Genomic DNA, 136,187 nt, shown 5'->3' with positions numbered 1-136,187 from the left:
TGGCATCACAGGGCCACCAACCATTCATTCATAGGACTGGTCCAGGGGAGGGGGCCAGGCGTGGGGGAGGCATTGCTGAGGCTTTTTAAAGGATGAAAGGTGTAATTTCGGGGAGGAAAAATACAGCGGGGAGGTTTCGAGGGAGCGGGTGAGGATGGAGCAGTCCTTCCCAGGAAGGATGCAGCAGAGCCTGTGTTTCCAAAGGCGCTGCAGCCGGGCAGGGGCACCCAGGCAGAGCTATGGGAAGGGAGTGACAGACACACAAGCCCAGACAGACAGAGAGCAGGGATGGACGGACATCTACAGGGAGCACAGGGATGAATTGAACCCTCCCTGATCGGTCCCCGGCAGTTCGGAGCATCCCAAGGGTGCTGCCAGCATGGGGAGATGCATTTACTGCCCCGTCTCCCCCCCAAACCCCTCTTGGCCCCAGGGACCACCCTTATGCCCTGTGCCTTTGGGAGGAGATGGCTGCCTTAAAAATTTACCTTAATGCCTCCTCCACTGGCGAAATGGCTCCTAAACCCGGCTTTCCCCCCCAAAACGGAGTGGGAACAGGGAGGGATTAACAGGACAGTGAGCGTGAAGCTGTCGGTACGCTCAGAAGATGATTTTTCCACCTAAGCTGTCAAGTCGACCTATATTCAAGTGGTAATAATTGAAGGGGATAATGCCCTCCGGTTTCTAAATATGTATTTGCCTGCAAAGCCAGGGCCTGTCGCGGCTCATTTGAGGCCGGGCGCTGCTAACGTGGAGGGAAAGGAGCAGAGCCTGGGAAAGGAGAGCCCAGCCTGACTCAGAGCAGAGGAATTTCTGGCTCTTACGGAGCATTTTCCACCCAAGGACCCCAACTCGCTGTGCCAGGCTGCTTCCCCCATCCCGCGGGGCGAAGGGATGTGCCCAAGGCTACAGGCGAGGCAGTGGCACAGCCAGGATCCCCGACTGTGACATTCCCCTTGGATTTGCCCTGCCCATCCCAGAGATACCCCATCCTCATCATCACGAGGGGGCATGGAGACACCTTGGGCCGGTGACCATGGAGCCTGCGCAGACATGGTGGCACTTCCAAGGGCTCCCAAGCCTTCCGGGTCACCCGAGAGCAGGATGAGAACCCCACAGGGTACCGTGTCCCCAGGAGATGGACAAATGCCAGACAGCCCTAGCTGGAAACATCAGGAAACACGGAGAAAATGACCTTTAAAAGAATCATTTACCGTTTATTAGTGATCTTAATGAAACCAGCCCCGGAGCCCATCCGTGCACTCACCTGTTGGCTATTTTTCTCCGGGGCTGCAAGGAGCAGGGACCAACTATTTTTGGCCCAGAGATCATGTTGAAAAAACAAAAGGGTGGTTGGGAGGAGGCAATAAGCCATGTCTGAGCGCAAGAAGAAAACCACACTGCTTCATTCAGCCCCGGGGGACAAACATGCAGGGAATAAAGGGGACTCTGCACAATAGAAGGAAAAATAATAAACCCCAGCACAGGCGTAGGAATGAGAACCATGTCCCATCGCCCCTGGGCAAGGGCTCCTAGCAGCGGGACAACACGCTTTAAAGAGCTGCTGCTCCTGAGTTCTGGTCTTAATTTTCTTCACATGCCGAGCTGCCATCGGATCAGACGCTGCCGAGTCCGCGTTGTGCAACGAGGCGGATTGATGAGCGCCGGGGCTGGGTGACACCACGCTGGCTCGGGCTGCCGCAGCGGAGCAGGGTCCGTTTCCAGGTGGTTTTGGTAGCCTGGATGGGTATTTTTGGAGGGGCTTTGAGTAATCTCAGAGATGGGTTTTTGAAGGCTTCACCTGTAGCTTGGCTGATATTGCTTTCCCCCCTTCCAGACCCCCGGTCCAGCCACCTCCATCTCCCTGGAGGGTCTGCAGTGGGATAGATCCCAAAAGCCCTCCCTCGCAGCCAAATCCAGCCCTCCCTGCCCAGCACAGAGGTCTGGGTCAGGGATCTGGGACAGTCTCAGCGCCTGGACCCGCTCTGGGGAGCCACAGGGTCCTTGGACATTTTGTCCTTGGAAATGAAAACAAAAACCCTTCAAAGGGCTGCTCAGCCTCAGATCTCCTTGCATGGCCACCGCCGGCTGCGCCGTTTATTCCTGGAGGAATAAAGAGAGATCTCAGCCTGCCTTTGGGCCAGCTTCTTTGAGAGGGGACATGTGTCCCCTTTCCGAGTCCCAAAGGGAGGACACAGCCCAGCGGGGAGGGAGTTTGCTACGGCCTTATCTGATGCTGCCCAAACCAGCATATGGCTTGTTCTTCCGACGCTCATCCTGACCGTGCAACCTGCCTGGCAGACTCAACAGGCCTCAAAGTGCCAAAACCAGAGGATTTTCACCCCAACCCACATCCCCTGGGGAGAAAAAGCATGTCCTGGGCTCTTGAGCCAACCCCGCCGAGCTGCTCATCATCCCCTCTCCTCCCCGGGGAGATAACCCCCGGCAACTTGGCACCCACCATCGTTCTCTACCCAGCGAACGAGAAGCAGCCGAACGCCAGCCAGCCGGTCCCCACCAGTAGCTGCTTTCAACAGAAGTCGCCCAGGAACCGCCCCGGGGCTGTGCAGCCACAACCCCGGCTGCCGGGGAGCAGATGGGAGCCAGCCGGCCACCTGCGGTCCCCACCGCCGCCTGCCACCGGCCAGCCCTCCCCAGCCTGGCAATACAGCTCCCGGGTCATGGCAAGGGCCAGGGAGCTGCCGGAATAAGGGAAGCGGAGAAAGCAAAGCTGCCGACTTCAGCTGGGGGATGCTTCCCACCGGATCCCTAAGGCTCCCGCGGGACTCGGTGCGTGGAGCCCGTCGGCTCCTGTTTCACCAGCTGCCATGTGATTTTGCCCTGGGTATATTTTAAGCGCTGCCTTTGACGTCACACCTTCTTCCCCAGGATGCTGCTTTCTATGCGTTTCCAGGAAAAACAGTCCCCAAATCTCCCCTTCGGCTTCCCCACATCAGGCACTGAGCAACCCCAGCCCGTATTTCCCCCATCCCCTGCGGTATCGCCTCCCCACAGCCAGGTCACCCCTTAGCAGCTGAACAGAGCTGAGGATGAGGGAGGGGATATTTAATAATCCCCTCTGGCAGTACAAGGAAAAGGTGGAAAAAACACCGGCTGCGAGGTACGCAGCTCACCCGGCAATCGGACTCAGGGCAGGACCGGTCCGTTGGCCCCACAGGGTGGATGCGGGAAGCAAGGCATGAGGAGATGGAGACACCCAGGGTGGTGGGTTCACCCTGCTCCCTCCTTCCTTTCGGAGCTGGGTGCAAGTGAAAAATCCTTCCCGCGCCCCAACCAACCGCAGTGACAATTCCCATCAGGCCTGAGAGGGTCTGCATCAAACTGGGAGCCAGACCCCATCCCATCCTCTCCATCCCAGCTGCTCTCCTGGATTAGTCCCAGCCCCAAATGAACTGCTGCATCCTGCCCCAGACCAGGACCAAGCCTCCGAATCCCTCACCTCCCAGGCCTGAGCACCTCCCGGAGCAGGATACGGCCGTCTGGGGAGAAGGACACGGGCAGGGACGGAGCAGCGCGGCCATTGCGCTTGTTCCAGCGGCTGGGGAGTGTTTTGCAGCACTGCAGCACAAACACACACTGAGCTCTTCTTCGCACGTCTCATCCCAGAAACAGCCACTATCTGTCCCTGGAGACCTTCACCTGAGCCTCACTTCACCTCCCGTCGGCTCTCTGGGCTGACCCATGACCGGTGGAGAGCAGCAAAGGACAAAGATCCGACCTGTTTTTTCCCCCCTCTTCCTGGAAATTTTTACCTGCAGCTCCATCTCAACACATCCCACCGGATCTCGGTGCCAACACCGGGCACACAAGTGCCTCCGTGTCCTTCCTCGGAGGTCCCCCAAGTCAGGCTGCCCATGGAGATGCTGGGGGGATACCCACTGCCCCGTACACGGCACAAACCCACCCTTCGATGTCCTGTGAGCACCCCGGCCCAAAAGAAACCCAAAACATCTGGCTGAGGGAGTGTGTTTCCTTACCCCGGATCCTGGGCACGGCCGGGTTTTTCTCCTTGAATCCCCTGGCCATCACCCAAATGGGCATTTCCCCGGGCTCTCCTGCATCTCACCGGCCGGTGGGATGTCTCCAGCTGCAGTTCAGCCCCCATCGGAGCCATACCGGTGGAGGGGGAAAATGCAGGAGGGTCTCGGGGCTGGGAGAGGTCGCTTGGAGGACTAAAGCAGCTGATTAAAAAAAAAAATCCCATCCCAGCAGTTCAGCTGGAAATGATCATCCACGTGAAGACAAGTGGGTTGGGACAAGCTGCCCTCCCCTCCCTGGTACCCCCCAACCCTCCAAGCTCCCCGCACGAGGGGGTTTCACTGCGCTTTGAGGACAGAGCAAGCCCCAAGGTATGTGAAACGCTGCTGGAGAGAAGAGCCTGGATGCCATCCCTCGCCCTCCCCGCTGAGCTCCCATCCACCCAGCGAGACAGCCGCCCGCGGGGCTGCCTCTCCCCTGCCTCAGTGCGGAGAAGCCACTGATGCTCGGCCCCTCCGGAGCCCTCTCCCATCGGGAAGAGCCGGGCTACCCCACTACAGCTGGCACAAATGAAGGCATCTCCCCCTCATTAGCTCCCTGGGGCTGATTCTTCTCTCCCACCCAACAGCACAGACCCAGCCCAGCTGCAACGGGGCCAGGAGGAGGAATCGGGCTTGGGAGAGCTTTGAGGAGCGTTTCTGCCCCGGCTGAGCTGTGCGGGTCCAACGTGGCCACGCTGCCCAGTCCCTCTCACACCAGGGATGCGGGCTCATGCCTTGAGCATCCTGCACCGAGGCAGGATTTGCTGCAGCTTTGCAAGATGTTGGGCAAGGGGGAATTTTCAGCCAAGGCAGGGTTTGCTACAGCTTTGCAAGGAGCTGGGAGAGGGGGATTTTCCTCCCCAAGACTCCTTACCTGGACAGGGCTGACAGCAGGAGATGGCTCTGCCGAGGGGAGATGTACCGGCCACGCAGCGCAGTGGGAAGAGTGGGGCTGGCCGTGGTTTGGGGTCAGGCTTCGTACCTGTTCAATCCTCCCGTGTTTCTGGTTTCTCCTCCTTTTCCCCAGCACCCAGAGCTTTCTGTGCCGGCTGCGAAGTGGGGTTCCCCTGCCACCCCCCATCCCCTCCCCTGAGGCTCCGGCACCGCCTGGAGCCAAGCGGAGCTGGAGACAGCACTGAGATCAAGCAACACTTGATGGGATCAGGGAAGGATTTACTCAGGCCTCAGCAAACAGGACTTTCCTCCCTGTTAACAGCACTCAGAACCTCAGCAAAGGCACAGCGGGATCCCAGCTGGGACCCCCCAGGGCATCACCCCACAAGAGCACCTCAAAACCAGCATTTCAGGGACCTCCTGGGGCATCTTCCAGTGGAAACACCCACCCAGCTCAGCCTTCACGTGGGAAACCATCCAGGCATCAACCGCCTGCCGGTCCCCATCCCGTCCCGTCCCCCCCCAGCATCCCCACGGCTGTCAGCACGCGGAGCTGCTGCCAAGACAGCAGCGTGCTCCATTGTCCGGGTCAGGCTTTAACCGCTGCCACCCGAGAGGAGGTTTGGACACCCAACAAAACTGGCAACGCCAAAGAGACCCCGGAGGAGGTGAAGAGACAAACAACCGGAGAAATCACCCCCCCCCCCCCCCAAAAAAAAAAAAAATACAATGCATCTTTTTGATGCTGGGATAAAGCCCATCGTCCCCGCTGCAGGGCTCGACCTCGGCTGAATGACACGGCCACCGCCGCTGAGAAAGGGACCGCGGAGGAATGCGGCTGTGCAGGGGTCCCTGGGGCGGGGACGGACACACGGGACGTTCGTGTCTGGGAGAGGCGACTGGCCTTTCGAGCCACGGCCCTGGCAGAGACGAGTGCTTGTGGCTCCATTTCAGCTGCACCATCTGGAAATTTAACCCCTGGCCAGGGCTGGGGGGGCGCTGAGCACTACCCAGGAGCAGGGGAGGGGGCTGCAAATCAAGGGGAGGGTGGGGGGGATGCAGAAGGAGCCTGGGTAAAATAGGAACCATTCAACCAGGCTGATTTTTTGGACATTTTAACTTTCCCTTCTCTTTGTTACCTGGAATTTACAGCCCCTTGAAGAAGATGCTCAAAGCTGGAGCCAAGGGCACAAAACACGTGGCACGGTCTCTCTGTAGCTGGGGATGGGGAAGATCGGATGGACCCAGCTGGTCCCAGCCCCCATCGTGCCTTAATTTCTCCACTTACGAAGGTATCTCCTCACCTAAACACCTGAGCTCAGCAGATTAGGCTTTGGGTTTGCACTCTGAGCCTTCATTCGGGGTGGAAATAGAGGCTGGGGGTGCAGGGGAAGGGTTGGGAGGTCCTGAGGGCGATAAGTCAGCAAAAACAAGAATAAGAGGAGTCAGGAGAGAGGATGAGGAAAGGGAAGAGCGAGGAGGCGGCGGTGGCGGGGAGACAGACTGCACCGACCATCTGCTGCGGGTGCTTTTAATTGCTTGGTCTCGTTTCAGCTCTGCTGCCTTGGCTTTGCTGCAAGAGCTGCCAGCGATGGGAGCTGGTCCTCAGCACCAGCCTGGCCCGCAGGGGACACTCAGGGATGGTGCAGGATGAGACCCAGCCCCGGAGCAGCCCGGGTGCGATGGAGGGGAAAGAAAGGAGCTGGGTTTTGCAGGGCTGCGCTGGGGAAAGCGGCATCTGTGCCAAGGATGCAACCAGCCAGGGCCAGGCATCTCCAGCAACCGGCTCCGGCAGAGCCGTGCCGGAGCAGAGGAAGGAAAAGCTGCTCGGAGCAGCCGCGGATGCTTTACACAACCAGGCAGATGCCCCAATCCCTTGCAGCTTTTTAAAGATGCCTCAATTCAAGCAGTCGAGCCTGAGAAGGGGATGTGCACCTGGGGCTGCTGAGCCCTGCTCCAGACTATAATTATCCCCCCCTCTCTCCCAGCAGCTCCTTCTGTACCATCTGCAGCTCCCAACACCTCCCTCACTCTTCCCATCGCTGCCCTCCTGCCTGTCCCCCCCCAAACCCCCTCACCCAGGGGTCCCCATCCCTGCAGTGCCGCTTTCCCCGCACCCCCAAATCACCTATGCCAACCTGATGCCAACTGGCAGGAGCAGGCACAAAAATCACCAGCCGTAAATTTGGGCATCCCCTGCCCTCCTCAGCGTGGGATCTCTCTCGCCGGACCATGGACCCCCATCAGGGGACCAGCACCATGCTGGTGGCCAAGACCACCAGCCCCTGCCACGCTGCAGCCCGCTCTGGGGGGCTTTGGGGGTCCCCACCATCGCAAGGGCTGTAGCCCATGAAGTCTTTGTCTCAGCCCTACCATAACATAAAGAATAACAAGAAGTTGTTGTGCTCCCCGCAGCCCTTTTATCCCCCGTTTGGGGGGTCAGGGTGGGAGGGAAAACCCAGCTGTTAATTAACCCTTCATCACATATGCAAAAAGCCAGCTGCACATTGGCTGAACCGCATGAATCTACTCACACGATGCAGCATCCGCTCTCCCATTGGCTTAGTGGCCGGCAGTGATTTACGGGCTGGGCATCACCTGCCCTTTGGGGGGTCCCCAGGCTCCCGAAAGGCCCCAAATCCCTCGCTGGGCTGGGCTGGATCTGCCCCCCACCACCGCCGATCCCGTTAACCGGGGCCTGTTAATCGTTTGCAGGCAGTGGGGACAGCCCCGGGAGGAAAACGGGGGGACGATGCTGCACCACGACCCGCACGTCTCCGTGCACGCCGGGGAAAAAACAGCAGGAGCTGCAGATCCCGGCGCCATGGAGCTTTGTGGGGGGGATCCCATGGGGGATCCCAGTGTCTCCATACTGGGAGCACTGGGAATGCTGAGCTCTCCGTGCTGTCTCGCAACAGGGATCACCTGTATCCTGCAAAACTGCGGGGTATTAGGATTCAGAGGGGAAAAGGAGCCTGTCTCCCCGGGTGGGAGGTGGGGTGATCCCGTCGGGAAGCCGAGGGGCTCAGCCAAACACCGGAGCCATGCATCGCTTGCCCGAGTGTTTACAACCAGGATTAGCTCTGCCAGCAGATTAAACGAGCCATGCCTGGGGTTTCATTTCCTTCCTTGGGAAAGTTTGATATTGAAATCCAAGACTACAGCGAGCTGCAGTGTCCAAGCGCTGGGTGCCAGCTGTGATGAGTTTGTCAGGACTCCGCTGGTGCTCGCCAACCGTGGTGGGTGAAATCACCCTGGTAAAGCCGAGAGCTTTAAGGGGATGGACTTGGAGGCATCAGTGGAGGTGAGAGGCTGAGGATAGTGGAGGGGATTTGGGAGCCAAATCGGTGTCCTGTGTTTGGGGGAGAGCCAGCAGGTCCCTGCCACATCCTGAGCCCAGGCAGCTCCTTTCCAAAAACCTGCCCCGAAGGGACGGCCCAGGCAAAATTGGGAAGATACCTCCAAAGCGATCACTCACCAAGTGGCTTAACATAATTAGCTTAGAGCGTCAACGAGAAAAAGGCAGGGCTGAAAGAAGTCGGATCCTTAATCTTGGAGCAAATCCCACTCCAAGCCCAGCTCTCCCCTCCCTGCCCCATCCAACCCCTTGGGACTTCACCCTCCTTTTTCCAGTATCCTGGGAGGGTTTATCCATGTGGATCACGGGGAGCAGGGTCAGGCTGGGGACGGGCCAAGTGCTGGGGACGTCCGTCTGCAAACCCATGGGAGGAGAGAGGCGAAAGAGAGCCCATGGGAGATGTTTCTGACCCTGACACGGGGAATCTTGGAGGTAAGGCAGCAGCTGACACTCGTGGGGTCGGGGAGAGAGGCTGATATTCGGAGGGAGCCACCGCCGCTGGGACAAACCCCAAGGGTCAGGAGTTTGAGCATTAAAAGGGGGAAAAAAGGGTGATTGGAAAGGGGCGGCTTCAGCTGCCGCATGAGCAGGATGCGGCCGAGGCACCGTACTGCAAACACAGGGGTCCCCTCCCCGAGAGGGGCAGGGACCCTACTCCTGATTTACCCCAGGACCAGCCGGGAAGGGATCCCAGGAGCAGCCATGCTGGGAGAGGGAGCCAGCCCCTCTTCCCTATCTCATTTCACCAGGTAATTGCCACTCCCAATTACACAATTAGCATAAGCAAAGGTAATTACAGAATGGAGGCGTATAATCATCCAGCGACTGCTGTGATTTCGGGTGGCAAACTGAGGAGCGAGACATGTTTGGGGAGACGATGCTGGGAGGGAAATCACCTCCAAAAAGTGGGGGACGGGGACAACACGGCAGCCTCGCACACATTTGCACACGCGTGTGTGCTAACAGTCCCTATGGTCACGTTAACAGTGCGGTGGAGGGATGGATTACGGAGCCAGGCAGCCACCAAGCAATTTGGGATTGCGGTGGGTTAATTATATTAACGCACACAGGTCCTCTGCCCCATTTCTTCCTTTTCCTCCAGCGCAGGGCTCAGGTCTGCAGCATTTTTCTGCTTTATAATCGCCCGGAGGGAGGCATTAATGGCCGGGTGGAAGGATAAATTGCAGGGCCGGGCAGCTGCTAGCAGTTTAGAATTGCAACGTGTTAATTATGTTAAAGGCACGAAATAATTTCACTGCGTTGATGAGGGAAGGGAGGGAGGAGGTGGTGGAGAGGATGCTCCAGGAGGCTGTGGTATGTCCGAGGCGCTGGAGGGAATCGGGTACCTAGAGCCGAGGATGCACAGGCACCTTGTTCCCATCAGCTCCTTTGGAAACGGCAAGTTTTGAAATTGTAATAGCCTGATCTAGAGATGTTTCGAGCCTGAGCATGGTGTGTTTGGACAGTCCGGGCTGGAGAAGCCGTTTCCCCTCCGGCGATGCCAGGCTGCCCCAGGGAGGTGGGTTGCACGGTGGGGAGGACAGCGGGGAAACCCTCCGTCCTCGCAAGGGAGAAATCAGTCGCGATGGAGAAACCGCTTTTCCATGGGGAGATGGTTCTGCTCCACACCCACCCCCGGCTGCGCTCCCCCGGGGAGAGCCGGCAGGACCCGCTGCCTCCGGCTGGGCTCAACCAGGGCCGGGGTCCCCAACCTTCTCCCTCCGGGGTCCCCAACCTTCCCCCTCCGGGGTCCCCTTGTCACTAGATGGCGGTGGAGCATCTCCGTGAGGCTCTGGGGGAGCCCGGAGCCTCAGGAGGACCCCCCCACCCCGAGCCTCTCCCATCCCCTCCAAGCAGACCCTGGAGGGATGCCCAGAGTCATCCTACCCCTGCGCTGGTCCAAAGGGATCCCAGATTGGGTCTCGGCAAATCCAAGCTGCGCGGCATCGCCGTTGCCCTGGATACAGCCCATTTTCTGGCTGAGCTTTTATTTGGGTGGAAAAAAAAAAATGAAGATCTTGGCTGCCTAGCAGGGATTTCTTCTGCAACGGTCTCGGTTCTGGACTCACGTGCGCTGCCCACGTTTCTGCCTGACAGAGCCCAGGCACGAGCGTGATGCAGATCCCAAATTCCCCCCTCGGTCCCGGTGCTGCAACATAACCCCCAGCCTTCGCGCAGACCCCGCTGTCCCCTCGCCGTGGGGACGGGGCCACGTGCAGGGACCCCGGGTTATACAAGCTATAAACAGGGGAGGGAAGATAAACCCTGGAGCTGCCATCCCCATCCTGGGCTGCCATCTCTCTGGGGGAAGAACAGACTCTTTAACCCAGGCACAATCCCGTGGGAAGAAGGAATTAAACTGCCCGGACTGGCAGCGGAGCGGTCAATGCCAGCACTCCCAAACGAGGAATCCCTCAAGCAAATCAGTTTAGTTCAATCGCTGCAGCGGTTGGCACACGGCTACAAACCAATCTAGAAGCCAGCTCCATTAAATCAGTGTAATTTCTGGGCATGCACAGGCTCTGGTTTTACAGTCCTTCACGCAGGGCACTCCATCTACAGTGGAGTGGACTTTTTTTTGGAGATGTCTGGTTTTCCTGCCTCAGCGTCGCACCTTCCCTCTGCCCTCCAGGACCGGCAGCCGGGATGGCGCAGTCCCAGAGCTGAATCCATTCCTGCTCGGGAAAGGGATAGCAAAACCTGGAGATGGTCTTTCTCCAACGTGGTCAGGTCTGGGACGTGCAGCTCCAGGCTGAAACACCTGGTCAAAATGCACAGGAATACCTGAAAAGGGAGAAATTCACCCCAAATTCACGACTAGCTGGGAGGACAAAGCCCCCAGACCCAGCAGAGCAGAGGGATGTCACAGCGCAGGCAGGGAACACCGCAGCAGCGGGGTGCAGGGATAGGGTGCCGCCAGGGAATGGACGTATCCTGAGCTGGGTTGATAAAGGATGGGGATAAATAAGCCAGAATTGCTCAGCTCCTCTAGTCCGCGCTGTGCGGAGAGCATCGAGATGCAGGGTTGGTGTGGTACAAGACATCCCCTCCAAGCCCAGCTAAACCAGTATCCCACCAGCACCTTCATCTGGCAAAATCCACAGCACCCACCATCTGGCCAATATGGGCTCTCAGACCAGTTTGGGAGAGAAATTTTAGGGTTCCTCCTTCCTTTTGGGCATGGCCAGGCCAGACCCCAAATGAAGGGAGGTGAAGAGGGACAGGAAAACCAGACAGAGCCTTGCTTTGTGATCCCTGACTCAAACCTTATCAGGGAGCAGGTGGGATCCGCGAGTCCCTGGGACTTCAGTGACCACCGCAAAGCCTAAAAAAAGGGATGAGATTAAATCACGACAAACGCCCAATTATTTATTGGGTGCTTCAGTGGGCGCAGGTGGGCCTGGCAGCTTTTAACCATGCAGAAATCAGGGTGATGCCGTCCAGCCGCGGTGACGGAGAGCGGCACTAAGACCACATCCATCCTCCAAAGGGATTTATTTCTTTGGCAGCGAGAAGGAGGGAAAGCAGCAAGATCTGCTCATTCTCAACTGTGTTTCCACAGTCCCCCAGGACCTGCGTTCCCTGACACCGGGGCATCAGGTTTCCCCGGCTGAGGATCAGCCTCTTATCACCGGGGGCTGCAGGAAATTGGGGCTGATGGGAGGCCCTGGGAGCCAGGATGGGGTTTGGAGGCTGATGCCTTCGGAGCGAAGGCACCCGTTGTCCCGGCTGCTGCTGGGACAGGCACAGAGCCCGGGTCCCTTTGGGGCACCAACCCTACGGGCTGGATAAAAGACATCGGGGTGCACCCCAGGGGGGCATTTGGGATTTACCCTGGGGATTGCTTGTTTGGGGAGGGCACAGCACTCACCTCCTGCCTTCTTGCACCACCAAGCAGGTCCTGCGATGGGTACGTGAAGGAGGGTAGTGGGGAGAACATGAGGCTGCGCTGGGCTCTGCAGCCAACATGGCAGGGAGCCCTCGCCCTCCTCCTCCTCCTCCTCCTCTTCTACAGGCTGCAGGAGAAGGAAGGAAAAATGTTTGCAGGGAACCTCCAAGAAAACAAAACCCAAGGGCCCAACGCCATGTCCTGTCACCCCTCGGGAGCTGGGTTTAGCCTTCAACCTCCCTCCTAAACCAAGAAGAAAACAGGAGTCAGCACCTATTGAACAGGAGCCCCTCCACCTGCTGTCAATCACCCCGCCCCAGGACAGCTGATGACAGTGATTGACAGCAGCTCAGGATGGGGCTGAGCCCCTCTGCCAGAGTCTTCCCTGCTCTCCCTCCCTCCCAGCCCGTCCGGCTCCTCGGAGGAGAGCTTCCCCACGCCAGATCCGTCTGCTCCGTATTTATTAAAACAACAAACAGGGGCTCTGCCTCCAGGTGCCCTCACGCATTCCTGCGGGGCCGGCAGAAGCCAGAGCCAGCAGCGGGTGCCTTGGAAAAAAGCATCATCCCAAACCCAGCTGCTCCATGTCCCACCGAACCGCCCCCTGGGATGGGAGCTCCCCATGGGAAGAGGGGTTGTTGCAGCACGTCGGGTCTCATCGAGGCGGAGGTGTCCCCGCAAGAAGCAAAGGGGGAGCGGGATGATGGAGCTCGTGGTGATGCACGACTCCTGCACCTGACTCCTGCGGAGCAGAGCTGCGGAGCATTTTTTCTTCCTATAGCAAATGCTCTTTCTGCCCCGTTCCCACCCAGGGAGGGTATTTCTGCCGCCCTTTGCTCACTTTTTGGGGCTGGATACAACTCCCCCACTCCTTCCTGGGATAAATCGCTGTCTTGAGCGGCTGGTAAAAGGCTGCCGCGCTCTCACCCAGAAGTGGTTGCGTTAGTGGGCAAAAGTGAGGGAGGAATTAATCCTCCATGTACAGCCGAGGGGAATCGGCTGGGCTGGGAGACGGCCCTGCTGGAATCAATGAAAGGATGGATTTCAGCCTGCAAGACATCGCAACCTCCATAGGGTCAGCGTGTCCCAGGCTGCCGGGGTCTGGCCTCCTTTGAATGAAACAAGTTAATGAAATTACTGCAAGTCGGAGGAACACAGAGGAGCCTCTGTGCCTGCCGCCGCGGAAAAGCGTTCCCGCATTCAGCTCACCAACATCGCCTCCGTGCCAGGGGCCCGTGGGGGATGCTACGCAGGGCAGGAGCGAGGGGATGCTGCAAAATCCCCCCCTGAGCATCCGCTCTCGGTGCCCACAGGCTGGTGGGTGCTGCTGGGTGGGCTGGTCCAAGAGGCAGAGAGGATGCTGCTGTGCCGGAGGGATGAAGAGCAAATCAACCAGCGCTACAGCAAAACAGACAGTGAAGAAAGATGCTGCAGCAACCTCATCGCTCCCTGCTGCCAATTAACCTTCCCAGGCAATTTTATCCTCCGCCCGGATCAGCAGGTCCCCAGGCGCAGTTTGGGTTGGGTTGCGAGGATGGGGCAACCCTTTCTCGGCTCCCCGGGGAGCAGAGGCACAGAGAGGGGTATTCTGCCTCCCCTCCGCTGCCGCCGGCCTCGGCTAACAACCGTGACTCCTCCGTGCGGCAGAGGAAGCAGGGTTAATGCCGAGGAAAGCCTCGGCCGGCTCCGCTGAGCTCATGCCCTCGGTGAAGTTATTGAATTTACTTCCCCCCGACGAGCTGAAGGGAAGAGCAGCGGGGCTGCCGCAGGGCACGCTGCGCCTGGGAGCCAGGTGGGACCCATTAAACCCCGTCCTGGGGACGAGGCAGCGCCGTCCCACCGGCCGTACATGCCCCTGGGAGAAGGGTGGGGGCCCCCTTTCCTCTCGCCCCAGCAATGTCCTCCTGAAAACGGGGCCGGGAGAAAACCCCAAGAGCAGGGAAGGATGGAGGGACAGACAGAGATGCTGTTGGGAAGGAAGGAGGGGAGCAAAGGGGAGTTGCTGGTGCAGGTCAGATCCTGCTCATGGGGTAACTCCGTCAGCCTGAGAGTGGACATGCTGGGATCTGTATTACCCAAACTAGCAGCTTTAGACCCAAACACCATCGTCACTCAAGCTGCTAAAATTTAGCCTGTGTGAGCATCTCTGTGCTCGGAGAACCTCTGCCCCCATGAAACCACCTCGTACAGCGGCCCCCCCCCCACCCCGCAGGGTCCCCCGAGACCCCAGCACCCAGAGCTCCCTCCGCCACGTGGGTCCCCTCTCAGCCCCTTCCCTTTGCGGTGTGTCTGGGGACACCATGAGATGGGGACTCACCCAAAACCTCCTGGCAGCTGCAAAAGGTCCTCCCAGGAGCGGAGCAGTCGCATCCCTTCTCCCTCGCACCTCGCTCCAGCTTTCGGGGCTCTGCAGAGCCGAGCTGGGGTGGGGAACCCCCCCTCGAAGATGCTCAGAAGAAGCAGCATCAAAAAAGATAATGACAAATCAACACTTTTCCCCCAGAATGGCCCATTCTACCAATTTCAAATGAGGAATGTGGTGCCCAGACCCCCCATGGTAATTTTTCCCCTGACACAACCCCCTGAAACACTCACTTTTCCCCAAATTACCTGGATTCGGTGATTTTCCTACAGGCTTCACATCCTGGGATCTTGGTTCTCTGGGTGGTCCCTATGGGAGCATCCTCTCCTGGGCACTGGACCACGGGGTCGGCTGCTGAGTCCTTACCCCCTACTCCGGGAGGCAACAGCCCCTTTTACCTTCGGCTCCATGCCGAAAGGGCTGATCCTGGCTGTTTCTTCCTCCCCAACTACTTTGGGCACAGAAGTTTAATGTGAAAATGCTGTGGGCTGTTGGGGGAGTGGGAGGAAGACATCTTTTACTCCAATTTGGCAGAGGTCGCCTCTACTTACCGCTCTGAGCTTCCCCCCCGCTGCTCCGAAGGCTTTGAACCGGCTCAGATCCCATTAATGGGGTTAAGCAACAGCAGGGAAAACGTGGGGTTAGTATCAGAGGAAATATAGGGACCCTGCTGGTGTTTAGGGCCTGATTCTGCGGGATGCTCAGGCTCTCCATCACCTGCGACAGCCCCGTGGCCATGCCATGGAGCTGTTCTTGATGAACACCCAATGCAGGGACAAACCCCAGCGTGGAAAAGCTCAAGTCTTGGGAACCAAGTGGGGATATATTTGGGGAAAGCATCACGGCACGCTGCTCTCCTCCAGCCTGGGCGCTCACACGCAGCGAGACGCAGCCGATGTCCACGCTGCAGCGAGGGGAATGTGGTCACGAGAGCCTTAACCCAGTTACCGGGGTTCGATCATCCACCAAGACACAGGACCTCTGCCCGATCCCCCCTCGGAGGTGAGCACACTCCCCTTTGCAGAGCCGCCGCGTCTCCCGCTGTTGCGTTTATACCAATTAACTTGCTCAAAGCAATTTATGAGCTCCAACACCTCCAGCCATTACCTTCCTATAATAGCGGCAGCCCGGAGGGTGTAAGCAAAGAGCAGGGCACGTCACCGAGCTGGACCGTGCCGCTTTGGGATGGGAAAGAAAGCAAGGATGGAGATTTGCTTCTATAGGCGCATCGTGTATCTGCTGAAATCCCAGGGGTTAAGCCGTCCTTTCCCAGTGAGCCTGCCTCATGCAAACTTGCACCATCACTTCTCATCCATGACGGCGCGTCCGTCCGTCCCCAGTCCTCCTGGGGCCGGCAGAGGTAAAGGTCTCAGCATAATCAGGGTCTCTCACTCTCAGAGAAGAGGAAAGGAGGTGCCGAGTTTCCCCCCAGCCTTTGCACCCCGATGGTGGGTCTCCACAGGTGACTGCAGCAGCCAAAAGGGAAGGAGAGAGCAGATGACCAACGCTCCAGACGACCAGTCGACCCAAGTCACCTCTTACACGAGTTGCACGTGCTGGCCCGGTTCCTCAGCAGGGTTAAAACCACCCGGTGCTCTTCAGTTGAGCTTTTTTTGGATGCCTAAGAGTTTTTTGGGGGTGAAATTGCTTAAAAGTTCAATGGCAAGGTTTTTGTTTCCTATCAAGGGACCTTTGAGATATGGAACAGCTTGCGGCTCCTCACAGGGAGATTTGCAGTTGAAAGGTCAAAGCTGTTTCTGGTTCTCCTTATCAGCGTTGGCCGAGCAAGAAGGAAACCTTTCGCCGTCTGGGTCGGGTAGGGGAGGTCACGCCGGGGACAGAGCACCGGGGCACCGGGGATCCGGAGATGAGACACCGATGGCAGAAGGTGGGAAGAAACCCAGGAGACAGGAATTACGCTCTATCTCCAGACCTACAGCAAGGCCACGGAAGGGAAAGCGACCCTTCCCACCACCCTAGCAGGGCCCACCGTCCCATCCGCTGGAGAACTAAAGGCAGTGGGACACAATGGTTTAGGGGATACGATTGCCCAAAGTGGATTTGGCCACTGCATCCATGGGGCTGGCCCCACTGGTGGCCACTCAGCTCCCTCAACCTGTTCCGTGTCCCTCCCAGCACTGCTGGGTTTGGTTTGGCTTGCACCATTGACATGGATGATGACCCATGTTGAGTTTGGGTGCTGGGACCCCTCCAGGGCTCTGCAGAAACACGGTGGTGGCCGGGCACAGAACGCCCAAAGAAAGCCAGAAGCAGCGTTTGCTCTCCAAGAGCGAGGTCTCCTGCGCCTGAAGAGTCCTGGTCCTGAGGGACGAGTTTCTCCGCAGCCAGGCGTGTCCCATCCGACCACCTTTGCTTTCAACCCGGATAACTAGGTGCTAGAAGCATCCTCCAGCGATAGCAAAGCTTAAAAGTTTCTTGGCTCAGCTCTTACCCAACCCTACCTTGTTCTCAGCCTTCATCCCCCTTTTTCCGTCCATCCGTCCATCCATCCCAGCACCACGGCGCCCATCCAACCAGCGCTCCGAGCTGTTGGCCACTTGCATCCTTTCCCTGCTCCTGCCTGCCCGCTCCTTCCTGCTCCCCACACGAGCTGGTCCTCGCACACCTTAAATCATCCGACCCAGCCAGGCTGGGAGCCGGGGCAGGTGAAACAAATCGGTGGGAAGCAAGAAGCCTTGACAGCCCATCTGGTTTTCGCACGACTCCCCCGGCGCTCTCGGCGTTGTCACCTTTCATTCATCCTGACAGGTACAGAGATTGCCACCAGCCCCATCTCTTGAAGTCTTGACGTGCACAATCCCGTTACGGAAATCCAAGAGCAACTGCTGATGTGCCTTTGGGGAAAGCAAAACTCTCTGCAAAGCCCTTGGTTGGGAGAAGCGGAAAAGACGTGGCAAGGAGGGGAAAAACACCCCCTGAGATGCATGAAGGTGGCTCCTTGGGATCAACCTCACCTCCCCTGGCTTCCCCCAGTTGTAAAGACAGCCAAGCAGCACCAACCCATCAGCAAAACCGCCCAAGGAAGAGCTGGAGGGGTGTTCGCAACCCTTAAGACCTGTCGGTGCCCCGTGCCTCAGTTTCCCCATCTGAAAGAGGAGCACTTTTGTCCCCTGGCGTTGGCTCCTTGATGGGACCACGGAGGTAAGGACACATCCAGCACCCACCACCTTAAACGCCGATGAGCCAGAGCATCCTATGTACGTGTGAGCCCTGCCATAGGGTGAGACGTGCTCGGACGGACGGACGGACGCAATACGGGAGCAACAGCAGTGAGAAAATACAGTTCTCCTCCCTGCAGAGCCCCCGGGGACGGCTCCTTCTCCCCCCGCCGCCACCAGCCACCAAAAAAAAAGCCGATTACTTTCAGGTGTCGGCCAGTTAATAAAATAAATCTTCCCCTTAAGGGAAGAGGAGGCTTGCAAAGGGGGATATATATTTTTTTTTTTTCCAAAGGCTAAACGCAAACCAGAAGGCAACAGACTCCGGCACGTTTGGCTCCACTGTCCTTTTGGGACACAGTTGGAGACACTTGGCTTTATTTTTTTCCCCTTTTTTCACACCCCCCCCCCAAAAAAAATCTCCCCTAATTTTTAGGGGCTACGATGAATTTATCCCGATCATCACAAGGCGATGCCATCCCACCGGCTCGGCCCCGGGGAGTTACTCGCACCGCGGTTTGTTACGGACTCTCCGGAGAAAACTTTTCCTTTCCCTGCAATAAATTTTCCACTTACACTTTAAGGGAAGAAAATGTTTTCCGGTGCTTTTTCTAGCTCTCTGTCGGGAATGATTACTCCCAGATTTATTGGGATTTGCAAAGGAGGCGGCGATACCTGGGATCTCCGAAACTTGCCAGGATAATGGTGCAGGCAGCACTTGTCAGCCTCAGATCTGATTTATGGAGCAAGATTTCATCCGTCCCGGTGCGTATAATTTACTGGGCTCTGGAAATGGCTCATTAGGGGATGAGACGAATAAATCCATCAGTCCCTGGGGAGGGGAAAAGCTTTGTCCAGCTCCGTGTGCCGCTGGCAAATCCCAAGGGGGGGCTTGGGGTTTTCCTCGGTGGCAGCCGGACGGGGAGCAGGGCCCTCGCCGGGGTAATTCGGCATCGCCGGCACGGCACGGGACCCGCAGCCGGCTGCTGGGATGGCTGAGCCCCAGGTTGGGGGGGACAAATGGGTCCCCAAGGTGGGGGGACATCCTGGGGCGTCCCCGGGGTGGGTGCGGGACAGCGGGGTGTGAAGCGGGAGGTGCTGAGCCCCCCGGTGCGGCGTTGGGACCCGCTCCGCGAATGCCGAAGGAGCAGGGGAAGCCGGAGCCAAACGCGTTCGCTCTTACCAAGCTGATTTCTGGACGGGCTTGGCTTTATTCCCGACTGCTCCCGGGATCAGGGAGCCAGTCCAGCCCTTTCCCGCTGCACAGACAGGAGCTGGGCTAACACCCCCCCCCAGCACCCCAAAACCATGCCCCACATCACCTCCCTTTTGCTTTTTTTCCTCCGTTTGCACCATTTTTCAGCCATTTTGCAGATAAAGCCCAAACTCTGCCCAGGGTCACCCCACGCAAACCCAGAATAACTGAGCCGAGTGCTGAGCTCAGCCCAGCCCCACGCGGATGGGGGGAGTAAACCCCCGGGGGAATTAATTCCGAATAAACCCCCCCACGGGAATTAATTCCGAATAAAGCCCTCCACGGGAATGAATTCCGAATAAACCCCCCCACGGGAATGAATTCTGAATAAAGCCCTCCACGGGAATTAATTCCAAATAAACCCCCCCACAGGAATGAACTCTGAATAAAGCCCCCCACGGGAATTAATTCCAAATAAACCCCCCCACGGGAATGAATTCCGTTGTACATCCTACGGGCAGCGTAAATCTGCGATAACACCCAGCACCGAGTTACTCTGATTTACACTCATTTAACCCGCTGCTGCGTTAATTCAGGGGCCGGATCCTGCTCCCGGTTACGTACGCGTTAAATCCAAAGCGACCCCATTTATTTAGTACCATTATTTCAGATTTACACCACGTAACGGCGTTATTCTTAAATAAATAACTCAAATCGACTCGAATCCTACCACTTCCCGGCGGAGCAAATCTGGAATAAATTCCCTTTAACCCCAGATGTATTCCCGATTTTGCAATCGCTATCAGATTTTTAGGAGTCAGAAATCCGGTTCGGCTCCCAGTTATACATCTTTTATTGGGATTAATGCCCTAAGCACGCATCCAGCCCAGCATCTCCCCTGAATCCTGGCCGCTGCCGGCTCGCTGCCGCTTCCAGGCTTCATTTCAGCCCCCCTTTTTTTTTTCTCTAATATATATATTCGGAGCAGCTGGAAGGAAAAACAAGCCTGAACTTGGCATCCTGAAGCACTTTCCAAAGCAGCCTGAAAATCCCCCACACGGACAAAGTACAAATCTTCCTTTATTAAAGCAGAAAGCCGCCCGGCGTTAACGGCACGGCATCGGGACGGCGACGGGAGAAGGGATCCATCCCTCCGGCTGGGAGCCGGCAACGCTCACGAGTCCCCTCTGCCTCCCAGCGTAAAATTGAGTTTATAAAGACCAAATTAACCGGTGGTGGCAACCCACCCCGTGGCCCTGACTGCAAGGACGGGGCCGGATCCTGGTTTAAAGCAGCCTGAGGGAATGAAGCTGATTTATTCCTACAGCTCCTCTAAAGGCCACTACATCTCCAAAGCACTTCATAAACACTTGGGGTTTTTTATTCAGCGGCTGCAAAAAAACTGCTAGTTTTTACGTCGGTTTGAGTCAAGCCAAAATAATGTCGATTTTTGAGGGTTTTTTTATTTTTTCCCTTTCCCCCTTATCTACCTCTATGAAATGCGAACGAAAACAAAAGCGATGGGGCTTGGCTTTCCCGCCGGGTTTAATCCCCTCCGCAGCCCCGCGGTTTGTTTTCACAGGTTTTGTTTCCTCGGTTGTTATTGCTATCATTAATTTACGGCACGCTTCGAGCCCCAGCGCTGCTCTGAAGCGAGCGCTGGAAAGCAGCGCCAGGACGAAAACGATAACTCAGAGATTTCGATAGGCGAAAAAATAACCCCAAACGATTACAATTTCAACAAATCCACTCTTTTCCAGAAAAATATCCCCCCCCCGCCGCCCCATTGCCAGCGCTGAGGGTGTGCGCGTGTTATTGCAGCACACGTGTATCCCTCCTCGCTGCGTCCGCAGGGCTCTAATCCAGCTCCGCAGGGCTGGACGTATAAACCATACCATCATCGTATACTCGTACGCATTTAGCTATTTACGCAATTACGCGGGTGCGATTTCCCCGTGCTCATCTGTACCCCTCTGCAACCCAAACACAAACCTAGATGGTTTTAGCGTCCACGTGCCGGTAGCATGAAGTGATACAGAAATACACTGTGGTTGTGTGCAAAATTATAATACGCGTCTGCATGGGATTCAATTATCAGGGCGTGCATCTGGATGGCTATAAATATGCATGCGTATATAAATGTGCATGCGTATATGTGCACGTCTATATAAATATGCGTGCCTGTACGTAAATATATATGCATGCACGTAAAGCACGCGTGTGACACGGAGGCTGTCGCCTGCCTTTGTGCGTCGTTACTACACGTGGGTGGATATTTATGTTTGTGCTTTGCTTTTGTGAGACCTGGAAACGGGACCGTTTTCAACGCCGTCAGCCTCGTTAAATAACGAATCCGGCCCCGGCTCGGTGGACCCGATGGGTTTCCGGCGGGGTCAGACCGAGGGGCTCCGTCTCCCCCTCGCTAACACAAAACAGGGTTGCGATCAGCAAGGGACGTTTCCCCAGGTGAATTAATAAAATCATTTTTCCTGCCGACAACGCGCACATTCCTAAGCGAGATCCAACCGTAGCTTGGGATGAAGCTCTACGGCGACTTGGACGTTAGGAATCGGAGGATTTTCTGGGATATTTGGGAGGCAGAGAGGGATGTGCCGACGGACAAAGGCTGAGGATTGAACTCGTGATAGCTCTGTAGCTTTAACAAAAAAAAAATAATAACGTAAGCAAGGGCACAGATTCCCCCGTTGCTGCTCGGGGCCGAGATTATTGTCCCTGCGGGACAGAGAGATGCAGGGACGTGCCCAAGACAAACTAGAAGACCATGCTGGCACCCAACAAGGGGGGTAAAGCAGCCAGGGATGAATCTCCCCTGGGGATTAGGAGAAGGTCCTCGCCGTGGGGCGCAGAGCCTGGAGGAGCCCCGGCTGGGGACCCAAGCAGAAGAGCAGCCGATGGGGCCAACTGAGTCCCAACGCCTTCCTTGGGCAAGGGAAGAACCTCATGGGCTTCCCCAAAACGCGTGTCCTTGCAAAGGCCAGAGGGAGCGGCCCTCGCTGTATCATCCCAGCTCCTTTTGTCCACGCGTGGTGTTTCTCCAGGCTGAGGACCTGGCCTGGCCGTGGAGAGGAGCAGGAGAGCTGGAGAAGAGCCTCCAAGCCCTGGTCCAAGCTTGGTCAGCAGTCACCCAACACAGCTGGGGATGCTCCAGGCTGGAGGGGGCTTTGGTGTCTAATAGTGTCATCAGGAGGACAGTTGTCCCCAGACACTGTCCCTTCTGCCTTGACCCCGAAGCTCGTGTGCCGGAGCCACATTGAGCTCAGCTCCTCCCTGTTTTCCAGAGGAAGCCGTAGCTTTTTCCCAGCAGGCTCCCAGGAACGGGCTTTCTTCCCAAACTGCAGCTCGCGGAGGGCAAAATAATAAAAATCAACCCCCCTGGAGAAAAAGCCCATGGGCTGGACCACGACCGCTGGTCCTCATCTACATTGCTCGACCTTCAGGCTAGGAGGGAAAGCACGTCCTTGGAGAAGGAGAAGCCCGATCCCGGTCCTGTGCCGTAGGCATTGCTCCGTGCCTCGCCAGCATTTCCGAGGCTCTGGGTAACGTCGCAAAGTCTCGGCTGCGCAGGGATGTTCGTACAAACCACAGAGCTATGCAAACCCTCCCAGCCTCCTGCCGAGCTCTTCAGTAACATCTCGCGCTCCCAGGGGAGGCGAGGCAGCTCTCTGGGATGGTTGGAGACGGTGGGGAAAGCCAATGGGATGCAAAGAGGGGGGGGGAAAAAACCCTCCTCCCAGCAAGCAAGAGAGAAACCGAAAACAGAGAATGTTTGCCCACAGAACATCCCGCTGGAGTCTTCCCGCTGCACTTGGTGGCTCTCTTGCCGTGGCTCGTTTGGTGGCAGATACAATTAAAAGGGGGCCACAAAAGGTCGTTCCAATCCACGAGCCGACCCAGCGGCGCTTGGCCTTGCGGAGTTGTCGGAGTTGGATGCCATGACGTTGTGAAAAGTTTCTCCTGGAAGCTTTTCAGCCGAGGAGTTTGTCGGGATCATCCTTTGCCTACGAATAATCTGGTTTGTGGCAAATGAACCCCAGCGAGCCCCGAGAGCACCATGGGGACCACCCTGTCCCGGTCAGTCCCCTACCAGCACCCATGGTGCCCTACGAAGAGGCACCCACCTTGCTCTCCCCCAGCAGCCTTTGCCCCCGATCTCAAAGCACCCAACACATCCACCCAGCAAGGCGGGAGGGTGAGGCACCCCGGTCTGGCTCTACGCACAAGCAAACCCCGGGCAGAGGGTTGGTGGCAGGTTCGGAAGGAGACCCCGGGAGTCCTGGTCCTCAACCCTGGAGGGACCTCGCTGGAGGGACCGAACCCCTCAGCAGCTCCAGGAACCCACACCAGCACCACAAATACCCAAAAGAGCTCCCAAACCTCTCCCCCCCGCTGCCTTCAGCTCCCAAATACCCCAAATCCCAGAGACCAAACACCTTCCCAAGACCTCTTCCACCGGCCCAGGAGGGTCCCAGCGATGGCTCCAGCCCAGAAAACCAGCACATCCCAAACCAGCCTGCCCGTCCCCCTCCACGCATGGATAGACTCATCCCTCTGCCGTTAAAATCCTTTAAACGCCAGCAGTAAAACTGGGAGAGGTACCTTGAAACTAGTAAGCCCTTACAGGAGTTACGCTATGTTTAATAATAATATTTAATGACTTGTTGCCTGCCAGAGGACTTATAGTCCCTATTTAGCAATAATTTACAACACGCAGCGAGCTGTGGACAGTCGAACAGGGAAAATCTCGGCAGCTCCAGCTGCTGCGAAGGGAAAGCGTCGGGGAACGCTGCGGGATGCAGAGGGAGCCGTCGTGGGCATTTACAGGGTGGGCGAGGAGGGGGCACCGCGTGCTCAGCCCCCCCGTTCGCAGAACCAGCCCCTCGCCGGACTCGCTGCCGGAATCCTGAGCCCAGGATCGCAACCCAGCCACTATTTTTCCTGCAAATACAGCTTCCCTCACCAGGGACTGGAAAATCCGGCTGTGATTTATACCACACGCCACGAACCGGGCGCTCCTGCGATAACGTCGGTTTTTGCAACGACCCGACGACGTCGTACCAATCCTGCAACTACTGCCAAGGCATATTTTTTATCATTATTTTTTTATCATTATATTTTATCATTTATCATTTATCATTATATTTATCATTTATCATTATATTTTTATCATCAGCTCTTTAAAACACGATTGTCTTGTGATTCCAGATTTGCACCGTGCCTGGGATAACAAAGTACTGCCCCAGCACCGCCAATAAAAGCGATAGCACGCTGCATAATGTTATTTAATGGTCAGTCTTATCCTATCGTTCCGCTATTTAACGTCACGCGGCTGTGATCCACCTGGTCCTTCTCCGCCTCGTTTTGCTGCTCCGGTGCAGCTCATCCCCTGCCCTGCAGCCCCGATACCTGCAGCTGATTTTTTCCGTAGGCTTAAAGCAAGGAGTGATGCCCTAGGATGAGTTAAAAGCCACGGTCTGTGTCGTGCGTAGGGGAAAACAGCAAATGGAGGCATAAAACATCACCCCTCAGCCCAGATATCTGCTCATTTCTCCCTGCCCGTTATTTAATCCCCTCTCTGACACGGAGCCTTTTGATCGCCAAACCGTCATTTTGCACACAAACACCCCCAAAAATGTATACCCGCCTCCCCCCCAGCCCTGTGAAGCCAAACGCCCACCCCGGGGCTGAAGCGGCTCTAAAGCGGATGGATGCAGAGGAGCAAAAAGGGAGGAAAGAGGGTGAAACAGGGGAAAAAAAAAATCCGGGCAAGCTCTGATCCGCTCTGCCCCAGCGCTGCAAGAGCCACAGCCAGGCCGCCGGGATGGGGGGGACCCAAATCCTGGGGTGCGGGACCAGCGGCAGGGACAGGCGGGGAGCAGGGTAGGACCTCCTGGGTGCTGGGAACAAACACCACCCGCGCCGGCAGAGCCCAGCGCCTGCTCCAAGGGCGGACACGGCACCGTGGGATCCTGGATCCTGTGTCCCAGGGTCACCAGCATCCCTGGATCCTGTGTCCCAGGGTCACCAACATCCCCGGATCCCATGTCCCAGGGTCACCAGCATCCCCAGATCCCGTGTCCCAGGGTCACCAGCATCCCCAGATCCTGTGTCCCAGGGTCACCAGCATCCCCGGATCCCATGTCCCAGGGTCACCAACATCCCCGGATCCCGTGTCCCAGGGTCACCAACATCCCCGGATCCCATGTCCCAGGGTCACCAGCATCCCCAGATCCCGTGTCCCAGGGTCACCAGCATCCCCGGATCCCATGTCCCAGGGTCACCAACATCCCCGGATCCCGTGTCCCAGGGTCACCAGCATCCCTGGATCCCGTGTCCCAGGGTCACCAGCATCCCCGGATCCCATGTCCCAGGGTCACCAACATCCCCGGATCCCATGTCCCAGGGTCACCAGCATCCCCAGATCCCGTGTCCCAGGGTCACCAGCATCCCCAGATCCTGTGTCCCAGGGTCACCAGCATCCCCGGATCCCATGTCCCAGGGTCATCCCTGAACCGATCTGCCCAGGCCTCAGCCCCAGCCTTGGGGAGAGAAAGGCTACGAATGGGTTCGGTACGGCTTGGGAAGGGGGAAAAAAAACCCAGAGGGTTTCTGAAAAATGGAAGTTTCTCCCCCTGCCTGGAATTTCGAGCTGCTGGGAGCAGTTGGGGATGAAACTTTAAATCAAGGAAGGGCCCTGGGCATTTCCTGTAGCTGGGAGACACTGGGAGCGCTGGGAGGGGAGGAGCAAGACCCCCCCACCCCCCCGCGGCCCCAGCTTTGGGGATGGAGGGACACTGCTGCTGCGGTCCGACCCACTCGGGAAAGGGGCGTCGGGGCTGGGACGGGGGGGGGGGGGGGGGGGGAAGGGACGTCGGGGCTGGGGCGGGGGGGGGAAAGGGACGTCGGGGCTGGGGCGGGGGGGGGGGAAGGGGCGTCGGGGCTGGGGCGGGGGGGGACAGGGACGTCGGGGCTGGGGCGGGGGGGGGAAAGGGACGTCGGGGCTGGGGCGGGGGGGGGACAGGGGCGTCGGGGCTGGGGCGGGGGGGGGAAGGGACGTCGGGGCTGGGGCGGGGGGGGGGAAAGGGACGTCGGGGCTGGGGCGGGGGGGGGAAAGGGACGTCGGGGCTGGGGCGGGGGGGGAAAAGGGGCGTCGGGGCTGGGGCGGGGGGGGGAAAGGGGTGTCGGGGCTGGGGCGGGGGGGGACACGGACGTCGGGGCTGGGGCGGGGGGGGGACAGGGGCGTCGGGGCTGGGGCGGGGGGGGAAGGGGCGTCGGGGCTGGGGCGGGGGGGGGAAAGGGACGTCGGGGCTGGGGCGGGGGGGGACAGGGACGTCGGGGCTGGGGCGGGGGGGGGAAAGGGACGTCGGGGCTGGGGCGGGGGGGGACAGGGACGTCGGGGCTGGGGCGGGGGGGGGTAAAGTGGGATTAGAGGGTTAACGAAGTGGATGGGAGGACGCACGTGACTGGCTGTGGAGTGGGGGAAGTGGGCCGGGGTGTGCGAGTGGGTGTGCGGGGGGGGCGCTTGGCGATCCCTCCCTTCCCATCCCCGCCACCCCCCTCCTCCCCGGCCCCCCGCACAAAATCCGCTCCCCGGCGGCCGCCCCCGCTCCCTCCAACCTGCGGCATGGAGGCACCGGGCTGCCCGGCCTTCCCCCCGCCGCGCCGGCCTGGGCCCCCCCCGGGGCTCCCCGGAGCTCCCACCGCCTTCACCGTCGGTCCACCGGGACCCCCCCGGCATCCGCCGCCGCTCAGCCCCCGCCCGGCCCGCTGCCCGCCGGACAAGGCACAGCCCCGGTACCTGGGGGTCACCGGCCCGGGGCCCCTCGCCGTGGCCGTCAATGGGAAGCCCCTCTACCCGGCCGGGGCTGCAGGTACCGGGGCGAGCGGCGGGTGGATGGGGGGAGCCGGGGCCGCCACCCCCTCCCCGGCCCCTTCTGCCTCTCTTTCCTCCTCTCTCCCCCCGCCCGGGGGCCTGATCCTGCCGCTGCCCTCGGTGTCTGCCGGGACCCCCAGCCCTGATCCCCCCCCGAGAGTCCTATCGCGACACGCTCCCCCCGCCCCCCCTCCCCCAACAGGCTTCACCGAGGCGGCCGCTGTCGCGATATGGCCCCGTCGGAGCGGAGAGGGCATCCCCCGACGGGAGCCGCGGGGGGCCCGGGCGCTGCTCCCGGGTGTCGGGCAGCCGGGGCTGTGTCGCGACAGAGACCGAGGTCTCCGGGATCGTTCCCGCCCTCCAGAAACGGGGAGGGGGGGGGGGGGGGGAGAGGGAGAAGAAGCGGCGGGAGAGACCCGATCCCGCGGCCGCGACGGCGGGGACCGGCCCGGGCCCGCCCCGGGCGGAGTTGCGGCGGGTCCCGACGGGGCCGGAGCCCGTTACCGGGGAGGGAGCCCGTTACCGGGGCCGGAGCCCGTTACCGGAGAGGGAGCCCGTTACCGGGGCCGGAGCCCATTACCGGGGCCGGAGCCCGTTACCGGGGCCGGAGCCCATTACCGGGGCCGGAGCCCGTTACCGGAGAGGGAGCCCGTTACCGGGGCCGGAGCCCCGGAGGAGGCTGGAAAGGCGCGTCCGGCCGCCGCCTCCCGTGCCCGGGCCTCACCGGGCAGGACCGGCGGCAGCAACCGGGGCCCGGGCAGCGCCGTCAGCTCCCGCCCCGGCGGACCGGGCCGCGGGGTTTGCGGGGCTCCCCGGTACCCGGCCGTGGGGCCCCAGCGCTCCCGGTTCCCCGGTGCCCGGCCCCGGGGTGCGGGGCTCCCGGGGCTCCCGGGGCTCCGCACCCTTCCCCGGGCTCGGGCAGGACGAGGCGCTTCCCCGGGGCTCATCCCAGCGCTTCCACCCGCCGAGCAACACCCGCCGTCTCCCTCGCACTATTCCCACCCGGTCGGGACCGTCGGGGGCTCCGGTCGGGGCTCCCCGGCCTCATCCCGCCCCCCCGGGGCTCCCCGCTCCCACGGGCCTTTTATTCCACCACCCCCCCGCTTTGCTTTAATATCAGAAGAAAAAGGCAGCGGCGCGGGTGTAATGGGAACCAGGTGGGGCCCGGCAAAGCCGCCCCGCTCCCAGCCGGGGGGAACAGGTAGAAAAACCCCCGGGGACCCCGCGCTGGTCCCCTCCGCCGCGCTTACCTGCTCGGGGGGATGCTGCCCTCCCCGGGGGTGCCTTTCGCTGGTGGCTGCTGCGTCTCTTCCCCCCACCCCGGTTCCCGGGAGCCCTTTCCGTGCCCCCCATCCCTTCGCTAATGATCCCTTTGAGTTCTCCTTTCCCCTCCTGGTTAACCCAAGAATCGTACAGCTGTTCCCCAGCTGCTGACTTCCCCAGCGCCGCCGAATCTTTCGGGGGGTGTCAGTTTAGGAAGGAGGGGGGGGCGAAAAAAAAAATATATCTCTATCTTCCCTTTTTCCCATCCTCTTTGTCCCCCTGCGACGCCGTGTTTATTTAGCTACGCGCCCGTATCCTGCTCCCTTCCTGCCTTCTCCTTCTTGCTGGCCACTTATTTGTCTCCAACGCCGAAACCGGTGGGTCGCTCGGAAATGCGGCGCGTTGCCTTTGAAAAGGGAGAAAAACCCCAAACCCAATGCATTTATCGGGCCGCTTTGTGCAGCAGGATTTTTTTATTTCGGTCATTTTTCCTTATTTTTGGTCACATTTGGGTTTTTTGCCTTCACTCCGCTCCTTGGCGGGGCTTGTTTTTTATCATTAAAACCCCCCGGCCCGGAGGCCGAGCCCTTCGGAGGACAAAGCGGGGAGGAAACGGCAATTTGGCCTCGTCCCTTCGCCGTTACCCACCGCCGGGCACGTAGACAGGTCGGTACCAAGCGGGACGGGGAGCAATTGCACCCCCAAACCGTCCCCCCCGATAATGTTTTCCCCTTAATTTGAAGCAGCTGGACCTCGGCTCTCGGCTGCGCGCCGTAACCCCCAAATTGCCTTAATTAGGAAACAACCAAAAATCAAAACCGAAAGTCCAGAAAAGGCCCCGGCGGGGGCTGGTTCGGGGGACGCGGAGCCCCGGGTGGGTCCGCAGAGATGGGGACCCCGTACCCCACTCCATTGGGATGTGACGGTTAACGGGCCGGGAAGGAGGATCCATCCCGACGGAGGCGATTTCCCCCCTCGCCGGCCCCAAGCGCTGCGCTGTGCCCAAGGCCCGGCCGTGGGCCTGATCCTGCCCCTCCGAGGGGGCCGGTGGTCTCCACCTGCAGCAAACCCGAGTCTCTGGAGCTGGTGCTCGGTTTGGGAGTGAAACTAGGGCAAAACCCAGCATTTTCAGGTCATCTCCTTCCTGGGTGAAGCCCCGGTGTCCCCCCAGCTGCTGGGGTCCCCAAGCTGTCCCCCCCATCCGCTAAGCCCCTCCTCGGTTCTCCCTTCGCCGGTTCAGCTCCACGGGGTCCCAGCAGCACCCAGAGGTGTGACCGGAGCCGCTGAGCTCCGTGTGTCCCCACATGGGGACAACCAACCTTCCCAAGGGGACAAAGGTGACCTCCGAAACGCGCGGCAGTGACTTATCTCCTTGAACCCGTTTCATGAGACACCCCAGAGACGCCGCAGCAGCGAGGGGAAGGGGGGAACCCCCAAATTTCTTGCTCTGGGCCCCTGGCAGGGTGGGGAAGGGGAGCTCTTCTCGAGCAAAAAGTGTGCGGGGGGGTATTTTTCACTCCTTTCCAAATGGTTTCCTGAGAGTTACAGCTACAGGCCCGGGGGCAGGCAGAGCCTCCCCTTCAACCGAGCTCCAGCACGAGGGTCTGGATGCGGCCCCGCGCCAGGGCGAGCTGGGGTTACCGGTGGGTCCGACGTCTCTGCCCCGGGCGCAGCCGAGCAGGGCGGAGGTGTCAGCCCGTGGTGGAAGGGAGCGGGAGGAGAGGGACGAGGAGAGGGACGAGGAGAGGGACGAGGAGAGGGACGAGGAGAGGGACGAGGAGAGGGACGAGGAGAGGGACGAGGAGAGGGACGAGGAGAGGGACGAGGAGAGGGACGAGAGCTAAGCAAAGCCTTTTTTGCAAGATGATCCCATGCTCACCTTCTCTATCACCCCTCGCCCACCCCACACCCTTTGGTAGCAGCATCCAAGAGGGTCCCCGAGCAGGAGCCCCAGGCACCCATCGCTCCAGCCAGGCTTCCCTCCCACACCCTTGGGGAGCAGCACCAGCCCGCAGCTCCCCCGGGGAGGAGGGATTTTGCCCTCCCCAGCGCTGGATTCAACCACTGCATGCCTGCACTGATCCCCTTTCTCCTGGGACTGTACCCCCACAACCCCCCGGGGTGACCGTGCCCGGGGTCCTGCAGGGATGGGAGGAGGGGGGGTTGGGGCTGCGGGCACGGAGGGCGCTTGGCTTCGTTAACACCATTAACGTCATTAACACCACCCCATCTTGTGCCTCTCCCCCTGCCAGGCGGCGAGAAGGGATGCAAAGGCGGGTACCAGGCGATGCCCCCAGCCTGCCGGGCCCCCCTGAAAGCCCCGGGGGAGCTGGGGTGCCCGCTGGCAGCACCCCTGGGCAGCCTACGGGAACACGGGGTCCCCGAGCTCCCCGAGCCCCTGGGCAAGAGCAAGAAGCGGAGGAACAGGACGACCTTCAGCACGTTCCAGCTGGAGGAGCTGGAGAAGGTCTTCCAGAAGACGCATTACCCCGACGTCTACGCCCGTGAGCAGTTGGCACTACGGACGGACCTGACCGAAGCCAGGGTGCAGGTACGGGCACGGGTCCCTGGGTCCTGCAGGAATGGGCACGGCCACCCCGGGTGGTGCCGGGCAGAGCTGGAGGGTGCTTTCCCCTCCTCCATAGGGTGATGCTAAGTTAGAAGCTGTTTTTCCCAGGATTTTGCTAAGCCCCAGAGGGGAAATCCCAGCCCAGGCACTCGCCTCACCCCCCGCCACACGGTGCGGGTGCTGGTTCCCTCTCCGAGCTCCCTCCATTTCACCCCTTGTCCCCTCTCTGCAGCACCCAAAGGATAGAAAGAGCCAAAATTTGGGAGATCACTGCCGACCTGCCCCCCGGCCTCCCCTAACGTATTCCACCCCCATGCCTCCATCACCCCCAGCCTCCCTCCCCACCTCAACCCCCAAGTCAGCTCCCTCCAGCCCAGGACCAGCAGCGATGGAACTGCCATCCCAGGAGAGGGATTCCTGGGAGCTCAGCGCGGATGGGGCTGGGGGTGGCGCATCCCGGGACGTGGGGCAGGATGAGGCCCTCCCCGGCTCCGCCGACATCGCGCTTGCGTGAAGCCAGCGAGCTCCTTCCAGAGGCGTCTCCGTGTGGTTTGAGGCTCCCGGCGGGAAGAGGCGGCTGGAGGGGGCACCGGGTGGGGAGAAAAGCGAAGGCGGGCGGGTAACGAAGCGAGCAGGGAGCACCCATCGGGTGCTGGGTGCCTCGAGCCACCGAATCCTGGGTGCTGCCCTCCCTGGGGGGCAGGAGCTGGGGACAAGGCACAGGCAGGGGACACGCACCCGGAGCCTGCAACTGCCCCCCACCCCCCGCGGCTTCTGAGCCATCTCTGAGCCCTGATTTGGGGTGGATTTAGATGAAATTACCTGTAACCATGAGAGCCTCGTGGCGAGCAATCCCGGTACCACCTCCTCCTCTCCGGGAGATGCTGCTGGAGCCGTCACCGATCCCCAGCCCCAGCCAGCAGCACGGAGGGGACGTGCAGGTGGGTCATGGTGACAACGCAGGACCCAAAAAGCCTCATTCTGCATCGAAACCTGGGATAAACAAAGCCCAGAAACACAAGGGAAAGAAAAGAACCGTGCAGGGAGCAGGACTGCTGCTTTTCCGAGAGGGATAAGAGATTATTTCTGCTCTTGGTAGAAAAAAAGACTGGTGAGCTCAAACAAGGGCGGCTTCCTCCGTTCATCTCCCGTTCATCTCCCGTTCACCGGCATGCTGGGGCATCGCGTTAGGGCTCTTTTCCTGCCGGGAAGATGAGGGTGGACCTGGGCAGAGGGCTGCCCATCCCGCCCCGGGCGGGCAGGGGTCCCTGCGCCTCAGCCCCCTCCTCCTTCCCCCAGGTCTGGTTCCAGAACCGACGGGCCAAGTGGCGGAAACGGGAACGTTACGGGAAAATCCAGGAGGTGAGAGATGCCGCCGCGGCTGCCTGCCCCAGCCCCGTGTCCCCCGGGGCAGGGGTCCCTTCCCATTGCACCCCAGGTCCCCGCGGGGTGACCCACATCGCCCGTTTTTGCCCCTTCTCCCCCGCGGGCCTTGCGGTTCCATCCACCCTCGGGAAAAACATGTGGTCCCGGATGGAAAAGGGGGAAAGATGCAGCATCGCATTTTGCCATGCGCAGGAAGATGCTGCTTTATGTCCCCCTCCATCTCCTGTGGGAACATGCTCTTTGGGGCAGGTTTTGGGGTGTCCCCCCCCAAAGAAACCCCTTTAGCTGCCCCACATCCCTCACTGCTTCCTGCCCCTCTTTTCTGCAAAAGTGCCTTTTTTTTTCCCCCCCAACATTGAAAAGCGGAAAAACAATTTAAAACTCAGCTTCGCGCGCATCCCCGGTGCCGCACTCCCCCATGGCCGCCCTGCACGGCGGGAGGAAGATTTCAATCAGGATTCAAACACCACCCCCCCCCCCCCAGGCAATTAAAATAAGGCAAAAGCATCCCTCGCTTCGCACCCTGTGGGTGGGGGGGATGCAAGGGGGGGTGTGATGTGGTCCCTACCCACATTTGGCCTCCCCCCACTTCACTTTGGGCTTCTTTGGGGTTTTTTTGATTCTTTCTTCCAGCTGCAGAACAACCTCTGGCCGAGCTCCGGCCCCGGGAGCCCCGCGGGGCTCCTGCCCCCCGAGAGCATCCCGTCCCCCTGCATGTCTCCGTACCCCCACGCTCACAGCAACATCGCCGGCTTCATGGGCATCCCCGCTTCTCCCGGCCCCCACCCCGGCATCAACAGCCTCTACTCCCTGCACGGCCTCCCCACCCCGGCCCTGGGCACCCACCCCTTCGAGCCGGCACCCGAACACGACTACAAGTCGCCCACCCTGGTGCCGCTGAGGATGAAGAGCAAAGAGGCGACCAGCAGCCTGCTGAACTGGGCTACGTGATCCCCCCCGCGGGGAGGGACACGGACCGTTTGCCCCCCACCCACCCACCGGAGCGTGTCCTCCTTTCCCCCCCCAGCACCAGGGTTTGGGAGCGGGTTGGTGGGGTCACCCTTAACCCCCCCTCCCAGTGCACCCCGATCTCCGCGAGCTTTCCTGCATCCCAGCCCGCTCCATCTCACTGCTGTCAGCCCCCACCCTGGGTGAGGGGGGGGTGGTGTCGAAGCGGGGCTGCTGGGGGAGGGAAAAGTGTCACCCCCAAACCCAGTCTGCTCCAGTGGGGCTGGCACTGGCAGCTCAGGACCCCAAAAGCAGCTCCCCAAAAACCTGAGCCCCCCGCCCCAAGCACCTTCAGAGAATGGGATTTGATGGAGATACCCGGTGGTTTGCAGGGGGGTCACAGCCTCTTGGACCCCCCTGCCTGCACCCCCCCCCACCCAACTCGGGGGGCACCAGCCTTGGGTACGTCCAGGGAGGGGACTGTGCCGGCGGGGGGTGCCAGGGGAGCACCATGGCAGGGAGCACCCGGTTATTTTGGGGGTAGCGCTCCCCTCCCCAGCTGAAATTTGGCCATTGACCCCCCCACCAGTGCAGCCAGCAATGGCAGAAATTGGGCTCTTCATGTCCCAGTCCAACCGTACTGGGAAGATCCACGTAAGCTGGGACAGCTGCTCGGGGGGGGGTTACTGGGGGCAGAGGAAAACCCCCAGCCATGTTCAAGGCCCCCCCAAACTACCAGCAGCCTTTTCTACACCCCCTCGGCGGGGAAACAAGGCTCAGGACAGCTTCAGCACAGTCACCAGCTCCTGCAACGCACCGAGCCCCCCCGGACGGGCGATAAACCAGTACAGGGTGGGGGGCTGCGGGGATAAAGACATCTAAATTGAAGCCCCTGTGGGGTCACCTGTAGCCACCCCGTGCCCGTTGCCCCTCGGATCGGTGGGGCGAGGAGGTGCTTTAATCCCAGGGGGTGGGACCCCCGTCCCTGGTACCACCCCGGGTGCCCCAGTTGGGGTGTTGGGGGGCACAAGTGGTCAATTTGGTGGGTTTTCCCCATTTTGGGGGGCTCACAGGAAGCCCCTTAGTGGTGTTACCTGTATGGCCAGTCCTGGGGGTCCGGCGGGGGGATCACCTCATCGCATCCGACATGCTTCATCTGCTCCGGGGGTCCCGGGGCGCACCGCGAGTCCCTCCAAGTGCCAGGTCACGGTGACACGTCCCGTCCCATCCTCCAGCCAGCGTGACTCCCCCCCACCACAGGCAAACAGCCCAAATCAAGTCGGGAACGGGATCGCCCCTTGCTCCCGCACGTCCCATCGCCAGGAGATGCTGTCACCCCCCCCAAGGGCTCCCTCGTGCCAAAAAAACCCCAAAACTGTGATGCCACCCTGTCCCCAGCTCCTGCATCCTGATGCTGGCAGGGGGGAACCTCGGTCGGGGACCACAGACCCCTCAAGGGAGGCACCCAACCTGCCCGTCCAGCCCAATTCGGGCCAAAAACCAAGGTTTCCAGCCAAAGGGAGCCCAAATGCTCCATGACCTGTGTGGATGTTGTTCCTCACCCACCGGGCTTGGCACCCCAGGGCAGCCTGGCCACAGTGGGTGCCCCCCCACGGCGAGGCAGCCCACAACCCGGCCATGCACCCAATGGGTGCCCACCCTCACCTGGGACATCTCGCGCCCTGGCTCTCGCAGCCACCGGTGGGGATTTTGTTACTCATTTATAAACAATAAAACACATTTTTAATAAGTTATTTACGGCTCTGGCAGTGCTGTAAAAGCCGTGGCCGGGATCAGCCGACGCAGCTGGGGAACGGTTTGGAGCAGGCGGAAGGGAGCGAGGGGTGACGGAGAGCTCGGCTCAGCTCACACCTCATCTGCAAGCGTCCCGCCGGGCTCCCCGGGCCCGGCTCTGCACCGGGACTGGGTTTCGGGGGTCAGGGTGGGTGCTGGGGGCACCCAAGGTGGAAAGAAAGCACCCTGAGGGGGCTCAGCATGCTTTGCAAATAACGTGCATCACCCGTTGCCTCATCGAGGCTGAGCCAGTGTGGCTTCTCTGATGTCTACTAAGGGCTGAGTTTGCTGCCTCCTGCCTTCAGAGCCTGTGGGGTGGTCTCCAGGGCAGGGGCTGAGCAGCCCCAAAGCTGGGCTCGCTCCTGGAGCACCACGGGCTTGGCCCTGATGCATCCTGGCAGGCGACGGAGTAAATTGGGGCTGCGCCGGCCTCTCTCTGCCCCCAGTCACCACCACCACCTTTGGGCAAGGAAGCAAACAGCCTCCTCTGCTCCTGCCCTGCCTCTCCCCCCTCAAACCAGGGGTGAATCTCCCGAGATTTCACCCAGCCGAGCTGGCCGAGGCTACTGCTGCCCCCTCTGCCAGGGAAACTGAGGCACGACAAGGTGTAAGGGTAAGCTCTGCCCAGGCCAGGCATTGGGGATGGTGGGTTCAATGCCCATCTCCTCTGCTGGAAGCAGGGGCAAAAGAAAATCCCGGTGACACCACCATGCCAGTGTCAGAAATTCCAGGGCAGAACTCGGGAGGATTTGGGGAAGGGGACAGGCAAATGCCCGCTTGAACCTGCCAGCTCCTGCCCGCACCCCCGCCGAGGTCACCAGTTCCCCCAAGGCAACAGATCTGGTCGCAAGATAAATAAATATTAAATATTTCAGCGACAGGTAATCCACCCCAAGTGGGTCCTGAGGAGTGAGTGGGGTCAAGGACACTGGACAACCAAGCCGGTGCACCAGCTCAGCCCCATTGCTGCGGCCACCCGGTGCTGCTTCCCAGGGGCAGGAGGGACGGGGACGCAGACAGAGCCCAGACACGCTCGCGTCAAGAGATATCGCGAAATATATATATATATATGTACAGCTCATCCACCCCACCCAGCGGGGCGAGGGAAGACTGCAGTCTCCAGCCCTCCCCAGCCCGTCAGCAAGAGGTCAGCCCCTCAACCCCCCCGCCATCGCCCTCCCAGCACCCCCGAGACCCCAGGCAGGGTCTGGGCAGGGGGACTGACTGTTTTCCTGACACAGCAGCCCCCGCTCCCCGTGTCCCGCTGCAGCACCGAAGGGGCCCTTGCCCCACTTTGCCCTGCTCCCCGCACCGCCGCCTGCCCCCCCTTCTTGGCTCTGGCTAGTGGGGGGCAGGAGGAGGGTGATGGGGGGTGCTGCCTCCGAAAGCATCAACCAGGGGCACGCACAGGTCCCCCCCACCCAACGGGAAACTCCCAGGGCACCGTGGCCTCCACCAAGCCTTCACCCGCAGCTCAGGGTTGAGCCTGGCACAGCTGGGAAGGAGGCAGAGGGGCAGAACAGTGTCTCAGCAGGGACCCCACAGCTCCAGCCTCTCCCCACGCCCGCCACGGGGGGTCCAGGCACCCACAGACCAACCCCCCCCGCTAAAGCCTTGCTCCCCCTGCCCCTCGACAGCGGGCTGGCCTTGAGATCTCCCCAAAGCACCCCCTCCTGCCTCCCTGTCGTCCGTCACTGCAGCAGTTCCTCCCAGGAGATGGGTCGGGAGAAGACCTCCCGCTCCAGCCACAGGTCGTAGTTGACCTGGAAATCCTCGGGCAGGTCCACGCGCTGGCCCAGGACGCTCTGCAGGCAGTTGTCCACGGGCAGAAAATCGGGGTTGCTGTGCGCCCGGTCGTAGCGACGTGAGTTGAAGCGCTCGATGCTGGCGCGTAGGGCGCACTCCTCTGCCTGGAAGTCCCAGGGCCGGGCATCCAGGTCTGGGCAGAGGGAATATGGGTGTCAGAGAGGAGCTGGGGGTCCTTCAGTCATCCCAAATCCCTCAAGAAAGGTCTTTGCAGGACCTTACAAAAAGCAACAGGCAGGGTGCAGAGCAGGCACCCACCAACAGCTTCAACACCAGCCAGTGCCAGCCCTTTCCCTCTTCCCTGCAATGCCACCACCCCAAATCCCTCCCTGCACCCCAGACCTGAGGGCTGCACAAGCCCTACGCAGGAAAGTGACAGCTCTGGGCACAGACACATCGCTGCACGGAGCAGGAAGGACAGCGGGTAACGGGATGCTCTGCAGCCGCTGTGAAGGACGTACCGTTGCCATAAGCCCAGTCGTCATTGAGACGGTGCCGCACTTTCTGGTAGATGGCTGACATGGTCTTCATGTTGCTCTTCCTCCACTGCCGGCCCAGGTACTTGGTCTGTACCTTGAGCAGCTTCAGCACGTAGAGCTGCATCATGGCCTGCTTCACCTTCAGCGCCCGCTTCAGGATGGGTGCTGACTTGAACACCACCAGCATCTGCGGGAAACAGCCCCCCCAGGAGCCGGGGACAGAGGGGTGACATGGCTGGGATGGGTACGTGGGTACCCGCCGTCACACACATGCCAACCCCCTCCCCTCCAGCACACACAAACCCTTCTCTGCAGCGCGTACTCTCCCTCACCCCTTCCACCCACTCTCCCTTGCCTCCTGCTCCCCAGCAAGGCCTGGGGTGCAGCACAAAGGGCACCCCAAGGTATCCACAGCCCCCTCACCCAGTCCAGGCGCCCTGCGACAGCCCACTCCAGCTGGGCTGAGCCCCAGCGTGTTCCCCAGCCCTCACCATGGTGCGGGAATGCTTCCACTTGGTCAGCTTGTTCAGGATGCGCAGGAGGTTTATGCAGGAGAAGAGATTCCTCCAGCAAAACTGGTTGTTGTCACCGGCTTCCTGCGGGAAACGCAGAGGCCAGGATCAGGCAAGAGATCGGAGCGGGGATGAGGAGAGGCTGTTCTGCTCCAAGGACCCTTGCCCAAAGGGGCACAGCACAGCACGCAGGCAGGAGACGTCTGCCAGCCCCATGCACCCCCCCAAAACCCCAGCAGCACCAGCGTGCGAGCGCAGGAGTGCCGAGGGTGCCAGGGGCTGGGTGCTGAAGCCCTGCTGCATCCCCACACCCATGATCCCCCCCGGGAAGCACCCCAGGGCGCCAGCACCCAACAGAGAAGGGGACAACTTACCAGGCTCTCCGCCGTCAGCTCTGGCAGCTCGTGCACCACGCAGTATGGGTAGTCCAGGACGGAAATGCTGCAGGAAGGAGAGGGGGTGTCATGGTGCTCCCCCAGATCCTACCTGGCCTGGGGGCAATGCAGCCCCACACCTCCCACCCACCAGAGATCAGCTGCGGTGGGCACTTCCCCGGGTCTGTCTGCACCAGAGCCATGGCCGGAGAGGGATTGTGGAGGGGCAAAGCAAGCAGGGACCCCCTCCTCACACCCAGCAGGGATGCGGGTGGGCAGCCCCCTCCATTACCTGTTCTTGGCAGTGATGTAGGACATGATGTTCTGGTTGAAGAACTTCAGGATGAGGGGGATGCAGTTGGCAAAGACCAGATGCTGGGCCATGTACTCAAACTGGGGAGAAAGGTGGGTGAACGGGGACCCACCCTGGGTCCTGCTCGTCCCCAAAACCCCATGCAGGGTGGCCGGACCCTGGCCCGCCTCACCTGGTAGATGTGATTGAGCTTGAAATGCTTGAGCAGGAGGAGCAGCACGGCAGAAATAGCTTTGACTATGATCTCCTTGTGCCGATTGACATCCACCCCCAGCTTCATGCTCTGCAGCACTGTGGTCCTGGGAGACACAGAGGGATCCTTGGGAGGGGGCACTGTCCGCACCCAGCCAGCCCCGGAGGTGTCGGCAGACAGTCCTGCCATCCCCAGGGCTCTCAGCAGCCACCCGCAGCCAGCTCCTGCAGCAACGCACAATTCCTGGCACGCCACCGAGCAGAAGAGGGTCAGCTCACCCAGGAGGCCTCAGCACAGCCCCAGCCCAAACCGCACCGCTCTGCCTGGCTCCCACCACCACCCAGTGCCTCCGCTCGCCCTCCACGGTCACTCACGGCATCTCCTCCGGCAAGACGTCTGCCAGGATGTTGATGGAGTCCGTCTTGGCTTTGGAGGTGGGGGCTGCAGCAAGGAGGATCTTCAGCAGAGCAATCTGGGGGGGAAGGAAGAAAAAGGGGATGGGAACAGGGGGACCGGCCATGGGGCCCGCCTCCCCACTGCAGGAGGGAGTAACAGGGATGTATATGTGGGGAGGGAAGAAAACCTGGGGGGCATCACTGAAAAGGAAGGGAGCAGTGGAGGGAGGCCCCAGGGTGAGGCACCCCCAGATCAGCTCCAGGAGGACAGAGCAGAGCCCGGGGGACCCCCAGTGCTCCCCAGCTCACCATGTACTGCGGCAGGCTTGGCAGGAGGCCCTGGTACAGGATCTCCGCAGGGACTTGCTCCACTTCTTCCTCCCCCTGGCACCAGGAAAGACCAGAAAACCTCATACCAGGAGCTGCCACCAGCGCCGTGGGCCTGGCTCAGCCTCAGGCTCCCCAACCCCAAGGGCACGATACCCCAGCTCCTGCCTGAAGCCTCCCCACACACCCCACCCTCTACCCCAGGGCAATCACTCCTCCCTCCCCAGTGAAGCAAACCCCCCAGCCCTGCCAAAAACCAAAAGGCCTGATGGGACCAAGTGCCCCCAGCTCCCAGCCTGGGAGATTCAATCCCATCCTCATCCCCACACTCACCCCGGAGAGTGGGGAGCGCAGGTACTCGTCTTCCATGTGCACTTGCACCTCTGCGATGGACGTGTACTTGTGCTGCACGGGGAGAGAGCAGGGCTTCACACCACGGACGCCCCCATCGATGCCACCAGCCCCAGCCTCCCTGTTTTTTTTTTTTTTAAGCCTCCCTGTTATTCCTGTCCCAGTGGTGACCGATTTTGATGGGCAGGGTGGTGGCTGCTGGCCTCATCTCTGGGACAACCCCAGTAAGAAAGTGATGAAGCCAGCGAGGAAAGGGGCTCGGCCAGCCTGGGAGACCAGGGACGGGACGAAAACTTGAGGCCACTCCCGTCACAGGGCTGAGCCAGTGGGAGAGGGGTCAGGAAAACACCAGTGACCCTGACCTGCGATCGGTGCAGGGGGCTGGGGAAAGGGCACCCACACAAAGGCAAGGGCTGGAGGAATTCATCAACGGACTCACCAGCTTCAGGGTTCGGATGCTCTCGTGGATGGGCCTGGGCAAGCCCACCACCGTGTTGGTATCACTAGAGAGAAGGAAAGAGCCAGGCTGGGTGCATGCAGGAGCACACCTCAGCCACCCATGGGCGGGTCAGAGACCAGCCCCCCTCAAGAAGGACCCAGCAAGCTCAGCACTCCTCTGCGGCCAAGCACAGGGCAACGGCAGCCCCCACCCTAGTAGCCTCTGCCACAACCCCCCTTGAATTAGCAGCTCCCCAGGATGGCTCTGCGAGAACCCACCTGCCCAGAGTGTAGCCGATGAACTTGCTGCGGCTGGACTCCAGGAACATCTCAATGTCCTTCTCTCTGCAACAAAGGGACAAGGGGAAGAGTCACATCTTCCCATCCGCCTGGGTACACCACAGCCCCAGGCACAGAGCATCAGGGAAAGCCTCGCAGTCAGATAAAGGAGATGGTGCTGAGCCCACCCCACCGAGAGAACAGCCACCAAGTGACCATCCCATCCTCAACATCTTCCCCACAGCCCTGCTGAACTTCTCAATATTTAACAGCCTCCGTTCTCCTCAGCCCGCTCCAGCTCTCCCTGCAGGTCAGCCCCAGGGACTCACCGGACCTTGGGGGCCCAGGGCAGCCCCTTGGGGCAGGTGATGCGGTCACTGGGCGGGTGCTGGGTGGGTGGAGGCATCACTTCGTCCCGTTCGAGGGGGAAGGTCTCTCCCTCCAGGCTGTTGTCGTCATCATTTTCCTCCTCTTCCTCGCGGGAGTCGTCAGCTTTGTAAGGGTCCCGCTCGTTAAAGGCATCGAGGTTATCCTGCTTAATCAGGGCCTGAAGACAGAAGAGCAGGCAGGTAAATATCCTGGGGACAAGTTGCTCCAAGGTCAGTGCCCAGACCCCAGAAGTCCCCTCATTAATGTCACCATCCCCAGCTCCTTGCACCGGCCTCACCTTGTGCTCCCGCCGGCCTCGCTTCTGCTGCTGCTCGATCAGATCGGAGGCGGATGCGGGCGGGGAGGCAGCTCGCATGTTGCGGATCACTTTAATGCTGTCCTCCGGGAGCGGCGGGAGGCCCAGGATCTCCCGTTTCTCTGCCTTCATGCTCTGGAGCTCCTCAAAGCCCCCCAGGGTGCACTGCAAGGGAGACGACGGCACCCTGAACGCGGGGGACTCCTCAACACAAGGCACCGGGGGCTCCTCCACCTGCTCTCCCCCAAATTCACTCTCCAGGAGTCCTATATCCTTCCCCAGGGTGTAAAACAAGAGCTGCCTGTCCCCACGCTGCTCTTGTCATTGTGAAAGGCAGAAGGGACAGGAAGGTGTTCAGGGATCCACAATTGAAGTGTCTGGACCTTTTCTTCCAGGCAGACCCCAACCATGGACCTCACTTTGGGTCCGTGCTTGGTATCCAGCTCCAGACACCAATATCCAATGCTCCCGTGTGGGGTGAAACCTGGAGGTGGGTTTAAGAGGGTGCAAACTACTCGGCTGAATGCCAGAAAAAGACAATTGAGCAATTACAGCAAGCTCCGAGGGCAGAACTTCCTTCCTCTGCCAAACAAAAAAAACACAAGACACTTGTCGGCACACCCCACAGCCTCTCCTTACCAGCACAGTTTTCCAGAGCAAGAGCAGCACCTTCTTCATGGGGAAGTGTGGAGCGTGGCCGCTGCAGAATTTGGTCACCATCCCAAAGAGCATGACGGAGAAGGGCTCGTTGTTGTACAGCGGGGCTCCTGGAACCACATGGTAGTGATAGCCAGGCATTCCTCGTCCCCGTCCTCACCCCAACCACCAGCCCCTTCGCCCTCCCACGGCCTCTGCCGTCTGGCACCCCCCCATCTCCGAGATCCTCATCTCACCCCAGACAGCGCCTCTCTTCCTTTCCAAGACCTTGTACCCTCCATAATTTCTTACCTCTGTGTTAAGAGGAAACGACAGCCCCAATATTCAATATTTTTCCCCAGGAAGAGAGCAGCCAGACAGCAGAAAAGGCTGGTTGGCTTCCTCTGCTCATCCCCCTTTGCCCCACCAGCAAGGTTCAGCTTAGCAGAAACCAACCCAGCGCTGCCAGCCCCCATTAACTGAGGGCTAGAGCCAAATTCCATCTCACTCTTCAGCCCTGGAAACCTCCATTCCATCAGCCCCCCAGCGCCTGGTCCTCACCCAGCTCTGCTCGGAAGGTCTGTCTCATGCTCTTCCACTCGGGTTTGTCCCCCTCGGCCTCCTGCCGAACAGTCTCCACGATCAGGTACATGATGTTCAGCAGCACCCTGCAAAAAGCAGAAGGTCGGGCGAATCACCAGAGGTTGAGATGGAGGCACCACCGGCACCCAGGGCTCTGGGGGGAGGCTGGATCAGCCCAGACCACAGCCGGCCTCCACGCACTCACTCCACATCAGGGGAAAAAAAAGTCTCTGCAAGTCAAAGCAGGAAAAAAAAATTGCTTTCCCATACTTTTACTGCTTTCATGTCCCTGACCAGCCACATGCCTGCTGTGTGGGCTGAGCACAAGGGACATTTACTGGCTGAGCAGACCCGAGTGCACCCGACGACGCTCACGGAGCCAGGGCAGAAGCTGGGACAGCCCTGGGACCGCTCTGGTGCCTGCCAGCCTGTCTCAGCCCACCAAAGAAAGCAGCAAACACGGGGTCCCCCTCTCACCCCCAGAGCATCCCCTCCTCCCAAGCCCTGCTCCGTACCTCAGGTCCGTGCTGTCAGCCAGGGAGATGGCCGGCTTTCTCACGGCACTGCTGCAAGCCGCGCTGTTACTGTGGAGGGAAAACAGCCCCAGAGGGGCCTTTGGAGACATTTTAACTCCACCACGAGCAACCCACATGCCAGAGCCAAACCCTGGAACAGATACTGCTGCAGAGAGTCCCCTGTTCACAGTGCAGTTGAGGGAGGAGGAACAGACCCCTCTCTATTTGCTGCCAGGCAGCATGTCTCAGAGTGAATTTCTGTACAAATCAGGTATAATACTACATTACATATCCACCCAGAACAACGGGAGTCATTCTGGTGGCTGCAGGAATCAGATTAGGGATAGACAGAGCAGGAATGGGAACTGGAAAAACTCCTGCCAAGGAGCTCCAGAGCCATTTCTGAAGTGCTTTCCCCCAGTACTCACTCAATCTCCATGTTCAGCAGCTCCACCAAAGCGTTGAACGTCCCCACCTCCAGCAAGAGGAAGATGTTGTACCTCATCCAAGCCTGCACCTCGGCCTCAGAGCCGCACTCCCCAAACGTGCCTGCAACGATACCCTCGCTGGATCCCGTCTCCGCAGGGATCCCGAGGCCCTCCCACACCGCCAGAGCACTTTGCAGGGGACAATGAAAAACACAGCCTTCATTTTAAGGCAAAAAGTCGGACACAGAGGACGGAACTGCCCTCCTGTGGGTAACGCAGCCCAGGTCTGGCAGAGCCAGGATAGCACGGGGAAGTCGGCCGAATTTTGGACCAAACTCCTATAAACTGTCTGGCTCCCATGAGAATTAGCTTCCTTCCAGACATGCCAGGTGAAATCAAAAATGCAAGAAAAGAAAATGATTTTAAATATTTTAAATTGATAGCCTCCAATCCATTATCTGGATTTGGCAATGGGGAAAGTAAGGGGACAGAAGTCCGGTGTCACCTTGGGCAACGTAAAGGATGGCTCGGGCAACCCTCAGCCTCTTCTCCCGCGCGGTGACCTCCAGCCCGTCGAGAAGCCGCATGGCGTGGGTGCGGTGCTGGTTCTTGTCCAGCTCGGTCCATTTCTTGTCCCGCACTGAAAAGCCAAAGCAGGCAGGCTGAGGGCACAGGGCACCTCTGCCTGCCCTGGACACAAACATCACTGGAACAGCTCAAAAGGATTCAGCATGACAGAAAACAGGGCTGCCCCAGGGAACACCGTGCTCCTGGGAGTAACGCCCAGGCACGCGTGATCGGCCCAGCGGGACCGTCTCCTGCCTTCCATCAGACGACTGGATGAATCACATCCATCTGAACCGGTGCTGGCAGCTGATGGGAAATGAGCTGGATGTTCTTGCTGCTGCCAGTATGTTCCAGCACAGCCATCCTGGCGCCGATGAACCACCTCGGACATCAACACCAGCAAACGCTGAATGCAGTGGAGGGCAGTGAGCGGCGCTCCAGGGCCAACCCACGCACACTAATGAGGTCTCCAGTACAAACCGCGTGAAGATTGCCAGTGCACGGCTCGAGCTTTCTGATGCAGCATTAATGCATCAACCCCCGCGTCTCCTTCGGGAGATCCCTGTCCCTCCCCAGAGGGATGAGAGGTCCAAGAGAAGGGTCTTACCGTGGATCCTGAAGTCCTCCTCAAAGCACTTGCGGTTGAGCAGGAACTCTGGCCCTTCCGTGTAGCTGTACAGCTCTGCCGAAAGAGTACAGAGGAAAATCTCCGGCATGGAGCCATCGGAGAAAGCTGCAAGCCGGCCACGTTAATTGCAGTTTTATCCAAGATGAGGGAAATTCAAAAAATATACCCAGCATAAGGCTACAAAACCTAATTACATAATATCACTTCCCTTTTAACATGAATGAGGTGTTTAAAGACAACAGAGTAATACTGGAGTTGAAAGAGCTCCTTTAATCACTACCAGGAAAGAAAATCATGGCTGACCAATCAATCCATCAGGACGAGTTCCTTACCAGAGAGCTCTGCTGCCCATTTATCAGTATCTGCATATTCAAACTCCAGGTCTGGGGACTCCGAATAGCCCTGAAAGCAGAGGAAGAATTCAGTTAAATTACAGCATTTTTCAGGAAAAAACAAATCCCCAAGACATTCACAATTCACCTCATCCTCCCGCGAATCCAGGATTGTATCTTCCGTCTAAGAGACCAAAACCGTACCCGCCGCAGCGTAAACGTTACCAAGGCGACTCCGACCCACCTCCTGCATCTCCATCCCAGCTCTCCCCAGCTCCGCCGCATTGAGCCACGCTGCGCTTCACTGATGGGCAGCCCCTGCCACTGCACCACCTCTAAAACACTCCGGGAGCCCCAAAAGGCCAAAAAATAAAGCAGGAGACGGGGCGTGTTTAATCTCAGGGCGGGGAGTGGGTTATGTGGGACGAGAGAGCTCTCGGAGCGCACCCATTTTGCACAGATGTGTGAAAATTTGGGCTATTCCCCCCGTGCCGACCGGAGGGATGCCAGCAGATGTGAATAGCGAGAAAGAAACAACTCCAAGCAGCTTTGGCGAGGCTGGAAAAACAGCCAGGAGAAGCCTCAGAGCACAAAACATCTGCTCCCCTTCAGTAAGTCATCAACGTCATCAGCAAAACCCTCCTGAGTCTCAGGGCACTTGCTCCCAAGCGAGGGGCAGATCCAACCCACCGGCTCCTCGAAGGGTGGTGGGTCTGCACTGCTCTGTGGGGCTGGGAGCCATTCCCCAGCACCCAAGCCTGACACAGACCTCCTCACGGCCCTCTTCCATCATTCCGGGGAGCGTCCCCCATCCTGGTGAGGACACCATGGAAGTGGATGGCTCTAGAGCCTTCCCAGGACAGATTTGGGGGACACGATGGAAAAGCCATGGGGTAAACCAGCTCTACCCAGACCCACACAATCCTCCAGGTCCCCCACGGCTCAGGGGTCCCCACCAGGACCTCAGTGACTCCTTGGAGGGGTCGGTCACCCCTTGCCAGAGCCATCCCTGGCCACCGCAGCGGGACCGACCCGATGCACGGGGACCCAACGGCCCAGCCCTCGCCACAGCCCGGCCACCGCCGCGCAGGGCCGGCACCGACCGGCAAAGCCGGGGAGAAGCCCCCAGCCGGGGCGGTGAGAGCCCAGAGCAGCCCTGGAAGGAGGGCGGTCGGTGCCGGGCCCGGTTGGGGGCTCAGGACCGAGTCACCCTCATTCCAGACAGGTCAAACCAACCCAGACTTGGGGAAGAGTTGGATGAACGGGAAACCGGCACCGACCTGAGCCTGGCACCGACCCGAGCCCGGCACCGACCCGAGCCCGGCACCGGCCCAGGCGGGCTCTGGGCAGAGCCGGTACCAAACGGGCCTGGCAGAGAGGAGCCTCTCGGCTCCACAGAGCGGGTGCCGGCCCGCACAGCCCCGGTGCAGGCGCGCCAAGCCAAGGCTTTGGGCCGGCAGGACCGGCCCCAGGGGAACCGGTACCGAAGCACCGGCTCCGGGGGGAACGGCTGGTCCAGGACCGGCCCGGGGGAAGGCGGAGTCCAAGCAGGGCGAGAACCACCGCGTGGGTCAGGACTGAAGCGGACGGCGGAGCCCACGGGCACCGGCACAGCACGGGCGGGCCCCGGGCCCACAGCGGGGAGGACGACGCGGCCCGGCCCGGCCCGCCCGGGAAGGCCGCCCCCCCCCCCCGCCCCGCGGAGCCGGGCCCGGCGGCAGCGGCGCTGACCTCGGAGTCCTTGCGCGGCGGGCGGCCCAGGTCGCGGGCCTTGCCGGGCGGCGCCGCTCCGCCGCGGGCCTTGTTGTTGCCCGGGAGCGGCCCCGCGCCCCCAACGCCGCCGCCGCCGCCGCCCGGCTCCATGTCGGCCGCCCTCCACCGCGCCGAGCTCTCGCGAGGACTCACCCCCCCCTCTCGCGGGAGCGGCAGGGAGAGCCGGGGCAGTGCCGCCGCCATGTTGGGAGTGGCACCGGGGGACGGTGCTCCGGCCGCTCGGGCAGCTGCGATGAGGCTCTGTCCGCCGACCCCACCGCCCCGCCGCGGCGGCTGCGTCACCGCCCAGTGCCGCCCGCCCCCGGCGGCCACGGCCGGCGCGGTGCTGGGCCCGGCGGCGAGCTCCGCCCCCGCGCGGCCATCTTAGGTGTGGCACGCCGCTGGCCTCAGCCATGTTGGGAGCGGCACTTCCGCCCTCCCTCGGCCCGGGGAGGCGGGGCCCGGCCGCTGGAGGCCGCCATGTTGGGAGTGGCAGAAAGGGGCAGAGCGGTGGGGTGGGACTCTCCGGCCCACCCCCCAAACTGAGGGGCCTACAAGAAGTGAGTCTTCAAATCAAGGGGCTGGGGGGGGGTCTCAGAGGGGGGGTCTGATAGGGCTCAGAGGGGAGCCAGACCCCAGCAGAGGGACGTGATGGGGTTTAAACCCCAAGTGAAAGGGCCCAGGGGGGGTTGGAAGGGGTCTGACCCCAAAATCCAGGGCCCCAGGGATGGCTCAGGGGGTCCCGGTGGGGCCCAAAGCCCATCTGGAGGTGGCCAAAGGCAGATCCCAGCCCAAGCCCTGGGCTTGGACACAACTTGGGGTCCCCAAGGGACTGCATTCGCTCGCTTTTCCAAATAAACTGCCCACACGCAAAAGCGTTTCGTTTTTCCTAATAGTTTAATTAGACTTTAATGATTTATTGCTCATCTGCAAGGATTAATATTGCATTCATTAAAAATCATTCATATACAAAATAAACCTCTCCCTCCCGGCCCGACGCTGCCACCGCCATCCCCGGGCTCCCCCCCCACCCCCCCAAAATGGCTTATACAGAGATGGAGCCCTTACGCCGAGGTTTGACCCTGACGGGGATGGGAAAGGGGGGTCCGAGACCCCCAAGCAGAGGGGTCCCGGTGTGGGTCCCCCACAGGGGAAAGGGGGGACGCTCTCGCTCCCTCCCTGCAGACGCTCACTGAGCCAGGCGTGAGTCCCGGGAGAAGTTTGAGGGATGGTGGAGGGGACCCTGCGAGGCAGGTGATCCCCAAAATCTGTGGGGAGAGCGAGAGACCCAGCGACAGTCCAGGAGGAGACCGGGCAGGCTGAGAAAGAGGAACAGTCAAAGGACAAGGAGGCAGAGAGGAAAAGAGGAGGGCGACCAAAGCCACGAGCATCCCTCCCGTCTTCCTCCTGTCCCCACGAAGGAGCTTTGCACCCCCCGGGGAAGTGGCACCCCCAACCCTGCAAAGCCCCGGGGAGCGACCCAGCCAGGCGGCACTGAAAAGGCATCCCCGGTGCGGGGGACAGGGTGGCCGGAGGCGAAGGAGCAGCCCCGGTCACAGGTACCACAGCATCTCCATTATCCGTGTACCGGGAGATGCAGGCAGGGCAGGCAGCGGGGGTCCTCCTCCCCTCCCTGCTCTGGCCTTGGCTGGGGGAAGAAAGAGGCAATTTGGGGAGGATAAAAAAGCCAAGAGAAAGCTCACTGGGTTGCAAGGAGCTTCCCCCGTCCCAGGACAAGCTGCAAGAGATGGAAAAGAGAAACATGTCACCAGCGAGGATGGGGAAGGGGATGAACGAGGCGATGAGAGCGGCTGAAACACGCTGCGAGAGGGCAGGGAAGAGCTGAGAAAGCCCAGCTCGAGGGCCGGGGCAGCCATGGGGAGCTGAGGGCTTTGCGCAGGGGTCTGCGGTGCAGAGGGCCCAGGCTGAGGTACGGGGAAGGCTCATCTCTGCGTCCGTCTCAGAACAAAAAGTGAAACACCCCAAAAAAAGCCCCAGACACCCTTAGAACCGCCCCGTGCTTCTCAGTGGGAGATGGGGCCGCTCAGATGCAGCAAGCACCCGGACTCGGCAGGCAACTGCATCCCCAATGCTTCCCCCCTGCTTTAGAACATCTCTTTAAGGATCAAAAAGGAAAAGAGGAAAAAACAAACAAACAAACAGAAAGTTTTTAACTCAATTAAGGTGCAGTTTGGCTAAAAAACCTAGGAGAGATGAGGATAATGCTGGGTAAGCGACCCCCGTCCAAATTCAGATTAGCACCCTGAAACAGTGAACTCCCCCGTACACGGCTGGCCACCAAACCTGGGCCAGCGGCCACCAAACCTGGGCCACCTTGGCGCAGGGACCTTGGCCGAGCTTGGGGACAGTCACCTATTCGCGAGGTGGCCAGCAGGCGCCACTCTGCTCCCAAGCTGCGCTAGGAGCATTGATCTAGCAGCTAAAACTGGGCTCTTTAAGGCAATTTAGAAGTTGCAGATAATCCACACAAAGAAAGAAACATAAGATAAGGTAGAAGAGCATCTCCATATCTTCTGCAGGGATCCCGGCCGAGACTAACGCAGGCTGGAAAGGTGAAAAAAACCCAAACATCGCTGCAGGAATGAGCTGCCCTTGGCACATCAGGAAAGGGAAACCCTCTCCGGGAGCCAGGGCTGGGAGCCACCAGCGGCTTCAGCCACATGAAAGCAAGAAGCGAATCCCAGGTTGTCTGCCAAGATCAGACAGAGATGTGATCACGTAAAAAGGTGAAACTGAGGGGAAAAAAAAAAGTGACCTTAAAATCACACTGATAAATGTAAAAACAGGTTCCTTTGTCGGTTTAAAAAAAAAAAAAAAGGAAAGAAAAAGGTAAACCAAAATAAAACGATCTTTAAAAATAATCTCTCTAATGTTGCCTTGTGTGGTCTGGTCCTTCATGGGAATGGTCCGTCAGTATCTAGAAGAGAAGGAAGGGGACAGTGAGGCCGTGGGTGCTTGGGACACAACTCCTGGGAGCTGATGCTGTCCCATTGCAAGGAGATGACCCCAACAGCACCCACTGGGTGGGGAGACAGCGGCTCCCTGCCCCGGCTGGCACTGACCTGTAGTAATTGGGTTTGAAAGGCCCGTTTTTGTTGAGTCCCAGGTATTTTGCCTGATCATCCGTCAGTTCTGTCAGGTGGGCATCAAAGGAAGGCAGATGCAAGCTGGCAACGTACTCGTCTGCGAAGGGGGAGAGGAAAGAGGGGATCAGGGGGTGCACGTCACCCACTACGCTGCCGGGGAGATGATGTATGGACTCATCATATGGCACAAAAAGGCCCAGGGCACCACGCCGAGTCTGGCTAGGCAGTCCTTGCCATCCAGCACCATGGATTCACCGTCAGGTAAGCCTACGGCCACGCTGAGCCCAAGCCCTGGTGCCGAGCAGGGCTGGATGTGCACCAAAAGGCACAAGGTTTGCATGAAAAGCCTCAGAGCAAGAAGGCTGCAGGATAAGGGATGCCTGCCACGCTGCAGAACATCAAGGAAAATAAATCAAACAACCTGCATGTATTTTAAGGTCGCTGCCTCTGATGGCTTCCCTGAACTCATTCTCTCTGCAAGTTTTGTCCAGTCCGGGTTTGAGCTTCTCCTTACATCCAAAACTGCTGGCCTCCAGCAGCCCAGGGGATAAGTCAGTCCGGGTTCCCTTCACTCACCCATCTTCTTCGGCAGCAGGTACACGTCCTGTTTGTAACGGCCCTCGGGAGCGTTGTAGAGCTCAATCAGAGCCAGAGCCTGCAGAGATCACAGGGGACAGCGCGGGGACAGTCAGGGACGGTCACCAAGCTGGGCAGCGCTGAACACCCGCAACGGCACAAAGCTCTCGGCAACAGAAATAAGGGTTTGGGAGCCTGAGGGAGGGGGCAACCATTTCCAAAATGCCTTGAAGGAAAAGCTTCCACCTAAGCGTACATCCCCCTGCGGGTCTCCATAATCCCACCACCACTGGGGGAGGACCAGAGAGATGGGAGATGCCACCCAGCCTGTTTGCAGCATCTGGGCTTAACGCCCTGGGGAAAATCAGAACTCGAGGATGGAGGAAAGGGGAGCAGCTCTAATTCTCTTAAACGGTATGGCTGCCGTGTCACACGGAAATGAAGGGATTGCTCATTTTAAGCTGGTGGCATCGCTCCAAAAACCACGGCCACTCCTTCAGCAGAAATAGAACCGCATCTCCCCAGAGTGCCGGTTCACGCAGCTGAGAGCCAGGTCCAAAACACAGCCCCAGACCCCCTTGGTTTGGACGGACAAGCGTGAGGATAAGGAAATTCCCCACCATTAGCGCGGCTGTCCTCCCCCACCACCGCGGTCCCCAGCCATCAGTCCCCTCTGTGTTTCCAGCCCAGCAGGTTTCTTCCACCGCTCGCAGACCCAGGGCTGCACCGGCCTCAGCTGCTTGCACAACCGGTACCGACTGCAGATCTCAGAACGGAGCCAAATTTAATCATCGTTTTCTTTGGAAAGGCAGAGTCAGGACAAACACTGCAAGGCACAAGCCGTGTCCACCCAGCTGAGCCAGCACTGATGTCGAGGAGCAATTTAATCACTGACCTCCAGATCCCCAAAACTCACCCCAGGGTTTTTTTTAGTGATGTAGAAATCAAGAGTCCAAAGACAAAGTAAAGCCTTGCTTTGAGGTAAGCTTAAACCTGTGCTAGGGGAGCTCTCCAGCGGCTTACAGCACAGCAGGACCTCTGCCATGAAGCCTGGCTCATTTAAAAGCTCACTGCCAGCTGTAACGAAAGCAGTAAGTTCACGCCATCATTAACCGCACCCCAGCCAAGCGGTGGTGGCTACGGTATCTCTGGCACCAGTGCCATCCCAAGGACCCATCCAACTGCGTGTTCCCGGCTTCTTCCAAACCGTCCCCACCCCGAGCCTCGTGCAAGGCCCCAGAGCATCCCCCACCTCTCACACCCCGGCCCTGCAGCGTACGGACCTGAGTGGTGGCAGTGATGGAGAGAACGAAGGTGGGAACCGTGGAGCAGCTCAGGTTGAGAAGACGGCCCTAGGAGACAGCAGGAGGAGTCTGCAGAGAGCTGAATTTGCCTCCAAAGCCAAAAAGAATTGAGTCTTGAGATACGATTCACCTCTACCCCCTCCCCGGGGCAGGGGGGAACCACAGCACAGTGATTCACGGGCCACCTATGTGACCAGAGCATTCAAACTCTGCCACACTTTCCACCCTAACCCTTAGCTTTAAGGCAGGGAAACTTTGTGGTCCCTAGAAAGTGCCAGTCCTTCCTACTGCCAGGAGAGCTCAAGTGGGAAGAGGAGACACCCAGCCGGTTTGCTGTGTGGGAAACCCTGCCAAAGCCAGAAGCAGACGGCGTTTGGCTGATAGGGATGGCTCCTGGCTCGAAAGAACGGAGCCAGATGGCACCTCTGTGGCTGCATGTGGTACATGGTACCTCCCCTGCCTCAAGAAAAGAAAAAAAGAAAAAGAAAAAACATCAAGAAATCCTTTCTTGAGCTCTGAACCTCCTCCTAGCACCTTTCCACCCAGTTAAATCTCTGTTACAAACTCCAGCACGCAGTGATTCCTGACAGAGGCCCAAAGCAACGTCGTGGCACAGCTCTCAGCGCACCTCGGCCAGCAGCACCACCCGCTTGCCATCCGGCCAGATGACGTGGTCCACTTGGGAGCGGACCCGCTCCCAGGTCAGCTCCGGGGTCCGGAGGCTGGTCTGCAAGAGCAGGAGGAAGAGGCTGGAGTCATTGCAGGAGGATGGCAGGGCGGACGCAGCCGTCGAGGCCGCAGGCAGACTCACCACATCGATCTCGGTGTTGGAGTGGCCCATGTTGCACACGATGCAGCTGTTCTTCATCCGATCCAGGTGTTCCCTGGTCACGACGTTCTTGTTTCCTGCAGGCAGAGAGGGCACAGATGAACCCAAGACAGCGGAAATATAAACCCTCTGATTTCTCCTTTCACTTGAATCAGAGAAGCTCAGCTTGGGGCAACATCAGATGAACTTCCACCAGGATGAGAGCCCTCCTGACTGTGACAACAGAGAAACACATGGGATGAGTGCTGATCTTTGGTCCCATGAATTAACCAGGCTCTAGGAGACCCCAAAATACCCTTGGGACACATGGCTGTGACGTCCCTCCTCCCAGGGGCTGAGGACTGTGGCCAAGTAGCAGACAGGAGGGTGGGGGGAGTAGGAGGAAAAGCTCTTGCCAGAGCACAGCTATTGCTTTTGTAAAATTAGCAGCACATGGCAGCGAAGTGTCCTCCAACCCCAGCTCCCTCAGAGCCCTTGAGACACCCACTTGGGAACGACTGCTCCTTCTCAGCCTGCTCCAAGGCTCACCCACAACATTCTCCATCCCTACCTGTGCAGGTGATGACGACATCCACCTGACGGATTACTTCACTCAGCTTCACCACCCGAAATCCATCCATGCTGGCAAAAAAGGGGGAAAGGGACCGCGATGAGGAGGAGAAGCCTGTTCCCTCTCTGCCCCAGGCCAGGAGGGATCTCAGCGCTGTATTGCTGCAGTAGCTCCGAATTGCTCATTCAGCAGCCAGGCTATCCTTCCACACCCCCAGGGACACCAGATGCAAGAGGAAGGGCTGTGCAAAGGATGCGGTGTCAAACCTGCTCTCACAAATGTTGGGGGAGCAGGGGGACGTGCGGAGCATTCAGCCAGCCCTGCATAAACCCTCAAGCAGCCTTCCCAAGCCAGCTGGTGCAGGCGCCTACTGCCTGGTACCCCACAGCCCTGAAAGCTGCCCCAGCCCTTCCCCATCACACCCCAAGATACATATTCTCTGAGATGAGCCACAGATCCTCCTGGCTCTGTTTCAGCCTCTGTCAGGGTTTAAAGGAGGCCGGAGAGCAGAGGCAGAGATGGTCACAAGCAGCACGTAACATCTTACCAAGCTTGGAGGGCGCAGATGGGGTCGATCTCCGTGACGTAGACGATCGCTCCCAGGGCTTTCAGTGCGGCGCAGCATCCCTTGCCGACCTGCCGAGGCAAAGCATCAGCGTGAAGCTGAACATGGGACACGCAGAGTGCTACAATCCCTTCCTTAAAACAGCCTGAGCGCGTCCCAGGATGGGAGATGCTCGTCCCAGCCATCTCCCCGATGCCAGGAGCAGCTCAGCGATGTACCTGGCAAAGTGGCACTTCTGCCACAAGCCCAGCTCCCCCTCCAAGGTCACGAGCCCTCTAGCACGGCGACCGGCTGGCAGGAGCTTTCTAAAACCAACACGCTCGCAGCCTGCGCAGCCCCCAGCATCGCAGGAGCCCTTCTAAGCCCTCCTCCAAGAGATTAAAGCCAGACTGGATGAGCATGCACTTCCCCCACTTCCCTTTTTACGCCGAAGGGTTTCTTTGGCATTCAGAGCTGCCCTGCACGGATCGGGGGACAGATCCTCCATCTCACGCTCCCCGCATCAGCATGGGGGTGAGCAGAGCTCCTCTAACAGCATTTCTGACTCTACCCCTCTCCTCACTACAAAATTAAACTGAAGTCCGGCTCTCCACACCACTCATCCACACTAACACCCGGCTAATCTGCACGTACCCATGCTCAGCCCCATTTTCTGACCAGCAAGATGCTGCCGGGCAAGAAACATCTCCAGAGACACCCTCACTTATCATCCAGCTCTGACCTCAGGTCTACTGAAAACAGCCAGGCAGGGCAAACTGGGACTCCAACCCACATCCAAAGGGGAAACCAGTGAGGGTGGAAGAACTCCCTTGTTTTGAAGAAGTCCAGTAAAACTCAGGACAGGCCCTGGAGACTAGAATTCCCGGCACAACTCATGGCTGGAGAATCAGACGCCAGCCCAGAGCGCCTGGGCGAGAGCCAGCGCAGCCTCCTGGTTGAGCAGAGCTGGGTTCCACTGGTGTCTAAATAAATTAGTAAGCGTGTTCCTGCCGGGAAGAGCATTTCCAGCTACTGCCAGGCCCTTCGCAGCGCGGGAAGATAAACACCCACGCAGACAGCGCACAGATGGAGGGAAGGTGTCAGCTCCCGGCTCCATGCTCTTCCAGGGCAGAATCATTTACAAGTTTGTGATACGATTCCCCTCTGCCAGAACATTATCCACCAGCGAGATGCAGCCTGCCCCTCCGCCTCCTCTGTCACAGGCTCGGTGACAGCCGGGCTGGATGCTGAACTCGGTCCAGGGACAGCAGATGGGAGCACCCATGGGTAGTTATAATTCAGGCCAGCGTTCCCAGCAACTGTCGTATTTGCAGCCCAGCTAATCTGCAGGCAAACTGGGATATCTGATGCTTGTTCTCCAGCCTCCCAGCAGGTTCCAGCAAGATTTCCCTGGTAATCACTCACCAGGTTTGATCTACTCCTATATCAAGGGCACATGGTCTTTGCACAGGGAAGAAGCAGGATGCTGAGCTCAGGGGAAGGATGGCTCAGGGGGAGGCTGACTCACAGCTCCACCGACTGCCGCTTATGAAACTCACCTCCCCATAACCACAAACCACCACTTGCTTCCCTCCAAACATCACATCCGTGGTCCTCTTCAGGCTGGGGGACAGAGAGAGACCTGTGTTGGGATTAGTCAAGCGCACACCGCTGATGGCACAGGGCAGCGCTCTGCTGCGAGAGCCCCCAAAATCAGGACCTGCAAACACACAGCAAGGGCAAAGCAGCAAAGAGCCCGATCTTTGCTCGAGAGGAGCTGGAGCCACATCCACCAGTCTGAGAGTTAAAGTGGGGATGGGGAGAAAGGGTGGACTCACCCGTCCAGAATGGATTCCCGGCAGCAATACAGGTTGTCAAATTTCTGTTTGGTAACGGAGTCGTTCACGTTCATGGCTGGGACACACAGCTTCCCGGCCTTGGAGAGCTGGTACAGCCTGGAAGAGGACAGAGGCGGGTCAGAGCAGAGAGCAACAACCCAATAAGAGATCTCCAGATCAGCCTTCCCAAACCTCCTACCTGTGCACACCGGTCACGCTCTCCTCTACAATCCCTCGGATCTTCTTGAATACGTTGGGGTATTTCTTATAAACCCAATGGGTCAGGTCCCCACCATCGTCCAGGATCTAGAGAACAGGCAAGGAAGAGCACGGAGCAGTCAGGCCTTCCACTGGGAAAAGGACTCGCTGGGGAGAAGACGGGGGAAAAAGAGATGGAGAGCATCTTCAGGCACTGACGGAGTTGGGCAGAGGCTTGGGGGCCAGGATTCCTGGGTTCTCCTAGTTACCAGCAACTCGGGGGCTCCTCCAAAACACAGAGGATTTCTTACCCCCTGTGTGGAGCTGATGGATCCTAACAGGGTTTTCTGCCCCTGCTATTGCTCTGCAGCCTGGAAACGTGACCACAGGCAGCACTCACTAAACAGGCTGAGATCAGAAGGAGGCCACAACATTCATGCCCTGAAAGCAAACAGTCGAGAGGAAAGCCTGCGGGAGCTGTCACGGCCCACTGACACATGCTATCGCATCATTAGTGACCATGGACCATGCATCAAGGCAGTGAGAGGCATCATCTGCTTTCAGCAAGGGAAAGGTCCCCTGCAGAGACCCCTCTCTCTGTGGGACAGGGTGGATGGGATCTGTGTCGAGAGAGGAGCAGTTGGGGCAGCTCCCGTAGGGCTGACCCTGGGGGAAAAGAGGTCTCATGGTTTCTCGACTCCTTGGCAGCTCTGGCAGGAGCTGCTCCCATGCCATGGGGCTGTACGAACTCAGGACGCTGTCTCTGCAGCTCCCACAACCTCCACAGTGGCCCCCAACCCAGCTCCGGCTGCCGTTCTCCAGGACCCCCACTTTAACGGGGACTCAGAGGCCTTTGCAGCACCAGCAGATGCCCAGGCAGCCCCAGCAGGCTCCCAGGAACAGCCCCAGGCAGAAAAGGGTGAGGAGCACCCAGCGACCACTCCACAGAGGAAGAGGAAGGGCTGGAAGAAGGCTCATTACCATGTTGGCCTGCCAGCCATCTACGTTAACACAGCGGTCAATGCACCACCAGAAGTCATCCTCCGACTCCCCTTTCCAGGCAAACACGGCAACACCTAGAAGAAGAGGAGCATCCTTGGCATCTGCCGAGTTTGGCAGAGCTCTCTCCTGCTTGGCCAGCTCAGGAAAGCCACAAACAGGAGGGCCAAGGGGCCACGCAGAGATCAAACCACAGCCCAAAACGGCATAAGACCTCTTTATCGCTCCCCTAAAAGATATGTGGTCCAAACCATTCCTTAAACCTGGCTGGGATGAGGCTACAGAGCCAGGAGGGGCTGGAAGGGCTCCGCTGTACTCACCAGCTTCTGCCAAGGCAGCCGCCACTTCGTTCTGGGTGGAATAGATGTTACAGGCAGACCAGCGGCACTGCGCTCCCAGCGCGCACAGCGTCTCGATCAGCACCTGCGAGACAGCGGGGTGAGCGGCAGGCCCCGAGGAGCGGTGACGGGCACAAGGATGCCAGCACGGCACAGGGCCCCAAGCACAGCCTTGTGCAACAGCAAGGAACCGATCAGAGATCGGCTCCAGCAAACATCGCCCTGGGGAAATGCGGGCGGCAGAACCTCTCCAAGATGTTTCCAGAAATGTGAAGGTGCATCCTCCAATTGCCCAAGGCTGGGAAACTTAAGAGACTTTCTTCCCCGGGTAAAAAATGGTCTCTCCTACCCCAGATGCCCCAAATAAGCAGCCACTCACCGCAGTCTGTGCTGTAATGTGGGTACAGCCCACGATTTTAGCTCCAGCCAAGGGCTTCTCCCCTTGAGCTCGCTTCCTGAGCGAAATCAGAGCAGACATGTCTGCAAAAGGAAGAGAGGGGTTTTAATGATGGCTTAGTCCAGAGAAGCCCCTCTCTGCCAGACCTCCTCTCCTTTCTGGGGTCTCCCAGGCTACATCCAGCCTCACAGTTTTTGCTATAGTCTTTACACAACCAGAGAGAAAACTCCTCATCCCTGGCCTGGCAGGTCTGTCCAAAATGGGACCAAAACACCAGTGTCATTTGTCACTTGACCACGTAACGAGAGAGGTCTGGGACAGGCACTGCCCAAGGAAGGCATCTGATGTGTCCCAGCTAAGGACAGTCACCAGCCCTGCGGCAGAATAGCATCAAGAAGAAGCACCTAAAGAAGATGAAAACAGTGCTGCCACATCTCAGAAGAGCTGCTCTAAATGTGCCTGGATTATCTTCCCCTTCTAAGGCTTTGGCAGCATGCGTGTAAAAGGAGCCCGAAAGCAAAGTTACCCAATCGCCCCACTGGAAATGGTAACTCAGCTTCCCACAAGCCCCAGGGGAAGGGGCCAGGACTGTCAGTTTTCATGTCTCCGAAGGCGTTGCAAGATCCTTGCCCGTTGAGGTTTCTCATCCAAAGCCACTAGAACATTAAATCCTGCAAGAGCCCTGCTGTCATTAGAAAATGGATGCCACACATCATTAATGTCTGCTGTCGCGTCTAGCTCTTCCCCACATAATCTGTTGATTCCCAGGGGGAAAAGAGGGTACCCAAGGCTGTAGCATGAGTTGTGGGAATTGCCATGGCTCAGCTCCTGGTTTCCGGAGAGCATGGCACCCGGCCACAAGATCCACTTTTACCTTGTTCAGCGATCTCGATCTCCCGGCGCCCAAACTCTGCCTGCTTGATGTTCTTCACACAGAAATTGCTGCTGCCTTTGGAGTTGGTTTGTTGTTTCTCTCGGGGGGACACCTCATCATCGGAGCTGTCCGTGTAGGAGGCAGCTAAAGCCAGGAGAGGAATGCATGTTACCCCAGGTCTCAGGAGTCGGGGGACATCCTACCCTTCAGGTTTCTGCTCCGTTTCGCTTCCCAGCTTTCACGCTCACACACACTCATGGCTCAAACTAAAAATCTCCTATGGAGAGCCAATGTCCAGAAGGAATTTTGTACTCTTGCTCCCTAAAACAACCCAGAACTAACTGGATTATCAATTGGTAATCAATGCCTGAGTTTCACGAACCCCCAGAATTATCCCCTCCACGTCCAAGTACAACACAGCAGCATGGAGCATCCTGACATGCGGTGTGAGCAGTGCATTCACAGCGGCACCAACGCCGGATTTGGAAGAGGATCAGGCACGGACAAGGAGCCCAGCACCTACCGGAGCTGTAGCTGTCGGTGGAAGACTGTGAGATGGAGCGGGACAAGGACCGACGGCCCGTCTTGGTTGGGAACTTGGTGAACTCTTGCATGTCATCTGCAAACTGGATTTGCTGAGAAGTGCAAAGGAAGAGAAGTGCTAAATCAGCAGGTGCTCCTTACGGCACGTCATCTTTCCAGGCTATACGGGCCCGTGGCTCCCTTCAGTCCACCTTGACTGCTATAGTTGCAGAAATGAGCATCACCAAACGCATCAAGGAATGGATCTGTGGCTACAGATGCCAAAAATTGAACCCCCTCCTCTGCCTGATCATCTCTGTCGCCAGAAGGTTAAAGCAGATTTTATACCTAACACCTGAAAATTAAAAAAAAAAAAAGGACCCAGCAAGGCTTGAAACATCCCCTTTAGCCCATCTCTGGCTCCTTGAGGCTCCTCCGCGGAATTCAGGCTGCTTGTACAACACAAATACCGTGCAGCCCTCCCAACCCCAACCAGTCCCAACGGATTTCTGCCCCAAAGTGCGGCAGCGAGAAAGCTGGGGTGATCCCAGCAGAAACTCAGATCCCTGGTGCTTCCAGGCTCTTCCCCAGGAGCAGAGCATTTTGCAGATTAAAAACACAGCATATCCTTCCAAAATCGACACAAAAAGCAGGGGAGAAAAAACTCACCAAGAGAGAACATTTCAACAAAAAGTAGTTGACATTGCATTGGCTTTCAGTCTCCTCTGCGTTACAGATGTTTCCATTGTAAGAGAAGCCCTAAAACAGCCACCCCTCCTTCCTCTCTCGGCCAGAGGCAACTCAAGGCTCTGGCACCTACCACCAGCTCATCAAATTCAAGTGCGTTGGGCCGAAAGGAGGGGAAAAATAGCCCCAAACTGTTCAGATGCTGCACTCATCCCGTGTGACCTGCCAGCAAAAAGCCTTATTGCCGCTTCTGCAAGGGAAAGACAACGGACATGAAAGGGAATTAGGAAAAGCACCAGTGAATCCAGCCTGATGCCACTCTGCCCAGCACGCTGCCACGCTGGAGACCCTGACCAAGAGCTCCGGCGCGGTGTCTTCCCTCTGATCACGTCGCTGCAGGATTTAATTTTGCCACTTAACAGGGATGAGATGTCATCGCAGGGAGTGGGATTAACAAAGCATCCCCACAGACCCAGGAGACCTTGAGAAGAGTCCTGAAGAAATCAAGTTGATGGAAAGAGATGGGCCACAGTGGCCTCGAGGAGGGGTTTTCTGTGCCACAACGATCCCAAAAGCTACCCGAAAGCTTTGATGCGGGAAATAGCCTTCAAGGGGAGAAGAATGAAACTATTTAGTTGAGATGATCTATCCCAGAAAGGAGCAATCTGCATAGTCTGGGGTGTCTGCAGCACTAGTACGGCTATTTGGGCTGTAAAATGGAGCCACGGTTCCTGGAGAAACCCAGCTGATGGGCCAAAAGCAGCGCTGGTATTCTGCTTAAGCGAGGAAACAGGGACATAAAACCCACTGCTCAGTCCAAGGGAGGACACGTGGGGTGATGTGGGGCAATGGAGGTGACTCCCACATCCCCTCCGGGAACAGCCTAGCACCAGATCAAGTTCATCCTCACACCCAGGCAGGCATCCCAGGCATTTTTGTGGGTGCTGCTGCTAAAAGGTTTTTAGCCAGCTCCTCCGTACTGGATACGTTACAGCCTGGTATCTGCTTCCCAAACCAGACATCCCAGCAGACGCCGTGCAATTCTGACGCAAATTGCATGAATTTGCATTAGTGGAAGGAATGGGAACGCTAAAATGGAGTTTGCAGGTTTGGTTTTGCAACCGTTGTAGGTCGTTTGGTGCAGAGGGAGGAACTGGACGGCATCGTAACCTACAGCACTGCTGGGAGAGCTGGTACCGAGAGATAAGAGGTGCAGAAGCAATTCTAGCAAGCCAACACCAGGCAGGTGACAGCAGTGTCCTCGGGGTGTGGGGCCAGAGCTGGCAGGCACAGAGGTTTCCCGACCAAGGAATGATGTTGCTGGAATTTGTTCAAGGTCTGTTGCTTGGATCAATCTTCCCCGGACAGCCTGAGAAAGGCTTGTGCCACCTCCGTGCTGGTGTATTGCTCATGGGCATTTCCAGAGGGGGAGAAAAAAAAAAAAAAAAAAATCAGCAATTTCAGAACAGCAAGATTTCCACCCCTTCGCGCCCACCTCTTCCCCTGGCAATTCATCAAACCAGAGGCTGTAAACATGCCCCATAAAACAGCTGCTGGCATTAAAACAGATTAAAGTGTTAGCTGAGGAATTTTCTCCATCTCAGGGAAAGGTTTCCAGGGAAGAGGTGAAACCAGGAGGGAAAAAACAGATAACCCAGGCTTTGCTGCTCCAGCCCAGGGCACAGGTGGGTGTCTGTCCTTGCTTACAGCTCCCAGGACATGGGAACCCCGGGCCAGGACACCTCCCCGCAGTGAAACGTGCTGCTTGGATGGTCTCATGGAGCAAAGCTCGTTTGGGATGCGATGCGATGCAATGAGAGGAGAGGGTGGGGATGGAGGGCTGCTGCGTTTCCCAGCTCCACACCATCCCCACACCACCAAGACAACCAAGATCTACCAAAGACACCATTGTCCCCTTCGGGGGACCGGCTGCGGAGCCAGCTCCAAAGCACAGTCCCCCTTTTTAGGAGAAACAGCAGTTCTAGAACTAGGGGGTTTGAATTCAAGGGGAAAAAAGAATCCCTGCTAAAGAAACCAAGTGCTGAATTAACCACAGTAATCCCCACCGTGGCTTTACCAGAGCTCATCTGAACTCCGCAGCTTAGCAAAATCTGCCCTGTCTAAAATTATCATCAAACATTGCAAGCAGCTTCCGAGTCGAACGAACCGTTCGCACATCAAACCCCCTCCAAGCCCAGCAAATTAACGCAGCGTCCGGCAACCAGCCGAGAGGAAGATGAGGGAGGACAGCGGGTGCCATGGTCAGGCAAAGCAACAGAGCCGACCAGCGACGTGTGTGACCGCCAGCCGCATTACCTTCCACGTGCCGGGCTCTCTAGCTGCATTAAGGCAACGAAGAAAATCTCGTAATCCCTCGGCTTGTTATGGGAATTTGAATGAACGGCATCCCCGGCCGGGGGCTGCGGATGAGTCGGCTGCGGCTGACCGAATCCGGGCTGGCTGCGGCAAGAGGGGACTGGGATCGGGACCGTCCAGCTGCGGAGAGCACGATCGCAAATCACATCCCAAACTTCATCCTGCTGGAAGCAGCTTTTCCAACCGGGTGGAGCACAAGGGTTTAAGAGCAAGAAAAATATTTTTTCGTCCCAGCAATTCATGACCAAGGAGGCAAAACAACACAGCACCGGTTTCTCTGGACAGAAATAGAACCGGGGTGTTTTCTAGCATTGCTACCCTCTTCCAGGAAGAGATCGGGCTGGGGTCCTGATGGAGCCCTGTGCCAAACGAGCAGCTCCTTGCTTGGTACAGCAGGGTTTTTTTGGGAGATGCCCTGTAGGAAAACACCAGGATCTCCTGCCAAGTTTTTGCAAAGCGCAACACCGAACGCTGCCTGCTCCCAGTCACACCTGCCAAGCCAGAAGTACATTTTCTCCCCTTGCGAAACCTGGCACGACCGTGCCCATTCCCACGCGGATCCGACTCTTCCCAACAACAGCAGTTCGTTTTCAGCTCAAACCACCCCTTCCAGGCGCTGGGTCTGGCCGGGCAGGAGGTGCGGGAACATCGGCCTTGCTGACACAGCACCGCACCCCAAAAAGGGTCAAATGAGGTGCCAGGGACCCCCAGGCTCTCCCAAGGTAAACACCAGCCACATTGTTCGGCTGCGCTGCCCGGTGCATCCCAAAACCACTGTGAAGCTAAAAAAATCAGCTTCAATGAGCCTCTCCCTACGTTATAAGGTATGTGGACACGTTGGCTGGGCAGTCCCGAACGCAGCGGCACACATGGCCCCAGCACATACAGCCTCGCTTGTTTAATTATTACAACACAGGAAGGGCAAACAGATTCCAGATCTGAACTGCTACCATCTAAACAAACAGGCAGCTCGTGACTGCTGGGTGTGCCATCCTCGATGGTTTATCCTGCCTTCTTCCCCAGCAGTCAGGCTAGAGAGCAGCTTTTTGAGCTTATCGAGTAAGAGAAGTTCCCCCCTCCCGCCCCTGAGCTGCACAGGACTTTGTAAATCCAGCTGGATTTACCTCGGGCACAGATGAGCCAGGCACATCCCTCTCACACAAGACAACCCCGCTTTTAATTTTAAAACTCTTTCCAACCCCAGAAAGGCTCCAGAGAGGATGCTCGAGCTCCTTTGCCATGCTACACATCCCCGATTGCATCCCGCACAGCCTCGGGGGACAGCAGCGGAGCAGGTTGTGGAAGGAGGAGGAGGAGGATGACTTGGAAAGCATCCATCAACCCACAACCACCCCCCGGGCCGCACGCTGACCCGGTTCACCAAGGCACAGGCTCCACAGGGGAAAGGACACGTGCCTGGGAGCGGCTCCAGGCTCCCATCTTACCACCACCAGGTCTGCCTTAGCAACCTGGGGGGGGATTTTTTTTTTTTTTTTTTTTTCATTAGGGACAACGTGAGTGATGGCACATCCACAGCAGTGTAAAAGAAGTGCCCTTAGATCCACTTCTGCCCTGGCGTAACCAGGGGTGGGGAGGGGGACACAAGAGCAGGCTCTGCACATCACCCAAGATGAGAAGGAAGCAGTGAACCACCTAAAACCCTCCAGCCCCCTAAGTTTCCTCCTCCACATCCATGGACGTGATGGCACAGCGCAGTCGCCCAGGGAGAAACAGCAAAATCGGAGCAGAGCACGTTCTCGCAGCAACACAACCGCCTGGAAAGCAAAAAAGTCTCTGTAACCCACTTCTGCCCTCCCAGGAGAAAGCCTGGATTCAGGAAAAGATCCAGGAAAGAAGGATCCAGGGTCCTGCGACCTTTCCTTTGACTGTAGAAAGCCAGCAGCAGAGATCAGGACTACTCAGGGCAGCCAGTTCCCCTTATTTAATCTTCTCTCCCCAGCAAAAACTCTCTGGCAGAGGCTGGGAGGGCACTGCTGGTTGCCCACGCTGCTAAGACAGCCCTGACGTGACCTGTCTTTTAAGTCCATCATTTCTTTGTCATTCCTGGAAATTCAGCCAGACTAGAAATGCTTTACAACTCAAATCAGCAATCATCCTCTTCACCGGCCCCACTTGCACATGAGGCGTGATCAGCAGCTTGTACCAGAACTGAGTTTTGCAGACCTGGAGATGGACACCTTCAAACACGGAGGATTTGTTATCTGCTGAAAGACCCCTTCCCCAGCACTGTTTCCTCCCAGGAAGCCACAACTGGTTTCTCACGAGGAGCCGGGTCCCGCCACGCTGATGAGTTCAGGCATTTCTAAAGCACAAGTTGTTTTAATCCACTTATTTGCAGAAGCGAGTCGTCACATTCAGTCAACGCAGCAGCGAGGGAGGGAAGAGGCACCGCAGGGGCTGAGGCCTCTTCAGCCACGCATCAGTAGAAGAAAAAAGTAAAATAAAATAACCAGCATGAAGCTTTTCTTCTATTCTAGGCCAAAAAGAGCAGCCGAGCAGTGGGTTTGCTTGTGCCACCGCCCCGGAGAGGGGACAGCACTCTTCCGGGCTCTGCTCCGGCAGCTACCCGGGTCCCAGAGGGAACCATACGCTTCCTGACCTGGAGAAAAGAGCCCTCCCCGAAGCCACCCACAGCCTCCTGCCACGTTTGCCCCACTTGGGACGAGGGGCTGAAGCCGCCCCAAGCCCCCTCGCTGCAGTTTCCCAGTGCCTCTCCCCCACGCTGGCCCCGGGGCTGGCGGCAGTCCCGCCGCGGCTGCGGGAACTGGTGAGCGTGGCCGTGCCAGGGCGCTTGGTTTGTTCAGAGGACTTGGCTGCCGCTGTCCTCAGACCCCCTCTGCCCTGCTTCCAGGCTGGGAGAGCCAAGCCCCTGTTCCCACAGAACAGCGTTTAGACACAGGGCAGGGAACCCTCCGCAGCCCCCAGTGAGCTGGGGGGACACAGCTCCCGCTCCATGACCCGATAGGACACGGATATTTTTGGGGTGGAAATCAGCAAGGCGGACATGGGTGTTTTTAAGGTTCCTCTCCTGTGAGGTTACCCAGCTCTGGAGGGGTATTTCTGCACCACAGCATCCCATAAGGATTGAAGAAAAGGACAAATCAGGTACTCGGAGCAGAGGGATAGGGGCGTCGGGATCAGTAAGGCTCCCACCCTGACCGCTCCCCGTCCTCACCCCCAAGCCACTCGGCAAAGGGAGGTTTTCGAGGTGGATTTGGCTACATGATTCATAAACCACCCCATTTTACCACCTCGAAGCTCTGGCCAAGCGAGCCAGCACACACCTAGATGACAAGCAGCTGCATGAATTCACAGCAGGCTGCGGCCAAGCTCACGGGACAACCAGATTTCCAATTCAAATCAGCTCAGCAGCAAAAGATACCCCAGCCAGAGCAGAAGGTAGGAGGGTTGCATTAGCAATGCCCATGGCTTCAGCCCCCCCGTGCTGCAGGGATGCTGGAGGAGCGGGCTGGCAGCCGGGCGCTCAGCAGGTATCTTCTGACCCTCCACACCCGCTGGCAGAGCACCGAGGGCCCTGGGGAGAGCTGGAGGTGGCACAGCCCCGTCTAGAGAAGTTATATGGAGAAACAGGACCTGCTTCTGCTCCGGCTATGGCTTTTGCAACAAGAGGACTTTCTCCTGTCACTCCCCGGTGACGTGACAGTTCCCCCAACCGAAGCCTTTAGAAGAAACCTCAAAGTGCGGACAACGCAGCTGGGAAGAGCTGCTCGAGGGTGCTACTCTGCTCTGTGGATCGAAGCACGATCAGTGCTGAATTCAGTGCCGCTCCCAGAGGGTTCACAGGGCAGGTTTTTCTCCCCAGAGAAGCAGAGACCTGCCTGGCACTCTCCCCGCCGACTCCCTGAGCAGGAACCGCAGCCAGATCTCTGCCTGGAAACCTTTACACTGTTCCTGACAAGGAAATAAAGGGCACCGAGGTCCTGGCAAAGTAAACCGGCCAAGCCCTGATACCAGCCTTCATCCTTCACTGACAGAGAAGGGCTGGTTGAGTAAAGCACTGGGGAAAAAAAAGAAAAAAAAAATACAAACAACAAAAAAACCCAAATTTCCATGAGTACAAGAGGAGAATTAAGGACTTTCACACAAATCCCAAAGCTCGGCAGAGAAGACGACACACCAGGAAAGAAATGGGCCCATTCCAAAGGTTAATAAGCCGGAAACCACCGCAGAATTTCAGTCATCATGGGAATCACTGTGAACGCTAGTTAAAGGAAAAATAAACAGAAGGAGGGATTAAATAAAATAAATGTGATTTTGAGTGCCCAGCTGTTAAATAGTAACTGGGAATAACTACTGCCTTATAAACGCCTTGAGGTCAAAGGTGCAGTGCCTCCAGCAAGAGCAGAGGGAAAGCTCCCCACCAGCAGATAAGGCATCTAGTCCTTGGACTCCAGGAATCGAGGCAAAGGCTTGCTCCCGGCTGTAACGCAGAGGGGCATCTCCTTCACAGCAGGAACAGCACAAGTCCGATACCTGGGATCCTTAAGGGCAATGAACTCCCATCGTGTTTCACAGGTTAACCCTACAAACCCAGCACAGCTACCCGGACGGGGCAAACATCGCTTCCCGCAGGGCGAAAAGCAATCGGTTTAAAGACTTCCCAGACTACTCACCTACGGATTCATCTGCGGTGCCCACTCAGCCGTGCGCCTGCGGCACACCAAGTGTTTGGGCAATAGGATAATTGGTATTAATTGGAGTTACCTTGCTGGGAGCATTGCATGGACAGGACTGTGGGTTAAGTCATTCACAGCGGCTTGCAGGGCAAACTAACAGCCTCAAACGGGCCAGTTGGCCACTTCGGAGCTGGAAGCCCATAGAAATGTGTGTGTGTGTGTGTCATAGCTGATAGGGAATCATCTTTAATTAGCATCGATTTTTAAATTAATTAGAAATCTCCTCTACAACCACAGCTGTACAAGACCAAGGGAACACTTGGAAGTGCTGTCAGAGGGCTCGTTCAGCTCCACCACATGGGTCTGAAAAGAGTGTTAGCCACAAAAGAGTCACAAATTGAAAACCCCAAACCTCTTCTCTGTAATACTAAAGCAGCCCCTGTGTTTTGGGGGAAGAATCGGTACGTGGCATGCCGCGTGCCCCACCTGCCTCCTTTTCTCCCCCCGAACTGGCTTGCAGAATCACAGCATTTCAAGACCTCTTCTGGTCTTTCAAGAGACCAACACAGCAAACACCACCCAGGTGAGGCTCCAGCTACTCTCAGCTACACTTAGAAGACGCTCCATCCCTATGCCACAACTCTAAGGGAAAATACCCGGCAGGATCAGCATTGGAACAGGAGCAACCTGTTTGCAATAAATCCCAGAGAGTCAGGAAATATAGCTGTGCAATTGGAAAATTGGAAATACATCCTCCCCATGCCCCCTGCCCTGGCTGACCCCCAAAAAGTCCCTTGCAGTGGTATTTCCACAAGTGCATCACTTAGAGCTGCCCATTTCTCATTTACCAACATAGTCTACTTTCAGCCCTAAAAAAGACTTTGCTTTTCATGCATCTGGTTAGAGGCAAGGCAGGAGAGAAACCCCAGGCTTCAGCCTAGGCTGTTCCCTGCTCAGGACTCAGAGGAATCACTACCAGGATGGACAAACATCCTCCCGGACACCGACTCCTCGTGTCAGAGGAAAGCTGACCCTTTCCTGCAAACAGGGTTGGTTCAATTAAGCCCCTTCCTTTTAAACGGGGCAGAAGGGATAAGAAGTGACATCCTTGTGGGGATGGCGAGCTTGGAGAATATTTGGAGAAGGGGTTGGTTCATGCAGGGAGATGCAGGCTGCGCTGCCTGAAAGAGGCTGATGGCTCCAAGGTCAACAGGGATCGGCCAGATGTTCTCACTCCAAAATATGCCCAGGTTGGATGCAAGCCTCTCCCCACGGTGCAAGAACGTGCGATATTCGGGGCTCCCTGCAGGGAGGCGAGAGGAGAAGAGACAGAAAACAGCAGATGCAGGTTGAACCTCACTCCAGGTCATCTGGAAGGAGGAAACCAAAACATGAATTTCAGCAAGGCAAAGCCCTGAGGAACCTCCTTTCCAGGCTGCCTACCTTCTCTCTCCTGCAGAAAGCTGGAAGGAGCTATTCCCTACGCCCACACCTTGTAGATAAACCAGGCTCCCACAACCTCCACCCAGATCACGGCTCCTGAATTAAGGCGGCTCCTCTGCCAGGCACAAACGGGTCCTGCCAGCGAACTCCAGGTCCGCAGGAGGCAGCCAAGGGGAAGCTGTACCCACCTCCGAGGACTGCGGGAGCCTCACCCGAATTACAATGCAGCCTGTTTGACGAGCTGGAACATCATGTCCTCGGCCACCTAAGTTCTTTGGCTGTCACCAACCTGAAGTAAACAGATTCTGCAGCAGCAATAAGCTCGTTACCAAGGCCACCGTATTGATCCCGAAGTGTAATTAAAATTCACAGTTCGAGCAGCCCAATGCGACAGGGCAACCGGGGCAGCCTCCTAAAGGCATGAATAGCCCCAGCTTCCGCATCCCGCTTTCTCAGAGGCTGGGAGCCCACGGGGCGAGACCGCCTGCTCAAAAAACACCCGAAGTGGAACCTTTCTCTTTGGACCATCACCCAAGATGCCCCAGAGCGCCTGCTCCCCATGCCGTGCCCTGCCGAGGGTTAACCACGCCGGGGAAGCGTGCCGAGATGATGCTTAGCCCAAGGTTAGAGGGGTACGGTGCAGACGAGATTCACACATTACTCAGGGTGGCCAAGTCCCCAGAGCTTTGATAAGGGGCTCCAGCGTACCCTGCGGAGATGGTAACAAGATGCTCCTCCTTGGTGGGACTCCCTGACCCTCCTACAGCAACCCCCAGCCCCGCACAGATCCAACCCAGGGTCCCATTGAGAAAGAGCGGGGTCACGCTCCGCAGAAGTGTTAGCACAAGGTCCTTTGCTCCCGCAGCTCCACGGGGCCAGTGGCAGGCCCTGGGACAGTCACCTCAAACGTCACCACCGTCTGCTGAGTGAAGGTGAGTCAGAGTCCCCAGATAAGCAGCCCTGATCAAAGGGCTCAGCAGGAAACACAACAAGCCCTCTGCAAACGCGAACGTCGCCCGCAGGAAGCTCCTGATGATAAAAGACACAGCCAGGCACGAGCAAATCTCTTCAACTGAGTGCTGAGTCCCACACCTCCCCCTGCTCAAACACCTGGGACGAGGCACTCGCCGAGTCCTCGGAGGAACGTGGACAGGATCCTCACCTGCAAAGCCCTGCATTGAGCCAGTTGGGTATCCGAAAGATCAGCTCCAACCTGGCCTTGAAGAGCTGGTTTCCAGAGCAAAAAAATCCCAGCCTCAACCTCTAGCAGGGAGCACAGGAACAGGCTCCAACATTTGCAGGGGCCGGAAAGCACGGTAAAAACTGTTCAGGTCCCAAAGAAAGTATTGTGGTAGGCTGGTCCCTAGCAGGAGATAATCTCGCATTTTGGGAAAGGCCTAAAGAAAACACGGCGCTTCTGCTGCCAGCAGACTTCCCACACTCCAGACTGGGCTGCTCATGTGGGAAGGAGGCTCCCACCAAGCACAGCGGGGCTCGCAGGAGAACCACCGCTGCTCAGATGGGTGTCCCCCGACGCTCACACCATGAATAAATGACAAGAGATGCTTCTTGAAGACTGCAGACAATGAATATCCAACTCCTCTCCCATCTCCAAAGGCCAGACATCAGAGTGGAAACCCAGCCTACCTCACGGAGGTAGAGGAAGAGGAGAACGGAGAAGCAAAAGCCACATGCCCTGGCACATCATTTTGAGGATGGCTTGCGTCCGTCAGACCCCGAAAATCTCCTTTCTTCCTGCACTCCAGTTCAGTAACTTAATTAAGCATCTTCTGGCCTTGCAGTAGTCACAAGGACAAGCCTCTCCTCTGGACAGCAACGAGACCCTCCAAAAAGCCAAAGTGATGAGAAGAACCCAAGAGCGACTTACAACAGAAATAATTACGATGCTGTCATTTAACAGAGCACCACCAGTGACCTGTCTGCTCCCAGCCCCCAGTAAATCATCTCCATTCAAAACACCCTCGTGGTTTGCTCTCGCCACGGGTCAGGTAAAGACCAGCTCAGTCCGTGACCGTCTAACCACAGCAACGTGTTCACTTATCAGGGTTTTCCCACACCCCAAGGAAGGTCAGACCCATCCCAGGTGGTCCATATAGAGCAGGATCAGCCTTTCAACTCATCCCAGCCCAGGCATCTCATCACGAGAAGGAAAAACTGCAGGGAGAGGAGAGCGAGAAAGTAAAAGAACAGAGGATTTGGGCAAGGAAGCAAGGACAGTCGAGTGTACGGCGTCTGGCTAAACAACCAGGAGAGGAGGTGGTGGCCACTGCCCTGGACAAGCACACAAAGGCAGGGGAGGATTTACGAGCAGCCAGTCTAAGGGATGAAATTAAAGAAAAAGGAAAAACGAGCGACTCCAGGAGCTCTGTCAATACAAACAAGGACAGGCTCATCCCCCCCGACAGACAGAAAGGGAAGGTGGTTTATTAGCGCCCGGCCTGGCAGAGCTACAGAGACCCGAGATGACTCGGGACTGAGAAAAATGAAGCAGAAAACCCGGCTCTGGGAAGGGGCTGTGCACGGGGCAGGGAAGCAGCGGGCTGCAGCAAGGTCAGGCACTGCTCAGGCAGTAGGAGAGCGGCTCCGCAGACAACTGCAAAAATCAGCAGCAGAGACGATGCTCCGGAGAAGGCATCCAGCCCTCCCCGGGGGACGGCAGCTCCCCATGGGCCCCGTCCCCCTCTTCCCAGCCTTCCCCCGCCCCTATCTCCTGCCACCCCCATGCCAGCCAGCGCACAGCTCCGGCTCGCTACCACTGCAAAGCTGCAGCGCTGTGCATTAGCATTCCCCACCGCGCAGCCTCAGCGGGATTCCTCCGGTGCCGGCATCCGCAGGGGCACAGCATCAACCCAAACACACCGGCCAAGGGCTCGCCGGCTTCTTGGGACACGGAGGTCCCATGCAGCTCACCTCCCCGAAAGCAAATTCAAGGCTTTAGCCTATTTCACACTCCAGGCGTGCTGCATGAGTAAGCAGATCTGTCTGCAGAGCATCCGTCTGCCTGTCTGCCAGCACCCAGGTGTGAAGGAGCCCACCGGACGGCAATGCCTACGTGCAAGGACGCAACAGGGATTGGGTGAAGTGACAGACAGGGACAGCACTTGCTAAGACCCCCTGCTTTGCTGCAAGCACCGCGTCGCATCCCTTCCCGCTCTAGGGCACCCACAGCTCGGCTCGGCTGGGAGTTTAAGGCTCTGCCGACTGGCTGACGTGGATTTGGAAAGCAACTGCTGTCAAGGGCACCTATGGCCTCCAGAGAGGCAGAAAAGCAGACGCCCAGACGCAACGGTCATGGCACACAGGGATCTGGAAGAGCACTACCTGCCCATGAGCCCTCCTTTCATCCCCACACCCGTATTCACTTAACCTGGGCAAGACACACACCTCAGTGTCTCCAAACCGCCCCCCCAGCAACATCAAGGCACACGCTGGAGAAAGCAGAAAGCTCAGCACCGCTCACCTCTGCCTTTAAACCACTCCCCACCAAAGAACCGCCTTGTGCTGACCAAAGCTGGTGTTATTTTGCTGACAGCCCGATTTCCCATAAACTGCAGCGAAAAAGGAGCTTCGGCAGAGCCAGGCAACCCCAGCTCTTGAGGGAAAACCATCCTATTTCTGCAGAAAGGCTACAGCTCCATTCACCTCGACTGCGCCAGCTCCTACTTAAATCCAGAGTTGATCATATTTAATCTCTTAATCTCTTACCTCCTGCCGTTTCACTTTTTCACCTTAAACAAGTCACTGACAAGAGAGGAAACAAAGACGTCAGTGATCCCCCAGGCTGGCTGCGCAGCTCGGGCTCGCTCCGGGTGCCCCCGACGCAGCCTGGCGACAGCAAGGAGGACGCTGACTTCTTCTCAGCACCCGCGGGGCCAAGGTGCCTCCAGCTACATCCGAGATGCTCCCCCAGGTCCGAGCTGGGCACGGGATGCTGGCGGGCTCACGCCAGCTCTTCCGCTGCACACTGGCGCTTTCCCTGAGCGCCGGCACAAGTTAAGGCTCCTCTTTGAAAAGCTATTCAGTGGCAGGTCACACGGAGGAGACGGAGCCTGCACTAAGCTTGGCCACATTCCCACCTTCCCCATCTCCAAACGCCTTATGCAAACTGCACCGGCAAAGTTCAAGGAGCCTACAAACCCAGGGAGGGAGCTGCTTCAGCAGCATGGTATGATTTCCCCCTACCTCGATGCTGGTAAATCATATTTCTCAACCATCTTCACTGGCCTCTGACCACGCTGAGAGCTCTGGGGGCAGCGAGCACAAAAGTCACTTCGACTTGCATTGAAACAGAAAGGCGTTTTAATGGTTTAATTGCGATCCTGCTTCGAAGGCATCTCAGCTGGGGGCACTCAACATCTTATCTCAGGAGGGCAATTCTCCCTTCCTCATCCTTTTATCCGTCTGCCAACGCCTCCGCTATTACCGAGCGCTATTCGCAGTAACTAGCCAGGCAAGGAAAACAGTGGCCCGAAGCATTTTGTTCCTTGACCTCAGCTGCATCACACGCTCCCCAAGATCTTGCTAGCTGCTGATGTTATCAGCCTCAAATGTCGTGTGTCGCTCTGGGCACCTTTAATATCATCACCCAGCCAGGAAAGGCTGCAGCAGCTGCCAGAGTCTGACTGTGGCTCCTCATGCTGTGCAACAAGCCTGTGTGTACAGCAGCAAATTCAAGGTGATACAACCATCCCATGCCCCCTGAGACATGAGCAAACTTTGCCTCTGAGGGTGCTGGATCGATTCCCCCCTATACATACAGCACATTTCTTTTTACGATGCATATTTTGGCCCCGTAAGATACTTCAGGATTAGTAGTTTGCTCTCCCCTCTCAGATCAGCCAGCTGCAGCCTCGCACTGTTAGCTCCCCGGCTTTGAGAAGAACGACGGTAATGAAAAGGTAAAAACAATCCCTGAGTTTGAGCTGTGCTGAGCCACCACTGGAAGAGGCAGATCCCAGCTCCGCATTCCTCTGCTCCTTCCTCCAGGCTATGTCCGCAGCCCGGATAAACAGGGCCAGGGTGCAGGGAAAGCCTCCAGACCCCTGCGCCCCTGCAGCAGCCGTGAGCCTGGGCGAGGAGAGATGCTTCAAGCACAGCCGCCTGACAGCAGCCCCTCCACGAGGGTCGGACGCTCCTCTAATCCCGCCACCGGCTGGAGCGTGCAAGAGAGACGTTCTCCCAGAGGAGAACGTTCGCATTCCCTGCGACTGCTTTGCCTTTGCTTCCAGCACGGAGGCAGGCGGCTGCAGCCCCGGGGAGAACACGATGTTCAGCACAGCGGGAACCTCCAGCCACAGCTGCGCAGATCCATGCAGCGCTCGGTGCACAAATCCGCCTCGCTGGCAGGACCGGGACTTCAGCGGCACGTTACTGAGCCCAGCAGGTCCGCACCAAGCCAGAAGGCACAGGTCTCCACGCGCTCACCCGTCTAAAAGCCGGTTACCCAAGTTAGTGGAGGTCCTGCACCCTGCCACGGCGGCATGGCCGGTGCTCGCCCGCCTGCGGTGCCACCGGTACACCCCGTAAGGGTTAGGTAAGCAGGGCCCACACCACGGGCAGTGGGGAGCGGCACCGGGAAATCTCAGGAGCTCCTGCGAGAAGGCCTTCAAGGATGAAAGGGTAAAGAGGTGACCCGGGAGCCTCTGGCAGCCTCGTCCCCAAGCCCAACCGTGCTCCCACCCACCTCTCCAACAGGCCCCCTGCCCCAAAAAGAGTTCAACGCTCCGAATTTCCTCCTGCCACCCTTCAGGGTGACCTACAGCAGGATCTCCAGGTCACTGCTGCCAGCTCGTCCTAATTAACGGGTCCCCCTCCTCTGTCCCCACCGCAGAGCGCCGTCACCTCCACGCACAGGGCACCCACACCGGTCCCGACACACAGGGTCCCCAGACCCGCTCCCCGGACCTTACCTGCCTGTCCCCTTGCCCGGGGTCACCCTGACTCCCAGGTACCCCTACACCACAGCCAAGCCCCCCGCTCTGCTCCCCAGATTCGCCCCCCCAGAGCGGGACCAGGCCTGGCCCCAGCCCCCCCAAACCGGGCCACGTCGCTGCCCTGCTGCTACCAGCCCCCCATCAGCACCCCCACCCCCGGGCGGGCCAGGGCTGTACCCCAGTACAGACCCCTCTCTCCCCAGTACCCAATCCCTCCCCATTCCACCCCAAACTGGGCCAGCACCCCCCATCGGGCACCTCCAACGCTCGGGCCCAGCCGCCCCCCAACCGGGCCAGCCCCCCCCTCGCCGGTACCAGCCCCCTCCGAGCCCGGTACCGATTTCCTCCCCTGAATGCGGACAGCTCACCCCCCTTCCCAGTCACCCCCCAAACCGACCAGTTCCCGCTTTCCCAGCATCGCCCCCCCACACCGTGGGGCTGCTCCCCTCCCCCCCCCCCCCCGAACCGGGGGCTGCTCCCCCCGAACCGGGCCGGCCCCCGCCGGTACCGGTACCTTCTTGGGGGCCTTGGTGACGGTGGCCATGAAGGAGTACTTCTCGGCGTCCTCCACCTCCTTGGCCTGCTTCATCTCCTCGCCGCCTGCGGGCTCCGGCACCGACATCCTGAGGAGGAGGAGGAGGAGGCGGCGGCGGGGCGGGCCGCGGCCGCCCGCGGCACCGAGCGCGGCGGGTCACGGCGAGCAGGCGGGAACGCTCCGGTTCAGCTCGGCTTTTAGCCCGGTTCGGCTCGACTGGACCCGACCGGTGCCGCGGCGGAAGCTCCGGTGCCGCCGCCTCACAGCGCGCTGCGGCGGGGACTGCGGCCGCCGCGCTCGGCGCCAGGGGCGGGCCTACCGTGACGTCAGCGCGCACTGACGTCAGCGCGCAGCCGCCGGGCAAGTGAAGCCGCACGGCGGCGGCGGGAGGAACGGGCGCGGCGCCGCGGCGCCCCCTGGCGGCGGAGGGCGGGGAGGGCGCGGGGGGCGGAGCCGGGGGGGCGGGGCAAGGGGCTCTAATTACGGAACGGATCCGAATTAAATCACAAAAGATATAACAAAAGAACAAGGTTTTTTTTCAGGGAAAAATATTTATGTTTATTCAGGGGGAAAAATTGAATCGGGGAAAAAAAATTAAAAAAATAAATCAGGGGGAAAAAAAATTCAAACTAAATCAGGGGGAAAAAATTGAATCGGCGGAAAAAAAGAAACTCAGGGTGGAAAAATCAATCGGGGAAAAAATTTAAAAGTCAAGCAAATGGAGAAATCACGGGGAAAAGTCAATGACAGGCGATGGCGGCGGGAGCAGGACGCGACCATGCAGCCCCGTGCCAGGCCTGATCCTGCCCCGCTCGCGCCTCGAGCCCGCGAAGGCAGCGGGAGAGGGGACCCCGGGGACATCGGGGTGCTGGGGTGGGTGCGCGGCCCCCGGTGGGTGCCTGGTCCTGGTGGGTGTCCAGCCCCGGGTGGGTGCATGGTCCCATGTGGGGGCACGGCCCCCAGTGGGTGCCCAGCCCCGAGTGGGTGCCAGCACCCTTGGGTGCTAGGCAGGGTCAGGCCCCTGTGACGCAGCAGGCCGCGGCTCAGCGCCAGCGCAAGTTCGGGTCCATGACCTCCCCGGCCTTCGTTACCCATTAACGAGCTGACTGAGGCCCCGAGGTCCCTGGGAACCACCTGCCTGCATCCCCAGCCCAGGCAGGGGTGCTGAGCCCTCTTTGGGGGTGCTGGGCCTGGGCAGGGCTGCCTTCCTCCCCCCCCTCCTCCTCCTCCTCACCCTGCCCCCAGGAGCTGGGGTCCCCCGCCGTGGGGTCCCCGTTGGCCCCTTCATTTCAGGCAGGGACACCCGCACCCTTGCCCACAGGGCCAGGGATGCCGAGGGGCCGCATCCTGCACCGTGACGGAGCTCAGGGACGAGCACCCACTGGGGCACCCGCCCGGGACCCTCAAGAGCACCCGCACCCCAAGGTGTGGGCAGGGTGCAGCCATGGGTCCTGACCCTGCCCATGGGTGTCTGTCTGTCCTGCCAGGCATCACCCCACTCCCAGCCCCACCGATGGGTGCTCACCCGCCCTGCCTGAGCATCACCCCCAGCTCCGTAGGGTCCCCAAATGGGCTCTGGGGACGGACTTATGCCTCTGCCCCAGGACAGGCAGGCAGCAGCCCTGCCCATGGGGCACCCTGACCCCATCCCCGTCCCCAAACGTCCCACAGGCAGCCGGGGGGGGGGTGGTCCGAGCCCCACTCAGGCTTTGCTTTCCCAGGGGCATTCCCTTAAAATACAAGCTAGGAAAACATCAGCATTTGGGTTAAAACCCCGGGGCGGGAGGGGTGCAGATAACATTTTTTAACCAAAATCGCTGCGTCTGGCCACAAAACAGCTTCTGGCCACCAAGATCCTCCAGTAGCTCCTTGGCCAAACCCCTGTCCCGGACCCGCTGTACCCCGGGAACCGCGGCTCCGGGGCCCTTTCCAGGCTCCTCTGCCCCGTCAGCAGCTCTGCGGTGCCCGCCACGGCGTTGGGGGAGGTTTCCCGGGGTGGGCAGAGCCCTCTCGGGGCGCTTGGGGGGGTCTCGGGGTGCTTGGGGAGGTCTTGGGGTGCTTGGGGGGTCTCAAGGTGCTTGGAGGGGTCTTGGGGCAGCAGGGTGAGCCTGGGAGGTCCCATGACACAAGCACTGGGGATGCAGGGACCCCCCCCGGTTTGGTGCTGGGGTGCCCGAGGAGGGTGCTGGGGCAGGGTGCCCCAAGTCTGCGCCACCCCACGCCACCCCGTGCCACCCCGTGCCCTCACAGTGCCACTACCCGGCAGGTCCCAGGGGCTGCTGAGCGATGCCTTCCCCTCTGCCAGCCATCTTTTCCCCAAAATCACCTTTTTTCACCCCGTCGAAGCAGCTTTTTAAGGCACAAAGACCCATTTTGCACCCCAGGAAGGACCCCAGGATGCCACCACCCTCCGTGCCCCACTCAACCCTGGGGGGGACGGTTCTTTTCCACCCTCCCCTACAAGTGTGGAGGGATGGGGGTACGGCTCCGTGTCCCCCCCGGCTATGGGATCCCTGACGTGGGGGCACTGAGAGCAGGTTTGGCCCCCCCACATTGCAGGGGGCTGGGGGGGGGGGGGCACTCGGGGCAGGGAATCACCTCTCCGCTCCCAGTCGGGTCAGTAGTAGGGTGGGGAAGAGGCGACCCGTTGGGGACGTGAGAAGCAGAGGGACCCTCCTGAACCGAACCCCAGGGCAGGGAGACGGCTTTTCGCTTTTTTCCTGCATTTTCCATGTGCTTTTGCAGGTTTGGGCTGCTTGAAGCAGCTGGGGGGGTCAGGGATGAGGATGTGTGGGGTGTAAATTCAGAGAGGGCAGGTACTGGTGCTCCTCACATCCCCCCAGCAGCCAGGGACGCTCCCACCTCTGCTCCTCCGAGTGCTACCAAAGCATTCAACTGTCATCGCAGTCCTGCCATCATTCAGCTCCAGAGTTAACACCCTCTCCTGTGCAGCTAGCTTCCACCTGGAGCTGCCTGAAGAGCAGGGGCTTGCTGCCCCCCACACCCCCAAGCCTGGGCACCCTGCCCACCCGTAAAAGCAGCCTCTGACCTTAAATACCCCCCCCAAATCCGACCATAATGATTGTGGCCTGAATCCGACGGGATATATATAGGTCCCACTTCCCCGGGAAGGGGATGTGGACCTGGGAAACCCCCGGCTGCTGCTGGGGAGAGGAAGGGCTGGGCTGAGTCAGCTCCCCTCGAGGAATCCTGTTTGTCAGCAAACGCGGCAGCGGGCTCAGCACCGACACCCGCAAAAGGCTCCCGGGCCCCATCCTGCCCTTCCCGTCCCGCCTGAGCGAGCGATGGGGGGGGCTTAACCCTGCACCCCCCAACACCAAACACCCCGAGAGCATGCTGGTAGGGGCTCGGGATGGCGTGGAAGCCCCCCTCGTGCCGCGGGTATCCCCCCAGAGATGCTGGATCCGTGCAAGGGGAGCGGGATGTGGGGCTCCCCTGTTCCTGGAAGGCGAGGGGAGCCGGGGGGGGCGGTGGGGGGCCAGGAAATGCCTCTTCCAGCGTTGCCTCTCCAAGTGAAGTGCTCGCAAGAAGCTTTGCCAAGAGCAGCCTCGAGTGTGTTTGCGTTAAACAGCTGCTTCCCGACCCTCCGCATGGATTTCGGGGGGAGCCCCACCGCCGGGAATGGAACCCCCATGGCTGGAGCCCCTCGCCCCGGCGATGGCGGAGGGAGGCGGGTGGGCTGGGGGCAGGAAAGCCGGATCCGTCCCTCTGCCCTCGTGCCGGTGACCGTGAACTCCCGCGTGCATCAACAGGAAAGCGGGTCGGGGCGAGAGGGCCGGCCGGGACCCTGACCCCCAGCCCTCGCCCCGCCGCCGGCCGCATCCAGACCTCCGCCCCACGCTCCCCGAGCAGGGGCTCGGGCGGCTTTCCCTGGGTCCCCCCCCCAGGCAGAGCCCAGAGCTGCCCCCATCAGCTCCCAGGACCCCCCCAGTTGCAGGACACCCGAGCAGCCCCGGTGCGGGGTGCAAGCAGGAGGGGACACAACCCCGGGTCCCGGATCCAACCTGGGAGCACCCTGGAGCCAGGATGGGGGGGGACACACACTCCATCCCCCCCCCTTCCTGCATGGCCCAGGGCCTGGGGGCAGCTCCAGCCGGACCCCCATGTCTCCCCCCCATCCAGCTGCAGCGGGGACGGATCCCCACTCCGCGCCCTCACCCCCCCCAGCTGTCCCCTCTGCCATCGTCCCATCAGGGACCCCAGGGCTGGTCACAGGCTGCGTCCCCCCGTCACCCCCCTCCCTCCCCGTACCCCCCCCCCCGCCAGCTCCCACACTTACACAGTGCTACACATCCCTGTTTATTAATAATATTAAATATACAAGCTGTTTTCTATTATTTTCTTTAAATAGACTTCTTTAAATGACTTTGTATAAAATATTTCAACATTTCATTGTATAAAAAAAAAAAAAACAAAACAACAAACCCCACAACAGAGGCAAAATAAATCCGACACAGCTTAAAGGCAAGTTTTCTCGCCCAGGAGGGGGGCCAGCGCGGTGTCGGCATCTCCTCCACGGTGCGAATCGGTGCCGAGCCGGTGGCTTACACCAGTAGCAAGTTTGGCCCCAGCCTCCCTGCTGCGGTCAGGGCTTTCCTCCTGATTTACACCAGTCCCTTGCCCTGGAAACCCCTCCTTTTGGCTGTCATAAATACACATATTAAAAAAAAAAAAAATTAATAGTAATGCTTTCTTCAAAAACAGTTTGGTTTGTCCACGTTTTCTTCCATCGTATAAAAATAATACTTCAAAACCCAAGAGCAGCGCGGGCCACGCTTCACATTCGGGGCCAGAGGGATGCTGCGGTGGGGCAGGATGCAGCCCGAGCCCGGGGTTTGGGGTATCTGCAGGGGTGGTGCATCCCAAACCGGGCCCTTCCCAAAGCCGGGGAGGGGGCTGAGCCGAAAAGCCCCCGGGTACCTGGCTGGGGCATCTCCATCTCTTACGCCTACATCGGTCCCATCCTTCCCCGGCCCCGTTTCCCTTCTCTAAAGCGCAGTCACGACAGAAATGCAGGCGCAGGCGAGGCCAGCTCGCAGCAGTAACCCTGCGAGGGGGCAGGACGGGCCCCCCCGTACAATAATTCTGCGGGATAAAGGCTTTCATCCGCTATATTCAAATAAAACCCTAACGGCACGACGGCGAGCCGAGGCCAGCTCGGGCGTGCAGGACCGGAGCCAGATCTCCGGCGGCAGGAGGATGGGGACCAGGACGGTGCCAAGCGTTGTCCCCCCAAGCCCGGCCCCACGGGGGGGGGGACGCGGGCACCGGGGGCCTTTAAATATTCACAGTGTGAGGGTTGAAGTTGCAAGTCAGGGCTGGGAGTCCCGGCGAGTGACCCCCCCCCAGCATCTGGGATGCTCCGGCTGAAGCCTCGGGAAAGGCAGGGTGAAGGCGGGGTGGGGGGGTGATGGGTGCTGCTCCAAACCCCGCCGTGCTGGGGTGGGAGAAGAGACGGGGGATTCGGGGAGCTGGTCCCCTCCATCTTCAGCCAGTGCTGCCCATGTCCGAGCGGGATCCATCATCCCACATCCAGCGGCGGCGTCTCCATCATCCTGCTCAGCACCGCGGTGTCACATCAGCCACCGCCGCCGTCCCGGCAAAACCCTTGGGTGACGGTCCGACACCTTCCAGCCCCTTGCTTCCCAGTGCCCGGGGGTCCCGCTTGGGATGCATCCCCCCATCCTTTCATCCCTGCCCGGGAGGTTTTTTTTCCAGTCTCTGGCCGCCGGCGCGGGGCGAGGGAAGAGGGAGCGTCAGCATCATGGCGGGACCGCGGAGGGGCCGGTGCGCACTGACCCTCCTTCACACGGCGAGGAGCAGCCGGATCCGTCCCCCGAGCAGCTTCACATCCCGCCTCGAGCCCTGGGGAAAGGAGGAGAAAGATGAGTGGGAGCCGAGGCTCCGCCAGGAAGGGCTGGGGGGAGAAACACATAAAAAACCACAGGAAAAAATACTATATATATTAAGAAAGTGCTGGTAATGGATTAATGGGCTGCAAAACCGCATGCTGGCAGCGCTGGAGCGCAAACCTGCTCCTCTCCGTGTCTTCCCACCCCATCCACCCCCTGCTAGCAGCCAAATTTCCCTGCCCGTGGCTGAGGTCAGACCCACGGGGACGGTCTGGGGACTCAACACTGTCCCCACGGGCTTGGACCGGAGCCCCTGCAAGGTCCCATCCAGCCCCTGCTCACCTTAGAGGTCCTGAGTCTCCAGCTCTGGATGTCCCCTCGCTCCCTGCAGCGCCCTGCAAGGGAAAGCCAGGGGGGTTTAGGGCAGGGTGACCCCGGGTGGGGGTCCCTAAAGCCCCCCCCAAGCAGGATGGTATCGCACCCACCTCCTCTCCGGCTCCTCGGGGTCGCAACCTCCATCTTCCAGCGGCCGCTCCAGGACCTGCGCGGAGGGAGGGGGAACGGGGAGATGAGCCCTGGGGAAGGGGAGGGGGCTGCGGCAGCGGGGGTTCTCACCCCCAGCGCAACGAGGGGGGGGGAATCTCCCATATAACATCTTCCCACCCTGCTCAGCACCACCACTTGTGTGTCCCCGATCTCAAAATGATGGGGTAAGTGGTCCATGTGGGTTGAGCCCCAAGAGACAAGTGGGGAAACTGAGGCAGGAGAGGATGCTTGTGCCCCGGGAGGAGGAGGGGGGGCTGGGAGGGGGGGGCTTACCCTGAATTTATACTTGTAGAAGAGCAGCCCTCCCATGGCCAGCAGGACGGCCACCACGCTGGCCACCGTGACGTATATCAGGGGCTCCCGACGGCCCTCCCTGACGGCCGGCTCCTTCCTGCGCTGCTCTGCGCTCAGAACAAAGCCAGAGTCAAAGCTGGGGCCGGCCCCGCCGTCCTCGGGCTCCCGCAGCCGGCTCAGCCCCCAGCCTCGCACCCTCGCCCCGTCCCCGGGGCCGCCCGGCGCTCGGTCCCGCATCTCCGGGGCCATCCTGGAGAAACGGAGCTGCGTGATGGCCTCAGATGCCCCGGCGGGACGGATCCTGGCTGCGCCGCCTGCCAAGCCGGCGCTGGGGGATGCTGCCGGTGTGGTGGTCCTGAGCCCGCCGGGATGGTCCGGAAGGATAGAGGGTCCCTGCTTCTGGGCCAGATCCTGTGGCGGGTGGCCAGCCACTGCTTCGGTGCCCCCCTCCACCAGCTCTCCATCCCCACGCAGGACGGAGACGTCCACCGCTGCCAGGTTAAGGGTCCCGGCCGGATCCAGGGAAGCTTCGGCGCTGTCGGCTGGAACTGTTTGCTGCATCGCAGGGGACGGCACTGACGCCGTGTCACCTACCCCGGCACCCAGGACCTCCTCGGTCCCTGAGCCGCCGTCCGTGCTACTGGGGGGCTGAGATTGGGCGTCTAAATCAGCGAGGGTGGCATGGAGGAGGCTGTAAGGGACCTGGGTGCTAGCGGGTGCCACCTCCCTGCCAGCATGGGTGGCAGCGGAGAGGGAGGGCTGGGTGGCAGAAGGGAGGGCAGGGGACAGGCAATTGCAGTCAGGATCTGTCCCCACACCTGAAAGAAGCAGAGAGAAGAGACGGCCGTGGGGTCAGCAGCCTCCAAGAGGGGCAGAGCCAGCAGATCCAAGGTCGGGGGCAGCGTCCCCGTCCCTCCCCGCGGCCCCGGGCAAGAGGGTCAAACAGCCCCCCCAAAAAAAAAGGGAGAGCGAAGGTGAGGCAGGGAACAGGCAGGGACAGACGTGGCAGCACGAAGATGACAAGCAGCGGGCAGGATGAAGCAAACCCGAATCACCGGGTCCCCTGAGCCGATGGCAGCGGGTTATCCACGACTGGCAGGAGTCGGACAGCCACGTTTAACATCCCCCACGGCACAGGGACACGGCACAGCTCCGACACACGGACGACAGCGAGAGGTCTCCTCCGCGGGCATGCAAACACACAGCACAGGCACTCGCGAAAGCACGGACGGCAACACGGGCTTTTCCACCCCGGCAGGCAATGCTCTCCCTGAAGGCTTGGTCAGGGGAAACTGAGGCACGGGGCAGTTGAAGTGACGCAGCCGAGGTCATGCAGCACGCTGGTGGCAGAGGGATCCCGGCGTCTCGATTTCTCCATGTTACGCTCAACCCAGGCGCTGGGGCTTTAAGACGGAGCCGAGCCTGATGCCTCCAGCCAGGCCGATGGAGACGCCTCCTTATTCCCCCTCAGCACCTCTCTCTGGCCTTGTTTCCAGCAGGATTCGGCCCAAATCCCACCCCCAAAGGGTGGCCAGCCCCTTCTCCCAACCCCAGCTCTCCCCAGACACAGACGCAGAGCTCGCCGACACACCGCCAAGGCCACCCCACAGGGACGGCCACCAGCCGAGCGACAGAGACGGGGACCAACGCAGACACGTGCCGTGCCCACGGCGCCCGCGTGTGCCCACGGACGGGGACACGCGGCTGTCAAGCTGCTCCATGCAGGTAAGCCCAAGTCCCCCCAGCCCGGCACGGGTTTGCCGGGCAGAGGCAAAGCCTCGGCATCTCACCTGGTGAGGATCCAGCCTTCCTGGGTCCCACGCAGGTCCTGCGGTAGACCTGGCTGCAATCCTTCTCGAAGGTCTCCTGGTTCTGCAGCAGCTGGTTGATGTCCTGGAAGAATTGCTTCACCAGCACCAGCATCTCGTAGGGGGAGGTGGTGAACTCCTCGAAGCACATCTGCGAGAGCTGGAGGAAGACCCAGGCTCAGCATCGGCTCCACGACCTTGCCGGGCACCCGGTGTCACCGCCACGGGGTACCATGCTGCTCCCAGGGCAGGCTTTGACTCCCGCCTTGCTCCCTGTGTCCATGTACACCCCATCTCTGCTCCACTTCAAGGTCCTGCCCACGCACCCACCCCAGGATGCTCTGGACACCCCATGTCACCCAAGGATGAAGACTCAGACCCACGCCCCCGCAGATTTGGCACCCCAGGAGGCAGGGGACACCGTACCTTTCTCTCCTCATCATCCTCCTCCCTGATGCAGGGGTCGACGTTCTCGTCGATCCGACTGTACATCCTGCGCACCATCTGCATCTTCTTGGCGTTGGATGAGTTCTCCTTGAACTCCGTTCGCTCCAGGATCTTGCCCAGCAGAGGAAAAGCAGCTTTCACGTAGCAGACGGAGTCATTCTGCGAGGACACAGACCCCCCCCCCCAAAAAGTGAGACTGGTTACTGGATGGGCACAGGCAGCAGCATCCATCCCACTCTGCCTGGGGGAAACTGAGGCACGGAGCCACAAAATGCCTTTCTACGGTTGCACAGGCTGCTCAAGCTGGGACTTGACACCCGCCTGGCCAGGCAGGATGGGTCCCTCCTGGGCTGCCTCCCGCAAAGGGGGACAGGAGAAGGGAAACTGGGGACCTGGGGACCCCTCCGTGCACCAGCCAGCCCTGGTCCCTGTCCCCTCCCGTCCCCCGGTGCCCAGCGAGGAGCCACTCACCAACTGCATCTTATTGATGAACCTGAAGGAGACCCTGCCCGGGTGCTGCATCTGGGTGTCAGCCTGGGAAGAGAGAGAGCAGGGTGTCACCCCTCAGCCCCGGGGGATAACACAGCGGGAAGGGGCAGCGGAGCCGACATAGGCACCCCGAGGCCATGAAGGGGTGCCTGAGCCCCCCAGAATCCACAGGGCTGGGGATCGCAGCCCTACTTCATCCCACACCATCCTCCTCCTCGCACAGACGCTTCCCTAAGGTCGAACCTCTGGCAGGGGTGAGCCCAGGATCCCCGCTCCCACCAAGGTAGCGCGCTCTCCGTACCAGGGACGCCTGCCTCCTCCCACCCTGCCTCTCCTCCTCCTCCTCCGTGAGGGTGTGCTTCCTTCCCCCAACCCGACCCTTCTCTCCCGTAACCCTGCTCAAGCGGTGGATAACCACCGGCGGCAGTCGCAACGGATGCGTCTGGTCGCGACGGCTGCAAAAGCCCCAAGTGGATTTGGGGGAGATGGATAACAACACAATAGCCAAGAGCTACTCTGAGGCACGCGCCCACCTAACTAAGGCACTGGTCAATGTAAAAATCTGTGGTCGATAGGCAAATATGACCAGGAGTCAATCGTCTTACCCCCATAAATAGAGAGCAGCCCTTGGAGCTCTCCTGCACGGCCACGGGCTGCACGCCAGGATCTCCCCTCGAGTAGGGACACCTCTCAAGGTTACCCCTCGAGGCTGAGCGATTCCTTGCCTCACCGGATTCTCCGTAAGTGACTAATAGCGTGCTGAAACTTGGAAACCTTAGCTAAGTGATATAAAGGATTGATTGCGCATATATAATCCTTTAGACATAGTCCCAGACTTGGTCAATGGTTTATGTCTGGATCCAGCCGCGCCTAGGCTCCTCTCCGAGGAGTTTAGAACACGAGGGATCCTCCCTGAACCTCACCACTCAACGGGAGGGTCTCCCTGACAGTTTTGTCTGACCCTGTCCTCTACGCAGTAAATAATCAAGCGTACCTTGCCATCGAATCTTGTTAAACCACCGTCACGTTTACCAGAGAACTTTGTTAACTCCCTGTTTTATATCAATAAAGTATATCGTTGCTCTCTCTTACGAGCGACGTGCACCTATCACTCCATCCGCGACACACTCCCAGCACCGTGGCAGAGCCCAGCCCTGCTCGATTCTCCCGGGATCTCCCCCTCACTGCTCCCTCTGCCAAAGCCAGGCTGCAAAAGAGCATCCTGCCATGCAGGAGGTGGCCGTGACACCGAGGTCACGTATCACACAATGCCGGGGTGCCGCACGCAGCGCTGCCGGCTCCCCATGCCACGACTCTTTCCCGTGGGGGTGAAAACCCACCCCAAATAAGCCCCCCGCCTCCGGGACGGCATCCCAGGCTGGGAGGGCGAGAGCTGCCAGAATTGCCGGCCGGCAATTCTGGCAGCTCTCGCCCTCCCAGCCTGGGATGCCGTCCCGGAAACAATTGCTCCATTATCCCGCAGGGGCTGGAGCGAGGGCCGGCTCCTCTGCCAGCGGGAAAAGGAGAGGGCTGGGATCATCAGCAGGGAAACCACAACTTCCATTCAAACCTGCTCCATCCCCTTTCTCCCCCCCGCCTTGCAACCACGCACCCACTTTTAATCCCCGGGGGTTGCAAAGCAAAGGCTCCCCGGGGATGTGGGGTGCTGGGGCTGCAGGGACAGCTCGGGCAGAGGAAGCCGAGCTTGCACACACAACATCTGCCAGCTCCTGGCACCGCAGCTCAGTGCTTAAAGAGGAAGAGGTAAAGCAAGCCCGGACACAGCGGTTACACGCTGCGAGCCGGAGAGCTCGGTGCAAAGCAAGTAGGCGGTGAGGATTCGGAAGCGCCGCTATCGCCTCTCGCCCGCGCACCCCGCTCGCTGCAACGGCGGAATTTAATCTGCGACAACTGTGCAAATCCTTGCGTGCCCCCGATTCCCGTTTCTTCCCCGAGCATTCGCGTGATTCCCCGCTCGGAGGTGAGCCAAGGGCCAGGGCGGGATACGGCTCCAGCAGCCAGGATGGGGCCAGGAGTTGCCTCCCTGTGGGGTGGGCTCGGGCACACGGAGCTGCCCATGGGATGAAGGCACCCATCGCCCCAGCCTGGCTGGCTCCATCGCCCAGATGGCTCCATCGCCCAGCTAGCCTGGCCGGCGGCCCCCCTCGCTGCCTGCCACCCACCCACAGCCCCGTTGCCAGCCCAGCTTCCAGGCAAGCAGCTGGACTCAGGAATGCAGCCGGATTCCTTGGCTTAACCCCTGCGCGGCCGCCCGGAAAACGCCACAGCCCCGCAGCACTGGTCCCCTCCGCCGCTTCCCCATCGCCCTGCGCCCACCCAGCCCCACTCGTGTCCCCTTCCCGGCCACGCTCCTGCCAGCTCCTGCTTTCCCTCTTCTTCCATTTCTCCCGCCGGCACTTTTCCGTGGCCACCCTTGCTAAAGGCACCACGGTGCGTCACCCCTCCCGGTGCCCACTTGTCCCTCGTGCCCACAGATGCTCAGCTCCTGGGTACCACCGCTTTGCTGGTGGAGCTGAAAATAAGCCGATTTGCTGATTTTCAGCCCTAAAGAAGGACTGATTTGCGCCTGCCCGGCCCCGAACAAGCCCCCACCCCGCGGCAGAGCCCGGGGAGGGCACTCACCAGCTCCTCCAGCTCGGCCAGGTGCTTCTCCGTGATGATCTGCTGGCAGTAGCTGTTCTGCTCCGTCTCATGGATGCTGCAGACCAGGAGGAGGAGGAGGGATGACAGCAGGGTGCAGCGGAGCAGGCACACCTGGGCATGGCAGAGCAAAGGCTTGGAGCGGGGCTAACCCCCCCCACCGAGCCCCCTGCCCTTCCCCACCACCCCCCAGAGCGGCCAACTCTGTGGTGGACAGGGCTTGACCACGCTCCAGCGGGATAACCCCACCATGCTCCTCCAGCCCTGCGCCCGTCCCCATCCTGCTATTTTTAGCAGGACCAGGTCAGCGGGGAATTTCCCGGCGTGGGGGCTGCGTGGCCGGAGCCCGGCTGGCACGAGCCTGGGCACGGCTCTCGGCCTCCTTCCCATTCCCCATCCAGTCCTTCTCCCCTCTCCCGCACCATTTCTCCGTCTCTCCTGCAAGGCTTCTCCTCCGCCCTGGCTCCGGGGAGCCATCTGACGCACTGACCCACCCATCCCCAAAAATCTTCTTCCCACCCTCCGGACCCCCCCAGCCTGCACCCGCCGGGCTCTTTCCATGCAGCGGCTCTGGCGTCGCCCCAAATTCCCCTCCCAATCCCCCTGGAAAGAAGCGGGAAGGCCCCAAACCGTGGTGGGACCCCGGGGCTTGTCCCAGGGCCAAGACCCCCGGGGTGGGGATGGAGCAGACCCCCGGGGTGGGGATGGAGCAGACCCCCGGGGTGGGTGCGTGTGCCACCCCCCCCTCCCCTCCGGGTGCACCGGCACCGAGAGGGTGTCCGGGTGATCGGGGGGGGGGGGGAATTTCCCTTGGAGGTTATCCAGGAATCTTCCCCGCTTGGGAAACGGCGAGATGCCGCCCGGGCCACCGCCGAGACACGGTCACGGCTGGCCGGAGCCTCACCCCGCCGGGGACGGGCTGGAGCCGGGACGGGACGGGGCTGGAGCCGGGACACGGGACCCGGGACGGGGCTGGAGCCGGGACACGGGACACGGGACGGGGCTGGAGCCGGGACACGGGACCCGGGACGGGGCTGGAGCCGGGACACGGGACCCGGGACGGGGCTGGAGCCGGGACACGGGACCCGGGACGGGGCTGGAGCCGGAGCCTCTCCCCGCCGCGTTCGGGAACCGGGACGGGGCTGGAGCCGAGACCCGGGGACGGGGCTTCACCCCCGCGGGTCCGGGAGCCGGGACGGGGCTGGAGCATCACCCCGCCGGGAGCCGCACCCCCCCCCCCCCCCGTGGACCCCCGAAGAGATTTGCCACGTCCCCCTGCGTGACCGGGGAGGGGGTACGAGGGGAACCGGGGCTGACGGAGCCGCTCCCCCCGGGGACCCCGCACAGGTGGCAGCGGGCGCCGTGTCCCCGCCGGGGCGGGGGGGGGGGTGTAGCGGGAGGGGCCGCCGTACCTTGGCTCCGAGGCGGGGCATGGGGGCTGCCGTGGGGCCGGGGCTGCGGCGGGGCCGGGCGGTGCGGGCGAGGAGGAGGAGGAGGCGGCGGCGGGGCCGAGCGGGGCCGGGCTGAGCCGCCGCCGCCGCCGCGCTCCCCTTTATAGAGCCGCGGCAGCATGTGGTTTATGAGAAAGGGCTGGCGGGCGGCCAGCGCCCGCGGCTCGGCCCGGCCCCCTCGGCTCGGCTCGGCTCGGCTCGGCTCGGCTCGGCTCGGCTCGGCTCGGCCCGGCCCCCTCGGCTCGGCTCGGCTCGGCTCGGCTCGGCCCGGCTCGGCTCGGCCACACTCGGCTCGGCTCGGCCACACTCGGCTCGGCTCGGCCCGGCCCGGCCCCCTCGGCTCGGCTCGGCTCGGCCCGGCCCCCTCGGCTCGGCTCGGCTCGGCCCGGCTCGGCCCGGCCACACTCGGCTCGGCTCGGCCACACTCGGCTCGGCTCGGCTCGGCTCGGCTCGGCTCGGCTCGGCCCCCTCGGCTCGGCTCGGCTCGGCTCGGCTCGGCTCGGCCCCCTCGGCTCGGCTCGGCTCGGCTCGGCCCCCTCGGCTCGGCTCGGCCACACTCGTATCGGCTCGGCCACACTCGGCTCGGGGGACTCGCAGCGCTACGTGCACGCCCCCCCCCCCCCCCCGCCCCTGCACCGTCACATGCACACACACACACATGCATGCACGCCCCTGGGCACACACACCTGCATGCCCATGCATGGCCCTGGGCACATGCACACATACACAGACATATATGCACATATGTGCGCGTGCCAGGGACGGACACCCCCGCAGTATGTGCCTGCACACCCCTTGGAACACGTGCATGTGCACACACACATGCATGCGCAGCACTGGGGCTTGCACACATACACAGACGTGCATGCGCAGCACTGGGGCTTGCACACATACACACGCATGCACAGCTTGCACACATACACACACATGCATGCACAGCTTGCAGACATACACACGCATGCACAGCACTGGGGCTTGCACACATACACACACATGCATGCGCATCACTGGGGCTTGCACACATACAAACACATGCATGCGCAGCACTGGGGCTTATAAACACACACACACGTGCAGCGCTGGGGCTTGCACACACACACACACATGCATGCACAGCACTGGGGCTTGCACACATACACACACATGCATGCGCAGCACTGGGGCTTGCACACGCGTGTGTGCATGCTCACCCCAGGCACTTGTACCCATGTACACACACACAGAGTGTACACACACACAGAGTGCACACACACACAGAGCCCTGGGGCTTGCACACATGCATATGTGCGTACTTACCCCTGGACATATGCACACACACGTGACACCACGCATGCATGCATGCACGGAGCCCACACCTGCATGCACACCCATGCAGGCACACCCATGCACATGTGCACACACACACCACCCGCACGCACACTGCATGTGTGCACACAAACACACACCCAACGTGCACACACGCGTAAACTCCTGCGTGCGCTCACACTTGCGTCACCGTGCAGCTGTGCATGCACACCCGCACACACACATTCCGCACACACAGGGTTATGTGTTCATATTCGCGCACAAACCACAGATGCACGCACCCCCTTGCACACGCAGGTGTACACACACCCACAGTCCCGCCTGCAGCACACCAACGCACATGCCAGTGCATCAGCGCTGCCGACGCCAAGCCCGCTGCGACTTTGTGCCTGGCTCCTGCTCCACGCCAGAAGTTTTCCTGCAGAAAATCCTGGGTGGGTTTGACAACCTTCCCCTTGCAGCTCTGCTGGGTTCCTGCCCGAAACCCCACCGTCTGCAGCTCACCGCAGCCGAAATGCCCTCCAGAGATGCTTCTGCCACGCACAGGGTTGCAGGCGATTCGGGAGCGGGGTGCCCTCGCCATGCCAGGGTGCAGGGTGCAAGGCTCATGGGTGCACTGGGCGCTGGGAGCAGCGGCGGAGGGGAATTTGGCGTGTCGGCGTGTGTGAGCGGAGCAGGAGTGGAGGCATCGGGGACAAGAGGATGGTGAGAGGCCCCAGGGTGCTCCTGCAGCGGCTGATTCAGGCTCCCACGGCTGCTTTTCCTGCTGCTGGGGCCGGGCAGGCAGCAGGCACAGAGGTGTGGGAATGGATCCTTGGGCGTGGGCGTGCAGGGACGCATCCCCGTGTGCAGGGACGGAGCCATCGGCATGGACAGATCCGTGTGCATGGATGGATCCATGCGTGCACAAGCCGATCCGTTTGCATGGGTGTGCATGGACAGATCCGTGTGCACACATGTGCGTGGGTAGATCCATGTGTGCGTGGATAGATCCATATGTGCGTGGATAGATCCGTGCGCACACATGTGCGTGGATAGATCCATGTGTGCATAGATAGATCTGTGTGCACACATGTGCATGGATAGATCCACGTGGGCATGGACAGATCCGTGTGCACACATGTGCATGGATGGATCCATGTGTGCGTGGATAGATCCACATATGCATGGATGGATCCACACGTGCATGGACAGATCTGTGTGCACACATGTGCATGGATGGATCCACATGTGCATGGACGGATCCACGCGTGCACGGACGGATCCACGCGTGCACAAGCAGATCCGTTTGCACGGGTGTGCATGGACAGATCTGTGTGCACACATGTGCGTGTGTGGATCCATGTGTGCACGGACGGATCCATGCGTGCATGGATGGATCCACACGTGTGTGGACAGATCCGTGTGCACACATGTGCGTGGATGGATCCATGTGTGCACAAGCAGCTCCATTTGCATGGGTGTGCATGGATAGATCTGTGTGCACACATGTGCATGGACAGATCCGTGTGCACACATGTGCATGGATGGATCCACATGTGCGTGGATAGATCCACATGTGCATGAATGGATCCACATGGGCATGGACAGATCCGTGTGCACACATGTGTGTGGATGGATCCACATGTGCGTGGATAGATCCACATGTGCATGAATGGATCCACATGGGCATGGACAGATCCGTGTGCACACATGTGCGTGGATGGATCCACATGTGCATGGACGGATCCACGCGTGCACAAGCAGATTTGTTTGCACGGGTGTGCATGGATAGATCCCTGTGCACACATGTGCATGAATGGATCCACATGTGCATGGACAGATCCGTGTGTATGGACGGATCCACGTGTGCACAAGGAGATCCGTTTGCATAGGTGTGCACAAAGGGATCCGTGACCGCACAGATGGATCCGTGTGCAAGCGGGTGCACAAACAGATCCATCTGGGAACGGATCTGGGGTCAGAAAACCCACCGGCGCCGCGGCTCTGGGCACGCAGAAAGCCCCGTCCTCTGTTTCGGGGATTTTCCTGTTTGCTGCCTGTTTGTTTGCAGGCAACTGGAAACAATTAGTTGCCACGAGGTGAACTGTTGCCTCGCAAAGCGTTCGTCATCCGAACAGAAGCAGAAAGCAAAATACTCCGCAAACACAACTGGATGCAAGCGGCGGCCCCGGGTTGCGGCTTTGACAAGGGTACGGTGACAACGGGGCCGCGTGTCGGTGACAGCCACCACATCCGAGCTTCGAGGAAGCAGCAGTATCTGCTCCCCAGAGCCGGAAACGCTGACGGGGTTTCAGAAATGCTGAGGGTTTTTCTTGGAGCTGCGATAACCCCAAGCGAGCGGAGGGCCGGGATCGGGGACCCGGCAGAGGAGCGATGGGGATTTGGGGTTCGGGAAGAGCTGGGAGCCATCCGGAGATGGGGACAGCAGTGACAGCCCCGCAATGGCATCAAATCTGCACTGGTTTATGGGTGCCACGTGTGTCCTTATCACCCACGGGTGGCCCTTAGCAACTGTACGTGGATAAACATCGATGCTGAGGATGATGGGGACGGGGGGAGGAAGGAAACTGGGGTTAAAAATGAGCCGTACTCAAAAAATATCCCCTTTTCTCCCCCCCCGAATGCCAAGAGATTATCTTCGTTTTCCACAATGAGCTGTCTTGGAAGCCGCAGCAGCACCCAGCAGTGGGAGGACACTGGGGTGGGCACCCAGGGGACACAGCCGGGTGACACCAGCCCCAAGGGGTGACTCACGGGGACCCCGTGTCAGCGCGTGAGGCCCTTTTACACCGGCTGAGGACCACGCTCCTTCTTATCTCCCATATACTCATCCCCCCCTCCTCCTTTTAAGTGACCGGAAAAGTGTCACATCCCCGAGTCATGGGACAGGCGAGGGAGGGCAGGGGGAGAGAGGGACAGAGGGACAGAGGGACAGAGGGACATCGTCTCGCTTGGGTCCACCCCCTGCGTGAGGGAGGGCGAGAGCAGCAGCTGCCTCCTTTTTTTTTGGCAGGGAAGTGGCTTTTGCCCCTCCTCCCCTCCCAAACCTGCTGAAATCTCTGAGTCACGGGGCAGAAATAGAGACGACATCAAAAGCGGTGGCGGGTGACAGTGGTGGCAGAACCCCCCCCCCCGTGCCCACACCACAGCCGGCCTCAATGAGGCAAAATTTGGGGTGAGGGGGACATGGCTGTCCCTCTCCCAGTTGCAAACTGGGACCAGTGGCACTGTCATCGCCCTGGTACTGCCTGGGTGCTGCTGTCCCCATCTCCCCCCGCAGCCATATCCAAGCCCTGGGGCTGTCACCTGGGGGGGGGACGGGAAGGCAGGATGAGGCCATGGGGGCTCGTGGGCATCCCGGGGGGCTCCCCAGGTCTGCTGGCCCCCAGCGCAGGGGGATGCAGGGATGCAGGCGGAGGGGATGCAGGATGCTCCCAGCTCCGAAGGGCCTGGACCAGACACTGGTACCATCCCACTTGCAGCCACATCTCCTCCGTCTCTGAGGTCAGAGCATCCCTGGACCTCGACCCTCCCGCTCCGGGAGCTGGAGGGACCCTGGTCGGGCAGCTTCAGTGACTCCCCCTCTTCCCATTCCCGATGGGAGCAGGAGCATATCCCGACACAATGCCTCATTTTGGGAGGCTTTTTCGGGCCAGCGAGCACCAAAGAGGGGGTAAAACCTGCAACACATCCGAAGCCCCCTCCCAGCTGCGTCGGGGACCAGCCTTGGGCTGCAGCCTCTGCGGAGAAAGTTATTTCCAGCAAGAAAGTGCTGCGAGCTCTTAATCAGTTCCTTCCCCAGTGATTCACCGCGGGGTCGGGACGCGCTCCCCGCAGCCGGTGGACGAGTCTCCCCGGGGTGCTTCAGCGGAGCCAGGACCGCGGGGCCCCCCCGGCACGATCCGGACTGGAGCGGTGTGTGCCCAGGCTGGAAATCCCCGTGGGAAGGTCCCAAGCTGGTTCCTTGAGGAGCGGAGGAATGCGGGTGGCAGGCGCTCCCCCCGGCCCGCTGCCAGCGGCGAGGACTCAGGATGTCACGAGCAGGCGGCAGGATGAGGCTGGAGCCTTCATCCCCCAGTGAGCCCCCCGCTTCCTCCCCTCCATCCCTCCCATGCCGCCTGCTCCAGACCTGGACCCTCTGTCCAGCCCCGATCACCCCCATGCTCGGGGTCCCCCGGCAGCAGCCCCTTCCCCATGGGGTGGGCACCCATGGGAGGGGAGCGCTGGCCGGAACCGGGCACAGGGGAACCGGTGGCTGTCGGCCGGCCAGGCTGGGAGCGAGGGAACCGCAGGGTCAGGCTGTGTCCGGCGCCTGCGGAGAAAGTCCCTTTTTAGAGTTATCATAACCCAGGGTCTGGCTGTCCTCAACCGCGGAGGTTCTCGGGGGACATGCCACCCCCCCCGGCACGCGCTGGGGGGTCCCTGGGCAGGGGTGAAGCTCAGCCCCTTGGCTCGGGGAGGGGTCACCCATGCCAGGGGTGCGTGCAGGCGGTGAGGGAGGACAGAGGAGGGGTTATGGCCCCACATGGGTCACCAGCACATCCCCAGCCCTCGTGGCCGGGGCTGAGTCACGCCAGGCTCCGGCTCCGCTCCTCCCTCCACCAAGGAATGTGGCCAGAGCCGGAGCCAAAAGCCTTCCCGGGCGCCTGCCCGCCGGCACCCACTGAGGCTGGGGGGGACAAGGTGGGGCAGGAGGTGCCACCGGCAGCCCCTCAGCTGCAGCAGTTTCGGGGTGGCGGCAGGAGGCTGCCCACCCCGCGGCACCTCCATGTGCCCATGCTCTGGGGAGTTGCACCCATGGGTGTCCAGGGCTCCCCAGCACACCCAGTATACCCTGAACCAGGGTGCTGGGGTGGGGGGTGTGCGTGTCACAGCGCCCAGTGTGCCCCATCCCATGCTCAGCCCCACACGAGGAGCGCTTGGCATCCCCACCGGTTTGGCATCACCCAGTGCTCGTGGCACAGTGCCACCCCGGCACCCTCCAGCTCACCCTGGCTGGAGCCAAGCGGGTGCTGACCCATGGGGGGGTCCGGGGGCTGCGCCGGGAGCAGCTGGGCACAGGTGGGGGCAGGCGGCCGAGCGGCGGCGGGGGGAGCGCGGCTCTGCGCCAGGACCAAGGGCAGGACGGGCAAAGGGCTTGGGAGCGCTCCAGGGAAGCCTGGCCTCGGCGCCACGGCGCGGGGGGGGACTGGCGGCACCCACCCCGGGAGGGCTGGGGGGTCCCTGGCTGTCACCGGGGTCGGGCACGAGCTGCTGCCAAACCCTCGCCGGGATGCCACGGCCCTTGGGCTGCCGTGGTGGATGGAGACAGCATCCTCCCTGACCTCCGCACGTGTCCAGGTGGCTCAATCCCCCCCTTTGCCCCCCCAAATTGGGTGTCTGCACCCCATGGGGGTCCGGCCGCAGGCTGACGGGGTGGCACACAAACACAGGACTGGAGGGGGTGTTTCGAGCCATCGACCCCGAGTGATGGAGATGCTGCTGGGGTGTCGCGGGGAGGGTCCGGAGCCGCCTCGCATGGGAACAGAGGAGCCGTTTGTCCTCCCCGCTGGGGCTGGTTGTTTATCTGCAGCCGGAGCTGTTTACATCAGCGACTGGCCCCGATCTCCGCCGCGGACACACACACTCGGGGCCCTGTCCCCGGCTGCACCCCCAGGTCCCCAGGTGCTGCCGGGGCTTTGCCGGAGCAGGAGGGAGGAGAGAGGACGGGTCGGGGTGTGCGAGAGCCCTGGTGAGGGCTGAGTCATGGCCTCATCCTGCTCCACACCCAGCGGCTGTCCTGCCCCGTCACCGGCATCACCTCTCCCCCGCGCAGGATCCGTCCCCGGGAGCTGCAGACCCCCTTTCCCTGCTTGTATGCTTGAAATCAGGGGGGACCCCCGGCCCCAAGGGACATCCCTGCCAGCCAAAGTGACACCATGGGGGGACAAGGACTGCTCAGCCCCATCATCTTCCTCACTGCAGGTGGAGGGAGACCGAGACAAGCACCTATGGGGCCAGCTGGATGGACAGATGGACAGAGGGCTGGACGGACAGACAGATCATTACCCCCCTGCAGCGTGCAAAACCCCATAATTTTGTTGCTTGACGCCAACCCTGATCCCCGAGGGGCGGCTGGGGGCTGACTGGTCCCTACGCGGGGCTCAGCCCCCAGGAGAGCCCCGCACCCGGGGGGACACGAAGGGCCCGTTCGCCGGGGAAAGAGCCCTCGCCTCCCGAAAGGAAGTGGCTCCTGCCAGGAATTCGAGGCATTACGCAGCTTGGTGGCCGCGGATCAGCTGTTTTGGCTGCGCAGAGCCTGTTTTTCATTAGCAGCAGAGGTTTTAGCACCGTAAAGCTGCCTTCTCCCTCCTGCCCGCGGCTCCGGGACGGTCTCCGAGAGCCCGAGCCCTACCTGGGGGGACGGGATGCCGACAGCAGGTCGAGGGAGGCGGTGGTTTAGCCCTAATGAGCCTTGGCCGTGAGAGCTCCCCGTGGCTCCACGCCTGGAGCCGGCCCTTTTCCATCGCAGGGATGCATTTCAGGTGGCTGTTCGCAGGGCCCGCGGTGCTGGGGGAGCTGCCGGTGCCGGCTGTGCCGATGCCGTGGCGTGCACACGCTGCAAGCCCGGCTGCGTTGGCAGCCCGGTGCCCTGGCTGGGGGCCAAGTGGTTTATTTTGGGCTGAAAACAGGAGATTTGCACCCGCTGCAATGGCTGGTGGGGGTGAAGGTGGTGATAAGGGGGTGAAGAGGAGTTTGGGGGTGTTGCAAAAAGCTCTCCAGCCTCACACTTCTCCAGCCAAACCCTGCACTTGGGAAGGGTCTGGAATCCACTCGGGTTTATTAAAAGCATCTTTCAGGCTCTGGGAAACCAAATGAATGCGTTACAATCACTGACTCCAACCCCTTGCTTCCAGGCAGCCCGGGTCCGGCATCACGAGAGGGGACACAGCAGCACCGAGCACAACCGGCATCGTGCCGGCATCTCTCGGTGAAAAGCCACCGGCCGGTGAGCGCAGCTCGCTCCCGCCGCTCCCACGCTCCTCGGCCAACGCTGATGCTAAATCCGGCCTTTCCCATCTCCCTCGCAGTTGACCGAGGTGCTCCTGTCTCCATCCTGGCAGCCTCGGCTTCCCTCCCAGGGGACGTTTCCCACCCTGACACCTTCACCTTTTTCCCCATCCTCTTCCCCCCACCCATCACGACCCCCTGTCCCCATCCGAGAGCGGAGCTGAGCAGCCCCTGGCGATGGGGCGAACCTGCTCCAGCTGTTTCCACATGGTTGGAGACTCCAATTTTGATGCATTTGCTGCTTTATCCAAGAAAAGTAATGGTCCTTTCAGCAGGTGAACTGTTTCCCTGCTCAGCCAGGGAGCAAACACCCAGTCCCGCTCCTGGGAGCATTGGCCATGCTGCAGATGCAAGGAGGGGAGTTTGAGCGGAGCTGGAAAGAGGGGTGCTCATGCAGCCATGCAGCAAAGGTGGTCAAAAATAGGGTCCCACAGCAGTTTGGGGGGGACTGCGGCTCACGCTTAGAGGAGGAGATGCTTCGGGGTAGCCTGCATTGCCCTCCTCCTGGCCGATAGCACCGCGTGTGCCCAGCCGCCGGGTCATGCACCTACGCCAAGAGCATTGTATCATCCCCGGGACAGCACAAACAACCTTCAGCCGCCACCAGAAAAACACAGGCTGATGCATCTTGGCATGCGCTGCTGCGCCTCCACCCATCCTCCCGCCCGGCAGCCCTCCGGCCCATGGGACCGCCGGCAAAAACGGCCCCACGGCCCCTTCGAAACCCCGTGGAGCAACACGCTGTCGCAACAGGGCGGGCGGAAACGGTACCCGGAGAGGCCGAAGAGCACAAAACCGCGACAGGGAACCTGCAAGGGCGCTTGCAGCCCCAGAGAGTGGGTGATGCTTGGGGGGGGCCCCTCGCCTGGACCCTGAGTTTGGGTCATCTTCCACGTCCTTGCATGAGGAGGATGCAGGATGGGGGCCAAGATGCTGAGTGTCTCCAAGTCGTGGAGAGAGTCGGCAGCCCCCGGCGTGATTCCTCCCACCCCAAGCAATGGGATGGACCAAGGATCCCCAAAGATCTTGGCAAGGCTTAAATTTAGTGGCTGAGATGAGCCAGGCAAGTCCCAGCTCAACAAGGAGACCTGGGCGTGAGCTGGGGCCGATCCGTCCCCAACCCTCTCCCAGTCGTGGGGAAGGGGCTCCACGCTGCTCGGCGATGCCATGGGGCCAGTCTGCTGCTGCCACCCCCCACTCGGCCCTCGTAATTAAGTATAATCCAGCGGAATTTCATCCCGCGGCCACTGCTGTCGCATCTGGAGGCTGGTGTGGTCTGCTTGTAGCCGTGCTTCATTTTCAAGCAACCACAAGAGTTTTCCATCCTCTTTTGATTAGCGTGCGGTTCCCACCCCAGAGCCCTCCGCCAGTTTGCCCCGAGCGGGGCCGGCAGCCCCACGCTCAGCCGGGAACCTCGGCCATGAGGTCCCCAGGGGTCCCCAAGCATCCCTGATCTATTAAAATTCATGATGACCACCCAGTATGGCTGTGCCATCGGCCGGGGACAGAGCCCGGCTCCCGGCGGTTCTGCCAGGGAGGGTGGTGGCACGGCGATGGGGACCTGCCTCCTGCCAGCAAGAGATCCCGCTTCCCAGAAAACAACCTCGGGATAGGAATCAGCAGCTGATCAAAGGGGAGCTGCTCCGTGTCCTCCCAAGCCAAAGGCTGCACGGCCAAGCTGGAGGCTGTGCCGGGCTCTTACGCACGGTCAAAATACCAGGGCTTTGCTCAGCCCGATGCTGGTGGCACCACTCCACAGCCCGGTGACTGTCCCCAAGGATGGGGGCGCCCCTGGGTGCACCCATCACCCCTCCCTGGGGAGCACCCAGCTGCAGAGAGGATGCAGTCCCCCCATCCATGCTCCCTGATGGGTGGGATAAACCCCTCCAGGAGCTCCTGGCTCCCAGGTCCCGGCCACCCAACAGGTCCCTCCTGCTATCCCCAGGTCCCCAAGTCCTCTCTGGGCCCCGTCCCTGCTCATGGCACTGCAGCAGCAGCGGCTCAGCCACATCTGGGGCCAATTTTTCCATGCAAAGCCACATTTGCCTCTGGGAAGCAGAAGCCGCTCCGGGAAATCCCACGGGAGCGAAGGAAACAGCCCGAGGGCTGGCTCAGGATGTGGTTGCTTGACCAGGAGGAAAGTGGAGCTGGAGGGGCAGCGAGGGAGCGCTGCTGGATGGGGGGGGCAGAGGCAGGAGAAACCTCCCCCCCCCGGCCACTCGGCCAGACCCCGCCAAGAACAGCCTCGCCGTGGCCCTGGGGATGCGATTACGCCGAGCTGGAAGCACGTCCTGCCGCGAGCCCAGGCGCTCCATGACCTCACCACCACGTGCCTCCGAGGAGGAAGGAAAAGAGGAAACTTATCTTTTTTTTTTTTTTTTTAAGAATAACCTTTGCCCAAGCTTATCCTGGGGGAGAGAGTGTGACCCACAGCCAGCACCACTCACCCTTTCCACGGCAGCGAGCATCATCCCGGGGTGACGGCGAGCCCTCCCAGCCCACGCGCTGCTCCAACTCTGCTCCCACATCCCGAGGCCACGGGGACGGACACAGGGACATCGCTCCCAGCCATGCTGGAGCTGTGACCCACCTCTCCAGACCCACTTCTGCCTTGTCCCAGGGGCACAGCCACCCCTCGGGGCCACCCTAGGCACTAGACGGGGTCATCACCGTGCACCTATGGGTGCTGCATCCTCCCCTCACAAATTAACATCCTCGATGCATGTGGAGGTGAGCTCAAGCGGCTTTGCAATGCAGCCGGCGTTGGGAAACGAGGCCAGGGGAAGTTGTGCCCGGGCTAATAAACACATCGAAACCGTTTGTGGTTTCCGCATGGGTCGCATCCTCCTTCTCCCACCCCTGCGGTGACGTCCCCCAGGGGCTCGGCTCATGGGGGGCAGAGCCGTTGGCTGAATCCCCATCCCACCCCGGGGCCGATGCTGGACCCACCAGCAGATGGAGGAAGGGAAATGTCAATTAAAAAGAAGGAAAATATTAATTCCTCCCGGCGAGAGTGGCACAGCGCTGGGATGGAGCCCACCTCTATCCCCAGGGATGCCAAAATTATACCTGGCTGCAGCAGGAACCTGGGCAGGATTCGGACCGGGGACCCCTCAGTTACCCCAAGCTGATGGAAACACTGTGGAAAAGCAGGACACGAGCTGGGATCGGCTCCCTGGGAAAAACCCAAACCGCTTTGGAGCTGCTAATTCCTCCTGCCCAGCGCCAGGTCTCTTGGCTGGGAGGTCCTGGGGTGGTTTGGCTTCATTCAGCCTTTCCCCTCGCAGAAGAGGCTCGACGTCACCGCGAGGTACCTGACCCCAAAAGCTGCACCTTCGCTTCAGGGTGGGGAAAAAGAAGAGCCAAATCCCAGGAAAGCGGCTGGAGCCACAGCTGCCCCGTGCCCCCGGCATGGAAAAATGAAACTGGAGCCGCTCATGGGCTGAAATCCCCTTTTTTTTGGGGGGGAAGGTTTACAGGGAGGGGAGCGGAGCAGCACGTGGGGTGCTTCCCCACACCCCAGCCCCTGTCCTGGGGGGGATCTTGCTTTGCCCAAACCCCCCAGGCTGAGCATCTCGGGGTGCGGATGGAGCCTGAGTGTCACCCCCCCTCCTGAAACACCCCACGAGCCACCACAGCACCCGCCACGTGGTGACGGCGGGTGATCCCCATGACTCAGAGGGAGGGAGCACGTGCCCCGTCCCCACCTCAGGGTCCCCCTCCCAGTGCCACCGCGCCGCCCTCGTCCCCAAACCCACCTTCAGACCTCAGCCCGGGTGCTGCGAGGACAAACACGGCTCCGAGCGCCTCTGCCCTGTGCAATACCCACAGCCACCCCCAAAGCCAGAGGATGCCCCCCATTTCAGGACGGGAGGCATCGGCAGCAGGATCACCTCCAGGGTGCCGATTTAAGAAGAAATAAAGCTTAATCCCTGCCCGTGAGGGTGCAAACAAGCTGCCGGCTCCTCTTCGTAGAGCGCCTGGCACAGGGAGAGAGCAGGGTCTGGGCTGCTATTGCAATGGAGAGGATGGATTAGGATCAGGCTTGGGATGAGAGCCCAACAGCCTCCCTCCATCCCTCCTTTCTACTGAGCCAGGGAGGCAAATTTATCCTCCCCGGTATCAGGACCAACACTTGGCAGCTGGGTTCTCTCAGCTCCCGGGGCTCACCTGGCCCAGGGCGGCTGTGCAGGATGCGGCCGTGCAGGATGCGGCCGAGCATCAGCCAAGCAGATTTTTTTCCCCTTGGAAAGGGAAAAGCGGATCCGGGTTTGCTGCTGGGCTGAGCAGGGGGATTTCCCGGGGCGAAGCACAGGAGCAGGGCAGGGGATGAACTCAGCCTCCCCGGTGGCACCCCAGCTTCCACCGCCTTCCCGTGGGCTGGGTGACGGGGCTGTGCACGCTGCAGGACCGGGACTGGGTTTCGGGGTGTCCAGGCGGATGCTTCACATGCCGGAGTCACAACTCACCCCCATGATGCTGCTTTTGGGCTGTTTTTCCCCCCGATCTTCACACATTCCAGCCGGGCTCAGCTGCTGAGTCACGTTTGGCTGGTGGAGGGACAAGGGACCTGCCAGGGGACAAGGGACCTTCCCACCTCCTGGCCCCCCTCGCAAGGGGAGACTCATGAAAACCACTGCAGGGAGGAAAAGAACCGGGCACCCTCAGCTCCAGGGCACCCTTCTCTCTGGGGCACCCTTCTCTCTGGGGCACCCTTGCCCCCATGGAATCCTTAGTAATGGGGCACCCACATTAATAGGGCACCAGCATATCTGGGACACCCTCATTAATGGGGCACCCACCAACTCAGGGCGCCCTTATTAATGGGGCAGCCACATTAATGGGGGAACCTCACCTCTGGGGTGCCCTCATCTCCAAGATACCCTTACTAATGGGGCACCCTCATCTCTGGGGCACCCTGACCTCTGGGGCACCCTGACCTCTTCTCCAGGGCACCCTTGCCTCCATGGCACCCTTTGTAATGGGGGACCCACATTAAGAGGGCATCGTCATCTCTGGGACACCCTCACCTCGAGGGCACCCTCGTCTCAGGGGCAGCAGCATCTCTGGGGCACCCTTATTAACTGAGCACCCATATTAATAGGGCAACCTCATCCCACAGGCAGCAGGATTAACCAGGCACCCTTATTAACAGGACACCCTCCCCTTCCAGAGCATCCCCCCACTCCCACCCATGCCCTGTTTCAGCAGCCCCATGGGTGCTGCATCCCCGTGGAGCATCCCACAGGCATCGGGGTCGGGTACCCCAAAGGCAGCCGGGGTGTGGAGGGGCTGGGGAGCATCCATCGCCTCTCTGCACCCCCAGCGTGTGAGCAGCTCCAGGCCTGGCTTTGTGCTTGCAGAGCCGGAAACCAGCTGTGGTTTGGAAAAAAAGAGGAAAATTTGAGTTTTCCTCCTCCGTAGGAATGAGACTGGGGGAAGGAGAAGTGGCTCTGGGTCCTGGACGGCCCCGGGGAGCCGCTGCTTGACTTTCCTCCCTGTGTATTTGGGGGAGGATTTTATTTAGCTGATATAAAAGATATTTGGGGCACTTTTTATTCTGGTTTCCTCCCGGCAACAGTCCGAGATGAGTCAGAAATTCAAAATAAAGAAAAATAAATTTAAAAATAAAGGGAAGCAAAGGCGAAACTCCCACACCTCTTGTAAATAATAACGGTGCAGCTTGTGCTGGAGCTGCCGGATGGAGCTGCGGAGGCTGGAGCCAGCGTAGGCACCCCAAATGCTGGGTGGTGTCCCGGGCCAGATCCTGCAGGATTTTGGGGTGCTGGCATAGCTGGCTCAAGGCCAGGTTATGCTGGATTGCCTTTCCTGCTCCGTGCCCCGGTGCGTCAGGCATCCAGCATCGCTCCTTAGGCAGAAAAACCCTGTGCCGGCCTTCAGCGCCGAGCAGGATTTTGGCAGAGCGATGGGCTTACTCAGGCTGGAAAGGAGCCGGCCCTTCCCAGGAGCAGGGGAGGAGATTTAACCCCTCTGGTCACCTCCATCTCGCCTCGCTGTGCCCATCCCGCCGCGCTGGCCGGGGACCGGAGGTGACACCAACCGGCTGCTCTCCATGCCCTGAAAATTTGGGGCCAGGCGGGTGGTCCACGCGGGTATTTGAAAATAGCCAGCATGGTTTGGCCAGACACACTGCCCGGCGCTGCCGCGGTGCTTCTCGTCCTCGCCTCAGCCGCAAATCCCCACTGTCCCTCCGAGGGGTTTTGCCAAATATGACCCCAAAGCGGCGGCGGGGACGGGGCGGCTGCAGAGCGCCCCCCCCCCCCCAGTGCCTCCTCCATGGCTGGTTCCCATCCCAGCATCTGGATAACGCCTCTTGCCAGCTCTTAATTAACGAATGTTATCAAAACGCCTTCTTGGTTTGAGCGGCACCGTCGAGCAACGCTGTTTACAGCCGAAAAAACCCCGCAACGGCTTTCGGCGATGGGTTTTGGCAGGAGCACCCGGCTTACTCAGGCTGGAAAGGAGCCGGCTCTTGCCGGGAGCAGAGCTTTAACCCCTCCGGTGAACCAGGCTCCATCTCAAATGCATCTTCCCGAGCCCCCTTCTCCTGGCGTGGGCTCACCCTTGGGTGCTGGTGGGTGCAGAGCCCTGTGCTGTGCACCGCGGTGGGTCCCCCGGGACCTGCAATCCCCATTTCTGCTGCTCTGAGAAGCAGCCGCTTCCTACGTGCCGGGGCCGGGTCCTCCCCAGAGCAACGAGATGCTGCTTGAAAATTAAAAACAAAAGGGGGAAAGTTATAAATAACCAAAATAAACAGCCAAAAAAACCTAGCTGCGAGGGCGACGGCGAGGACGGTGTTGTACGGGGCATTCCTTGCAGGGTCCGAGCCGCCGCGGAGCAGGGCTTTCCTCTCCCTCTGCTCCAGACTGCCCATGGCCCCGGGTCTTTGCAGTCTGCTCTTGATGTCTGGGTTTGCACCACCCTGAAAGCCAGAAGCATGCTGCTTTGTTACGATTTTATTTTATTTAAAGGCAAGCTGACATTTTCAAGCAATTGCCTGATTTCAGCATCTGGAGCCAGAAGGTCCCTTTTCATAAGCCGGGGTGTCTACGAGCCGGAACCATCCCGGCTGCCGCCCCGGGTTCAGCCCTTCTCCGTGGCCTCCTCTGAAGGATCCCATGAGCATCCTGCACCGCCGCTCCAGCCCTCACTGGGAGGGAGCCGAACCGCAGCTCCTCTGTTGACATCTCCATCTGTCAGACCCTGAGATGGCTCAGAGACACTCAGCTCCCTCCTGTCCCATAGACCAGCTTTGGCCAAGGTGTCTCCAACCAGACCAGTGAAGACCGGGAAGGTCTAAATCTGCAGGCACCAGCTCAGACCCACCACATCCCTCCAGGACCATCTACATCCCGTATGAGCAATGACACAGTTCGCTCTGTGACCTCAGGAAGCTGCTGGAGGCATCTCAGGAGGCATCAGCCATCTCCCAGCTTCATGGACCTTGGCCTTCATCTCTTGCCTGTCCCTTAAAAGCCTTTTTGGAGGCTGAATTAAGCACTGGGAGATGCTCAGATGGCAAAAAATCACCCACAGAGCCCCTTTGCCTTGTAGCTCCTCGCCCCAGCCCCGCTGGCTTCTCCAGCCCTTGCTGACGAGGGACCTGGGGACTCGTAGGGATGAGTTATTTTCAAAACCATCAGTGAATCACCTGGGTTTGCTATTCCCTTCCCTTTGCCGTGTCCATCGGTGGCACGGCCGTCGGACACCTTCCAAACCAGGAGAAAAAGGCTTTTGGTTGGATTCACGCTGAAGATGCTGCCTGGGGCTTGTAGATAGGAAGAGACCGGAGTCATGCCAAAAAAAGAGTGAGTGAGTGTCCAAGCCTTCAGAGATTTGGATACTCTTCTCCAAAAGCTTACACAGAGCAATTTTAGGACCTGATCAACCCCTTGCTGGCCGGCAAACGGTCTTGGGCGCTCATGTCACCCAGGCACCCGTCCCTCCTGGTGTCCAGCAGAAGCTGCACTGGGTTGAATAGGATGGGCAAGCCAACAGTTTCTCCTCCCCGGCCAGCTTCCCATGGGAGCCAAACAATAGGGGTGGTCAAACACTTTCCATTCCGATTATTTATTGATGGAACAACATTTGCTGGCAGGAAAGAGTTGCCTTTTGGTGGAAAAACCAGTTGTTTGTGCCCCAGCAAGCCCCAACTGTGTCGGTCTGGAAATGGCGCTGGGGGACTTGGGGCACCCAGGCTCCAGCCCCGTGTCTCTCGTGGGACCGGGGAGCGTGGGCAAGTGGGGACATGCCACCTGATGGCAGGAGCAGGAGTTGGGGTTTTGCTTAAAACCCTTCGCGGTGGAGCAATTCTGCTCCAATTCCCCTCTTTCCAGCTCTGCGCCCTTTTGCAACCACCTTTTACCCAGCTCCCCCCGCCACGGGGAGGAAGGACCTAAGACGCATTGAGGACGCAGCCGATGACGTCTGAGGAGGAACGCACCCCATCCGATGCCCTGGGAACCTCTTGCCTTGGGCTTTCCCCACCCACCTCACGCCGCGTCTCCCACCGCCCCACGCAGATGGCATCTCGTCGCCCTTTCACAATTTCCTCCGGAGCTTCTCCATCAAGCAAGACACCACGAACCCGTGCTCGGCGGCACGCTCCTCGCCTGTCCCCCGCCGGGAACCTCACGGGTGGCTCCCAAATCAACCCCACCACCCACGAGGTCTCTTTAGGAGTTGACTCAGCAGCACATCACCTCGGGAAGGGAACCGCTTATCACAACCCGCCACAGCATCACCCGCTCGCAGCCTTTTTTGGCTGCGCCCTCCGCACCGCGACCAGTTCAGCATCATGTGCTGCCGTCAGCCCTGCGCCGCCTCATTCACCACCTTCATCACCCTCCCTGGGAAGATGCCGGTGAAAATGTGTTTTCCCTGGAAACGCCATCGGTTGCGCCACTCGACCCTGTCGTGGCCCCAGGCTTGATAGCTAAAGGCAAATCTCACAGCCAGGCTGCCTCGGCCGACGGTGATGGGTTTGGGTCCCCGATCGGCTCCGGCTGCTCCGTCCAGGCGAGAAGCTCAGCTCATTTTCTTCAAGGGAAGAGTTGGGGCTCCCGGGCTTTGCCGAGCTCCTTCTGCTGCCGGGTCGAGACCCAGTCAGGTCCCCCAGGCCCCCAGGATGAGGGATTTGGTGGCCAAGCTCTGCTCATCCCTGAATTTGTGGGGTTTTAGGGGGAGGAGGAAACTTCCAAGGGCCAGATCCTGCTGCTAGGGAGGGTGCTGCTCTGGGAAGCTTTTGGGTTAGGTTCACCCCCAGTTTGGGCAGTGACGATGAGGAGGGCTGGGGTGGGAAGCAGGATGGAGGGGCAGCACCGGGGCAACGGAGACACCAGCTCTTCCCATGGGGGAATTCACCCCAAATGCCAAAACCAGAGCAGAATAAACCCCTTTCCAAGCTCTCCTTGGGCTCGCTGGGGTCCCCGGGCTGCTCGGGCTTCCCTGCGCATCAGGGACCCATTCCCCAGCCCGGAGAGGGACACGTCCACGGGCAGGGATGATTTTGGAGGTCTGACCTCCGTGACCCACCTCCCTACCCTCTCCCACTCCCAGCCGCATCTCCCAGCCGGTGCTTACCCCAAAACCCATCCTTCCCCCGGCGCCCGGAGCATGGGAAACACCGAGAAGCACCTCCAAAGCCTCCAGGGATTTCCAGCAGCTCGGCCACCCCGGAACGGGCTGTGACCTGCTCGTTTGCGTGCCCTCGTCACCTCTAATTAAACCCATGTGTTGCCAGTGCCCTTTCGGCCCCCACCACCTCTGGAAATCCCCGGAGCATAGCTGCCAGCGTGTGGGTGCTGCCGGGATGAGAGACGGTGGGGAGCGAAGCAGGATGGGTCCCGCACACGCAGGGGTGGCCGCGGGGACACCGGATTTCCCTCTTCACCCCAAAAGCAAGATGCTTTTTGCAGGTGTGCGGCCAAAGCCATGGGTCCAGCTGCTTCTCTGGAGGTAAGAAAGCTTTTTATGTGGCCATCTGCACCTTCACGGGGCTCCTGCCCTGTCCGTGGGCCGGGGATGATGGCTGAGGATTTGGGGGGACCCAAGTGATGCTTGCATCCCCGACGCTCTGCAGCACGTGCAGCTCCCTCGCTGCTCTTTTCCATTTCAGCCTCATCAAAGGAAAAAAAAACTCAAGGTGTGAAGGTCACCGGTCTCCAGCCAGGTCCCTGCAGCTCAGCCGGGAGCCACCAGCCGTGGGCATCCCCGGCTGAGCTGGGCATGGGCGCCTGCTGCCCTCGTAACCCCCAGCGCGTCACCCCCTCACCAGCACCTTCTCCATCACCCTCCAGAAACGAGAGAGGGGGAAAAAAAATCAGCAGCAGGTTAAAAAGCAGAGGAGGAGGCTTGCTTCTGGGGTGCTGCTTGTGAAAAGCCTTCGAGGATGTTGCTGGAGGGATTTTTGGAAAGCCCACGGGCTGGAAAAGCCCCAGAGATCTCCTCCCATTCCTCCGAAGAGACGGGATTCAGCAGCACACTGGCAAAACCGGGATAACCCAGAGCAACGAGGGCCAGGACGCCCCACGGCCACGGAGCTCCCAGCACCGGGCTCAGGGCTGGGGCTCAGCCTCTCCCTTGGGGTGACCCCAAGGGTATTCCCGGGAAAGCGAGGGGTTTGGTGGCGGCACCGAGCTGCAACCTCCGGGGATGGCGGAGGGGAAGACGCAGCCCCCAGCGAGCCCCCACAGCAAAGGGACCCAGCAGGGTGACAGAGACCCCACAGTGGCTCTCGGTGCTGCACCCACTCCGTGATGCCTTCCTGCGGTGTCCATGGGGTGAGTGCCTAAGCCCCTTGGCAGGATGTGACCCCAGCCCAGCGCCTGCAGGAGCATCCCCCAGGCACCCCGCGGCCAAGCACCCACCTGGGACTCCCCCCGCTCCGGCTCCGGCTCCGCTCGTTGAGTGGAGACGGGTCTAAAACCACAGGGAGGGACAGGGCAGTGGGGTGACTGTGGCCGGGGACACCACAAGCAGGACGCAGGGTGACAGCACGGCATCACCGAGCATCCCTCCATCTGTCCCACCATGTCACCCCAAAACAGCATCCGAGCCCGGGTGCCGTGATGGTTGGGACATCGGCTTGTCACTGTCACCACCAAGGAGACCCCATGGACCCCACAGGACTTGTGGATTTGGGCATCACTGAGAGGGACATCTCGACTCCATGTGCCGTGCCATGCCGTGCCATTCCTCCAGCCCGGGGAGAACAATCCGACACAGTTTCCCAGCCCCCAAGGGGTTAAACTATCCCCATGCGTCCCCAAAATGATGGGGAGCAGCTGGTCCCCAGCAATTAGGTGGCAGGTCCGGGTACACCGCGGTCTGCCCCATGCTTCGCCTCCGTGACGTGGGGACGGATCCCGGCTGGCCGGTGGTTAGTGCCGCTGGCCGGCACCCAGAAGCCGGAGCCACAGCTGCTTTCCGGCACCGTGACCCCGGTGGCACCTGGCCGGGAGCGATGTGTCACTGTTAATTCCAGGAATTGGTGGTCCCTCAGTCCCCCTCTGCCTGGGTACCCCCAAATCTGCACCAACCCCATGTTGCCTCTGGGGTAGGGCCCGATCCTGCATCCCCAGTGGGGACAGGGTGGGTGGCTGATGGCCGGTGCGGAGCATCAGGCTGCGTCCCCAGCACTGTCCCCTTGGCGGGTGTGGGTGTCCCCCCACCCAGCACCTTTACAGGGCAGAAAAGGGGGTGCAGGATAGGGCCGTTTTCCTCTCCAGAACAGCTGTGTTTTAGGGCTAACTCACTGATTTAACACATTTTGACACCAAGAGTTTCTAAACCTGAAATGACAAAAGGGTGGGAGAAGCCTCCGAGCCCCTTCCCGGGTCTTTCCAAGGGGCTTGGTGGCCCCTGGGGACTTCCCGAACCTGGGGGGGCACGGTGGGGCTGGGGCTGCGCAGGGCGGTGTCACCTCTGGCTGGGAATCGAGGGGAAAAAACCAAAAAAATGGGGGTTTTATAATATTTCTGCAGCTGGCGCCATTCCCAGCTTACCCAGTGGGGTGACTGGGAGGAGCTGGGAAGGGGTGGGGCGGGCACCCTGTCCCTGCGGAGGGATGGACATGGATGGGCCACCACGGTCCTCCCGGTGCGGTGGGTGCTGCCAGGGGAGGGGATCAAGGCCCCCACACACCCACGAGTGCCGTAAAGAGCCGGGGAAGGAGCTGGATTCCTCCAGCCTGACGTAGCCCCCGCGCCGTGGCCAAGCCCGGAGAGGCAGCGGGATGCAGCTGGGGAAACTGAGGCACGGCTGAGCCTGCGGCAGGGCTGGGGCACGGGGTATCGGGGTGCCTTGGTTCAGCCCTTGGGACGTGGTTTGGGTGCAGGGGGAGCTTGGAGTGGTCGAGGACACCCTGGGGTGCACAATTAGGGCCTGAGCGGGTGCCACCAGCATCCCCGGTTAACGAGTGTCCGATGGGGTTGGTTGTCCTCATCGCAGGGACTTTGCTTCCCCCTCGCAGCTCGTCACGCCTTCGAGGCCACCCCGGTGCTGGGGACTGTCACCGGGAAGGACCCAGGCGTCCGGGAGCCCCGGGGCGGTGCGGGGAGCCTGTGGCACCCCGGTTACCCGCTCCCCGTGGCTCCCAGTAAGGGGTGCTGGGTGGACTGGCTCCCCGTGAGGTGCTGCGGAGGGAAGGAGAGCTGGGGAGAGGTGCCGTGGTGGCACCGTGCCCCGGTGTGGCCCAGCGCTGCCCAGCTGGTGGCACTGGGTGAACTGGGGAGCAGCGTGGGGACGAGCACCCTCCAGCCAGCCAGCCCCCACGGTCCCAAATGGACCCCAAATGCCATTTAAATCCTCCCCAGAGCAGGACAGGGCGCGGGGGGGGGCGGAATTATGGGGGGACATTTTGGCCCATGTCCCAAGAGACCCCCCCCCCGGCTTTGCTCCCCAAACCTCCCCCCAAGCGCTCCCCTCCAGGCAGGGCCAGGTCCCTAAGGAGGAGGGGACAGGGGGACCATGTCAGGGGACACCCCCCAATTCCCTTCCACAGCAGTATAACTACTGGGGGGGGGGGGGTGCTGAGCTATTGGGGGGCTGTAACCCCAAACCTCCCACAGGGACCGTGATGCCACAGAGAAGGTGGCTGCTTGTGTCCCCACCCCGAGAAGTGTCACCCAAATGTCCCCAGCACCAGGGACCCTGGTGGGACTGGCAGTGCCAGCGGGACCTGGGGTGGCACCGGGCACATCTGGGACCCTGCACATCTGGGGGCCTATATATGGGGGAGGCTGCACATCTGGGGGGGGTGTCACACACCTGGGGACAGGGGTGACATGGGGACGTGCTGCCCCCTGGTGGCGAAGGTGGGGACTGCATCACCCCCTGCCTGAAATGGGGAAACTGAGGCACGACACGTGCACTCCCTCCGCGCTCCCTGGGGGCCATTCCCAGCCCCCCCCCCCCCCCCCCGCCCCCCATCCCGCCTTGACCCCTCAGCTCTGCTTGTACCTGTCCACCGACGGTCCCCAAGCACTGCCACAGGGGTGTCACCGCCTGCTCCGTGCGACGCCCTGGGGTGCAGGATGACGGGGTCCCTCCATGGTGGGACTGGTTTGGCCCAAAAACCTGGAAAGAAAATGGAGAGAGAGGGTCAGCCGGGATGTGACAGCCTGCGGGGCTGGGGGGGCAGGGGCACGGATGGGACCCCACACAGCCAGCGATGCCCTTAGGGACACGGTGACCACAGCACAGCTGACCCATTGCCCCCCCAGCTGCATCAGGATCAGTCCAGAGAAGTCAAAAGGCTCAAAATGAACCCAAATCCCACCTCGCTGCGCCGGGGGATGAGGGCCAGCGTGTCCCTCTGTCCCACAGACACAACCCCGGCCAGCACCAACCACACCGCGGCCACCCAGTGTCCCCAGGCCAGGGGGGACAGACGGGGCCAGAGCTCTCCCCGACACTTCTGGGGGTGCCGCGGGACGGATCCTGCAAAAGGGACCCCGCGGGATGGAGCAGGGCTGAGCACCCAGGGGCAGGAGGCAGCGGTGACCCCCCAGCACTGGGGACGGTGACCCCGCTGCCACCAGCTTTAACCCAAGTCACGGACCCTCACGCTGGATCCGGATCCTTCCTTGGCACAAACCACCCTGGAAGGGTTTTTCCGACGGCGACCAAGTTTCGGGGCGAGCCCGGGGTTACCCGCCGGGCGCAGGCACAGAGGTCTGTGGGAGAGAGGGTTGGGTGCTGCCCATGTGGGGTGTCACCTAGGGTCAGCCCTGGGGGGGCCAGGCTGGCCTTGGGGTGGGGGGCACCCTGCGCACTCTGGGCTGCAGTCCCACCTGGGTGCCCCCGAGGCGAGCAAGCCCTGTTGCAGGGTGTGCACCCCAGGGTGAGCGGGGTGGTGGCAGCTGTGCCAGGTGGTTGTGTCCCCTCCCTGTCCCCCCCCTCCCCGCCTTGAAGCAGACGCCATCGGGCAAAGAGCAGGTGGGTGCGGTGCCGACGTCAAGCCCTTGACCCCACCCGCGCCACCCTGCCCTGCGCAATTCCAGCCTGGGCAGCGGAGCCAGCGGCACCGGGATTGGGGTGAGCGGGGGAACCCCGGGTGTCCCCCAGGACAGGGACCCCATCTAGTGACATGGGGAGAGTTGGTTCCAGCCGCTGGGTGAACGCTGTGGGGCTGGGATGGGGCAGGATGGTTGGGGATGGGTGGGCAGGGGGGTCCTGCTGGGGAGCGGGGCAATGCCACCGTCCCGGGGAGGGTGGATGGCATGGGAGGGGGCCCAGGTGGTTGGGGACACACGGGGGGTGACGCGGGGACCGTGCCCAGCCCAGGACCCTGTAAGCAGGATCGAGCTGCCCTCGCTGACCCCGGCAAGATGGGAGAACCCTTCGGCCGCTGGAGCAACCCCCCATCCCGGTGAGTACCCAGCGGGGTGGGGTGTCCCCACCTTGGGGACCCCCGAGGGCTGGGTGGGGAGAGGGGACCATGCTGCAGGCACGAAGGTCCGTCTGTCCGTCCATCCAGCAACGAATACGATGACAGCTCTGCGCTCCGACGGTCCAACAGCTTTGCCCGCCCCAGTGGGAAAAGCATCTACAGTGAGTGAGGGCTGCACCCCAAAACCCCCCTGCTCTTGTCCCCAACCTGTCCCTGTCCCCTGACCCCACATGTCCCCGCAGACCAGCGCAAGGACTACGGCCAGACCCTGCTCAATCCCCAGAGCCATTTCCAGCACCACGTCGAGGTAGGAGACCCCCAAAACTGCCCCAAGCCCCCCAACCTTGCCAGGATGCCCCTGGTTTGCAGAGCGTGGGGTGGCAACAGGGCACCCGGTGACACCCGGTGCTGTGTCCCCCCCAGCACCTGCTCACGGTGCGCCTGGAGAGGGACATCCGTAGCACCGATGACTGCCTGGCGCACCTGAAGGTGCTGGAGGCCCAGGGACGGGTCTGGGGGCAGGATCTCATCCTGCAAGTCAAGGACCAGGAATTGGTGCTGAGGGATGTGGAGAGCAAGGTACCCCCCATGGCACCCCCCAAAGCCTGGCACCCAGCTTGGCCATGGCACCCATTCTGGACCCAGCACCCCCATAAATCTGGTGTTCCCCCAGCTGTGGCATCCCCCGCAGCCCTGGCACCCCCAAAAACCCTGCATCTCCCCCCCTCAGCCCTGGCACCCCTCTTGGTCCTGACATGCACTCCAGCCATGGCACCCCATTAATCCTGGTACCCCCCCTCGACCCCAGCATGCACATCAGCCTTTCAGCACCCCCCCAGCCCTGGCACCCACCCTGCACCCCTAACCCCAGCACCCCCCGGCCATAGCACCACCCTGGTCTATGACACCCGCCCTGGACCCAAAACCCCCACAAATCCAGGACTCCCCCAGCAATAGCACCCCCATAATCCTCGTACCCCCCCCACACCTTTGCACACCTACAGGCCTGACACCCCGTTGGCCCTGGCACCGACCGCAACCCTTGCACCCCTATAACACTGGCGCCCCGTTACCCCTGCCACCCCCCAACCCTTGCACCCCTATAACACCGGCACCCCGTTACCCCTGCCACCCCCCAACCCTTGTGCCCCTATAACACTGGCGCCCCGTTACCCTCCTACTCCCCAACCCTTGCACCCCTATAACACCGGCACCCCGTTATCCCTGCTACCCCCAACCCTTGCACCCCTATAACACCGGCGCCCCATTACCCTGCTACCCCCTAACCCTCGCGCCCCTATAACACCGGCGCCCCATTACCCTGCTACCCCCCAACCCTTGCACCCCTATAACACCGGCACCCCGTTATCCCTGCTACCCCCAACCCTTGCACCCCTATAACACCGGCGCCCCATTACCCTCCTACTCCCCAACCCTTGCACCCCTATAACACCGGCACCCCGTTACCCTGCTACCCCCTAACCCTTGCGCCCCTATAACACCGGCGCCCCATTACCCTCCTACTCCCCAACCCTTGCACCCCTATAACACCGGCACCCCGTTATCCCTGCTACTCCCAACCCTTGCATCCCTACAGCCTGGCACCCCGTTATCCCTGCTACTCCCAACCCTTGCATCCCTACAGCCTGGCACCCACAGCCCTACCCCTGCCACCCCCCCAGACTCAGGACCCCCAAAAGCCTGGTGATCCCCTGGCTATGCCCCCCCACAACCCCACCACCCCCATTAACCCTTCAACCCCCACAACCCTACAACCCCCCCATGCCCTAGTCCCCCTCTAACCCTTGCACCCCCCTAGCCCTTTACCCCTACTAGCCATTCTGGGGGGGCTGAGCACCCCGTTTCCCCCCCGGCCAGGAGGAGCTGGAGTCTTACCCCCTGGGCAGCGTTCAGGGGTGCTCGGCCGCACTGGACGTCTGCGGCTACAACTCGGTGTTGGCCATCAGCGTGCAGGAGCGGAGCCCCCCGGGGAGCAGCGTCCTGCTCTTCCAGTGCGACCATCTGGGGGTGAGCCCCGAGGGTGGGCGAGGGGTGTTGGGGGGCAGCACCCCGGGACAGGGGGGGTTGATGCTGGTGGGTCTGTGCCAGGCAGAGACGCTGAAGAGCAGCCTGGAGAAGCTGGTGAAGCAGTGGAAGGAGGAGCAGAGGAGTCAGCACGGGCATAGGTAAGGGGGTACGTGGTTCTTCGCCCCCTCCCTGGGGACAGCCAGGCCTGGTCCCCCAAGTTTCCCCCCCCAAGTTGTGGGGGGGTCTCCCTGCGGGTGGGGGATAAGCCCACGCTGCCCCCAGAGTCCCTCCCTGTGGGCACAGCCCCCCTCCTGCCTCATGGTGGAGATCCCCCCCCTTCCTTGGGTGGGGGGACGGACCCCCCTTTTTGCCCCAGTGCCCCAGCTCCTGGTCAGCCCCTCTCCTACCCCCTACCACGGGCTCAGCCCCCTCCTGCCCCATACCCATGGGCACAGCCCCCCCATACCCCATCCATGGGCTCAGACCCCCCTCCTATCCCATACCCATGGGCACAGCCCCCCCATACCCCATCCATGGGCTCAGACCCCCCTCCTGCCCCATACCTATGGGCACAGACCCCCCATACCCCATCCATGGGCTCAGACCCCCCTCCTACCCCATACCTATGGGCACAGCCCCCCCATACCCTATCCATGGGCTCAGACCCCCCCTATACCCCCTCCCACACCTGTACCCCACCCCTGGGCTCAGTCTCCCCTCAACCCATGGGCACAGCACCCCCATACCCCATCCATGGGCTCAGACCCCCCTCCTACCCCACACCCACGGGCACAGACCCCCCCCATACCCCATCCATGGGCTCAGACCCCCCTCCTACCCCACACCCACGGGCACAGACCCCCCCCATACCCCATCCATGGGCTCAGACCCCCCTCCTACCGCATACCTACGGGCACAGCCCCCCCATACCCCATCCATGGGCTCAGACCCCCCTCCTGCCCCATACCTATGGGCACAGACCCCCCCATACCCCATCCATGGGCTCAGACCCCCCTCCTACCCCACACCCACGGGCACAGACCCCCCCATACCCTATCCATGGGCTCAGACCCTCCTCCTACCCCATACCCACAGGCACAGCCCCCCCATACCCCATCCATGGGCTCAGACCCCCCTCCTACCCCACACCCACGGGCACAGCCCCCCCATACCCCATCCATGGGCTCAGACCCCCCTCCTACCCCACACCCACGGGCACAGCCCCCCCATACCCCATCCATGGGCTCAGACCCCCCTCCTACCCCACACCCACGGGCACAGGCCCCCATACCCCATCCATGGGCTCAGACCCCCCTCCCACCCCACACCCATGGGCACAGGCCCCCATACCCCATCCATGGGCTCAGACCCCCCTCCTGCCCCATACCCACGGGCACAGCCCCCCCATACCCCATCCATGGGCTCAGACCCCCCTCCTACCCCATACCTATGGGCACAGCCCCCCCATACCCTATCCATGGGCTCAGACCCCCCCTATACCCCCTCCCACACCTGTACCCCACCCCTGGGCTCAGTCTCCCCTCAACCCATGGGCACAGCACCCCCATACCCCATCCATGGGCTCAGACCCCCCTCCTACCCCACACCCACGGGCACAGACCCCCCCCATACCCCATCCATGGGCTCAGACCCCCCTCCTACCCCACACCCACGGGCACAGACCCCCCCCATACCCCATCCATGGGCTCAGACCCCCCTCCTACCGCATACCTACGGGCACAGCCCCCCCATACCCCATCCATGGGCTCAGACCCCCCTCCTGCCCCATACCTATGGGCACAGACCCCCCCATACCCCATCCATGGGCTCAGACCCCCCTCCCACCCCACACCCATGGGCACAGGCCCCCATACCCCATCCATGGGCTCAGACCCCCCTCCCACCCCACACCCATGGGCACAGGCCCCCATACCCCATCCATGGGCTCAGACCCCCCTCCTGCCCCATACCCATGGACACAGCCCCCCCATACCCCATCCATGGGCTCAGACCCCCCTCCCACCCCATACCCACGGACGCAGACACACATGCCCCCCCGTACCCCATCCCCAGCCTCAGCCCCCCCTCAGCTCCCCCCTCCCCACCCCTCTTTGCCCAGGAGCAACCTGGACATGCCGCCGAGCCTGGTCCCCCCGTACGCGCAGGGTCCCTCCGCGGCCCCGGAGCGGTGGGCAGAGACCCCCGAGCCCGACTTCCCCGGGCCCCCCCGGCATGGGCTGCCCTCCTCGCACTACAGTAAGTCTCGGGTGGGGTTTGCAGCGTGCCTCAGTTTCCCCAGGAGCAGGGGGTGGGAGCGGGGTGACGGGGAGCAGAGCTGAGACCCTCTGCTGTCACCAGGCTTGCCGGACACCCAGCAGATGCCATGGACCAACCCCCCGGGCCAAGTCATGTCCAACGTGGACCGAGATGTTGTAAGTCCCATCCCACATCCACCCCACCTCAGATGGGGACACCCCAGCCCTCCCCGCCGGCACCCACCGGGACCCATCCTGCTCCCGCAGGAGGTCCTCAACCACGTGCTGAGCGACCTGGACCTCTTCGTGGTCCGGCTGAAGACAGCCCTGGGCTTGGTCAACACCGCCAACCTGAAGAAGAGGAAGAAGAAGAACAAAGGTGGTGAGGGAGGGCTGTGCCCCTGGGGGGGCTGGCGAGGGGCTGGGGGGGGGGCCATCCCGGTGCCAGCCCCCCCTCTCTGCCCACCCAGGTCTGCCCACCCAGGGTGACTACACGGACTTCTTCCAGAAGGTGAAATACGCCCTCAACCTCATGGTAGGTCCCGTTGGGCTGGATGCGGTCCAGTGGCTGGTGGGCATCCCCGGAACGTCCCTGCCCGCTCCTCTGCTGGGCTGGGGGGGCTGCGTGGGGCCGGGGGGGCTGCGTGGGGATGGGGGGGGCTGTGTGGGGACACCCATTCTCCCCTCCACGCAGGGAAAGACCCACTGGCACGTGCGGGAGCCGGATCCCTCCGAGCTGCTGCATCTCATCTTCACGGCCCTCTCCTTCGTGAGTGCCCCCAAAATCAGGTCCCAATCCCCCACCCAGGGGTGAGCAGGGTGGGGAGCGGTCCTCACCCCCCCACACCCCGCCCCATCCTGGGGGGCAGATATGGGGGGTGCTGCTCCATCACCGCCCACCCGGAGCAGGTCCTGGACCACTGCCCCAACCCCAGCCTGGCCCGGGCGGTGGAGGCACCGCTGCTGGTGCCGGAGGCGGTGGAGCTGCTGGAGAAGACCCTACACCAGGGTGACTACAGCACCTGGAAGAGCCTCGGCATCGCCTGGAACAAGACCAGGTGGGGTCCGGCCCCCCCCAGCACCAAGGGGGGGGTCCAGCCTGGGGCGTGGCGGGGGTCACATCACCCACCTCGGCTTTCTCCCCACCCGTTGCAGGGCAGAGTACCCCAACGGTGAGCTGGTGCCCCGCTACATCCCCGTCTTCTCGGACGGGTGGCTGCCCCCTCCGATGGAGCAGGTACAACATGGAGTGGGCCAGGATGTCCCGCCGTCTGCCTCAGTTTCCCCAACTCTCTCTCACCATCCGCCACACCCTCTGCTCCCAACACAGTCGCCGGCCACCGGCTGGAGGGACAACCCCGGCCAAGCGTAAGTGATCCCGCTGCCCCATGGATGCTGAGGGCTGGGGCAGGATCCGGCCCCCGGCTGGATGCTCATGCCCCCCCCCCCCATATCTCCAGGGCCCCCTTCCCTGCCCAGGAGCTGGTGCGAGCCCTGTACGAGTTCCAGGGCAGGAACCCCCAGGAGCTGAGCGTCAGGATGGGGGACATACTGCAGGTAGAAAAAAAAGGGGGTCCCCCTCGGGGGTGGGGAGGATGGAGCGGGGATCCCCACCCTGCCTGCTGGGGGTCCTGGAAGGGGGTGACAGCAGGGTGCTGCCCCCCCTTGCCACCACCCACCCTAGGTCCTGGACCAGCGGAAGAAGTGGTGGCTGGTGCAGGACGGCCGGGGGGAGAAGGGCTACGTCCCCAGCAACGTCCTGGAGCCCCTGGGGCAGGGGTATGGCAGGGGGTGGCACAGCCCCAGCCAGGTGGGTGTCCCCTCTCCCCTGCCCCCCCCACCCCCCCACCACCAGGAGGGGGTGGCAAGGGGCCACCCCACTACCCCCTCCCCTTGTCCCCCACTTCAGGACAGCCCCCCCAACCTGCACCCCGACTCCTCACCGGCGGAGGTGACAGCCTGGCTGAAGGACAAGGGCTTCTCGCGGATGTAGGTGGACCCTTGAGCCCCCCAACATGTGTGGCTCCATTTGGGGGGGCCATACCCAGCTCACCCCTTACTGTCTGTCTGTCCGGCCGCAGCACGGTGCGGTGCCTGGGGGTGCTGACGGGGCACCAGCTTCTGCAGATGAACCCGGCGGAGCTGCGGGCCGTCTGCCCCGAGGAGTGGCGACGAGTCCTCTTCAAGCTCTCCTCCGTCAGGACATCCCTGGGGGTGAGGGACCCCCAGCCTCGCGCCCCCTCCCCACCCAGGGGCTCCCCCACCACCCCCCCCCAACCCTTCTCCCTTCCCCTTCTCTGCAGATGGGCCCCAGGGATTGAGCAGCCGAGGCCACACTGGCACCGTGTCCCCCACTGTCCCCACCGTGTGCCCCCCAGGATGCAGCACGCCAGGCACTGCAGGGGCAGGGGGGGGCTGACCCCCACCCCTCCTGACCCCCCAAGATGAAGAGCCACTTGGGGGGGGGGGGGGGGTAGGGGATGTGTGTCCCCCAAAGCCACTGATGACACACGGCTGCTGGGACCACCCCCCCGCCACACCGGAGGGCTCTTGGGGACCCCCTCCCTTGCGAAGATGTGCCACCGGACCCCCTGCAGCAATGTGGGGGGCAGGCAGCCCCCCCCCGGGGGGGGGCGGGCACCGTGAAATGGGTGTGCACCCCACCATATGTAAAGCTACTGCTGCGGAAAATAAAGAGTGACAGCACCCGGGTCTGCGGAGGGGGGGGCACCCCATCTCCGTGTCACCCCTGGGCCACCTGGGTGGGGCAGGGAGGGGGACACGGCGTGCCACCCCCCAGCAGGAACCTGTCCAGCAGCACCCAAGGGACACCGCTGGGTCCCCATCCCAGGCTGCACCCCCCCCCCCCGCCCCGTGCCCAGGAGGCGACAGCCAGGAGGGGCCCAGGGGACAGGGCTGTCCCCAGCCCACCCAGCTCTGCGCCGCGGGGGGGTGGCAGGGCACCAAGCCCCCCCTCCGCCTTTGTCAGCGCTGCCTCGTTAGCCAGCAGGAATGCACTAATGAGGGGGCCCAGGGCTCCCAGGGGAGCGAGGGGGGGGGCCCAGGACAGCACAGGGCTGAGCTCGTGCCCCCCCAAACCCCAGCCAAGCCAAGGGGGGGGGTTCAGGGCGGCGGCAATGCCCGTTGGGGCCCACCAGCCCCCCACAGCCACCCCACCCCACCCCACCCCACCCCAGCGCTGGAGGGGGCTCAGGGTGCCGCATCTAAAGCACTTTATTGTGTTGGGGGGCTTCACGCCAGCGGTACCCACCCCACCCCACGATGGAGGCTGCTGGGGGGGGGTCAGGTCAGGACACCCCCCCCCCAGCTCCCCTCGCCCCACGCTGGGCCCCTACTCCTTCTTGTTGCCCCACTTGGCCATCTTGTTGTTGATGGGCATCTTCAAGAAGCGGCTGGACTTCATGTAGGCTGCCACCTTCTCCAGGGCCTGCGGGGGCAAGGGGAGCGTCAGGGACCCCTCCCACCGTGGCACCCCCCACCCCTGGGTGCCCCCCGGGGGCCGGGGTCCCTTCCCAGGGCAGGGAGGGTGATGCCCGGGGCGGCCCTGCTCACCCCAAAGCGGTCCATGAAGTCCTTGAGGTTCTTGAAAGGCTCCAGGCACTTGGGCTCGAAGATGCGGTTCTGCTCCAACACGTCGAACATGAGGAAGTCCACGAAGGTGAGCTGGGGACGGGGACGGGGGGACGGACACACGGTGAGGACCAGGTGGGGACAAACCCCCTCCCCAGTCCCTGCCGCCCCGCTCCGGGGTCCCGGTGGTACCTTCTCCCCCGCAAACCACTTTCTGTCCCCCAAGAAGTTGGAGAAGAGCTTCAGCTTCCCCGGCAGCTGCTCCAGGTAGCCCGGCTTGAGCTTCTCCTGCAGGAGGAAGGGGTGGAAGGTGAGGCTGGGCACCCCCACCCCAGGGGACAGCACCCCACGTAGGGTCCCCGATATTGACGCAACACAAGGCATGGCCAGGGAGGACCCCAGTATGGGCACGGTCACCAAACCCCGCAGCACGGGGACACTCACAAAGTCAGGGTTGTAGCAGACCATCACCAGGCTCATGCGGAAATCCATGATCTGGTTCTCCAGCATGTCCACGCGGAGGATCTCCTCCTCCGTCTCACCGCCTGCGGGACGGGGAGATGCCAGCGCTGGGGGGGCCTCGCAGCCCCAGCCCAACTCTATCCCAAGCCCAAGCCTAACTCTACACCCAAGCCCAACTCCACCCCCAACCCCACCCCAATTCCAACCCCAAGCCCAACTCCAACCCCAACCCAAGCCCAACTCCACCCCCAACCCCACCCCAATTCCAACCCCAAGCCCAACTCCAACCCCAAGCCCAATCCAAGCCCAACTCCAATTCCAACTCCAACCCTACACCCAAGCCCAACTCCAACCCCAACCCAAGGCCAACTCCAACCCCAAACCCACCCCAACTCCAACCCCAAACCCAAGCCCAACTCCAACCCCAACTCCAAGCCCAACCCCAACTCTACACCCAAGCCCAACTCCAACCCCAACCCAAGGCCAACTCCAACCCCAAACCCACCCCAACTCCAACCCCAGACCCAAGCCCAACTCCAACCCCAGACCCACCCCAACTCCAACCCCAAATCCAAGCCCAACTCCAACTCCAACCCCAAACCCACCACAGCTCCAGCCCCAAACCCACCCCAACTCCAACCCCAAACCCACCCAACTCCAGCCCCAAACCCACCCAACTCCAGCCCCAAACCCACCCCAACTCCAGCCCCAAACCCACCCCAACTCCAGCCCCAACCCAAGCCCAACCCCAACTCCAAGCCCAACTCTGTTCCAAGCCCAAGCCCAACTCTACACCCAAGCCCAACTCCAACCCCAAACCCACCCCAGCTCCAGCCCCAAACCCACCCCAGCTCCAGCCCCAAACCCAAGCCCAACTCCAACCCCAAACTCACCCCAACTCCAACCCCAAACTCACCCCAACTCCAACCCCAAACCCATCCAACTCCAGCCCCAAACCCACCCAACTCCAGCCCCAAACCCACCCAACTCCAGCCCCAAACCCACCCCAACTCCAGCCCCAAACCCACCCCAACTCCAGCCCCCAAACCCACCCAACTCCAGCCCCAAACCCACCCCAACTCCAGCCCCAACCCAAGCCCAACCCCAACTCCAAGCCCAACTCTGTTCCAAGCCCAAGCCCAACTCTACACCCAAGCCCAACTCCAACCCCAAACCCACCCCAGCTCCAGCCCCAAACCCACCCCAGCTCCAGCCCCAAACCCAAGCCCAACTCCAACCCCAAACTCACCCCAACTCCAACCCCAAACCCATCCAACTCCAGCCCCAAACCCACCCAACTCCAGCCCCAAACCCACCCCAACTCCAACCCCAAACCCACCCAACTCCAGCCCCAAACCCACCCCAACTCCAGCCCCAAACCCACCCAACTCCAGCTCCAAACCCACCCCAACTCCAGCCCCAACCCAAGCCCAACCCCAACTCCAAGCCCAACTCTGTTCCAAGCCCAAGCCCAACTCTACACCCAAGCCCAACTCCAACCCCAAACCCACCCCAGCTCCAGCCCCAAACCCACCCCAGCTCCAGCCCCAAACCCAAGCCCAACTCCAACCCCCAACCCCAACCCCACCCCAACTCCAACCCCAAACCCAAGCCTAACCCCAACCGTATTCCAAGCCCAACACCAACCCCAAGCCCAACTCTACACCCAAGCCCAGCTCCAACCCCAACCCTGCTCCAAGCCCACCCCACCACTCACACATCTTGTGCTTGCGGGCGATGTAGCGCATGATGGCGTTGCTTTGTGTGAGCTTGGTGGTGCCGTCAATGAAGTAAGGGAGCTGGAAGGGACGTCAAGGCATGGGGCCACCAGGGCACGGGGCCACCAGAGCACCCACCCCATAACCACCCCTCAGCTCGAGACCACCTACGTTGGGGAAGTCCAGCCCCAGCTTCTCCTTCTCGTTGATCCATTGGCTCTTGTCGTAGTCGGGAGCTGGAAGGAGGGAGGTGGGGGGGGTGTTGGGTGATGCCGTGTCCCCCCCTCAAAAGCCAGAGAGTTTGAGGGTGGCACAGGGACCCCCCCGGCCCCCCCTCACCTTCCCCGCAGCTGTAGAGCTTGTCCTCGTAGGGTGTCTCGGTGTACTCCAGCAGCAGGCGGATGGCATGGGCGAGCTGGGGGGGGGACAGGGATCAGTGAGACACACCCCCCCCCCCAAAATTCCCCCCCAACCCTACCAAGGGGAAACTGAGGCACGGAGGGGAGCGAGCCACGCCCCCCCCATACCCCCAGCCCCCCCCCCTACCCGCAGGCACGAGGGTCCCCCCAACCCACCGGGTACCCCCAAAAGCAATAGGGGTGCCCCCAACCCCCCCCCCCAAAGACCAAAGGGACCCCCACAGCCCCCCCGCCACGAGCAGGGGCACCCCCATGCAGAGCGGGAGGGGTAAGGGGGGGGTCAGGCCGCTGCACCCCCCCAGGAGAAGGGCCCCCCCCGGGCGGGGGTGCGGCCCCCCCCAGCCCACTCACGCCGCGGATGTCCCAGTAGCCCAACACCGCCATGGCCGCGCGCGCCGATCGCTGTGCCCCCCCCCACTCCGCGTGACACCCCCACCCCCGGGGGCGGCCCCGCCCCGCCCCGCCCCTTCCCCGGGGGCGGGGCTTAACGCGGGGGGGGTCTTAAAGGGACACGGGGCTCTGTGCAGCTGGAGAAGAGGGGTATCCCCCCCCCATCCTGGGCACGCCCCCCCCCCCCCCCCCGTTTGCATGACGGTGCTCCTTAGCCTGGGGGGTCTGCGACCCCCCCAAGCTCCATGAGGGCCCCCCTTATCCTGGGGGGACATCCCCCCCCAAGCTACAATGGGATCCCCCCCCGTCTTGGGGATGCGGGGTCCCCCCAGTCTGTGTGGGAGCCCTGTTATGCCGGGGGGGGGCACGGGACCCCCCCTTGCAACCCCTCCAAGGTGCATGTGGCCCCCCCTTATCCTGAGGGGCACGGCCCCCCCCTTGGGCCCCACAGCGTGCACAGGAGTCCCTGTTACTCTGGGGGCTCTGCACCCCCCCCCAGGCTGTATGGGGGGGTCCCCTCGCCCGGGGGGGGCACGGTTACCTCCCTTACATCCCCCAGATGTGTGGTGGTCCCCCTTATCCTGGGGGGGACCCCTCAGTCTGCATTGAGGTCCCCCAGTCCTGGGAAGGGCATGGGCCCCCCCCCTTGGCCCCCCCCAGTCTGCATGGGGGGGGGGGCATGAGGCTTCCTTTGCACCCCCCAAGCTGTATGTGGTCCCCCTTTATCTTGGAGGGGGGGCACGAGTTGTCTCTTGCACCCCCTCTGGACTGCATGGGGGTCCCCCTGGCTTTGGGGAGCACAGGTCCCCCAATCTGCGTAGGGACCCCCTTATTCTGGGGGGCATGGGTCACTCTGTGCCCCCCCCAAGCTGCATGGGAGTCCCCCCTTTCAGCCCCCTAAGCTGCTTGGGGGGGGTCTCATTATATGGAGGGGGGGGCATGGGCCCCCCGTTGGACCCCATAGTCTCCATGGGGGTCCCCCTTATCCTTGGGGGGGTCATGGGGGAATGGCTTCCCCCCATTCCAGGGTGCAGGAGGGTCCAATAGCCCCCTCCCCTGTTACCCCCCCCAGGAGTCACCCCCACAAAACGGGGGGTCCCCACAGCCCCCACCCTTCCCAGCACCCCGCGGTCCCACACGATGCACCCCACGTGGCAGCCGGACAAGGGGGCAGCCCCCCAGATTTATTCTGCAGGGGAGGGGGCTGGGGGCGAGATGGGGGGCACGGGGGGGGGGGGACACCCCCGCTCACTCCTTGGTGTTGCACCACTGCGCCGTGCGCCAGAAAATGGGGGTCTTCATGAAGCGCCCCGACTGCATGTAGGCAGAGATCTTCTCCAGCGCCTGCGGGGAGGAGATGGGATGGGGACGGGGACAAGGATGGGGACACCGGGGTGTCAGGGGTGGGGACAGGGACACCGGGGTGTCAGGGACAGGGACATCAGGGTGTCAGGGATGGGGACACCGGGGTGTTAGGGACAGGGACATCGGGGTGTCAGGGATGGGGACACCGGGGTGTTAGGGAGGGAGACAGGGACACCGGGGTGTCAGGAATGGGGACAGAGACAGGGACACTGGGGTGTCAGGGATGGGGACAGGGACACCGGGGTGTCAGGGATGGGGACAGAGACAGGGACACGGGGGTGTCAGGGATGGGGACAGGGACACCGGGGTGTCAGGGATGGGGACAGAGACAGGGACACCGGGGTGTCAGGGATGGGGACAGCGTGGGGTTGGGGGTGGGAATGAGGACACCAGAGTGTTAGGGAGGGGGACAGGGACAGCGGGGTGTCAGGGATGGGGACAGAGACAGGGACACCGGGGTGTCAGGAATGGGGACAGGGACACCGGGGTGTCGGGGATGGGGAAACAGGGGTGTTGGGGATGGGAATAGGGATACCAGAGTGTTAGGGATGGGGACAGGGACACTGGGGTGTCAGGAATGGGGACAGAGACAGGGACACCAGGGCATCAGGGACAGGGACACCTGGGTGTCAGGGATGGGGATGGGGACACAGGGGTGTCAGTGATGTGGACAGGGACACCAGGGTGTCAGGGATGGCGACATGGATACCGGGGTGTTGGGGATGGGGACACCGGGGTGTCAGGGATGGGGAGACCGGGGTGTTAGGGATGGGGACAGGGACATGGGGGTGTCGGGGACAGGGACATCGGGGTATCAGGGATGGGGACACCGGGGTATTGGGGACGAGGACACCGGGTATTCAAGGATGAGTATGGGGACACCAAGGTGTCAGGGATGGGGATGGGGACACCAGGGTGTCGGGGATGGGGACAGGAATACTGGGGCATCAGGGACGGTGCCAAGGACACCAGGGTGTCAGGGATGGGGACAGGGACATGGGGGTGTCAGGGACAGGGTGTCAGGGATGGGAATGGGGACACCAGAGTGTTAGGGATGAGGACAGAGACACCAGGGTATCGGGGATGGGGACAGAGACATTGGGGTGTTGGGGATGGTGATGGAGATAGGGACACCAGGGTGTTAGGGATGAGGATGGGGGCAGCAGGGTGTTGGGGACAGGGATGGGGACACCAGGGTGTCAGGGATGGGGACAGGGACACCAGAGTGCTGGGGACAGGGATGGGGACACTGGCATGTCAGGGATGGGGATGGGGACACCAGGGTGTCCAGGATGGGGACAGGGACACCAGAGTGCTGGGGACAGGGATGGGGACACTGGCACGTCAGGGATGGGGATGGGGACACCAGGGTGTCCAGGATGGGGAGAGGGACACCAGAGTGCTGGGGACAGGGATGGGGACACTGGCATGTCAGGGATGGGGATGGGGACACCAGGGTGTCGGGGACAGGGACAGGGGAACCAAGGTGTCCGGTATGGGGACAGGGATACCGGGGCATGGGGGATGGTGCCAGGGACACCAGGGTGTCGGGGACATGGCCGGTGACACCGGGGTGTCCCCATGTGGCCTCGTTCACCTCGAAGCGCTGCAGGAACCGGCCCAGGTTGCCCTGCAGCTCGGGGCACTCGGGGACGAACATGCGGTGCTGGTCCAGCACGTCGTACGCCACAAAGTCCACGAAAGTGAGCTGTGGGGGGGGGGGAAAGGGGGGTCAGCCCCCACAGGGACCCCCCCCAAACCCCCCAGCACCCCCCAGCACCCCCCACCTACCTTCTCCCCCGCAAACCACGGCCGGGAGCCCAGGAACCGCGACAGCTCCCGCAGCTTCCCCGGCAGCTGCTCCAGGTACGCCGGCTTCAGCTTCTCCTATGGGGGGGGGCAGAGCTGGGGTGGGGGCTGCCCCCCCCCGAGCACCCTCCAGCACCCAGGGCCATCACCCCCCGACTGCAGCCAGGCAAGGGGTGCACCCCAACCCACACCCTGTGCTGGCCGTGGCTTGATTCTCCTTGTCCCCATGTCCCCAGCGGGGTTGGGGACAAGAGTCCCCGGGGTGGGGTTGGGGGGGGGTCCATCCCCCTGCGCCCCCCCCGAGGGGTACTCACGAAGTCGGGGTTGTAGCACAGCCGGGCGAAGCTCATCCGCAAATCCATGATCTGGTTCTCCAACATGTCCACGCGCAGCATCTCCTCCTCTGTCTCACCGCCTGCGGGATGGGGAGATGCCAGTGCCCCCCCCGGGGACCCCCCCCTTGGTGCTGGGGACCCCCCCCCCCATCACTCACCCATGTTGTGCTTGCGGGCGATGTAGCGCAGGATGGCGTTGCTCTGCGTCAGCTTGGTGGGGCCGTCGATGAGATAGGGCAGCTGGGGGGGGATATGGGGGGGGGTCAGCCCCAGTGCCCCCCCCAGACCCCCCCCCATTCCCCATCCATCACCTACATTGGGGAAGTCGAGGCCCAGTTTCTCTTTCTCACTGGTCCAGTCGCTCGGGTCGAAGTCAGGGGCTGGGGGGGGGGGGGGGGGGTAGAGAGATGGGGGGGTGCTCCCCCAGACCCCTCATCCCCACTCATTGCACCCACAGCACATTCATGGGGGGGTGCGCACAGGGGGGGGGTCCCTACTCTGCTCCAGGAGCAGCCATGCGTCCCCCCTCACCCCGGGCACCCTCCCTGGGGAGATGGAGGAGGACATTGAGTGGGTGCTGAGGTCTGGGGAGGGGGGGGCAAGGTCCAGGGGGGGGGTGGGGGGGGCAGAGGTGCCCCCCCAGACGTGGCAGGAGGAGGATGGGGGGGGGTAAGAGGACAGGCTGCGCTTTCGCCCTGCGAAACGGGGAGTTTCTGCTCCTTCGGCTGCTTTCTGACGCAGCACAGAGCGAGGGGGCGAAGGTCTCCGGGGGGGGGGGACATACACATGCACACGGTTGGGGGGGGACACCCCACTTGCCCCCCTCACCTGGGCCGGGGCGGTACTGCCTCTCCTGGTAGGGGGTCTCCGTGTACTCCAGCAGCAGTCGGATGGCGTGGGCCAACTGCGGGGACACAGCACCCACCTTTCGGCACCCCCCAACACCCCCCCTGCGCTCCCCACCCACCCAGGACCCCCTCACCATAGGACACCCCCCCCGCCCCACTCCTACCCCCCTCAGCGAGGCATTGCCACCCCACTCACCCCACGGATGTCCCAGTACCCCAACGTCACCACCATGGTGGCACCCAGCTCCGGCTCTGCGGGGACACAGACAGGGACCGAGGGGCTGAGCCCCCCCCCAGCACCCTCCCCTTTCTCCTCCCCGCTCCCGTGACCGGGCGCAGGCAGGGTGCCAGGGCGTCCCGCCAGCTGTGGGGCCAGCGCTGGGGCTGCCACCCGCCGCTCAGGATCCGGCCCCCGGCACCCCCATCCCTTTGGGGACCCCCCATCCCCAAAGCCAAGCCATGGGGGGGGGACACGACACCCCCCTATGCCACAGCAGCAATCTGTGGGGACACCCACCGCTCAGGATCTGGCCCCTGGCACCCCCATCCCTTTGGGGACCCCCCCATCCCCAAAGCCAAGCCATGGGGGGGGACATGACACCCCCCTATGCCACAGCAGCGATCTGTGGGGCCACCCACCGTTCAGGATCTGGCCCCCAGCACCCCCATCCCTTTGGGGACCCCCCCATCCCCAAAGCCAAGCCATGGGGGGGGGACATGACACCCCGCTATGCCACAGCAGCGATCTGTGGGGCCACCCACCGTTCAGGATCTGGCCCCCAGCACCCCCATCCCTTTGGGGACCCCCCCATCCCCAAAGCCAAGCCATGGGGGGGGGACATGACACCACCCTATGCCACAGCAGCGATCTGTGGGGCCACCCGCCGCTCAGGATCTGGCCCCCAGCACCCCCATCCCTTTGGGGACCCCCCCATCCCCAAAGCCAAGCCATGGGGGGAAACCCCCCTATGGCAGCACTCATTGGGACCACCCTCTTGCTGCCTCAGTTTCCCTCTGGGGCCGCGATACCTGCCCCCCACCACACTTAAATTTAGTTATTTTACTTAAATACTTTATTTTTCATGCTTGGTTGGGTTTTTTTAACTTTTTTTTTTTTTTTTGTAGTCGCCATCATGTTTTCCCGGGAGCGTCGGCCACTGGCTCCGGACCGCAGGGGGAGGCAGGACCGGGATGGGGGGGACGCGGGGACGGGGTAATGCCCCACCAGGAAGGGAGAAGCCTCATCTGGCCCGACCCGGGCCACAAACAGCTCCTGGGAGCGTGGGGGACGGGGACAGGCGTCACCCTGGTCCCTTTGCCTTCCTCCCTGCGATGACGAAGAGGATGGAGCATCCTCCACCCGGCACCATCCCCTCCAGCCAGCGCCCCACGTCCCCACCGACACGACATCCCCGTGGGAGGGTGCAAGAGGAGCGCCGAGAGCGGGGGTTTGGGTCCCTGGGGTGCTGCGTGGCTTGTCCCCACGTCCCCGCGGGGCGAGAAAGCGGACGGAGAGAGGGGCAGGCAATTAAACCACATCAGGACCCGGGCCCTGCTGCTGGGCCACGTCCCCCCACAAGGTCCCCAAGCCAACGTCCCCCAACCTGTCACCGCGTCGCGAGCCTGGGAGGTGAAGCCAGGACCCCCCCGGCGGTGCCCGCACCCACGTCACCTCCTGTAGCCTCGTCCCCGTGCCACCAAGCCCAGAAGGGACCAACCCAGCTGGGGGGTACACCAGTTTAAAAAAAAAAAAAAAAACAGCACAACAAAAAAAAGACCAAAAAACCCCAAGAAACGGAGAGAACCCAGCAAACCCTGACCCCCGACGGTGGCACTGGCGGGGCGCTGGGGACAGCAGCGGGGAGCGTCCCCATCCCAGGGCGGGAGGTAGCAGGAGGGGGACGGCGGCGAAGCCCTGGAGGGATGCGGGGTGGTAACAGCGAAGTCCCGGTGGGAGCCGGGGAGAAGAGACCGGGGTGGGGGGGAGTCAGTGGGTGCCCAGGGTGGAGGTGATGGTGAGAGCATCCTCCTCCTGGATGGTCTCCAGCTCCTCGGTCTGCACCGCCTGCGTGATGAGGGTCAGCTCCTGGCACAGCGTCTCGAAGCGGTAGCTCACGCGGATGTCGGGGACGTTGGTGCGACGGATGTCGTTGCCCTCCGGACCCTCCTTCAGGTAGTGGGGACCCAGCCAGTAGCTCTTCACCTGGGGAGAAGAGCAAGGAGAAGCTCCTGCAGCTGCCTTGCACCCTTGGGTGCTGCCGGTGGGTGCTCGGGGGGTCCCGGTGGGACCGGAGCCGCGTTACCTTGTGGGAGAAGCCGCTCATCAGGACGCTGTTGCGGGCCAGCTCGCACATGTCGCAGGAGCTGAGCTTCCAGACCTGGGTGGCGATGCTGTACTCCTCCATCAGCGGCTCCTGGGCGGGGGGACACAGCCTCAGCACCCACCCATGGGCCACCCCCCCGGAGAGGATGGGTGTCTCCAGCTTCTCCCACCCTCTCCGGACCACCAGCATCCTCCGGAGCCTGTTGGCATCACCGTGCTCCTGGCCACCACCGACCCCGTCCCATCACCGTGGCTTGGCTGGTGGCCACCCCGTAGCCGGTTTTGGGGGGTCAGTGGCCCGTGACCCCCCCACACAACGACTCACCTTGGTGAAGTGGAACTGGAGGGGGTCGTCGGTGGAGAGGGAGACCATGAGCCCCCGCGAGAGGTACTCGGGCAGGGGGTTGCGGTGGTAGCTGAGGAAGAGGCTGTTGTTGCTCAGCGGGGACATGGCGATGCCGATCTGCGCCAGGTAGTAGAGGTACTGCAGGACGGGGGCCTGGGGGGGGGGGGGCACAGTGGGGTGAGGGGGGGTCCCAGCCACACACCCGGCCCCCGGGGCACCCCCATCCCCGCTCACCTTGCGGAGCAGCAAACCATGGGAGATGTTCTCCGACACCATGAAGCCCGAGACGAGGTGATGGATGGGGCCGGCCTCGCCGCAGTGCGGGCGCAGGACGAAGGTGTGGAAGCCTCGCTTCCTGCAACGTGGGGCCAACCATCATCATCGGACCCCCTCGAGACACCCCCCACCGAGGACGGGCGGAGGTGCCGGGGACCCCGAGGTGTCCTTACCGTCGGAGGTGGTTGAGCACCGTCATGTTGGCGTACATGTAGTACAGGTAGTAGGAGTAGGGTGGGTTGTCCTCCTCCACCCAGTTGCCCGGCAAGGGGCTGTCCAGGTTGAAGATGTGATGCTCGGGTTTGGATTCATCATCCACGCTGTCGAAGCCGTCCACCTGCAGGAGAGACAACCCCGGGGTGGGATGGTCACCCCTCCAGCAGATCTGCCCCAGCCCTCAAGCTGGGTCCAGGCTGGGGGCTGCGGGTGTCACCGGTGTCCCCCGTCCCACCCCCCGGGAGCAGGACGTGGTGCTCACGTGCTCCAGGAAGAGATGCAGCTCCGGGTGTTGGGCAGGGTGGACGGTGGCCTCGTAGAGGGGCAGGAAGATGTTCTCCAGCATCTCCTGGAAGTTGGCCAACTGCTTCTTCGTCCGGTAGACATCGCTGCAGGGGGACGGACCCCGCTCAGAGCCAGCTGTCCCATCCCACCCCACCCCAGCCATCAGTGGGGTGTCCTTGGTCTCCCCACCCAGGCCATGACCCCGGTTGAGGGTATGTGCCCCCCCATTACTCACAAGAGCCGGGGCACCTGCACGAGCCAGCGGACGTTGTTGGAGTGGACGCGGTGGTTGACGGCCCAGCGGGCCAGCTTGTCCCACTCGTCCCGGGAACGGCCGTAGATGGAGAGCCGCAGCTCGGCGTTTTGGTACTTGCTCTCCTCCAGGTCGGACATCACCTCCTGCCGGGGAGGGGCAAGTGTCACCCCCTCAGCCACCGGGAAGGGGGACGTGGGTGGCATTGCCACCGTGGGAGTCGGAGGGAGGGAGATGTGGAGGGTCACCCATCAGGGCCGCTCACCTTGATGATGTGGGCAAAGTACTTCCCCGAGACGCGGTTGTCCGTCTTGATGAAGATCTCCCGCAGGATGGACTCGCCGATGGGGTTGTACTTGGCGTTGAACTTGTCGAAGCGGTGGAAGGTGTTGCGGTCCTGGCAGGGGGACGCGGACGTGAGCCGAGACCCCTCGTCACCCCAGAGCCACCACAACATCCCTATCCAGAGCCCCGGGCATCCCCCACCCCACGCTGGGACAACCCCTGGAGAAGACCTCTGACCCCGGCCAGAGCCGTGCTGGGGACCCCGCTCATCTCCAGGATTTGGGGGCATCCCCCGTACCGCATGGACATCCAGCGTGTCCACGCTCAGGTCGTAGGCGGTGAGGTTCATCGTCTCGAAGACCTCCTTGAGCGTCTGCTCCTTGCCCTTCTCCACGTGGACGATCTCATCCAGGTGCTTCTTCATGGCCCGCTTGATGAAGCGCAGGAGATGCTTCTGGTTCATGCAGGACGAGGCGTGGATGTGGGTGTCCACCTGCACGGCCGGAGGTGATGCTCAGCCCTGAGAGCCTCTAAGTGCTCCCCGGTCGAGCCAGGACCCCCCCACCACCACGAGCCGGCGGGTACCTTGCGGATGTTGTAGAAGTCGCGGTGGGGAACCTTCTTCTGGGCCGCCAGCTCCTTCATCTCGTTGAGCAGTACGTGCATCTGGAACTTGGAGCTCAGGTACTGCAGCCGGCGGTAGCAGAAGGATTTGCTGCCCGGGGCGGGGAGGGGGCGTCAGTTTTGGGGGAGAGGAGGGAGAACCTCCAGCCCCGAAAGGTTGGTGCCCACCAGGATGAGCGGACGCGGCTTTGGACTCTTAGACCCCCCCTCCCCGTGCACGGGGACTGTGAGCAAGGACAGACGCACGGACATGGGAGCTGCACCAGTACCACGCGTCACAGCCACCAGCACATCCTCTGGTCCTGTTCCAAAGGTTCCGTCCCCCGCAAGACACCCCCCCAAGACCTCCGCCCTGAGACACCCCCGTGGTGGGACCCTTCTCCTCACATGGGGCCGTTGATGATCAAAGCCATGAGGAAATTCATGTCGGCGATGAACTCCTGCAGGTCGGGGTAGGGCAGGTCCAGCTCCGTGCTCCTGGGGACGGGACAGAGGTGGGTCACATGCAGGGACAGGGTCCAGCGGACTCCCCTTGTCCCCCACGCCACCCACCGCAGCCCCCCGGCAAACTCATCACACCAGTGAGCGACTACCCTGCGACTCACTTGTCGGTCAGGTCCTGCTTGGTGTAGACGTGCACCACGCCGTCCACCATCTTCAGCCCGAAGCCCAGATCAGCCGGCATGGTCTGGGGGTCCCACATCTCGTAGGGGTGCTGCTCCGCGAACGGGGGGTGCACGGGGGCATCTGCGGCCGGGAGACGCCCGACGAGAACGTGCGTCATGGGACGGCTCCCCCAAAACCCCTCCAGCACCCCATCCCGGCGTGAGGATCCCACCGCCCCGCGCTCACCGGCGGCCACGGGGGTCTCGGGCACCTCCTCGTAGCCGCGGGTCTCCAGGGGTTTCTCGGAGAGCTCCTGCAGGTACCGGGCGGTGGTTTTGCAGAAGCTCTGCAGCGACAGCCCCATGTACTTCTCCCGTAGGAACAACGCCTTCACCACACTCTTGGCCGCATCCAGAAGGTCCGTGAAGGGCACCTGGGGAAGGGGACACCAAAATAAACCAACGCCAAGGTGGGGGTTAGCACCCTGAAGACCCTCGCCCGGCCGCGGTGGGTGGGTGGGTGGGATGGGGGGGGCTCACCCCACACTTCTCTTCCCCGGAGATGGTGACCCGCTGGAATTCCCGCTCCAGCAGCGCCTCCCGCTCCTTGGGGACGTGGTCCACCAGGTCCTCGCTCTGCTCCTTGAAGAGCCTGTGGGTGCAGACGGTGGCGGGTGACAGGGTCTGTCCCCATCCCTGTGTCCCCATGTCCGCCCCCCCCACCCCGGAGAGCAGCACCAGCACCCGCCCCGAGGACTGCATCCAGCTCCGGGGGTGGCAGGAGGGGGACGTTGTCCCCAGGGATGTCACCACCAGGTTCGGGCAGCTGGGTGCCACCGATGTCCCCTTTGGCGGTGGCATCACCCCCCCCCAAGACACATCCCCCAGCCCCACACGAGCATAACGAAAAGTGGGGGGGGGGAGGACAGAGAACGAAATAACTCGTGACAGAGACAACTCCCAAGCGGAGACAGGAGGGAGGAGGACACGCAGCATCGGACCCCCCTGTCCGGGGGGGGTGACAGGGCCAGGATGGGACCCTGTGCCACCAGCAGGGCTGGGACCCCCCCCCAACTCACCCCAAACCCCCCACCCCTAACCCCCCCCTCCCCGGGTGCGTTAACCCCTTCAGTGCCAGCGAGAGCGGCCAGGCTGGGACCTTTCGGCTCTGTGTTTGGGGGAGCGGTGGGGGGGAGGCCAGGTCAGAGTGGGGCCGGGGGGGTCCCCGATACCGCCCCCCCCCGTGTCCCCGGCTGGTGGCACCGAGCCGGACACTCACTGTAAGTCCGCGGCACTGTCAATTTTCAAGAAGTCCTGTTTGGCTCTGAGCAAAATGTCGGGCTCGAGTCTGGGGACAAGCAGGCAGCGGCGGGGGCCGGGGTGGGGGGGGGGACAGCCGGGACGAGGCCGGGGGGGGGAGAGAGGGGCCGGGGAGAGAAAACACCCCGTTAATGCCGAAAACAACAAAAACCAGACAGAAACCAGAAAAAAATAAATTAAAAAGGGGACACCAAGCGCAACACCCACGGGAGAGAGGACACAGAGCTGGCACAGAGGACCGACAGCCCCCCCGGGGGGGGCACCCGGGGTGGGGGGGGGGGTGGCCCGTCCCCATGCGGGGACCCATCCCGTGGTGGGGGGGACACACGACGGCCCCCAGCTTACTTGACGTCCTGGCTGATCTGGCGTTCGAGGCGCTGCCGCCGCTCCTCCAGCTGCTCGATGGGGCTCTCCTCCGGGAACTCGTAGGGCGCCGTCCGCATCTCGCTCTCGGCCAGCGAGCGGCAGAACAGCTCCTGCCCGGATCATCCCTGTCATGAGCTGTGCCCGGTCTCAGCCCGCGGGGTTGGGAGGGGAACGGCTGCGGGTGTCCCCTCCCTAACTGAGCTGGAAAGGTGTGGGGAGGGGGGGAGGAGGGTTTGGGGTGGTGGGTGGGAGAGGATGGGGAGGGGAAGGATGGAGGCAAGACCCCACCCCACCCCTGAGACCTGGCGAACTCGGCGCACGGGACCCACCTCCGCAATCTCCTTGTATTTGCCATCCATGGAGGTGCGCAGGTCGACGGGGAAATGCTTCAGGCAATGGGGGGTCCCGGGCAGGGAACGCGCCGACTGCAGGGGCCGGGACCCCGGCCCACCCCGCAACTCTGCAGACGCCGGTACAGCGTGAGCTGGGGGGGCCCGGACCCCCCTCCCGGGTGGGGGGGGGTTAATCAGCCCCTCCACAGCCCCCCACCCCACAGAACTGGGATCCTGGTCCCCGCAGTGGCGATGGGGAAACTGAGGCAGCTCAAGGGCAGGAGGGAGCCCCCCCTCTGCCCCCCCCTCCCCGGTGCACTGCGGGGGGCTGCTGGCCCCATCGGGGGGGGGCAATGAGCCAGCAGCGTTAGTGAACGAGGGGCTCAGGGATGGGGGCAGGACCCCCCCCGGCATGGGGGGGGCAGGACGCTGGGGTCCCCCCATCACACCCCCCCCCCCACTTCTCGCAGCCGGGCTGCTCCATCCACCCCCCCAACACCAGCACTGCCCCCCCCATCCTCCTACCCCCCCCTTGCTCCCCCCAAATCCAGCGTGAAAAGGGGGGGGCACCCCCAAACTGGGAGGGGGGAGGCAATGGCCCTCCCCAGCAAACGCACCCCATCGCCCCCACACCCCACTAGCCCCCCCCCGAGCATCCCTGGCCCCCACCTGCGCTGTGGGGCCGGGGGGGCAGCCCGGGCCCCCCCCAAGCTACAGGGAGGCTGCGCCGGCAGCGCGGAGGGGTAGAGCCTGGCCTGGCCCCCCCCGGCATCAGGGGACCCCCCCGGGTGTCAGCACCCTCCTCTGCATCCCCCCCACCGCCAAACCCCACCATGGACCTGGCTGGGGGGGGGGGTGGCACTAGAAATGAGGCCCCACTGGTTAAACTGGGGCCACCAGTAAGAGCCCCTCGCCCACCCAGGATAGCCTGGGGGGTGAACCCAGGCGTCCTGCCCCCCCCCCCACGACCCCCCCCCCCCATTTTCTCCCATAGCGCATCCTCCCCGCATCACCCGAAGTGGATGGGGGTGGCTGGGGAGCAGCCCCCCACCCTGCTCGGGGTGGGGAAACTGAGGCACGACCCCCCCGGCAGCGTTTCAGCCGGAGCCACCCCCTCCCCTGCCTCAGTTTCCCCACCACGGCGGTATCTGTGGGTGCCCACCCTCACCGGGCAGTGCGGGGTGACCGTGTCACCCAGGGCAGGGACAGCACCGGTGTCACCCGGGATGTGCCCAGCTGTGCGTCACCCAGGGCACGGCTGATGCTGGGTGACACCCCGGCTGTCCTGGGCCACCCACGGCTGACAGCACCCCGAGCCCCCCACCCCAAAGAGTGGTGCCAGCTGGGTGCCATCCGCAAAGGTGCCACCCTGTGCCACTGTCACCCCCCAGCCACTGTCACCCCGTGCCACTGTCACCCCCAGCCACTGTCACCCCGCGCCACTGTCACCCCGTGCCACCGTCACCCCCTGCCACCGTCACCCCCACCCACGGTGCCGGCCGAGACCACCCAGGGGGTGACACATGAAGCCGCCCCCCCCAGCACCCCGACCCCCCCGCGGGGTCCCCCCCCCCCTCGCACCCCCCCAGCCCCAGCGCTCCCCCCTCCCCCCGCACACACCGCCCGCTGCGCCACAGCTCCGCCGCAGAGCCCCCCCCCCCCCCCCCGGGGTTATTGGGGGGGGGGACACCCCAACACCACCAACCCCCCCTCAGCCCCCGGCGGTGGCAGCAGCCCAGACGCCACGGTGATGGCCGCGCCCCCCCAAAGCACCCCCTAACCAGCACCCCAACACCCCCCCCCCCCAAAATAGACAGCGCCCCCCCCCCGTAGCACCCACCCCAACACCCCCCCCCCAACATCACCCCCCCCCGGGGCTTGGCACGACCTGGAGCACCCCGTGGGTGCTGCTGGCACCCTACGGGGTGGGGTCGAGACGGGGTGGGGGGGGGCTCAGCCCCACACATGGCGGTGCGGGGGGGCTCACCTGCGGGGCTGGGGGCCTGCAGGCTGCCCCGCTTCTTGAAGGGACACTTGGTGGCCGGGTCGGCCGAGGACATGGCGACTCCCGGGGTGGCACTGGCGCGGGGGGGGGGGGAGCCCCCGGGGTGGGGGGCAGTGGTTGGGGGGGGGGGGGGGACGGGACTCTTACGGCAGCGGCGCGGCGCGGCCGAGCGATGGCCGCCGCCTCCTCCCCGGGTTGATGATTGATGCAGGAAACCGGGGCTGGACCAAAGTCCCCGGCGGAAGCCGGGCCGAGGAAGAGGATGGGCGGGAGGAGGAGGAGGAGGAGGAGGAGGAGGAGGAGGAAGGCTGTCGGAGCAACCCGCCCCGCCGCGGCGCTAGGGGGTGGCCCCGAGGTGGGTGCTGGGCGCCCCGGGGATGCGGTGCTGAGCCCGCCCACCCCCAGGGAGGCATCGTGCCCCCCCCCCCAAGAGGGGGTGGCGTCCCCCCGAGAGATGCTATTGGGCACCCACCACCCCCCCAGAAAAATGGCAGCGGCACCGCCAACAGCAGGGTGGCACCCCCCCACCCCGAGAGGGGCGTTGTGCCCCCCCAAGACATGTATTGCCCCCAAAACAGGGTGCCACCCCCCACCCCGAGAGGGGCATTGTGCCCCCCCAAGACATGTATTGCTCCCCAAAAACACGGTGCCACCCCCCCACCCCGAGATGGGCATTGTGCCCCCCCAAGACATGCAGTGCCCCCCAAAACAGGATGCCACCCCCATCCCGAGATGGGCATTGTGCCCCCCCCAAGACATGCATTGCCCCCCAAAACAGGGTGCCACCCCCCCCGGATGGGT

At 61.4% G+C, this 136,187-nt stretch overlaps 8 protein-coding genes across 9 annotated transcripts; 2 read left to right on the top strand and 6 right to left on the bottom strand.

Annotated features, from left to right (window-relative positions):
- The first annotated feature begins 26,559 nt into the window (after window positions 1-26,559).
- ALX3 (ALX homeobox 3) lies at window positions 26,560-32,977 on the top strand. The gene is made up of 4 exons (XM_059831312.1): window positions 26,560-26,806; window positions 30,324-30,622; window positions 31,940-32,002; window positions 32,660-32,977. The coding sequence occupies exons 1-4, from the start codon at window positions 26,560-26,562 to the stop codon at window positions 32,975-32,977; spliced, it is 927 nt and encodes a 308-aa protein (XP_059687295.1).
- Window positions 32,978-36,401: 3,424 nt separating this feature from the next.
- On the bottom strand, window positions 36,402-46,471 carry STRIP1 (striatin interacting protein 1). Its single transcript, XM_059831120.1, has 21 exons — window positions 46,340-46,471; window positions 44,609-44,678; window positions 44,256-44,330; window positions 43,587-43,721; window positions 43,082-43,202; window positions 42,654-42,722; window positions 42,118-42,224; window positions 41,560-41,687; window positions 40,903-41,085; window positions 40,565-40,782; window positions 40,236-40,301; window positions 39,958-40,021; window positions 39,501-39,572; window positions 39,150-39,224; window positions 38,820-38,917; window positions 38,425-38,551; window positions 38,232-38,332; window positions 37,940-38,006; window positions 37,545-37,649; window positions 37,036-37,240; window positions 36,402-36,707 (listed from the first exon to the last, which is right to left on the bottom strand). Exons 1-21 carry the CDS (start codon window positions 46,469-46,471, stop codon window positions 36,460-36,462), a joined length of 2,466 nt encoding a protein of 821 aa, XP_059687103.1. The 3' UTR covers window positions 36,402-36,459.
- Window positions 46,472-47,470: 999 nt separating this feature from the next.
- On the bottom strand, window positions 47,471-74,176 carry AHCYL1 (adenosylhomocysteinase like 1). Its single transcript, XM_059831325.1, has 17 exons — window positions 74,069-74,176; window positions 58,438-58,549; window positions 57,915-58,058; window positions 57,023-57,123; window positions 56,626-56,728; window positions 56,288-56,382; window positions 55,308-55,414; window positions 55,109-55,225; window positions 54,830-54,893; window positions 53,274-53,362; window positions 52,727-52,797; window positions 52,159-52,253; window positions 51,976-52,074; window positions 51,327-51,395; window positions 50,044-50,122; window positions 49,444-49,564; window positions 47,471-49,298 (listed from the first exon to the last, which is right to left on the bottom strand). Exons 1-17 carry the CDS (start codon window positions 74,174-74,176, stop codon window positions 49,292-49,294), a joined length of 1,581 nt encoding a protein of 526 aa, XP_059687308.1. The 3' UTR covers window positions 47,471-49,291.
- Window positions 74,177-79,955: 5,779 nt separating this feature from the next.
- Window positions 79,956-87,655, bottom strand: CSF1 (colony stimulating factor 1). Its single transcript, XM_059831220.1, has 9 exons — window positions 87,620-87,655; window positions 86,190-86,321; window positions 83,529-83,591; window positions 83,037-83,216; window positions 82,593-82,770; window positions 80,782-81,620; window positions 80,448-80,503; window positions 80,305-80,357; window positions 79,956-79,975 (listed from the first exon to the last, which is right to left on the bottom strand). The coding sequence occupies exons 1-8, from the start codon at window positions 87,638-87,640 to the stop codon at window positions 80,306-80,308; spliced, it is 1,521 nt and encodes a 506-aa protein (XP_059687203.1). The 5' UTR covers window positions 87,641-87,655; the 3' UTR covers window positions 79,956-79,975; window position 80,305.
- Window positions 87,656-110,868: 23,213 nt separating this feature from the next.
- On the top strand, window positions 110,869-117,534 carry EPS8L3 (EPS8 like 3). The gene is made up of 19 exons (XM_059831006.1): window positions 110,869-110,909; window positions 111,018-111,091; window positions 111,173-111,237; window positions 111,354-111,509; window positions 112,809-112,958; window positions 113,040-113,116; window positions 115,078-115,214; window positions 115,317-115,390; window positions 115,481-115,592; window positions 115,684-115,748; window positions 115,908-116,023; window positions 116,083-116,271; window positions 116,369-116,450; window positions 116,544-116,581; window positions 116,674-116,770; window positions 116,898-117,023; window positions 117,123-117,202; window positions 117,295-117,448; window positions 117,517-117,534. Exons 1-19 carry the CDS (start codon window positions 110,869-110,871, stop codon window positions 117,532-117,534), a joined length of 1,851 nt encoding a protein of 616 aa, XP_059686989.1.
- A 904-nt stretch (window positions 117,535-118,438) lies between these two features.
- LOC132319685 (glutathione S-transferase Mu 1-like) lies at window positions 118,439-121,802 on the bottom strand. The gene is made up of 7 exons (XM_059830990.1): window positions 121,755-121,802; window positions 121,324-121,399; window positions 121,156-121,220; window positions 120,984-121,065; window positions 119,249-119,349; window positions 118,997-119,092; window positions 118,439-118,661 (listed from the first exon to the last, which is right to left on the bottom strand). The coding sequence occupies exons 1-7, from the start codon at window positions 121,785-121,787 to the stop codon at window positions 118,566-118,568; spliced, it is 549 nt and encodes a 182-aa protein (XP_059686973.1). The 5' UTR covers window positions 121,788-121,802; the 3' UTR covers window positions 118,439-118,565.
- A 1,207-nt stretch (window positions 121,803-123,009) lies between these two features.
- Window positions 123,010-126,430, bottom strand: GSTM4 (glutathione S-transferase mu 4). 2 transcript variants are annotated; one of them, XM_059830989.1, is made up of 8 exons: window positions 126,347-126,430; window positions 126,131-126,206; window positions 125,618-125,682; window positions 125,461-125,542; window positions 125,282-125,382; window positions 124,950-125,045; window positions 124,756-124,866; window positions 123,010-123,137 (listed from the first exon to the last, which is right to left on the bottom strand). In XM_059830989.1, the coding sequence occupies exons 1-8, from the start codon at window positions 126,380-126,382 to the stop codon at window positions 123,042-123,044; spliced, it is 663 nt and encodes a 220-aa protein (XP_059686972.1). In that variant the 5' UTR covers window positions 126,383-126,430; the 3' UTR covers window positions 123,010-123,041. The 2 variants fall into 2 exon arrangements, with proteins under 2 accessions (XP_059686972.1, XP_059686971.1); XM_059830988.1 differs by lacking the exon at window positions 123,010-123,137 and adding an exon at window positions 123,317-124,387 and having other exon boundaries at window positions 124,749-124,866.
- A 1,481-nt stretch (window positions 126,431-127,911) lies between these two features.
- AMPD2 (adenosine monophosphate deaminase 2) lies at window positions 127,912-133,435 on the bottom strand. The gene is made up of 17 exons (XM_059831068.1): window positions 133,379-133,435; window positions 133,029-133,159; window positions 132,643-132,711; window positions 131,904-132,015; window positions 131,611-131,797; window positions 131,364-131,505; window positions 131,146-131,235; window positions 130,720-130,849; window positions 130,433-130,627; window positions 130,115-130,246; window positions 129,832-129,995; window positions 129,574-129,700; window positions 129,269-129,432; window positions 129,054-129,174; window positions 128,799-128,972; window positions 128,454-128,564; window positions 127,912-128,353 (listed from the first exon to the last, which is right to left on the bottom strand). Exons 1-17 carry the CDS (start codon window positions 133,406-133,408, stop codon window positions 128,138-128,140), a joined length of 2,295 nt encoding a protein of 764 aa, XP_059687051.1. The 5' UTR covers window positions 133,409-133,435; the 3' UTR covers window positions 127,912-128,137.
- Window positions 133,436-136,187: the final 2,752 nt, after the last annotated feature.

The sequence above is a fragment of the Gavia stellata genome, chromosome 30, assembly GCF_030936135.1.
Source record: "Gavia stellata isolate bGavSte3 chromosome 30, bGavSte3.hap2, whole genome shotgun sequence".
NCBI lineage: Eukaryota > Metazoa > Chordata > Aves > Gaviiformes > Gaviidae > Gavia > Gavia stellata.
Note: the sequence above shows the minus strand (reverse complement) of the source record. Positions and strands in the feature narration are given on the sequence as shown.

Bases quoted from the DNA above. Each gene is read 5' to 3' on its own strand.
- ALX3 (XM_059831312.1), top strand. From the start codon at position 26,560: ATGGAGGCACCGGGCTGCCCGGCCTTCCCCCCGCCGCGCCGGCCTGGG. The intron at 26,807-30,323 runs GTACCGGGGCGA...TCCCCCTGCCAG, and splicing joins CTACCCGGCCGGGGCTGCAG to GCGGCGAGAAGGGATGCAAA. The intron at 30,623-31,939 runs GTACGGGCACGG...TCCTTCCCCCAG, and splicing joins TGACCGAAGCCAGGGTGCAG to GTCTGGTTCCAGAACCGACG.
- STRIP1 (XM_059831120.1), bottom strand. From the start codon at position 46,471: ATGGAGCCGGGCGGCGGCGGCGGCGGCGTTGGGGGCGCGGGGCCGCTC. The intron at 40,302-40,564 runs GTGAGTCCCTGG...CCTTTGTTGCAG, and splicing joins CCCTGGGCCCCCAAGGTCCG to AGAGAAGGACATTGAGATGT. The intron at 36,708-37,035 runs GTACGTCCTTCA...CCCTCTGCCCAG, and splicing joins CGACTGGGCTTATGGCAACG to ACCTGGATGCCCGGCCCTGG.
- AHCYL1 (XM_059831325.1), bottom strand. From the start codon at position 74,176: ATGTCGGTGCCGGAGCCCGCAGGCGGCGAGGAGATGAAGCAGGCCAAG. The intron at 58,059-58,437 runs GTAGGTGCTGGG...TCCTGGCTTTAG, and splicing joins CACCGACAGCTACAGCTCCG to CTGCCTCCTACACGGACAGC. The intron at 55,226-55,307 runs GTAGGAGGTTTG...GTCCTCTTCCAG, and splicing joins AGCGTGACCGGTGTGCACAG to GCTGTACCAGCTCTCCAAGG.
- CSF1 (XM_059831220.1), bottom strand. From the start codon at position 87,640: ATGCCCCGCCTCGGAGCCAAG. The intron at 83,592-86,189 runs GTGAGTGCCCTC...CTCTCTTCCCAG, and splicing joins TGGCCGAGCTGGAGGAGCTG to GCTGACACCCAGATGCAGCA. The intron at 82,771-83,036 runs GTACGGTGTCCC...GTCTTCCTCCAG, and splicing joins AGGATGATGAGGAGAGAAAG to CTCTCGCAGATGTGCTTCGA.
- EPS8L3 (XM_059831006.1), top strand. From the start codon at position 110,869: ATGGGAGAACCCTTCGGCCGCTGGAGCAACCCCCCATCCCG. The intron at 111,510-112,808 runs GTACCCCCCATG...CCCCCCGGCCAG, and splicing joins TGAGGGATGTGGAGAGCAAG to GAGGAGCTGGAGTCTTACCC. The intron at 116,024-116,082 runs GTGAGCAGGGTG...CCTGGGGGGCAG, and splicing joins TCCCAATCCCCCACCCAGGG to ATATGGGGGGTGCTGCTCCA.
- LOC132319685 (XM_059830990.1), bottom strand. From the start codon at position 121,787: ATGGCGGTGTTGGGCTACTGGGACATCCGCGGC. The intron at 121,400-121,754 runs GTGAGTGGGCTG...TCCCCCCCCCAG, and splicing joins GCTACTGGGACATCCGCGGC to CTCGCCCATGCCATCCGCCT. The intron at 121,221-121,323 runs GTGAGGGGGGGC...CCCTCCTTCCAG, and splicing joins GCTCTACAGCTGCGGGGAAG to CTCCCGACTACGACAAGAGC.
- GSTM4 (XM_059830988.1), bottom strand. From the start codon at position 126,382: ATGGTGGTGACGTTGGGGTACTGGGACATCCGTGGG. The intron at 125,383-125,460 runs GTGAGTGATGGG...CCCATCCCGCAG, and splicing joins CGCCCGCAAGCACAACATGG to GCGGTGAGACAGAGGAGGAG. The intron at 124,388-124,748 runs AGGCCACATGGG...TCCCTGTCCCCA, and splicing joins GCAGCGCTTCGAGGTGAACG to GCACTCTGGTGTCCCTGTCC.
- AMPD2 (XM_059831068.1), bottom strand. From the start codon at position 133,408: ATGGATGGCAAATACAAGGAGATTGCGGAG. The intron at 128,973-129,053 runs GTGAGCGGGGAT...CCCCCCCCCCAG, and splicing joins ATGGTTTGCTGCTCCGCAAG to GCCCCCGTCCTGCAGTACCT. The intron at 128,565-128,798 runs GTGAGTCGTTGT...CCCCCCGCCCAG, and splicing joins TCCAGTTCCACTTCACCAAG to GAGCCGCTGATGGAGGAGTA.